At 43.4% G+C, this 110,722-nt stretch overlaps 1 protein-coding gene and 1 pseudogene across 3 annotated transcripts; one reads left to right on the forward strand and one right to left on the reverse strand.

Moving 5' to 3' along the window:
• The first annotated feature begins 47,083 nt into the window (after positions 1-47,083).
• On the forward strand, positions 47,084-110,278 carry Rtkn2 (rhotekin 2). 3 transcript variants are annotated; one of them, XR_009055618.1, is made up of 13 exons: positions 47,084-47,285; positions 53,655-53,851; positions 62,982-63,040; positions 66,833-66,886; positions 68,183-68,300; positions 71,367-71,561; positions 84,973-85,067; positions 90,252-90,358; positions 91,237-91,368; positions 101,031-101,193; positions 104,163-104,270; positions 105,524-107,751; positions 108,118-110,278. XR_009055618.1 is itself a non-coding variant. In XM_057751583.1 (12 exons), exons 1-12 carry the CDS (start codon positions 47,247-47,249, stop codon positions 106,054-106,056), a joined length of 1,800 nt encoding a protein of 599 aa, XP_057607566.1. In that variant the 5' UTR covers positions 47,084-47,246; the 3' UTR covers positions 106,057-110,278. The 3 variants fall into 3 exon arrangements, 2 of the variants coding, with proteins under 2 accessions (XP_057607566.1, XP_057607567.1); XM_057751583.1 differs by having other exon boundaries at positions 105,524-110,278; XM_057751584.1 differs by lacking the exons at positions 47,084-47,285; positions 62,982-63,040 and having other exon boundaries at positions 53,791-53,851; positions 105,524-110,278.
• On the reverse strand, positions 107,421-108,107 carry LOC130890407 (pre-mRNA-splicing factor CWC22 homolog; annotated as a pseudogene).
• Positions 110,279-110,722: the final 444 nt, after the last annotated feature.

Genomic DNA, 110,722 nt, shown 5'->3' on the forward strand with positions numbered 1-110,722 from the left:
GTCTCTATTTTCTAATACTATTCTACCCTAAAATTAATTTTTCCATTACTTTAAGCTTTATTGAAAACGAATGTCTTGTGTCCTAATTGTAAGTACCAATGAGCTTTCACAACTAGACAGAGCCATGTAAGCAGCAAACAGATTATAAAATACAGCCGTTGTCTGGAGGTGCACACCATAGTGCCAGCACTCAGGAGATTTAAATTCATCATGAATTTGAGGACTGTCTGGGCTACATAGCAACTTACACGTCAGCCTTGCCTACAAAGCAAAACCAAGTCTGAGACACCACACAGATTTTGTGGTGCTGGGAATCAAACACAGGGCATGATAGACAAGCAATCAACCAACTGCGCTACACCCCCAGCCCTTCAGAGCCATGTTTAAGACATCTTTTACATAGGTGTGTGTGTGTGTGTGTGTGTGTGTATGTGTGCACAATCTCATATCAACACATGTGAGGTCATGACACACCATTCGTGTGAAGGACAGAGGATAATTTTGGGGAGTTGATGGTCTCTTGATCACTAAGTCATCTAGCTGTCTCCTAAGACTAAGACTACCAAGACATCTTAGTCTGGGATCATCAGGTTAGTTTATGTGTCCTTTAGAAACTTGCTTCAATTTTTGCCATTTAGATCTGCAATCCATCTGTTATTAAATAATGAGCAATAATGTTTGGAAATGGTTAATTTTTTTGTTTGAATTAACTTATCCAGCATTTTTTTTGACAATGTACTTCTTTCCTCCAATACATCATAAGCTTTCTCACAAGCCAGTGACTGTTTCTGTGTAGGCTTTCTGATTCATTGCTTTAGTTCACCTAACTTTGTGCTGATCCCGATGCTCTCTTTAGAATGGGTTATGTTCCCATCATGAATCTGCCAGCTTTGATTTTTCCCCTCTAATTGCTTTGGATATTCTTGGCCCTTTGTGTTTCTATATGAATTTTAGAATCAGATGTTACTTATTGCCCTCCCCATTCCTTATGGAATTTTATTGGATTAATATTAAACTTATAGGTTAATTACTTAGTTAATTTATAATGAATGAAAAATAATAGGTAATTTATAGTTAATTAAAAGTATTAACATCTTCATCCACCAGAACTGGATGGTGAGACTCTTCTGCTAAACATTCCAGCCACCACACACTTTGGATGCAGGATACTGACAAACCAGACCGGAAGCTTCCTCCCTGCTTATACCCCATTGACTCACGCTCCTTTTAGCCTTGGCCAGAAAAGCTTTCCTTTTGTAGTGGGAGGCGGTACATGCAGAGATTTGAAACTTCAAAGTCCTGAGAATACGTGACTATTGAATGCTCGGCTCTAACTGGAACATCTCTAGCTTCCCCTCCAGGCCTCCAGCAACATCACAGAAGTAGGGATGGAGAGATCGTAAGAGCAGATGATGGGTAGAGAGGGATGCTATAAAAAGCTGCCTTCTAGATAGAAACACACTGCAGATGTGGCCACCTTGTAAGACCCCATAAGCTCAAAACACTTGAGAGTCGAGGAGATACAAGTCGGGAAGAAGGGATCAGCCGGAGTGGAAGGGGCCAACAGAGGGGAATCTGGGGGACTGCAATCACAATGTGTCATACACATGCATGAAATTGTACAAAAATTAAACAAAACCATCTAAATCTTTATAATGTTTTAACTTTCCAAGAATTAAAATTGTATCTTCCATGCATGACATGGTTGTGCACATTGTTAATTTGGGAGTCAGAGGGAGGCAGATCTCTGAGCCTGGGGCCAGCTTGGTCTACGTAGTGAGTTTTAGGCTAGCCAAGGCTACATAGTGAGACCCTGTCCCAAACAAACAAACAGACATTTGCATTTGTTATTGCCAACATTGCAGTGAAGCCGGGTTTTATAAAATAAACAAAATATAATTTTTACTTTGATATCATAAATCGTATCGTTTAAAAATCTAACTCTCAGAACTGGGACTGTACCTCAGTGGTAGAGTGCATGTAGTATGTGTGAGGAACTAATTTGGGTAGAAATCCCCAGTATGGGTAGAAAAATAAGTGAATAAAATAAAATTTTCTGTTTGCATCTGGATGGTATAGAAAAAGATAAATTAAGAGCTGGAGACCTAACTTCCTAGTTAGTCTCAGCTGTCAACTTGTCCCAGCTTAGAGTCATCTGAGGGAATGGCAGTTGAGGACATGTCCAAATCAGATTGGCCTGTGGACCTGTGAGCATGATTGACAGCCCAGTCCAGTGTGGCAGGTCCTGAACTGTGTAAGAAAGATAGCTGAACATGAACCCTTAAGCGAGCCAGTAACAGTGTTCCGCATGGTTCCCACCTTCAGATTCCCTTGAATTCCTGTCTTGGGTTCCCTCTGTGAAGGATAGTAGTAACCTCTAAGATACAATAATACTACTCCTCCGATTTCTGTTTGGTCCAAATGATTTATTACAACCACAACCGAAAAAAAAACTAGAATAGATGGCTCAGAAGTTAAAAGCATGTATGTGCTGTCCTCGCAGAGAATCTACGTTCAGTTCCCAGCGCCCACGGCAAGTGGTTTGCAACTGCTTCTAACTCCACCTCCGTGAAATCTGATGCCCTCTTCTGAACTCTGCGGGCACCAGGACTCGCATACAATACCCACACAGAGATAAGCACATAGACACATTATTTTTAGCAATAAAATACATCTTATTAAAAAATAATGACCTTGTATTCAGTCCCATTGTAGATTTAATTATTAACTCGAATAGTTTGTATATTATTCTCTATTTTCTTACCATAAGGATGATGTCTGTGAATAATGGCAGCATGGTTTCTTCCTTCCAGATGTACTATCCTTTAAAAATATATTGTGATGGCTAGAACATCTTGTTAAATGCTGGATGTAAGCATGATAGCCAGTATCCACGTCATTTTCAGTCCATTATAGAAAGATCTTCAAAATTTCATTATTGGATGTGATATACCACCAGCTTTTTGTAATATTATTTTTAAATGTTGGGGAATGGAGATGTAGCTCGGTAGAGTGTTTACTTAGCAAGCACACATCCTTGGGTTCCATCCCCAGCACCCACTGAACTCAGTGAACCCACATACTCCGAGTTCCAACACAAAGAGGGGACAGAAATAGGACGAAGTTCACGGTCATCCTTGGCTCCACAGCCAGTTTGGGGCCATCCCAGGATACATGAGAGAAAAATACTTTTCTCTTTTATTTCTAGTTTCCAAAGAATTAAGGAAGAGGGGAGTGCAGGGCAGGGCAAATTTTGTCTGACTATTTCCACCTACACTAAGATTTTCATACACAACCTGTCTCTCGGTCATGGTAGTGAGGTTGTCTTTGTTTTTAAATGTTAACCCAATCTTACGTTCCTAGAACGCCCTCAACTTATCTATCATTATATCATTAGGTTCACTTGTCTAAGTGATGTCTAAGATGTCATTAAAGATTCTTACGTCTGTGTTTAGGAGAGATGATAAAGCTGTTTACTGAAGTTGCATTTGTCTCATAAAAGGCATAAGAGAAAAACAAATTTCTCTGTATTTTTTTTCTAACAAACGATCTTGTGGAAGTCTTGGGTTACTCCTTACATATTTTTTTTAAAGAACTTACAAGTAAACCCGTCTGATCTTGGACTTTCTATACTGGCTGTTTTTGTGTGTCAACTTGACACAAGCTGGAGTCTTCATAGAGGAAGGAGCCTCAGCTGAGGAAATGCCTCCATGAGATCCAGCTGGAAGACATTTTCTCAACTAGTGATCAATGGGGGAGAGAGCCCAGTCCATGGTGGGCAGTACCATCCCTGGGCTGGTGGTCCTGGGTTCTATAAGAAAGCAAACTGAGCAAGTCAGGGGAACAAGTCAATAAACAGTTCCCCTCCATGGTCTCTGCATCAGATCCTGCCTACAGGATCCTGCCCTGTTTGAGTTCCTGTCCTGACCTCCTTCAGAGAGTTCCCAGTGAAAGGCAAGTGCTTTTAATGCATACAAAAGTATTCTCTTTCTATTTCTCATCCTCTGTTAACATGCAATTTTTTTTCAGTCAGGCGGTGGTGGTGCACACCTTTAATCCCAGCCCCCAGGAGGCAGAGGCAGGTAGATCTCTGTGAGTTCAAGGCTAGCCTGGTCTACAAGAGCTAGTTCCATGACAGGTTTCAAAGCTACAGAGAAACCCTGTCTCAAAAAAAAAAAAAAAAAAAAAAAAAACATGAAAAACAAAACAACAAACCTTGTGTTTTTCCATTTCTCCCTACCAGGCAAATTAATTCATGCCAAATGTTTCATATCTTTCTATCATTCTTAGGTTTCTTCGATTTATTATTTGTATGTGTGCATGTGTGTTTATGTATGATGTGTGTGGGAGTGCACATCACAGCAATGGCATAGTGACCACGATACTGAGCATTTGGGAAACCTGAATAGAAGTTGAGGAGGAGGTGATTGGTGAATGTAAGCGCTGTTGGGGACCATTAGTGGGGCCTAGGTGGTGGCAGCCGATGATACGGGGTAAAAAATTACAGTGGAGAAAATGTTATTGGGAGTGAGGAAAGAAAAAGAAGACATCTATTGCAGAGTGGTGGGAAGCCTAATGTATTGTTGTTCTGGGTAGCATAGAAAATGTAAAACACAGCCATTAAATGGAGTACGATTTCTAAGAGAAGTTTAAGCCAGGGAGTGAAATGTGTTGCTAGTTGCTGCTCATGGTGAAACAGACAAGCACAGAGAGAAACTAGAAGAGCTGAAACGGATTCAATCCAGGGTATGCTAGTTTTGAAATCAAAAGCAGTTCTGAGTCCAAGAGTTTACAGATGGCAAACAATGTTGAGGTTAAGAAATAACTTTCAGGCACATATCAATCTAGGGCACAATCAGGGAAAACGTGATCTGACGATGAAGCAGATGGTGGAACTGTAAGACTCTCTGTGAAGAATTGGGGAAAATGGAAGGCAATGCCTCAGGGAATTGTTCAGTGAGAAAAAAAAAAGTTGTGCAAGAATTTGAAAGTTATACCACTTCACCAAACTTGGAAGACAACCCGGACTGAGAGGATCTTCCAAGACAGACTCTGAGGAGTATAGCTTCAGTTCATAGACTCTAGGGAGGCTCAGGCAAAAGATGTTAACAGAATTACACTCGCCGAAATTGTACTTAGGCAAGAAGGGACCAAGATAATGGGAAATGATCGAAGGTCTTTGATTTCAGAGAATGATCCAAGACAACGTGGATCCAAGGATCTAGATAATGGACCAAAGACAGAACAATAGCAATACGACACGGAGTAGACCAAAGAGCATGGAACCAGGAGTCCAGAGAACGGTTCAAAGATGGTACAGAAACTTAAATCCAGAGAGTGGACCAAAGACAGAACAATACCAATACGACACGGAGTAGACCAAAGAGCATGGAACCAGGAATCCAGAGAATGGTTCAAAGATGGCACAAAAACTTAAATCCAGAGAGTGGACCAAAGGCAGCGTGGAATCAAGAGTCCAGAGAGTGGAGAAGAACCAGAGAGAGCCATTTGCCTGGAGTGCTGGAGCTGAATCTTCATACATGACCTGGCAACGTGTTGTACTGTGGATTTCAGAATTCCCATGCACCAGTGGTCTCTGCCTTCTTCTCCTGTTCCTCTTTTTGCCTGGGAGGGTTTACAGCAGTTTGGATGTGCCTGCCTTGCTATTGCCGGCTGGGTGTGTAGGAAGTCTAACACCACCCCCGTTGTCCCACAGGCATTCTGATCAACAGAAATGGTTCTAAAAGCTGTATGAGAGGAATCAGGACCTCACAGCCAGAAACTCCACCTGCCCCTGCATCCTGTGATGTTTAAAAAGTCTGAGATGGGTTGGATTTAAAATTAAATTTCCAGTTACAGACATATAATATAATAGTATTACAGGCATCTCCTTAGTCATAGAAGACAAAAACAGGGAGTTGCTATTCTGGACATGGCAAAAATGTGAGAAATCATTTGCCTTAGGGTTTCCATTGTTGTTATAAAACACCATAAGCAAGACCAATGTGGGAAGGAAGTTCTTCAGCTTACAACTCACAGGCCTCCATCACTGAGGGAAATGAGGGCAGGAACTCAGTGCAGGAACTGAAGCAGAGGCCATGGAGGAGTGCTTCTTACTAGTTTGTCCTCCATGGCTTGCTCAGTTTTTCCTCATAGCACCCTGGACCACCTGCCCAAGAGGTACCACCCACAATGGCCTAAGCCATTACCATTACCTACCAATCCTCACTAAGAAAATGCACTACAGTCTTGCCTACACAACAAGGTCATGAAGGTCTTTCCTCAGTTAACACCTCTGTCTCCCAGATGCTGCTTGCTTGTATCAGGTTGACCCAAAACTAGCCAGCACATTGGTGTTTCCAGATGTTTACGGCGGGGTCGTACTATGAGAAGGAGAGGTGGAAAGGCTGATGATGTAATCCTTAACCGGTCTCCAGCTTCCAGTGTGAAGACTCTTTCCAGAAAAGAGAACCCTGAGTTACCTTAACACTGGGTTAAGGAGACAGGATGCTGGGATTGGAGCAGGCTGAGGCCACTGTGACGCAAAGAACAAAGGTCCAGAAAGGAGCTGACAGAACACAAAGAGTTAACAATCATGCTGAGTGGCATGTGAGACTAGGTGAACGGGGTGGCGAAACTGTACAAAAAAATGGAAAAATCTGGTTGTTAAAAATGTCAGAATCCTCAGAACTCATATAAGACTGGATGGTATTTTTCGCTTAAGACTTCCAGAATGGAGTTTTAAAATAATCCATTTAAATACTCAGGGAATTTATTACTAACATCAAAATGATCAAGTCTCAGGAGTGAGTCTAAGGCAACCTCAGAGTACAGATTACTGCAAGCCACTCTACTAAAGTGTTAGAGCTCAAACTAGCCACGCCGACGAGCAAACAATTTAAACATGTGGTTGAACAAATTGAAACAAGTTTTAAACACAAGAAAGTGTATTAATTATTATTTGTTCATATGATAAAATGGTATAACCAAGGCAATTTAGGGAAGAGTTGATTTTGGTTTACAGTTCCAGAGGGAGAGTCCGGAACAGCAAAGGAGGAATGCCCATAGGCCGCTGATGCCAGGGGCTGAGAGAGTACAGCTTCAGCCACAGGGAGGAAGCGGTGGGAACAAACTGGAGGCACGGTTTTAAAGCCTGCCCCCAGAAATGTACTTCCTCCTTCAAGGCCACATCTCTTAAAGGTTTCATAACCTCCCTAAACATCACCACCAAGTAGGGCCAAGTGTTCAAATACCTAAGCCAATGGGGGACGTTTTATTCAAATCGCTACAAAAAAAAAAAAACCCAGATGCTTAAGAAATTAACCCCCATGGTACTCAGCATTCATTGAAAAACTTACTAACCATAAGAAGAGTGAGAAAAATGTGATGACCAAGAGAAATAGCAGAAACAGATTTAGAAACCCAAGAGAAGGTAGGGTTGGCATTTGAAAGACTACGAAGCCTTAAGACTAAACACTCAAAGACTTAATGCAGATATAATGGGGGAAAATACAGACATTATAAAATAAGCCAAATATAACCCTTATTACTGAAATGTTCAATACATGAAATATAAACTCGCCAAATAAAGCTATTCTACAGTTAAACACAATAATAAAGAGATCAGTGAACATAAAGGCCTAGTTATATAAAATACACAGATATAAAGCAGGGGCAAGAATTAAGAACTCTCCGTGATTTCAGAGACCTCTGAGATGGATAGCACAAGTTACTGCATTGTTGGAGTCCCAGAAGGGAGTAGAAACAAAGAAAGAAGAAATACAAAGTAATGACTAAACTTTTCAAATTCAGCAAAATCTTCAAACGCACATGTCTAGGTTACTTTTAATTTCTAGAGTGAAGTCTGAATCAGATCGCATGAAGACAAACTCATGTAGGATAAGCACAGCCCTGTACCATAAATGTGTTATTTCACAACCAAATCATCCTTCAGTGTGTGCTCATAAGGCTTGGTAGAGTCCTTTACAAGCCTTTTTCCCATGCAATAAACACAGTATGAAGCTTCATCCATCATGTGTGCTGGATAAAAATCCAGATGAAGCGGGTGGCTTGTCTCCTGGGTCCAGTGTCTGCTATTTGGGCTGCAGCCTCTGTGTGTCAGGGGAGCACATGCAAAAGCATCCTGAGCTCTACGTGGCCTGCAAGTAGCTGCGCACTGTCCCTTAGAGACCTTGCGGTCCAGCTCCTGCGCAGGCTGGAATGCTGCCTCTCTGACAGAGCTCCCTTAGCAAATCTGTCTTTTATTGAGTGTGTCCACCCCCAGCCTTCCATGTCATTTCGAGTTCGCCTTATGAGATGAGTCACTGTCTCCTTGCTGCTTTTAAAATTCTCTTTGTCTTTTGACTGATTAACATTGACGGATTGGGCGTGGGATCTTTAAATGGATCCTGTTTGGGATTTGTTGAGCGTCATACTTTGTTGCTTAATGTTTTCGTCAACTCTGAGACATTTCTGTTCCTAGTTTCTTGACGACATACGTTCTCTCCCACTCCTCAGCCCTGGGAATCCCACCACGTGCCCTTGATGGTAACTCACAGGTTTCTGAGACTATTCGCTTCTCTGTGTTATTTTTATCTTTGGGTCTGCCCAAACAGATATACTTCGTTGGTTTCACAGCTCACCAAGTCTTTATCTTTTTTTTTTTTTTTTTAAAAAAAAAAAAAGATTAATTTGCTTTTTAATTGTGTCTGTGTGGGGTGCCCCCAGAGGCCAGAAGAGGGCATCAGATCCTGTGGAACGGAAGTTAGGTAATTATGGGCTGCCCTATTTAGATGCTGAGAACTAAACATGAATCCTCTGGAAGAGCAACATATACTCTTAGCTACTGCGCCATCCCTGCAGCCCCTAACCAATGCCCTGCAAACTGCTGTAATTTCAGCGTATCCGATCTCTGCTCTCTGATGCACTGAAAACATTGGCTTGACAAAATCTCACCTGTGAAACAGTCTTAATAGTTTTTTCTACTGTTCTCAACATGTAAGTGATTTCACTGCTTCCACTGTGCGCTCAGTTTCCCCATCTTTGTCTCCTTTGACGATATTAAACTTCATCTGTTTGTGCTGCCCAGTGCTACCCAGAATAAGGACTGCATTTTCAGCGTCCTCCCAGCTGAGTGTGGCTATTCGGTTCCCATCCGAATGGAAATGGAAGGTGTATGAACAACATCTTTGTTTCCTCTCTGAACGGAAGGGAGCTGCGATCCTCTCCTTTCCCCTCTTCTTGCTGTTCAGGGAATACACACAGGCGTGAGCCATCCTCAGCCAGGTGCTGCCTGGATGGAGGCAGGTAACTCCTTCAAAGAGGAGGAATACAGACTGAGAAACCAAAACAGGAACCAACTGCTACATTTAAACATAGTTAGGTACATGAATAGCCTTTACCTGCTGGTTTGTAACTTGTTGCTATGGGAACAAATCAAGCCCTTTTGCTTCCATGTTGTCTGTCTCTGCTGTAGCAGAGCTAAGCCCTCGCAAGTGAGTTCTCATGGCTCCCTATGAAGTCTTTTGTGGCTATCACAGATTGGGTTACTAAAGTCACAGAAATGAATTTTTTCCTTACAGTTCTGGAAGCCAAACTTAAGGTAGCCACAGGGCTCCAGGGCATCCTATGCCCTCTTTTGGCCCCCACAGATACCCACAAATATGTCCACACACACGTGCACTTCATTTAAATCTTGAAAACATCTTTCTACACGGAGCAAGGTAACGATTCACCCTCATTAACTAGGCCAGATGAAAGGGCCACGGAGCGCTGTTCTTTACTATCATAGCTCGGTGTGCTGACGACTCTCACACAGCGTTAGTCAACCATCATTTATTTCTTGTTTGTCTTCCTCCAAGAAACACTAATCAGTATTCAAATTACTCCTTCATGGTGAATAAGAGCAACCCAGAGCTTCTCGACATACTTCCGGGGTGGTGGAGGTCCAGGTTATCTGTGGAGCAGATTGGACAGAAAGGAAGTGACTAACACGGGTAAGTGGCATGCTCATATGAGCAAGGCTAGCAGAAGTCACTGAGTGGGAAACTTGCAAGACAGCAAAAGTACTCTCCCTCCGTTTCAGCGGTTCTCAACTTGTGGGTTGCGAACTCTCTGGGGAGTCAAATGACCCTTTCACAGGGAGGCCTATCAGATATCCTGCATATCAGATATTTAGGTTATGGTTCATAACAGTAGCATACCATAGACTGGGATCTTGGACTAAATAAAAACAGAGAAAAAGCAAGCAAGCAAGATGAGTGCCCAAGTTCATCTCTCTCGGTTTCCCAACTGTGTGTGCTTTAGTGACCGGCCACCTCCTGCGGCCATGACTTCCTGTCATGATGGGTTGCATTCCCTCTGCTTGTGTCCTTCCTTCCAGAAGTTCCTTCTGTCCAGCATTTTGTCACAGCGATGAGAAAGATAAACTAATACAAACAAACAACAACAACAACAAAACCCCTCTGCCTTGTCTTCCAAGTCTGCAAGTGAACTTGAGGTGAAACCTGTTACAACGGGAAGTCCGAAGAGCTCGAATCTGGGTCGTATTTGAAGTTCAAACCCAAGCTTATCAGTGTGCATACTTTGTTTCCCAAGCACTTTCATATTACAGAAATGATTTATCCATGTGACTTTTTTTTAACCTCTTGGACCACATTTTGGGAATGCTGTTTTAAATAACAGCTGAAGGAATTTTTAATGAACTGGGGTAAATGTCACAGTAAAATATCGACTACTTCAACCATGAATACCGTGTGATAACTTTCCCAAATCAATTCCATTTCCTTAATTACAAAATTAATCATTTGATATTATTAAGCAAATATGAGGCAAGATTAAAATGATGACGCTCATTTCCATATACATTCAGTTAAAAATATTTATTGAAAACAGCATAGTGCTGTTCTTGGGGAATGCAAAGTTGGAACTGAGCGCTGATTCAATTAGATAGCAACTAGGCTGCAAACCTTTCAAACACCTTCCTTGTCTTTGTTGTTGTTGTTGTTGTTGTGAGCTTATCCTTTAACAGCGTAGCCATCTCTCCAGCCCTAAAACATTAAAAAAAATCATCTTTACCTCTTAGAAGACAGTATTGACATTTATGTGAATTATATTTATGTGATCAAAGCCGTCCGTTAGTTCCTACTAATCTGGCGATGCGTCATGATTTTTCCAGTGATCCTAGGACAAGTGACTCTTTAAATTTTTGCTTTTCTAGGAGAAAGACGTTTGTTCTGTTTCACTGTCTACGTTAACACCATTGCAAATGAAATTGTTTGTTATGGCCACTCCCCAGGAAGCCTCTCAGGATTACCTCTAGAATCCATTTCGACTGGGTCAGCTGGTGGATGTAAAGAAACTTATCCAACCATTTAACAATCTGGCTCAAATGTGAGATGATGTTTTTTTTCTCAACTTCCTGTTCGCAGAATTTGATTGCGAATAGTGGTCTCTAAAGACCATTTTCCTCCCAGGTCCTCTCCTGGCGGATGTAAGATGGATTGGTTGGTGGTAGAGAGGTAGTCCTTTTAAAATGCAGAGTCACTGGTCCCCAATCCAGAGGGATTGCGTCAGGGAAGAGGGGCAGAAAGTCAATGCAGAGATTCTGCTAAAGCTGCAGGAAGATCAGAATGGTTGAGCCACCACTGAGGGGAGCCCTCTCCCTCACCACACACAGGTGGGACCTGGAGTCCGGCTGTCTAAGGAGGTAGTGGCCATTTCCATTTCTCGAGGACCTTCAAGACGTAAATTTGAACACGGTGTTGTTTACAAGGTTTGTGTGAGGCTTGTAAAAGGGGTGTCTCAGAGGGCTACCTCAGACAGGTGGAAGGGTACAGTGGAGGAGGGAGAAACTATCCTCTCTCCAGGATACCACTCCTTTCCGTCTGTACTGAAGTCCTTCTGGTTTGTTTGGAAGTGGGTTTGCTCAAGTATGCTGACACTGAGAGATTGGCCATCTAAAAGCGGGACCATAGTGTAAGCAATGTCCATATTTGAAATGTTTTTCACAGGACTTTCGGAGCCAGACATCACTTCTGTTAGTGAGATGTAAAAATACTTGAGAGATGAGTGTTTATTCTTCTTCTTCCAGTCCACAGGTGTTTGTTCTCCAGTCACGGATTTTTCAGGTGTTTCATACACTTGAAAGAAAAACTGAGCTCAAGAACCTGCACCCCTGAGATACAGATGGACAGATAAGAGTCTCCACTCTCCCATGTCCTATTGGTGCTGAGCTTGTTACAGCTTAAGCCACTAGGGCATGGCAGAGGGGATGCTCAACATAGCATCCTAGACTTGGCCACTGAAGGTCACACATCCTCTTCCTTGTTTCCTGGACCATTTTCTTCTTGGAGCCTTGATTCATCATGTGTGAGACCCTGACCGCCTTTGAGTTTGCCTTGCTGTAAAAGCCTAGGAAGGCCCTTGGGTTACCAGTCACTGTGGATGCATGGTTCTCAGTCAGCCATCCCTGCCAACCACACAGAGTAAAGCCGACTTCAGTCTTCCAGACTAGCTCAGGTAAATACCATCAGGCAAACAGAGAGAAACAAGTAAAATAAATCCATGCTGAACAGTTAACCCTCAAGCTCATGAAAGGCTCGAACACAGAGAAAGTTAGAGATCCATTACTCCACACGGTGTTAAGATACAAGAGAGCGGTATCAGACAGTTAAGAGATGGAAGCAAAAGTCACAATGGTTTGCTCTTTCGTGACAACATCTTTTCCTTTTGGTTGTGAAAATTTTCAACTAGGACCTGAAAAGAAAGAAAGGAGGGAGAGAAGTGAGAGGGACAGAGAGATAGAAAGAAGGGAGGGAGGGAGGGAGGGAGGGAGGGAGGAAAAGAGTCCTGGGCTGGTAGGATAACTTGTCAGAAAAAGACATTTTTCACAGACTAGCATGACCTGAGCTCAATCTCCCTGAGTTCAAGGCCAGGCCAGCCAGGGCTACACGGTGATACCCTGACACAACCAGAGAAAGGGAAGCAGCATACTAGAGTAACCCAGAAGCCGAGTCACCTCTCCCCCTCAGACAGCAGGGTCACGCACAGAGGAGCACAGAACAACATAGGCTGTGACAAGTTGCCAAGACACGTTTAACGAAGTACATGAACTTTGTCTTTCTTCAGCTTTGTCTAGGGGGAGCTCCAGAGATGCCCCAAAGCATCATACGTTCTGGGTAGCATCAAATATAACATTCCATCAGGAGCTCAAACTGGACCCCAGTGGGAACGAGAGAGAAATTTCCAAACAGAAATAGACCCTTTGAGGAGATTTGTGAAGAATGGGCAACAACAAGCCAAGTCACCTCAAGACAGCAAGCCAAGTCACCTCAAGACAGGCCCCCAAATCCAACCTCCCAGGCATGTCAGCTACAGAGCCTGCACAAAGCCAAATTGCTGCCAATCACCCACCGACACAGTGGAGTCTTCATTTTTGAAGGTGCAAAAGGTATATTTTAAACTTTCTATTTTCATGTTCACTTAAATAGAGGAAGCATCTGCTGCAAGTTTTGAGAATCCAAGCTGCAAGAACAATCTTTTCAGCTCCCTCTCTCCTCTTAAACGGCTCCAATTTTGGTAAATTCATCTGCAATTCATCCACGAGCATCACATTTCATGGCTCCTAATTTAAACTAAAAACGTGTTTTGTCTCCGTTCAGAGGAGACAGCTCATTTCTCTGGCATTGTTAACATGGAGTCCGATAGAGAGCTGGAATTCTCTTGATGATTCATTTTTATTCTCTATGAATGGCTAGCTGTCCTATCCATGAGACGTAAACAAGAATATCTCGCAAAACATCTCCTGATGAGTTTAATCGTGGTGGCTCCAGTGACACGGGTGGTGCTGTCACTGCACTTGTTCCCATTATCTCCAAAATGGAAATAAATGATGACGAGTAGTGGATTATGCCTCTGCTATGCACTGGGGAAAAAAAAAACATAAAAGGCCCTTAAAAGCAATCTACTTTGTGAGGTTTTTTTCCTTCTAGTTTCTTTCCCCATAGAGCCTCTTTTAAAATGTTTGTATGGGGCCCATGAAATGGCTCAGTCAATAAAGGCATTTGCTGCCAAACCTTATGACCTAATTTTAATCTCTGGGACTCACAAGATGGAAAATCTGAGCTCTAGTCATGTGCCATGGTGTACATTCACACACACACATACACACACTCACACGTACTCTGGACTATGTGTGTGTGCATGCAAATATTTTTTTTAAATTAATATGAAACTTAACATATACTTATGGATCTCCCCAAAAGAAAGATGACTTGCTTGTGGCTCTGGCTAGACGCATTATATCATTGTGAGTGCTTGTGTGCATGTGTGTGTGTATCTAAGAGTGCTAGTCTAGGGCTAGAGAGATGGCTCAGTGGTTAAGAACACTGGCTGTTCTCCAGAGGTCCTGAGTTCAGCTCCCAGCAACCACATGGTGACTCACAGTCTGTAATGAGATTGGTACCCAATTCTGGCATGAAGGTATACATGCCAGCAGAAGACTGTATTTATAATAAATAAATTAATTAATTAAAAGAAAAAACAAACAAAAAAGGAGTTGTTTTATTTAAAAAGAGTGCTAGTCTGCGTATGTCAGTCCATGTCAACCTATGGAGGTAGACATGTCTACCTATGGCCTCCACAGGTAGACATGGAGCCAGTCTTGGACCTGGCTCTGTTGACTAGGCTGGTCTCAACCTCACAGAGATCTGTCTGCCTTTGCCTCTCTATTGTTGGGATTAAAAGTATATGCCACATCTTACCAAAAGCAATCTACAGATTCAATGCAATGCCCATCAAAATCCCAGCAAAATTCTTCACAGACCTCATAAGAATGGTACTCAACTTCATATAGAAAAGCAAAAAACCCAGGATAGCCAAAACAATCCTGTACAATAAAAGAACTTCTGGAGGCATCACAATCCCTGACTGCAAACTCTACTACAGAGCTGCAATACTGAAAACAGCCTGGTATTGGCATAAAATCAGACAGGAGGGCCAATGGAACCAAACTGAAGACCCGGATATTAATCCACACATCTTTGAACACCTGATTTTTGACAAAGAAGCAAAAAATATCAAATGGAAAAAAGAAAGCATATTTAACAAATGGTACTGGCATAACTGGATATCAACATGTAGAAGAATGAAATAAATCCATATCTATTGCCATGTACAAGACTCAAGTCCAAATGGATCAAAGTCCTCAACATAAAGCCAACCACACTGAACCTCATAGAAGAGAAAGTGGGACATACATTTGAACATATTGGCACAGGAGACCATTTCCTAAATATAAACCCAGTGGCACAGACACTGAGAGAAACAATTAATAAATGGGACTTCCTGAAACTGAAAAGCTTCTGTAAAGCAAAGGACACAGTCAACAAGACAAAACAACAGCCTACAGAATGGGAAAAGATCTTCATCAACCCATCAGGCAGAGGTCTGATCTCTAAAATATACAAAGAACTCAAGAAATTGGTCATCAAAAGAACAAATAATCTAATAAAAAAAAAAAGTGGAGTACAGACCTAAACAGAGAACTCTCAACAGACGAATCTAGAGTGACTGAAAGACACTTAAGGAAATGCTCAACATCCTTCATCATCAGAGAAATGCAAATCAAAACAACTCTGAGATTCCATCTTACACCTGTAAGAATGGCCAAGATCAAAAGCACTGATGACAACTTATGCTGGAGAGGTTGTGGGGAAAAGAGAACACTTTTGCATTGCTGGTGGGAGTGCAAACTGGTACAGTCCCTCTGGTTATCAGTATGGTGATTTCTCAGAAAATTAGGAAACAACCTCCTTCAAGACCCAGTAATACCACTTTTGGGTATATATCCAAAGGATGCTCAATTGTACCACAAGGACATGTGCTCAACTATGTTTATAGCAGCATTGTTTGTCATAGCCAGAACCTGGAAACAATCTAAATGCCCCTCGACCAAAGAATGGATAAGGAAAATGTGGTACATTTACATAATGGAGTACTACACAGCAGAAAAAAAATGACATCTTGAATTTTTCAGGCAAATGGATGGCTCTAGAAAAAATCATATTGAGTGAGGTAACCCAGATACAGAAAAACATATATCATATGTACTCACTCATAAGTGGCTTTTAAACATAAAAAAAAGAAAACCATCCTACATTTCACAATCCCAGAGAACCTAGTCAACAATGAGGACCCTAAGAGAGACAAATGTGTATCTAATCTACATGGGAAGTAGTAAATGACAAGATCTCCTGAGTAAATTGAGAGCATGGGGCCCATGGGAGAGAGTTGAAGGGGAGGGGAGAGGAAGGGAGAGGAGCAGAGAAAAATGTAGAGCCTAATTAAAAAAAAAAAAGTGTGTGCCACCACCACCCATCTCTCTGTTTCAATTCTGAGATGTGGTCACTCACTGAGCTAGAACACCTCCTGTCATTTAGACTGGTTGGCCAGACAGCTTTTTGGGGCCCCCCATCTCTTCCCCACACCTCTGAGATGCTGAGGGCACCACCACACCTGCCTTTTAGGTAGATACTGGGAATCAAAACTCAGGACCCCAGAGTATAAATAGCAAGCTCTGTACCAACTGAGCTGTGGCCCTAGCCTGCTTGCATCTTGAAATAGTATTTGTACAACCTCCTGCACCAGAGACCAGGGATGGAAAACTGCTGATTCGGGTAAGCTTGGTTTTGTTTTGTTTTTCTGAACGGGAATGGTCAGTTAGAAACTGAGGCAGAGGAAGTTTGTCAGTTTTACAGCCTCAGTATTATGGGGGGAACTAGGACTCAACTCACTTACTACCATGAAACCCTTTCCCCTCTCACAGGGGGAGAAAAGATAAGACTTTCGGTTTTTGTGCCTACTATATTGTGGGCAAAATAAATGGATAGTGTAAGAGTGAAAGTCCATCCATCCATCCCTCCATCCCTCCATTCATCCATTTTCCATCCATCCATCCATCCATCCATCCATCCATCCATCCATCCATCCCCTGGCACTGGCTATTTCATCACAATACCTATTATGGTTGGTATTTCCATACATTGCTTGTCTATTGTCTGTCTCTCCAACCTGGCTGCAAAGTCCACAGCGCAGGGAGGAGATAAGTTGAATACAAATATATTCAATTCCCACTCTGAGTTCAACCTAGCACCTTCTGAAGAGTGGAAATTCAATGCATATTTGCCAAGTATGGCAAACACTACAGAAATTCTTTGCCGATTCTGTCTCCTACCCTTAAGCTCTAGTAGTACCCAAAAGCCTGTTTACCCTCAGGGCTGGCATTGGGCAAACGACAGAGCCACTTCTGGAGCCAGGGAGCTGGGATCTGTCTCTAAAGACCTGATCCCTCTCAGGACCACCTAACTGACATTTGTTCTCAAATATTAGCTGTTTGTCTCATTCAGAAGCTGCTCCCAATAGACTCTGACGTCTTCTACAGTTGACTTTTCTCAGAGGAAAAATAACATTTAGAATTCTTTGTTTGCTAGATACTTTGTTCTAAACATGTTCTAATCCTTGTGTGTGTGTGTGTTGGGGGGGGTCCCCTCTAAGTAACCCTGGCTGACCTAAAACTTGTTGTGTAGACTAGGCTGGTTGGTTTAAACTCACAGAGATCTACCTGTCTGCCTCTGCCTCTAAAGTGCTGAAATTAAAGGCGTAAGGTACCACAACCAGTCCATGTATTTCTTTTAATTTAAAAAAAACTAGCATGTACTTGACACAGAATTCAAACAAATATAACTCTTCCACAAGTCTGGTTCTCTTTATTTCCTTCCTTCTTTCATTCTTTTCTTTCTTTCTGTTTTTGTTTTGTTTTTTCAAGATAAGGTTCATCTGTATAGCCCTGGATGCCATGGAAGTCACTCTGTAGACCAGGCTGGCCTCCAACTCAGAGATCTGCCTCCCCCTTCCTCCCAAGTGCTGGGATTAAAGGTGGCTCATACCTTTAATACCTAGTTTATACCTATTTTCAAGGAAAACTTCTTTTCAGTTCTTCTGTGGCCTTTCACTAAGGGTTTTATTAACTTGCTCCTCCCTCCCTTGTGTGTGTGTGTGTGTGTGTGTGTGTATGTTCTCAAATACTTTGAGAGCAGATGTATTTTTAAGTGTTAGTTTTCAGAATACAGAGCATGATTAAATCTTCGTGGTTCACAGATGTCACCTCAACAATTTTCTCAATTGCTTGAGCAATAGAACCCCAGCTCCTCTCACAAACAAAAAAAAAAAACAAAAAACTTTCAAGGTCTTAAGATTAAAAAGCCCTGGATTATTACTCAATGCTTTGTTGTTTTGATTATCTCATGATTTCTTCTCCCTTCATTTGGTTCTTTCCATCTCTTTTAAAAAATTAGTTATTAGAGAATTTCATACAATGTATTTTGATCTTATTCACCTCCCTCCCCCAGCTATACCCCCTTTCCCCACCCACAAAACTTTGTGTCCTCATTTCAAATACAGTCAGTTTGTGCTGCTCATGTGCTGTTGGTTATGTGACCTTCCATGGGAGCATGGCCGACCTAGTGGGAACCACACACACCCTTAAAGAAAACTGATTCTCCCGCTCCCAGCAGCTCTCAATTGCCAATCAAAACAAAACAAAAAAACAAACAAAAATCCTTCATGCCTACCTTCCCTTGAAATGATGTGGTTTTGTTTAAATTGTATACGTTTAAGTCTTGTGCGTGCTGCTAGCGTAGCTATGAGTTCTGAAGTGCAGCTACGTTGTGGGAGGCAGCTAGGGTAACAATAGCACCACTAATGTTCTGTTGTGTTCTGGTAACTCTATTTCCTCATGTTCATCTGGCTTTTTCCAGTTGTTTTGCCTCCTCTTCCTCAATGATCCCTGAGCCTTGGGAGGATGGGTGTCAGGAGAGTAACCAACCACTTTCTGGTTAGAGTTAAGGCCACAAGATGAGACCCATTGCTTGTGCCGAGAGCCTGTGACTAGAGAGGTCAGAGGCCCTGAGGGACAACCTAGCATTCCTCCTCTGCTCAACCAACACAGTCTTAAACCGACTCCTAATGACTTACCATTAAGCCATAGATTAGGTGCCTCTCAGCCCTTTTTATGAAGCAGATGATGACTGACACAGAGTTCTATAAATGACCAAAAGTATGGAGAAAGAGAGACTGCTTGGCCCTAAGTGGTACATCATATCACCCCCTCCCATCAATCTCCCAAACAAAACATTCTGCAAACCACTAAACCAGCATAAACATCCTGTAAGGTGTTAGAAAGAACAGTGAATGTCTAGATCCAGGAACTGATCTCAAACTGGGATTGGTTTTTTGAGATAGGGTTTCTCTGTGTATCCCTGACTATCTTGGAACTCACTCTGTAGACCAGGCTGGCCTCGAACTCAGAGATCCACCTGCCTCTGCCTCCTGAGTGCTGGCATTAAAGGTGTGTGCCACCATGCCTGGTTGAGAAAGTATAGATACTAAAAGCAACTGTGAGTGGTAGAAGACAAACTGCAAGCACATTTTTGGCTTGGAAGATGGCTCAGTTGGTAAAGTGCTTGCCTTGAAAGCATAGGTACCTGAGTTCAATCCCTAGAACCCATATTTAAAAAAAGCCAGGTAGAGTAGCATACACTTTTAACCTCAGCAACCCGGGAAGCAGAGACATGTGGATCCCTGGGCCTCACTGGTCAGCCAGCTTTTCTAATCAATCAATGAACCTTAAGATAGTGAGAGAGTCTGTCTTAAAAAACAAGGTAGATAGCACCCTAAAAACAACACCCAAGGTTGACTTCTGGCCTCCACAAACACGCACACAAGTATAGATACACCCAAATATATATCTGTGCTCATACACATATATACACAAAGGTAATAAATCAAATAAAAAGAACACATCTTTGAGTCTGATCTATTTCCAATAGTGAGTACTGATCAAGGTCAGAACACTTTTTCTAGGCAGAAGATGACAGTGAGAGCTCACCTTCTAGGGGTTCTACTATAATAATTTTGAAATTATTCCACTCTTACATTTTTCTTGTTAGTGTCTTATTCTGACACAGTTGATCTCAAGGCCCAGTGTGGTCATGAAGGGTTATTAGTGGGATGCCTCTTAGGAGCCTATTTTTTTTTAAAATAACTAATTAATTAATTAATTTGGTTTTTTTTAGAGCTATCTTTTCTCATTTTACATACTAATCCCAATTCCCACTCCATCTCCTCCTCACACTCTCTCCACTTCCCATCCACTCCTCGGAGGAAGGTAAGGCTTCCCATAGGGAGTCAACAAAGTCTAGCACATTCTTTGAGGCAGGACCAAGGCCTTCCCCACTATATCTAGGCTGAGCAAAGTATCCTTCCAAAGAGAATGGATTCCAAAAAGCCAGTACGAGCTGTAGGGATAAACTCTGGTCTCACTGCCGGTGGCCCCACAGTCTGTCCCAGCCATACAACTGTCACCCACATATAGAGGGTCTACTTTGGTCCTATGCTGGTTCCCTCACTATCAGGCCAGAGTTTGTGGGCTCCCATTAGCTCAGGTAAGCTGTTTCAGTGGGTGTCCCCATCATGGTCTTGACCTCTTTGCTCGTATTCTCACTCCTCCCACTCTTTGACCAGACTTTGGGAGCCCAGCCCAGTGCTCCACTGTGGCTCTCTGGCTCTGCTTCCATCAGTTGCTGGATAAAGGTTCTATGGTGACATTTAAGATAGTCATCAATCTGACTATAGGGTTAAGATCAGTTCAGGCTCCCTCTCCACTATTGCTTAGGGTCTTAGTTTGGGTCAGTCTTGTGGATTCTGGAAATTTCTCTAGTGCCAGATTTCTTGCTAGCCCCATAATGACCCCCTCAATCAAGATATCTCTTTTTTTGCTCTCAGTCTCTGTCATTCCTCCATCATGACCATCCTGTTCCCTCAAGTTCTCCACACCTCTCCTCTTATTCCCTTTTTCTCCCATTCTACCCTCCCTTCTGCCCCACCCCCATGCTCCCAATGTTCTCAGGAGATCTTGTCTATTTCCCCTTCCCAGGAGGATCTATATATGTTTCTCTTGAGGTTCTTTAGGAGTCTATTTTTAACACATATAGAATAGTCTTTTATTTCTTTGGGTCCCTTTTCCATAGCAGGGAGATTAAGGTAGATACGGAACTGCCCACAGCGTTGCCCTGGAAGGGAAAGGCTCTTGGGGAGTCAGTCAGAGAAAGTACACAAGGAGGCCTGTGGTAAGACATGCAGTCAGTCTATGGGCAACCAGAGGAGAGGAGAAAAGGAAGAAGAGGAGGGGAGAAAGAGGAAGAGGAGGAGGAGGAAGAAGCAACCTACTTTTCCAGTTCACTCCTCCAGTCTTATTGAAGCCTTGGGTTGGCCAACCCAAAAAGGAAGCAGAAGACAGCATGTTCATTGTGTGTGTGTGCGTGTGTGTACGTGCATGCACACATGTGCCATGTGTGTGTAAGTCTGAGGAGGCCAGAGTGGTGGTAGACCCCTGAATTTCCAGGCAGTTGTGAGCTACCCAGTGTGGATGCTCGGAACTGAACTAGGGTCTTCTGCAGGAGCAGCAAGCTTTCTTCACTACTCAGCCCTCCCTCCAGTCCAATATTTTAAAACCAAATGAGTATAAAACTTCCAACTCTGTTGTAAAATTCAGTGTTGGATGGTAGGAAAAAGGTATTTTGTCTCATACAAAATTCCTAACAACCTACTTCCCAAGACAAAAAAATTCTTTTCAGAACATACTATTCTTTTTGAACCTTAACAACTCAATTACAGCTCAGAATTTGTTTTGCCGTGCTCTGGTGGGTCTTATTTTCCATTTAATAAAACTAAATAGATGTTCCACATGAGCAGGGGGTGGGGCTCTGTCCTCCCATTGCTGTCTCTCACCCACAGCCCCAATTGTTTTTCCTAGATTATAGAGAAGCAGTCAGGATGTACTGGGCTATGTGTGAGTACGTTTGTGGGTGTATTTGTGTACTAAGGCACAGAAGCACACACATGTGCATATGTATACATCCATAGGTACACATACACATGTGTATTCACAGAATTTTAGATAAGTAATGACCTACATCCCAAACACTAGTTCATAACAGTCAAGGAGCAGGAGTAGGTAGAGGCTGAAAGAGAAAGTGTGTGTGTGTGTGTGTGTGTGTGTGTGTGTATTGCATTGAATATATAGATATATGTGTCTGTATGTAGATATCTATCTGTATATATAGGTATGTTCCATAATTTAAACATTCAACAATAATCAAACATTTTGATTAGTTCTGATTTTCTTGCCATTATATAAGTAACCATGATGAAGATTGTCATTTAGATTTATATTTGTTTAAAAACATCCTGTTAACAATATGGCCTCCATAGACTTATATATATGAATGTTTGACCATAAGAGAGTGGCACTACTTGATAAGGATTAGAAGGTGTGGCCTTTTGGGAGTAGGTGTGGCCTTGTTGGAAGAAGCGTGACACTGAGGGTAAACTTTGAGGTTCCAAAAGCCCAAGCCAGGCCCAGAGACTCTCTCCTCCTCCTGCCTGTGGATACAGATGCAGAACTCTCAGCTCCTTCTCCAGCACCACATCTGCTGCATACTGCCATGCTTCCCACAATGCTGACGATGGACCTCTGAAACTGTAAGTAACCCCAATTAAATGCTTTCCTTTATAAGAGTTGCCATGGTCATGATGGCTCTTCACAGCAACAAAACCCCACCTAAGACATTCCCCCACTGAGGTTTTGAACATGTTTGCATGGCGAAGTTTCTGAAAGCTTTGCTGAGAGCAGGTTTGAAGATTTTTCACTCCTATGGACACTCAAGCTGTCCCTGTGCCATTGAGTGACTTAGCCATCTTTCCTCCATTGCTTTCCCAGGCCATCTCCCACATAAGCTCAGTCTCCACGTGTGCAGACCTAGTCCCATGCTTTGATCTGTTCTGGGGGCCTCATTTATCCAATTCTTAGAATCAGACCATATCATTCCAGAGCTACAGTCTTGGATATGCACAATTCCTGAGCACCAATGCTTGCTCATACTGCCCCTCTGTGGGAGCATCTTCAGGCGAGCATCATAATACCTCTACTGCTAGTGCCTCTTTATTTGTGGCAAAGTCATCATAAATGGAAGCGCATAACATGCAGCCTTTTGAAATGTATTTCTTTCGCTTGGCACCATGCTTCTGACAGTCATCCAAGTGGTTGTGTGAATCAAGTCCTTGCTCTTTTTATTGCATGCACTACACTGTTGGATGGTGGTACTAGGTCTGTTTACACGTTCCCCACTTGGGTTGTTTCCAGAGTTTTATTGCTTTGCTATTACAGAGAACGGTTATGAACACTAGCGTGCATTTTGCGGGGGAGGGGTGAACATATCTTTTCATTTTATTGGGATACATGGGCTGGGTATTAAGTAAATGTTTAATTTTGGAAGACTCTTGTACAGTTGTCTAGAGCAATTGTGTTGCGTAGGATACCACACTGAACTTTGTTAGCAAAGTTGGAGGTGCTTTTGATTTTGGCAAAGCCCTTGATTTTGGCATTATGAACCTGACTGATGGTTTTTAAGTGGTTTCAAATGGTAGTTTGGGTTGGCATTTCCATTGATATTGAAGCTCTTAGCATGAGCACATTTTACAAAATATGTTCTCTTTGGTGAAGTGAACATTCAAGTCTGTAACCTGTTCTTTAGTTGGGGAACTTATTGTCTCATTATTGAGAATTTAAAATTTTAGTGTGTGCAAGCATGCCTCTCTCTCTGTGTGGGGGGGGGAATCAGTTTTCTCTCTTTCTGCTATATGGGGTTTAGGGATTAAAGCCTAGATTGTTAGTCTTGATTGTGAGTGTCTTTACCCACTGAATTATTGCACCAACCACCAACCATTGCTATTGAGTTTTAAGAATGCTTTCTGTACATAGAATATTAATATTTTCATAGGACAGGTGATTTGAAAATGTGCTGCCTGATTCCATAACTCCTCATTTTGTTAAGGTTTTTTTCATAGAATAATTTTTTAAATCTAATTAAGTATAAATTATAGGATTTTTCTTTATGGATTAAGCCTTTGGCATGAAGTTGATACATCTTACTTAAACAGAGACTATTAAGACTTTCACTTATATTTTAGTCTGAAAGCTTTATAGTGTTGCTTTTATATTTAAGAGAAAGTTAAGGAATACATTTTAACTTAGTTTTAAGTTAGATATTTCCATTCAGCATCTTTGTTTGTGTATTTCCCATTGTTTTGGTTGGTCTTGCCCTTGTCTGTGGATGACCATTGCCAGTGTTGAAAAGACAACCATTTACCAATGACTGACCTTTGCACCTTTGTCACAAGTTTGATCAGTCTTAATACTCATAAATAAGAGCTAAGCTAATTATGACAGTACTGAGGAGTCAGTGAAAGAGTATGGGTAATAAGAGGGGAGGGCAGATAGGAGGAGGTGAGACAGGAAACATATAATACTAAATATTAAAATAGTTATGAAATATAAGTGGGAAGGATACATTTGTTTTGGCTTTTCGAGACAGGGTGTCTCTCTGTAACCCTGGGCTGTCCTGGAACTTGCACTGTCGACCCAGCTGGCCAGAAACTCCCAGAGATCTGCCTACCTCTGCCTTGTGGATGCTGGGGTGTTCTGGGAGAATTGTTTGTACAATCAATCCACAGTGCCAATAAAGCCACCTTAAATCAAAGGACAGAGTCAGTGATTAGATGTCCAGGATTAGCCAGAGAGTTTCTGGAAGATTTTGGAGGTTTGCTAGAGGGACAGGAAGAGGGGAGAGATGATTTCTGTGACTCGGGGATCCTGAAAAATGTAAGGAGAGCGTAGGTTCATCAACTCTCTGCTTTCCTTGTATTCAACAGATCTTTATCTCAATTTCTGACTCCCGAGTCTTTATTATACTGGAACAATTTAGGTAATTGCTACCCTGGGATTAAAGGTATGTGCCACCACTGTCCAGCAGGGAACAGTACTTTTTTAGCAGTATAACTTTTGGTGCCTTCAGGTCCACATCCATGCATTGTCTACTGAGGGATGTGAATATTTTTGATATGGTCAGAGCCAAGTTTCTCTGACAATTAGGGAAGCTTGTTTATGGTGCTTCTCCCTTCTTTAGCTTCCTTTCCATCAACAGCAAGTGTATGACAATCAAATTAGATCCTCTCTCTCTCTCTCTCTCTCTCTCTCTCTCTGTGTGTGTGTGTGTGTGTGTGTGTGTGTGTGTCCCCATACGTTCACAGGCACACAGGCACTCTGTGAACAGGCATATGGAGGCCAGAAGTCGAGCTCAAGTGTTGCTCCATAGTCAACAAATGGTGCTGGCATAACTGGATATCAACATGTAGAAGAATGAAAATAGACCCATATCTATCACCATGCACAAAACTCAAGTCCAAACGGATCAAAGTCCTCAACATAAAACCAGTCACACTGAACCTTACAGAAGAGAAAATAGGAAGTACACTTGAACACATTGGCACAGGAGACCACTTCCTAAATATAACCCAGTAGCACAGACACTGAGAGAAAAAAATTGATAAATGGGACCTCCTGAAACTGAAAAGCTTCTGTAAAGGACATGGTCAACAAGACAAAACGACAGCCTGCAGAATGGGAAAAGATCTTCATTAACCCCTCATCAGAGAGAGGTCTGATCTCCAAAATATACAAAGAACTCAAGAAATGGTCATCAAAAGAACACATAATCTAAAAAAAAAAAAAAAAAGTGGAGTACAGACCTAAACAGAGAACACTCAACAGAGGAATCTAAAGTGGCTGAAAGACACTTAAGGAAATGCTCAACATCCTTAACCATCAGAGAAATGCAAATCAAAACAACTCTGAGATTCCATCTTATACCTGTAAGAATGGTTAAGATAAAAAAACACTGATGACAACTCATGCTGGAGATGTTGTGGGGTAAAGGGAACACTTCTGCATTGCTGGTGGGAGTGCAAGTGTTTCTGAGGATCGAACTCAGGGCCCCATGCTTACAAGGCAAGCACTTCATCTACTAAACCGTCCCATCAGTGCAGTGGTGAACTCGGAACCCCCCACTGCTGTGGAAGCCAGAGCAGGGAAAGGCTCCTTTTATGCCTGGTGGTAAACCACAGAGCTCTATTCATTGCACTGCATAGGAAGCTACTGTGTTTTCTCTACTGACCATGTTGCTGACTGGCCAGTTAATTCAATGGAATGAAGAATATTCTTGTATTCCAAAATAATGGCTTGGCTTCATCTATAAAGGGTTGAAATTTCCTAATAAAAGAAAATGCAACAAATACATTTTAAATAAGCTGTGTGTGCCCTTCATAGATTTCTATGTTAGAACCCAGAGACAGCCCATTATTACTCCAAATGAGTCTCCCGGTCATGTAAACAGGAATTCCATTGCTCTCACTGTCTGTCATAATGAGTGCTTTCAAATCAGCGTACCACAACATTAGTTTTTAAGGCATTGATGTTTTCTTATACCTCCGCCGTCACACTTTGAAACAAGCAGACCCTTAGCGAAAGACTACATCTATACTATTTTCAATATTTTTTTTATGATTCATTTTATTTTCTCCCAATTTAATTCCTGAAAGAGTAACTAAAGCATGCTAAGTGACTTCTCTCCTCGGTGGAATTTCTTGAATCTAACGAGAAATACCTGGCACCAAAAATGCTAAGCCACAGGCCTGACATCTCCCAGGGTTTACCCAACAAATATTAACTTTTCTCTCAAGTTCAAGTTTTGAGTTTCGTAGACACAAGAATTCCCATAGCAGCTGTGAATGCTGTTTTTAAAGTAGTGGGAAAATGAAGATAGGGAGATCAGGATCCTCTTCAAGTCCATCCTAGTTTCTATTGTTGTGGTGGAACTCTGTGGCCAAAAGCAACTACTGGGAAAGGGGTTATTTCCGCTCACAGTGTCTAGTCCATCGTGAAGGAGAGTCAGGGCATGGACCTGGAGGCAGGAACTGAAGCAGCGCCCACAGAAGAATGCTGCTTACTGCTTGCTCCCTATAACTAGCTCAGTCTGCTTTCTTACACAAACCAGGACTACCTTTCCCAGGGGAAGCATGACCCAGTGTTCTGGGCCCTCCCGCACCAATCAAGAAAATGACCTACAGAAGTACCTACAGGCTGTTCTAATTGAGGCATTTTCTTGGTTGAAGGTTCCTCTTCCTAGATGACCTTAGCTTGTGTCAAGTTGGCAAAAACAAAACAAATAAAACTACCCAGTGTAGGTCTATAGTGAAAGATGTTTTCTAAGATGAAATTCAAGATGTCATCTGTCAGGGCTGGGGAGATGGCTCATGGTTAAATACAACTGCCAAGGTGCTGTTGATCAAGATGGGTGTGTTCCAGGTTTGCATGAACACCAGGACAGAATTTTAGAATAATTTAAGTCTTAAAAATATGAAGAGGTTATCTGGCAACGCACTTTGATGACATGGTCAAAAAAATTAAGATGAAGAATAAATCAAAATTTATTAAACGAAAGGCATTCAAAGAAAAAGTGATGCTTTTGCATAAGTCCAGAGGAACTGCATCTGACCTGTATTCTGAACCTCTCACCATGGGAACCACCCTGGGAGAAACCTTTGACCATATTTAATCTACCTTGGTAGCTTCTATCCCCTTAACTCTCTCTTTATGACCACACTGTATATACTTTATACATACAGTATATGGGCACAGTGAAGGCACAATAAGCCAGATTCCACATACTACACCCACCTACAAACATCCTAGCATCTGGGGCATTGAAAGTCAATGAATATCAGAAGCCTTATCTAAGAAAAGAAAGTCAAAAGAATTTAAGTTTTAGTTTTAATGATTTGACTGTTACCAAAGTATAATTCAGAGAAGCAAGGTAACCCAGAAATAACTATGAATTCACTTTTGAACTTTAACAGCAGGGATTCCTGGGGATTCACTGACAGGAAATAGTAGGATGTCACCATCAAAGATGTTGTTCACTTCAGAATGTGCTCCCAACATGACCATATCCGTGACTCCTGGTGGCTGCACTCAGGAGATCTCTTCCAGTAATAATTAGAAAACCGGGCCAGTTGTCACTTAATTACATGACTCATAAAAATGAAACACTGTGTTTTTAGGTCTCCGTCATATGAATTAGACCAATTTGTGCCAAGAACTTGTAAGGCAGAAACTCGGGGGCAGGGGAGATGGCTCAGTGGTTAAGAGCACTTGCTGCTCTTGCAGAGGACCCAGGTTTGTTTCCCTGCACCTATGTGGAAGAACAGTCTGTAACTCTAGTTCCAAGCCATCTGACATCCTCTTCTGTACTCTGTGGTCACCTGCATGTGCATGCACACATGCACACACACATACATACGCATACATTAAATAAATAAATGAAAATAATTAGATTCTAAATATGAAAAGAACTTAGGAACTCATTAAAAGGCTATCCTCTCACTATTTCCCAAACTGCCTGTAGTGTATTTAGAGAGCTCAGGGATAGACGGGTAGAGCTGGCACTAGGATTAACCAAGTGCAGAGTCCACTTCTCCCTCTCATTTTGCCTGGTGTATACTAACTACTGTCACCACTTCCTACCTCTCGGTTGTCATCCTTCCTATTCTTAAGTTTTGTACCAACTTTCTGTTACCCTCGATTGACTTTGATCATCTATCACCATCTCCATGGTGAAAGTCAAGCTGTTTAAACAAGAGGGAAAGTATTAGTGGATGGAGGAAGACCATTAACAGTGTTAACGGTTGGATCATTGGATTCTTAATTAATCATTATTTAATTTTCTTGGAGTTAAGTTTCTGGCCCTTGCATCCAATCATATGTAGTACAATACTTTATTTTTAAATTTATATTTTCATTACAAATTTAAAACTACTTCAAAAGCAATCTTTTACAAATTAGACACTGTCATATAAATACATAGTTGTACAAGTTCATTTTCACAATAAGGGGCGATTTTTTTTTACATTAATATATGTGGACCAAAGCATTAACATAGGCTGAGTAGAGCCATTAACACATGTAGTGAGAAAATATTTGAGCTGTTTAACTCACAGCCAGAGCTTTGGTGTAATTTCAAAGTAGAATTACTTCATATTTCATAGGGTTCTTCACCTTATCCTGTTTCCAATCTTGGAGTTTAAAATATGTTGAGTTTAAGAGCAACATGTTCTTTTACCCACTACACATTCTCTAAGTGTATGCCATTCTATTGGCCACTTTTTCTCTTTTAAAGGATAATTTTAAGGGCCAGAGAGATAGCTGAGTGGGTAAAGTGTTTACCACCAAGCCTGACAACCTGAGTTTGATCCCCAGGGACAACACAGTAAAAGAAGAGAACGGTCTTCTGGCTTCCACATGCACACCATGTCATGTGTATACACACACACACACACACACACGGATGCACACACACATGCAAATACACACACATACACTTGAATATATAACCACACATACATATACACACAGCACACATGCATATACACACATGCACATACACACCACACACATGCAAACCATACACACATACATGCATACACAGACACACACACAGATACACCACACACACATACATGCACACACACATGAAAAAACTAGATGGTTTTACAAAGAAAGCATTGAACTGAAAGCTGTTCTCTGAAGACTGGAATTCTAGGACTTAAGCATTTATTTTAAAAAAGTAATCTCTGCTGATCCTAGGGAAAAAAATGATTTCTTTAGTGTAATTTAAGTGACTTGCTTTTAATGACTTGAATCATTTTGAAATTAGATAACCTTTTCATTTTTCCTAAATAATGCTGTTTTATTTTTCAAAAGACAGGACAGATGGCTGCTATTTTCCATTTTAATTATAGCTGTGTATGTGAGAGGCACATTTACTGCCTTTCACACCAATCTTATAAAAAAATTGCAGATAATTTTGTAAGTACCACATTTTCTCAATTTTCATAATGGTTTTACCAGGAGACATTTATTGGGCTAGCTGAACTAATCTGGAATAAGCAGTACATAAAATGAGACTTACATTACCCCAATATATATACCCCAATCTTAATTTCATTGAGAATATCAACTTCTGACTATTTTAGTTTAGTCAAAACATAATTTGGTGGAAGAGGTAAGGTTAGTTCTAATTGCACTTTGGGGCATAGTTTTTCCACCGGTGATGTATTTCAACTCCTATGCTGAAATATAATTAAAAATTAGGGGCGGAAGGGATGACTCGGCAGTTAATAACACACAGAGACCTCATAAAAGATCCGAATTCAGTTCCCAGCATAGTTAATAACTCACAACCACCTGTGACTCCAGTTTCAAGGCACCAAACCTTCTTCTGAACTCCAGGAGGTCCTGCAAGGCTTGCACATAACTCTCCCCAACACCACATGCACACAGACACAGACAGATATACACACACATAAAACCAAAAGTGAAGTGTTTTGTGAAATTATTAAAATTGATGTTAGTCAATTAGTACCTAAAATCTGAAAAATAGCAAAATATGTCAACAAACTGAAAAGGTAGGGAGAGGCTGGAGTGAGTCAAAGCTCAGGTTGACCATGCCTCAAGAGTTCTTTGACCTCAGGTCCACTGACACTTCAGTAAGTATGATTCCTAGTGGGACTTCGTCTAATGGTTCTTTGTGCAAGGTGTAAGGCTAATTCTTTGCGCTGGGAAATTCCTTAGGCCCTACAGCATTTCCTTAAGACCTAACTCTTAGGGAGTTGTCTTGAGCACTGTGGGACCTTCAACAACTAATTTAGTTTCCTCTCTACACGTCAATAACATCTCTCCCTTCTGTGACCACTAAAAATGCCTCGAGACACTGTCCTGAGGAACAAAAATGATTCCAATTGAAGACTATTACTTGCAATTTTCATACCAATATTTAAGAAATTCAGAGTAAGCTGGGCGGTGGTGGTGCACGCCTTTAAACCCAGCACTTGGGAGGCAGAGGCAGGCAGATCTCTGTGAGTTCGAGAACCAAAACCACAGAGAAACCCTGTCTCGAAAAACCAAAAAAAAAAAAAAAAAGGAAAGAAATTCAGAGTATAGGTGGTTTGGAGACTTTCTAAGTTAGGGTTTCTATTGTTGCAATGAAAGACCATAACCAAGAAGCCAGTAGGGGAGTGTTGCAGAATATCTCTATGCAAAGATGTGTTGCATTTGTTTAACTATGTAAAGATGCTTTGTGTTTGCTTATGCTGCAGAATATTTGTTTAACTATGGAAAGAGGTGTTGCTGCTTTACTTTGCCTGCCTAAGACACCTGATGAGTCTAACAAAAAGCTGAACAACCTATAGCAAGGGAGGAAGTATAGGCAGGACTTCCAGGTAGGGAGAGTAAGTAGAAGGAAGAATTTAGGCTTGGAAGGAAAAAAGAAAAAGAGACACCAGGGAGACACCAGGGACATTCCAGAGGCCAGTCAGACAGACATGGAGGAAGCAGGAAGTAGGACATACAGAATAAAGGAAAGTTAAAAAGTTCCCTAGGCAAAATGTAGATGAATGGAAAAAGGTTAATATAGTTAAGAGTTAGTGGGGAAAGCCTAAGCTAAAGCCAAGCATTCATAATTATTAAGAAGACTCCATGTCATTATTCGGGAGATGTTGGTGGTCCAAAGAAAATGCCATCTACAGGAGAGAAGCGGGCTTGTTTGGCTTAGACTTCCAGACCATAGTCTATTATTGGAGGAAGCCAGAACAGGAACTCAAGCAGGGCTGGAACCTAGAGGCAAGAGCTGATGCACAGGCCACGGAGAGGAGCTGTTTACTAGCTTGCTCATCCTGCTTTCTTCTAGAACCCAGGACCACCAGCTCAGGGATGGCACCACCCACAATGGCCTGGGGCCTCCCTCATTGATCACTAGTTGAGAAAATGCCTTACAGCTGGATCTCATGGAAGCATTTCCACAACTGAAGCTCCTTCCTCTATGATGACTCTACATTGTGTTGTGTCAAGCTGACACACAAACCAGCCAGTACAACAGACCCCTTGTCAACTTGACACAAACACATCACTATTAAGTCACAACCCTTCCTTTCTTTTTCATCCCCAAGACCTCACATTACAGATCATAATTTTAAGTCCCATGGGCTTTAAAAATTTAAACACATTAAAATATCAGTCCTCAAAAGAGCCAATCTCTTTTAAAAGAAGTTCAAGTCTTTCATCTGTGGGCTCCTTTAACAATAAAGATGATTTTTTTTTTTCAAGAGAGAAGAACCAGGGCACTGCCACAATCTGAACAAAGCAAAACCAAATTGCAACAGTATAAATAATTCAATGTTCAGTTATCTGGGCTCTCCCATGATTTTCTGGGCTCCTCCAAGGATCTTGGGCCACTTCTCCAGTTCCACCCTTTGTAGAACACACAGCTTTTCTTCTCTGCTCTGACTTTCTCCACTCCACTGTTGCTGCTGATCTTGGTGATTGTCCCATGGTGCTGGCATCTCCAAAAGTATGGAGTCTTCTGCTGCAACTAGGCTGCACTTTCACCAATGGCCTCTCATAGGCTCTCCTCATGGTACCAAGCCTCAATTTCTTTCTGTGACCCCTTCAGTCCTGGGCCTTCAACTGCCACCGAGGCTGCACCTTCACTGATGGCCTCTTCTGGCCTCTCACAGTGCCAAGTCTCAGCTGCTCTCCACAACCCCTTCATACCTTTAAAACCAGTACCACCCATGTAACCTCTTACATTACCAAGTCCGGCTACCAGCACGAGGCACGACCTTGACCACCTCTGGAACACAGCTTCTCTGTGCACTCAGGAAACACTTCCCAGAAGATTTCACCTCAGCGATGCTGGTCTCTCCTTAATCATCATTAATTTTTTAGCTCCAGTTGACCATCAACAACTGTCTCAATAACTCAAAGATTTCATATCAGTAGTTCTGGTATCTTGTTCATCACAGCTGGTTTTTCAGCCCCAGCCCACCAGAACCACAGAATCTTAAATCAAACCAGCAAAAGGCCCTGACAGAGTCTTTAAACTTCCCTCTTAAACTTCACAAGCCATCTATCCTCTGTTCTGCTCTCAATATTCCTATCTTCCAAGTTCCCACAAAACATCCCACAGAGAGCTCTTAGCACTCAATGGCTCCTCTAGCCCAAAGTTCCAAAGTCAACATGGTCAGTTCTGTCACAAACAATACCCTACTACACAGGCACCAATTTTTCTTAATTAGGGTTTCTGTTGCTGTGACAAAGCACTATGACCAAAAAAGCAAGTTGGGGAGGAAAGAGTTTATTTGGTTTACACTTCTACATTGCTGTTCATCCCTGAAGAAGTCAGGACAGGAACTCAAACAAGGTAGGATCCTGGAGGCGGAGGAGCTGATGCAGAGGCCATGGAGGGGAGCTGCTTTCTGGCTTACTTCTCCTGATTGCCCAGTTTGCTTTCTTACAGAACCCAGGACCACTAGCCCAGGAATGTCACCACCCACAATGAGCTAGGCCGGCCCTCTTGATCACTAATTGAGAAAACACCTTACAACTGAATCTCATGGAGGCATTTCCTCAACTGAGGCCCTTTCTTCTATGAAGACTCTGGTTTGTTTCAAGTTGACACACAAAACCAGCCAGTACAGAGACACAATCAAAAAAAGTCTCGAACCAGAGCTGTACTACAGATCCAATTACCTGTTTGGTTTTATTTTCCTGGAAAGACGTTATCCCACCAAAATGTGTGAGTTCTACTTTCACCGTGAAACCCACGAAGGACAAAATGATGTTGCGTGAGAAGTGTGCACTCCCTCACCAGGTAGCTGATGGTAGGGTATTATTGGGATTATGGGACTGAGGTGATGTCCTTTATAAAAACATTTGTCTATCTGAGAGCCCACTGGAGCACTTCAGAGAGAGGGATATGCTGTTCGGGATACACTGCGAGGGCTGGGGGAGGGAGTGAAAGAAGATTGGATGTGGGTGGATAGTGTTGAAATCACATGACAGGTGTGAGAATCCATTAAATTATTCTCTTTAAATCATTGTAGCTGTCACAATAGCACATGACAAAATACTTCTCCATGCCTTTCTAACACGTTTAGGCTTTATCCCCTTTTTAACAGCTTAGCTCTTAAAGAAAGAGCGATTTAAGTTACTAATTACTATTTTAAGTATACAGAGACAACCACAGTGCATCTTCATATTTATTGAATGGATCTATTGATCAACTTACAACACTATTGCCAAGCCTCTATCTTCTTCTATTAAGGTGGCAGAGTGAGAGCTATTCCATCAACTCTAAATATTTCACTTAATTTTCACCTTTTAGATATTTTCCAAGTGATTTTGAAATTATCATTTAAAAACCCAGTTTGGAGCCAAACATGGTTGCCTATCACTGTAATCCCACATCTCAGAAGATAAAAACAGAAGGATTATAAATTCAAACAAACCAACCCAGGTTGGAGAACTATCTGCCTATTACTATATATATAGGTTAACTTAAAAGTCCCAAGGTTAAGGAGTCAAGTTACCCCTGCAATCATTATTGAATGAAATAAAGAAAAGAACATTCTGGCATTGCAAGGTGTTTAGTTGAAAAAAAAAACAATAAAACAAAACAGTAGTTTCCTTTTCTAATTTGAATAAGTCTGAATTTTATTAACAATTTCTAATGTTGATTCAGAAATGTGCATATCTCAACTATTATACAATTGCCTTTACAACCGTAATATATAAGTATTAATTTAGTGTCCATTATTTTTAATCAACATAATCTCTGTAGTCAGAATGTTGATGGCCACCTTCCCAGCTCATGTCTAATAGTCAATGAGTTGAGTCGATTGTTTTAAAGTGAGACCTTTGGGGAAGTGAGTGATGGCTCCATCTCTGTGGACAGAGTTAACATCCTGTCTGTTGTCAGCATCTGAGAACAGAGAGAAAGCACAGCTCGTAGGAAAGATCCTCGATAGATACCAAGTCTGCTTACAACTTGGCCATGGACCTCCAGGCTTCCAGCTCCAAAAGACAACTCTGTATAACTTTTAAATTCCTAAAGTTGTTCTTGATAGCAGACATACAGACTCATGTTGAAATTGGTGTCAAGAATGGGATCTTTCTATATGACCTTAAAAAAATGTGACAACCACTTTGCCACTGGGCAGAGGCAGGATGCATTTGCCTGTGTATGCTGACATGAATCTGTGTCACAGGAGAAGGGAGTGACAGAGGACATGTCCCCTCTCTCAGAGATTACCCACGCGAGTGTCTGTGGTCAGAATGGCACTGGAAGTACAGATGATGGCTGCCATTATGGTGGGTTCTCAGACACGAAAGAAAGGCCGTGTTTGTTGCAGAGCGGCAGGGACCTTGGCTGAACGCAGTGTGCTAGTATTCTGGGGAAGCCAGAGCTTGGGTGGTGAGACAGGCTGGTTGACAAATGGAGATCTGCTCCAGGCCACCCCATTCGATTCTATCTGAAAATGCAACACAGCTGGCAATAGAATCTGATAGATCTGCTTGCAGCTCCAGGCAGGACATGTGAGTTGTAACTGGGTTATTTGGGCAAGTTTCCTTCTGTGGATACCTGCTTTGTATTACGAGGATTACATTAAATAAAACATACAAAGCACTAGCTGTTGTCCTCTCTTCCAAGTATCTACTTCTTCCTTCATATCATACTACTATGGAAAAGATTATTATATTTTGAAAACAATACTATTATAAAAGCAAAAATATTTCTTTTCTTAAATTTTTCAGTATGTGCATACGTGTGTATTTGAGTATATGTCTGTGTTCCACATGTGTGTGGTATCCAATGGAAGCCAGAAGAGGATGTTAGATCCCTTGGAACTGGAGTTACAAATGGTTGTGAGCTGCTATGTCAGTGTTGGGAACTGAACTCAGGTCCTCTGAAAGAACAATCAGTGTTCTTAAGCATTGAGTAATCTCTCTAGATCTCCCTGTCCAGAGATTTCAATTTTATTATTTTTGTTTTGTTTTGTTTGCAGTGAGGTCTCATGTAGTCCAGGCTAGCTTCAACCTCACCATGTAGCAAAGAACAACCTTAGTTACAGGACCCCCCCCACCGGTCTCCACCCCTGAGGGCTGGGACTACAAACACGCAGGACCATCCAATTTTCAATGCAGAGACTCCTGAAAGAGTAAAGAAGACACTCAAAGAGATGAGCCGCTTCCAGCTTGTTAGTACTATTGTCAGAAAAATTACTGAACTATGATAGGTGTGTAAACTATCACGCCGAAACCATTGGGGATAAATAAGACTGACTTTTCGGTAGCAGAAGTGAAGGAAGAATAGACCCTAATCAAGTTCAATAATAATCTGTACATTAAGAAAGTAACTGGATGGTGGAACTTTTCAAAACAAATTGTGTCTCTAGGATAACGATACTGCTTATCTTTGTTCTGCAGTTATTTTTGCCTTTTTCTCCTGCATTTTAACATCCACTTATAATTTAGCAATTGCTAAATGAAGTGGTAAATTACACAGACACATGAACGTGGCTTTCACAGGAGAGGTCTAATTCTTTGTCACAGGCCCAGCATCCCTTCAATATGCTGAAGGTTCAAAGGTCTTACTCTTGTTCCAATGTATCCCCCGCTGTAATGCACTAGAGCACAAGACTCACTTGGATCCTGTGCTAAGGAAAAACACCAAAGAATTAGATTCTTAATCTCCCAGATTCTAGCTTAAATTAATGGGAGCTTTGTGTGCCAAATGTTGAGTCAAAAACAAACAAGCAAACAAAGGGCCAAGATGATTAAGCAATCAAAGATTAATGTCCTCCATGTTATGCTTTTAATTAAACATTTTGAAAATTAGTTTCCCATAATCAGTAGTGTAACGAGGGGATGTTTATACTATAAAGTCAAATACGATTAATTTTAGAATAAATCCATTTAAAAATATGTTAGAACTAATAAAATTACCCCAGAACTATTGGGTTAGTGTGCAGTAATTAAAGAGAAAATGAGTATGCAAAATCTATGGGATAAAAACATGATTTATAACATCCAGGAGGGTTAACAACTTGCAAGAGAATAACTAATTTCTTTAAAGAGTTTCAGTTTATTAGAAAATGGAAGTGTGAAATGACTTGGATTCATTTCATATTGATCTATTTTAGGAAAAAAAAAGCAGACTGGTTATTAGGAAGTCAAATGAGAGTGAGCCAAGAGAAAGAATCTATCTAATTGATCATTAATTAATGTCTACTGTTTTTCTTGCTAGATATTTGTAATAAATTATTAATATTGAAATGGTTTCAATAATTTTGCCAAGTGTTTGACATAGGTTATCTTAATGATCCATGAAAGACGTCTTGCTACCATTCTGGAATGAATAACTTTATTTTTTAAGCATAAATATCTTGGCCATAACAACAGACTCAGACATGTTACCTCATTTCTTAAACAAATTACTCTGATATCAGACATTGTTCCTAGAGCAACGCAATCTTTTGATATTCATCTTGTTAGCTTGAAGTCTACAGTGTAGCCACAGGAAGAAACGGTGGCTCTCAAAATCATTTAGTTCAACATGTAGAATTTCACACAGTTTATAGGAGAATGGAGTTGGGGGTAGGGGGCTGAAAGGCCTTTTATTATACTTTACATCTGAAAAATTAAAGCCTTGCAATCGAGCAGATGAAAGCCTGTCTGGTTGTTCTTCAAACAATGCCCTTTTTCTACTCAAAGCTGAGGATGAATTCCGCGGTGCTGAGCCTGGCTAACTTTGGAGAAACAGATGCGACTATTGTTCAAGATCTGTCTTAAAAGTGAATGCTTTGCTTGGGTCCCGAAAAGTGTTGCCACTATCAGGAAGGAAGAAAAAACGTTCTGTGTTAGAGGACAAGAGAATATATTTGTTCGATGGGAGATGCTTTGCCGTAGTAGTCACAGACAAAATGTCACCAGTGACTCTCCTGACCCCTGGGTTCTAGCAGATCAAAAAAAATGTCAAATATACTGACAGGTATGTAAGACCGAAACACAAGTGACACAGAAGTCACTACACATGGGGCATCTTTCTTTTTCATTCCTTCTTATTCAACTGCCTGACCTCCGAGAAGGAAAAGAAGCCACAGTAAAAGCCTTCCAGCCTTCCAGCAGAGAGGAGAACGCAAGACAAGGGTCCCAGGGAGGTAATGCTCCTGGGGGGAGCAAATACCAATCCAGGCCCGCCAGGCGATGCTGCCACCCAAGGGGCCATTACAGCACATGTCCTGAAATGTTCTCTTATGAGATACAGTGATGGCGCTAGAAGATGCCATAGGCTTCATCATTACCCCTGATAAACAACAGTGCTACCAATTTATAGTATTTGTGAAGATCATTAGGAGACAGTAATGTGCCCAAGTAGCGTACTAAGAGTGCCTAATAACACTTTCAAACAGAAACCGGGGGGATGGTTACTACATACACAGAATATTTTAAATTATGTGGGACAGGCTTCTTATGTGTAGTTCTGCATATTTTGAAATATTTTGTGTAGAGAAGCATGCATCCTGTACTTTGGGAAAGAAGTCTTTTAGCAGGGAAATCTCTTGACCTTTTTCATATACTATTTCTTTGCCATTTATCTGAGGGTATGGTAACGTTGTGAAAGTTTTGGCTTAACACTTTCAAATGTCCACCAAGGGTATGGTTACCATGGAATTTCCACATCAGGAAGGACACTTTAAGCTTGCTGGGGGTGAGGGAGCTCTGCCAGTCTGCACGACAGCAAATGGAACTCTAATGCTGAGAAACTGTCGGGACATGAAGCAATAAAGGGCACTATCTGATAACTATGTTCTTCAGCTTGCAGAGACATCGTTTCCAAAGACCAGAACCAGGACCACAATGGATGAAAAATTACATGTTGCTATTATATACCATTTTAGTCTTGGGTTACTTAGTTCAACTGGAAATTTGAATGTGTCGGTTAGTAACGAATGGTCACCTTTCTCTATATAACCAAGAAAGGCTTTGAAAAATGAAATTGTCACGTTCACAGCAGAGTAAATTGGCAGAAAGGAATCGGAGCAGAGATCAGCTAAAAGGCAGGTTTCCGTTTGCATTAAAACATCACTTAAACAGCTAACGGGGCCTAACTGCAGAGGGAAGTTCTAAGAGTTCAGACTTTAACTCGGAGGGGAGATAAAGCTAAGTGTTTTCTACTTTCAGTTGTGTGTTATCCCCCAGTTCCTATCTCACCCCCAAATCCCCTTCCCCCAACTCTCTTCCACACCACACACCCCTGCCTGTGGTGGATGAGTGGATTTGACTCTCTGGATTTTGAAGTAGCAAGAACCATTCTGTAATTCAAAAGAATATGATTCCTTTGAGGCACTGATTTTGAAAGCTGGGCTTGCCTTTTAATTCCATTGGTCATTAGGACAATAGGAATTAGGCATGGCAAGCCACTGAGTACGTCTGCCTCAGTGACTCCACTAAAAAGAAAGAGAGATTTGTAACCTGAAAATTTCTCTTTTTTTATCTTTCCGTTAAAAACTGTATTAATTATTCTACAATGTTATATAATATGTAAGTTGTACTGTTCTGTAAAAAAAATAAAGCACGGCTTTCAGGATTTAAAAATAAATATAGATCATAAGTTTAAGAGAAAATTACTTAACAGCTTATTTGAACACAACTGGCCAGTGAAGTTGATAGACAGCTCAAAACCATAATTTGAATCTTTTGGACTTCCGAATGCAAAACTAGAAAGGTCAGAGATGGGTAATCCAATCCCAGGAGTTTAATAAGAGGAGGCGCATGTCTTCTGGTATGTAATTATCCATTCTTATCCTTACTGTGGTGCCCATCAACACAGCACTTCAGAGCGCTACCATGGAGCCCTGTCTGACCTGTTTGGACATTCATATCACAGCAAAAGGAGAGCCAAAAGCAACAATGTCACAAGGCCCAGTGTTTCCTCTTGCTGACAGTGGAAGTGATGGGATTATAGTCCTTGCCACCAAGGTAGAGCCTGCTAACCAGCCTCCCAAATTATTATAAGAAGTCATGGCATGTTTGCCTGTTCTTACATTGGTCACAAAATATCCGAAAAGGCATGTTCCAAGACTCTGTTTTGCTTTTTCTAATTAGGTGGTCTCACTGAGAGACAAGGAGCAACCTTCCAGGGGCTTGGAAAAGAAAGGCACTTGGAGCTTGAAGTGGTTTAGCAAGCTTGCCTGGAGAAATTAAGGTAGGTAAGCCAGATCCATATTCACTTTGCCATCATGAAGCATAAGAAGCTAATATTTTCTACACTGAAATAAACTCTTATTTTCTAAAATAGTCTCTGGTTTTATTTTTATTGGTCAAATTGTTAACTTATGTTAGGATTTTGAAAGCTTCGAGGCGTCTTTGAAGCAGTTGGGCTGTAAGAGAGGGCATGTGTGGTCTTTGAGATGTTTCAGATGGCGGCAGCTCCTCTCGGTGCTGAAGATTTCAAGCCCGTCATTCCACAGTTATCTCACAGATCATGAGGTTTGTAGCTTCTCTGCTGTTTTCTTTGTGAGGCTAAACATATGAAGTTCACAATTCCAAGTGGCAGGGGGTACTCTAGGCAAGTATTTGCCCATGCTTATGCTTCTCAAACACCTTCACCCAGACGGCACACCCAAAACAAGCCAGGCGAGCAGACAGGAGGACTTTTAGTTCTACACTGTAGGTTAATAAACTGGGCTTTAGAGATGCCAGATGGCTGTTAGGTAGCTGAGCTAACACTACACTGAAATTCTTCCTCTCCCCCTTTGGGGATATCTGACTGTTACTTTCAGTTGCTAACTTTACACAATGTAGAGTCGCATAGGAAGGGAGTCCGGGAATTGTCTAGATCAGGATAGCCTGTGGGTGTGTCTGTGGGGGATTTTCTAGATTACCTTTATTGATTTGGGAGGGGCTCTGCCTAAAAGTGGACAGCGCCATTCCTAAAATATGTGCTTTACTCCACTCCCCCAAAATGTATGCTAATGTAAAATACATTAAGAACAAGAGAATTTTATTGCTCACCTTGCTGTATTTTCCTGCAACATATCTGTGTAAATTGAAACCTTACACACTTTCCCACTTTTATGGAATTGACAAATCCCTTCTCTTTTGATTATTTATGTCTCAATGAGTCAATATTACTTATGCTAGAATGCAGCAGGGTTCCTCTTCAATTCCACATCTGAATTTCATTTTTATAAACATAAGCATTAAGCTCCTGGTTCATTGCTATAGCAACATCAGTACCAATGACCTTTATCATTCTTTCAGCTCCAGACGTCTTTTTATAGCCTGGAGCGATGCAATGAGATCTTCCTTTGGTTGGATGGGAAAAGGTGATTATGAAAATCCAAGATTAACAGAAGGTCCAGGGAAGACATATTTACTTAAGCTGAGGATCCTGATAATGAGTTCCTTAAAACCGTTAGGACCTTATATACAGGAGGGAAGAGCACTGATTCAAAGGATACCGCTGTCTGGGTTGAGAGCCCCACGAAGAGCACCCTAGTTGTAATGTCCCTTGATGTCTCAGGAGGGTGTGTAAGGTGAGTCACATCAACAGTAATAACTTCAGGATGTTGTAGTTGCTTTTGTTTGTTTGTTTGTTTGTTTTACTCTTTGCTCTTTGGGGGCCTGCCACAGAGCTCCCAAATAAATACATGGAAACTTAGTTTTACTTATGAATGCCCGGCCTTAGCTTGGCTTGTTTCTAGCCAGCTTTTCTTATATTTTTGATGGCAAGCCGTAGGACAGAAGAGTAGGAAAATTATGGGGATGAAAGAAAAAAGAACTTCCATCCTAGGGTCTGTGAAGCCTGCCACAAGCAAAGGCAGGAACTCTGCACAATCAACATATTTCATGATGACTGCTAACATAGAAATAATATTCACTCCTTTTGAGTTCAAGGCCAGCCTGGTCTACAAGAACTAGTTCCAGGACAGGCTCCAAAGCTACAAAGAAATCCTGTCCCAAAAAAACAGATAAAGAAACAAACAAACACCACTACCAACAACAACAAAGGACTCATTCATTAGATCGAACCCATGTCTGACACTACCCAGGTGGTCAAGCATCTGAGACCGATCCAGACAATGGACCTAGGAGAAACCAAATACTACTGTTCCAGTAAAGGAACCTAGCAATAAAATGACACTCTGCTGTACTTAAAGATCAGCGTCTCACTCAGCCTTCATCAGAGAAACGTCATCTTTCAGGAGACGTGAATACATACAGAGACCCACAGTTGGACAATGTGCACACAGTGAGAGACCTTGGAGCACCCATCCCAAAATGGGATTTCTCCCTTAAATCTCTCCCCTCAGGGCTCAGGGAACTTTGCAAAAGAGAAGACAAAAATAATATAAGAGCCAGAGAGGATGGAGGACACCAAGGAAACAAGGCCTTTTAGACAGAACGGAGCCGATGCACATATGAACTCGCAGAGACTGTGACATGAATAACTAGCTACCTGAGTTCCTGCCTTGACTTATCCAAAAATGATGGACTATAATCGGAGCTATAATCTGAATAAACTCTTTTCTCCCCAACATTGCTCTTTTTGTTAAGGTATGCAGCATCATTTGTGTCACCTCGTTCCATTTCTAGTTCACTCTCTCTGCTTCCTATTTGCAGCTGAAGCCGTCAACTCTCAGCTTCCCTCTCCAGCCATCTGCTGCCATGCATACCCCGCTATCCTAGGCTTACCCTCTAGAACCATAGCCAACACACATTCTTCTGGAAGTCCTTTGGGTCAAGGTGTGCTAGCACAGCAGCAGTGCACACAGGTTACGCTCCAAATACCTATGTCCTCCAACAAGACCCCATCTCCTAATGGTTTCACTGCCTTACGGTGAGACCTAAAATTAATCAATGGACTGGTACATTGATGAGGAGAGAGCGCCCCCAGTCTAATCCGAACACTGCAGCCAACCCCAGCCTTTAGCATTCGAGCCTTAGAGAGACTCTTCATACACGTACCCTCCAAAGCATCCTCTTCTGCGTGAAATGTAGACTTTTATCACGTGGGTTTCAACGAACAATACAGCTTCAGTTCTCTTGTGGCTGCAATGCAAAAATATTATATCCAGTGCAGTCTTCTGCAATTAGAGTCCTTCATTCTGAGAAATACCAGTTTACCCAGATAGCACACGGCTATGGTACATTTCTTTCTAAAGATGTATGTCATCTGGGTAGAGTGCTGTAATTTATTCACACTCCTGAAATAAACACTTGCGTTATTTTGGTATCTTTCTATTACAAGCACAATGTTGCCAGTACGGATTTGCAAGTATATTTAAAAGAAAAGGATATATACCTATGGGTGAAGAATTTATATATAGACACACATACATTTTTGACTTTATATTTTTACTTTCTCCCTCAAGTGATTAGGCACATTTACATTGTCTCTGCCAATGTATCGTATTGACAGATTCCTACCTTCCAAACCTTAGCATTATTGAATTAATATTGATCAACTTACTAACCGTAAAATCTTATCCCCCTCAATCTTTCATCTGCAGTTGATAGACTAATAATAGACCTAAGTAATACTTATATTTCATTTTATGTATGGATTCAATGCTCTGTGTCTGACACATATTTTGGGTATTTTCCAGCTGGATTTTTGTGACTGTACTGATTGTCAGTACTGGGGATAGAACTAAGGGTCTTATGTTTCTTGGATACTTTGCCACTGAGCTAATATCCCCAGCCCCTTTCTTTTTATTTTGACCAGTTGGCTAAATTGTCCAGGTGGCCTCAGACTTTTAATCCTTCCTCAGCTTTCAGAAAAGCTGATATGATAGGCAGGCCTATCCCCCACCCCCACCTCCTTCACACATATTCTCAATATTGTCAGTGGTAGGTGATATATGTTGAATATTTCTAAATATATATATTTTTTCCTAATCCACTCTTAGAGTTCTTTGGGTCTAAAATGGTTGGCTTGAAGTACTGGTATGTCCTTCCTTTATGAGTCATGGCCTGTGTTTGTAGAATGAGACAGTTATAGGGTACTTTCGAAACTTTATTTCAACTGGCTGTTACCGTCTCAACTTTAAAGACAAGCTATTAGCAGTTCTGTTTTACAGGTAAGGAAACTGAGCAGTCTTTCTAGAACTGTAGGGCTAAGTCCTCAGACTCAGCATCCTATATCCTTTGTAAGATTAGATGATGCTTCTGTTGTTTGTAGTTTATGGCTTTTTCATAAAAAAATGCTCTCTGCTTAGCATTGTTATCTCTCTCTCCCATCCTTTCTTCTCCTCTCCCTTCTCCCTCCTTCCTCCTTTCCTTCTCTTTTGTACATAATACACACAGCTCTCCTCTTTACAGTTAATTTTAATTCCATTAGTTACAAAATGAACAGATAAAGAAAGCCCCAAGACATTTTTTTCTAAATCTAAAAAAAGGTATTTATTTATTAGTTAGTTAGCTTGTTTATTGTGAGGATAAGGTGGATGTCTGTAAGCAGCAACCTGTGTGTGGTCGAGGACAACTTATGGGAGCCAGATCTGTCCTCGTGTGGTGTAGGTCTTAGGGAATGGACTCAGGTTTTCAGGCTCGGCAACCAGCTCCTTTACTGTCAGGCTATCTCACTGACTCTCCAAGATAATTTTCAAATTGGAATTTTTTGGGAGGTCTTGAATGAAATAAAGATTACCAAGAGTTGCCTGTTCTGTAATAAACTATATATTTTTTAAAAAAAGCAATGAGTCTGGGTGCAGGGGGACGTGTTTGAATCCCAGCACTCTAGAGGCATAGACAGAGGTGTATCAGCGAGTTTCAGGGCAAGAAAATATACTTTTAACACCACTTATTGTCTTATTTGGTCACTTTGTTTCTATCACTTTCCATTTAATTATGAATTAACCTCCATTTGTTGTAGTTAATATAAATAATGTCCATATTGTAATTAGTACTGAAATGATTCCATTATTCAACCTCCAGTTGAAGCAAACCTGGGAAGGTGGGTGGGTACCTAACATCTCTGAGGGAGCCAGAAGAAAGAGAGTTGAAAGATGCCTCAATTTAGCTCTCGAATAGAAAAAAAAAGTACTTTTATTGTCTTCTAGTTGTAAAATTAATGCATTGCTAGATAAATAAATCCTCAAGTTAATACAACTACTTCTTGTGTACTCTTTTAGTATTGGCAGCATCTCTTGTAACCCACACTAGCTTCAACTCACTTTGTAGCCAACGATAACTTGAGACTTTTGATTGTCTTGCCCCTACCTCTGGAGTACAAGGATTATCCGCATGTATCACCATGCCCAGTTTACGGTGTGCTGGGGGAATGAACTCAGGACCTTGTCCAGGCTAGGCAAGCATCTTGCCAACTAGGGCACATCGTCAGCCACCACTCTTTAACCTTCTGGTGTTTCGAAGGCTCGTTCTATTTTTGTACGCATTGCAGACATCAAAGAGAACTATGTTTGATGAAGCTAGCAGTAACCAGAAAGGACCTGGGGATAAATAAGGAAACAGAAATCCTATTCTAAGCTACTCTAATCACCAGCTAGAGGGTAAGCCCTTAAGCACTTCCGGGACACATCCCTTGATGACTAAGAAGGGGATAGGCCCACATCATCTCTTCTACAAAGAGAAAGGTCTTCAACAGCCACTATCCATAGTCTACAGCAAGTACTAAACATGGCCTTTTCTAGCCTTCTTCCTAGGATAATCACACCCACAGTATTGATCCACCAACATGTCCACACCAGTGTTCAGTTTGAAACTGGTCATCTTTTTGTTTCTCCCAAGGTGCTGCCCTTGGCACGTATTTTGATCCGTGTCTGAGAGTTGTATGTGTTACCCAGCAAACGCCGGCGTGTGCCTGAAGATGTTCTCTGTGTTTGCTTCTTTTGTGAGTCAGGTGTTATACCTGGCTCCTGCAGCTCACTGTCGTTGGGGATAATTACACCCCAAAGTGGTGCCACAAGGGAGCTGAGCACTAGGGCAAGGGGCACCTCATGACAGTGGAATTCAGGCCTGTGTTCGGAGGGAACTGGGTGAGTGGGGTGTTGGTAATTTTGAGTTTCACATACTTGACAACTGTGGGTCATTGCAGGCTGCTAATATGAGAGCCACGCCTTCCTAACTGGGCAGCTTCTGGAATCACCTAGTCCTGAGGACCTCAACCACTTGAGAGGAAGGTGTGTGTGTGTGTGTGTGTGTGTGTGTGTGTGTGTGTGTGTACCTTCCACTATATGAATCCTGGGGTTTCGAACTTAGGTCAGGAGATTTGGCATGAGGCACCTTTACTTGCTGAGCATCTCACTGGTCCACGCTTTATTTTTAAGCCGTACATCTTTCAATTATTTGCTTTAACAAAGAGGCTTGTGAGTAAGATGACCATATAATCAAGTCCACAAAGGGTTAACATAGGTGGAACACTAGGAGAACAAACCCAATAGGGGAAGTTCTAGGTAAATAAATATACAGGGTCAGGCTGTACACAGAGGGAAGAGTGCTCAAGGCCATTTATGAGGTGAGGTAGGAGGGTTGATTTGGCAGAGTCTTCTCTCAGGAGGAAAATGCCCAAAGCCGTAAACATTTCCTGCACAAGATAAGCTAAGGGATGATTTAAAACCCTTTACAAGGGTGTGTACACCCTTCAATTGAAATTAGTGTTTGAGCTGGACAGTTCAGTGGTAGACCTGCCATGCTTGAAGCCCCTAGTTCAATCCTTCAGCATCTCCCCGTCCTCTGTTTTTAGGAAAGACTGTGCCAACAACCAGGCTTCTGGATAACGCTGTTTGCTGCCACTTTGGAAGCGAAAAAACTCAGGGACAGAGCTCACAAAAATGTCTGCTGTACTGTCTGTCTCCCCAGCCGTACTAAGAGCATATCTCTGCATGAAGACATGTTTGAGAGCCAGACAATGGGACATCTATGGGGTTCAATCATTCATTTAAAGATGCTGGAGAAAACTTACCTCAAACCTACAGGAAAAGCCTCCACAGGAACCCTCCACCCCGCCAACCAGCTGAATCCCGCCCACCAGCTGAACCCCGCCCCGCCCCCTGTGCGCCTGTCCAGCCCACCCAGGCAGGGTCTCTTCCTTCAAGCCCCGCCCATCCAGGCCGGCACGCTGTTCAGACCCCGCCCACCACACTCCTAGGCCCCGCCCGCGCTTAAAGTCGGCTGTTGCCGAGGGTCTGTTCAGAGCCCTCGGGTCTCCGTCGTCTTCTGGCGGCCCTGGCCTCAGCGCCGCTAGTGCGCTTGCGCGGCGTCGTGGGCTGGGTTTCCCCCTCAGTCCGGACTTGGTACGGCCGGGCGGTTGGTGCGGTCGGCAGCTGCAGCCCGGGGCGCGCTTTTCAAATTGTCCCCGACTTGCACGGAGATGGAGGGGCGGCTGCTGAGGAGCCTCCCTGCACAGCAGGTGAGTGAGGTCGGGGGACTGGCAAGCTGCAGCCTGGTGAGAGCTCGGGAGCCGAGCATGCACCGTGGGTTTGCACGGCTATAGGCTGTACCCAAGGAGGAAACAGGCCGGGGCTGGAGAAGGACACCGGGGCCTTTCTCACCTGCCGGTCCTCCCCAGGCTTGCAAAGCCGAGGTGATACACTGGGAACGGGTGCCCGGGTTGCTATTAGCGCCCCCGCGTCCCGCACAGCTGTGCATCTAATGCTCGCAAGGCTCTGCTCTCACAGGTGTGGGCGTGCATCATATTGTGGGGGGGGGGCGGCGGGATGGACCCTCAAACGGCACGTTCTTAGCTTTACAGGAAGATAGAAGTTTAAACGTGAATTCTTGCACAAATACTAGGGAAAGGGGAAGACAATGAGTTGCAAACAAATTCAGAGGCTTTTTTTTTTTTTTGCCATGTAAAATGTGTTCAAATCTTTTTTACTTAGCGTAGCCGAGAATATTTTTTATTGTTTTTATTGAACTGTGTTTTTCTCTGTTCCCCTCCCTTCCTACCCCCTTACTTTGTACCGTCTCCCATGCTCCCAATTTACTCAGGAGATCTTGTCTTTTTCTACTTCCCATGTAGATTAGATCCATGTATGTTTCTCTTAGGGTCCTCTTTGTTTAGGTTCACGGGGATTGTAAATTGTAGGCTGGTTTTTCTCTGCTTTATGTCTAAAAGCCACTTATGAGTGAATACATTTTATATCTGTCTTTCTAGGTCTGGGTTACCTCACTCAATATGATGTTTTCTAGATCCATCCATTTGCCCGCAAATTCCAAGATGTCATTCTTTTCTGCTGTGTAGTACTTTATTGGTACCACATTTTCTTTATCCATTCTTCAGTCAAGGGACATTTAGGTTGTTTCCAGGGTCTGGCTATGACAAACCATGCTGCTATGAACATAGTTGAGCACATATCCTTGTGGCACAATTGAGCATCCTTTGGGTATATACCCAAAAGTGGTATTGTTGGGTCTTGAGGTAAGTGGTTTCCTAATTTTCTGAGAATTTGCCATACTGACATCCAAAGGGGCTGTACCAGCTTGCACTCCCACCAGCAATGCAGGAGTGTTCCCTTTACCCCACATCCTCTCCAGCATAATTTTCTTTACCGTCCCCTTGGTCTCTTTGCCAGCAGGACATAGTTACAGGGTAGTAGGTAGGCAGTGATTTCAGTCAGAATTACTTAGGGATTGTTTCCCTCCTTTTACCAAGCGCCTCATCCCTGCTTTCAACAATAGGGCCGTTGTCTGTCTCTGTGCTGTTCTGGCTCTTAAAGCCTTGCAGATGTCTCTCTTCTGTGATCCTGATCACCTGCTTTATAATTTTTCTGTGGTGTTAGAGATCAAGTTCAGGGCCCTGTGCCTTCTAGAGAGGCGCACACGGCTGCTCTAGCTCTGATTTCTGTGTGCGCACGTGTGTAAGTTAACGCTTGTCTGGGCACATACACGTGGAGGCCAGAGTCAGCGTTGGTGCATTCCTTTATGGCTCTCCACTGTTTTATTTTTGTTGTTGTTTGTTTTTATTTTTTATTGTTTGTTTTTGAGACAAGTTTTCACCATGTGGGCCCTGATTGGCCTGAAACTCTATGTAGAGGAGGCTCGCCTGAAATCACAGATCTACTTGCCTCTGCCACACCTGGGTGGAGATGAGAGGTGTGTGCCACTATGCCTGGTGCGCTTGCTCTCCCCCTCTTTCCCCCTCTGTCTCCCCCGCTGTTTCTCTCTCTCCCTCTCTGTTTCTCTCTCACTTTCTCTCTTTGTCTCTGTCTCTCTTTGTCTCTCTCTCTCTCTCTCTCTCTCTCTCTCTCTCTCTCTCTCTCTCTCTGTGTTTGTGTATGTGTGTGTGTGTGTGTGTGAGAGAGAGAGAGAGAGAGAATCTTTTATTGAACCTAGAACTTTCCATTTTCTGCTAGACTGACTGCCAGTAAGCCTGGGATCTATGTCTTCCCCTCCCCATCCCTGGGGTTGCAGGGGCACAGCTTTCTGTAAGTGAACTCAGGCCCCCATGCTTGCACAGTGAGCCATCTCCCTATTTCCCCATTTCTACTTTTATGCATCTTAAAGATTTATTTTTTATGTATGTGTGTGTGTGTATGCACATGTGTGGGAGGGTACCTGGGAGGCCAGGAGAAGGTTCTGGATCCCCTGGAGCTGGAGTTATAGGTGGTTGTGAGCTGCACGTTGTGGACTCTGGGAATTGGAGCTCATAGCCTCTGAACGGCAAGCAGGCAAGCATCCTAACCGCTGAGCCATCTTTCCAGCCCTCATCTTCTACTTTTTAAACGGTCAACTATTTCGTGTTTTTCCTTTGCTCTGTCCATTCCATCTTAGCGGCTAACTTTAACACTTATCAGGACATTGATGTGAGTGTCTGACCTGATTCCATGCAGGCCCTTATTCAGAAAACGGAACCCAGAGGAAGAGGAGGTCTATCTCATTCTTCTTGGACCCGCTTCCCCACACTCCAGCAGGATGCACACAGAGCATCCTCTCTCATTGGCCACAGTCATCCTTTACTCTGCCTGGGCCCAGACGGTGATAGGTGATGGTTTTAGTTCTTCGGTCCTCTTGGAGGACAGTCAGCAGCTCTGTTTGCTCAGTGGATAGCCTCCTTCCACAGTCTGTCTTCCCACTGGGTCGCCCCACACATCCGTGTCTCCCCAGCGGTACCACGTGCACCTATTCGGTAGAGGCTGCTCTTTGGTGCCGTAAACCATGACTTGCCTACAGCTGATCAGTGGTGTTGGCCAGAGGTTTCCTTGTAGACTGTTGTGTGCTAACAAGTTGTGCGGGAAACACAAACTTGCTGCCGTCGTGGACTCTGTTAACTGAGAGTGTTCAAAGCCGACGTGTGCATACACTGAGCAGTGAGTTCACCCTGTGTGTCATTCCTCTTTTGTCTGCTGGAAGAGCCCTGGCAAAGAAGGTAGGGTCCTCGTCTATAGGGTATTTCCACTGGAGTGGATCAAAGGCCACATGGTAAATATTGTTCATTTTGCCGACTACACTCTAAGTTTCTCATCTCGGCCACTGTGGTTGGGAAGTAGCCACAGCCAGGATGAGCTAGTATGATTCAGTACTTTATTTACAAAAACGGGCACCAACCGGGCCCTAGTTGGCTAACTCCTGCTGTAAAAGATGAAATTCCAGTCATAACTGCCCCAGATGCCTCATTTCCTTAGTGAACATTAGCTTAATCCCATCTATAAGCTGTTGTTTGGAATTTACAGTTCTTAACTCTTTTTTCCCAAGCCTCTGTAATTATTTGAGTCTTTTTCAACTGTTGAGGACAGGACAGTGAAAGGCTCTCCTAGATCAGGCAGAGGCCGGGGAGTCCAGGCTAGTAAGTAATGTGGCTGTGGCCCCCTGCTGGTTCCTTCGGGTTGTTGCAATTTTATGACGTCTGAATTTCAGGGTCCCACAATAGTTGTCCATCTGAGCCACTAAAGCACTAGATCAGCGGTTCTCAACCTTCCTGATGCTGCAACCTTTTAATACAGTCCCTCATGTGGTGACCCCCAACCATGAAATTAAAATTATTTCATTGCTACTTCATAACTGATTTTGCTACTGTTAATAATCCTAATGTAAATCTAATGCAGGATATCTGATATGTGACCCCTCCCCCCGAAGGGGGTCACGACTCAGAGGTTGAGAACCATGAGGTCGGGTGCTTTAATACGGTTCTTTCTCTGTGCCTCAGTTGATCCTCAGATGTAGCCAGCTTTCAGGACCTCTGTCAGCTCCGTCAGCTCTCTCGTTGCTGTGTTTAACAGGCAAACCTGAGTTTTGAGGCGCCAGCTGGCATTTATTTACATTTGCACTGTGGCATAAAGCGGCTCATCCCAGCTTTAGGTGCCCCCAGCATGCACCTGCCAGCGCTAACCAGCCTGCCGCCGTTGGTTACTGTAGACATACGGGTCACGGAGATGCTTCTTACTATTAACTGCTGAAGGTGTGGAAAGAGAGTAGTCATTGGGCCGACAAGTCGTACACAGATGAAGTAAGAGTTGAGGAAACACAGTCACGTGCAAAGGAGACTGGCAAGGGACAGTGTTTGTACGGTGCCCCAGTTTGAGTCAGTGCACACTACATGACAAGGTTAGCATGTAGATTCTACAGTATGATGACTGAGGGTAATTAATCAGATATGTCCTCTTGTGTGAATGTCTCAGCTGATTAGTCTTGGAGAGAGTCAAATCAAACCATCCAGCAGTTTGCTTCTGGGGGCGCTCATCATAGACTGTCAGCTCTCCTCACTGGCTGCTTCTCTTCCTTATGAAATGATTGTCCTTTTAATGTTCGCCACTTTCATCCCTAGATTCCCTTCACACTTTTTAAACTGATATTTCAGTACAATGAGAAAGCAATAGTTTTTACTGCCAAAGCTGGAATCATCACTTTTAGAAATAGTCATGGAAATAGGTTCCGTATTTGTACATAAAGAGGACCTTCACATATTACAGTCTCTACAAAGTGAATTGAGAACTGCGTACCTTGTTTACGGACTTTTAATGATACGAATGAGCCCATCGCCTTGTCTTTAAAGAGAACAAAAGACCAAGAACCAGAACTAAACTACAAAGACGTTTCTTGGTGACTCCAAAATAAACCCATCCAGAGCTGAGTCTCTGTCCAGGCAGCCAAGGCCTCTAGCATTTTCCAGGCCCCGAGCTCCTAGCCTTGGCTTCTACATTTTATTTCCCTTGTTCACTGTGGAACCTCATTTCCTTTATTCAGCTGTCTGCTCTTTCAGATAGTTTTTTCCTGGGTGCATTCCTGGATCCCAGTGTCCGTATCACTCACAATCTGTGCGTGTGTGTAGTTTGTTGCTCAGTTATTTACTTAAAAATATTTCTGTGTTTTGCAGGGGGAGGGGGCACGTGCTCGTCCGTAGAACAAAGAGGGTGTTAGTTGCCCTGGTGCAGAAGGCAATTTTGACCTGCCGGATGTAGGTGCTGGGAACTGAGCTCTGGTCCACTGTAAGAGGAGAAGCAGCAACAGCAGCAGCAGCATGGTTCTTCATTGCCCAGTCATTTCCCCAGCTGCTTACGGTTTATTTCTTAAGGCTGCTATAACGGACATAACAGATGATCAGCACATCCTCCCTTAGATCTGGAGGTCGGAAGTCAACGTACGGACAGCACCATTGCCCTCTGCAGACCCTTCCTTTCCTCTTCCGGGTTCTGGCTGCTGCTGCTAACCTCCTGTGTTCCATCTGTCTTCATGTGGTCTCCTCACATGACCTCCGTCATAGGGCCTTCTCTCTGTGTGTCTTCAGAAGACCAGCCCTGTGTGTGTGTCCTCTTGTCATGTTTCTGTATGTCTGTCATGTGCCCTCTCATGGCATGTGTTACTCTTTTGGCTTTTTGAGGGACTCATCACCCAGCTCCCAAATAAATCACACACGGAAGCTTATTGCTTACGAATGCCCAGCCTTTGCTTGGCTTGTTTCTTGCCAGCTTTTTTTTTTTTTTTTAACTTAAATTATCCTGACTAGCTTTTACCTCTGGGCTTTTATCTTTTCTCTATTTCTGTATACCTTTCTTTCTATCTTACTCTGTAACTGACTGGGTGGCTGGCCCCCGACATCCTCCTTCTATGTATACTCTGCCAGCCCCGCCTATTCTTGCTCCTGCCTTGCTATTGGCCGTTCATCTCTTTATTAGGACCATCAGGTGTTTTAGACAGGCACAGTAACACAGCTTCACAGATATAAACGAATGCAGCGTAAACAAAAGCCACACACCTGAAAATAATATTCCCCATCAGCCTCTGTTTCTGTGTTTTTATGTGGCTTTGGGGTGTGTGTGTGTGTCTTTACGTGGCCTCTGTGTCTGTATGTGGCTTCTGTTTCTGTATGTGGATTCTGTATCTGTCTTTATGTGGCTTTTGTGTGTCTGTGTCTTCCTAGCCTTCTCCCTAAATCTGTATCTTTACATGACCTCATTAAGATTTGAGACCCATTCTAATCCAGTGTGACCCTATTTTAATTAATAACGTGCAAAATTTTGTGTCCAAATAACAGCACATTCTAGGGTTCTGGGTAGACAAGAATGTTGCGAACTCTATTATGCGAATGGTGTTAATAGCAGCTTTGTTTTTCTCAGCTTTGTTTAGCCAGTATGTTGGAAAGAATTCCTTATAATGAAAGAAATTTAAGAATTTGACAAATAACTTTTTAAAGTCGCTGTATTTTTATAGTGTGACAAGTCAAAACTCTTGTTTTATTCTCAGAATGGTACAAAAATAAATGAATGTCTAGTACATTCCCCATTGCCTGTCTTAAATGCAGTTCTGACGATCGCTACCTCATACAAATGATTCTCTATTTTAGGACTGCAGCATCCGAGAGAAAATAGACCTAGAAATCCGCATGCGAGAAGGAATATGGAAGCTGCTCTCCCTGAGTACAAAAAAAGACCAGGTTTTACGTGCAGTGAAGAACCTCATGGTGTGCCATGCTCGGATAGAGGCGTACACGGCGGAGCTCCAGAAGTTAGAAGAGCAGATTGCAAGTCAGACTGGAAGACGGTTAGTGCTGTCGTATACCTACACTTTACTGTAGTTTGGTATTTGAACAGCAGACATGGTGTCATTTAAGTGGACGTAAAAAAATGTCAGATCACCAAACCTTCTAAAGGCAAGCATGGAAGTGCCAGCCGGCATAAGGGTTGTGTGAAGGGGAGAGCCTCAAGCGCGTTCACTGAACAGCCACTTCCGTGGAGTGGTTCCTTGTTTAGTGTGGGAAAGTAAAGAGCGTTTTAAGAAGGGCAGAGATGGAGAGAGTGAAATCCATAGAAAATTGTCTTTAAGAAACTAATTGCTGTGCTAGAAAGGTGGCTTTAGTTTCTGCTCACAGCCATCGGTCACTCGCGTGCTAGAGGATGCTGTGCCCTCTTCTGGCTTCCTTCTGGCTCCTGGCATGCCTGTGGTGCACATACCTCTGTGCCTACAAAACACCCATGCCTGAAAATAAAAGTAACTCTTTTTTAAAAAATTAATTGCTTAGAAACACTCAAAGAATAGCAGCAACTTAGATAAATTGAATGGGCCCACAGATTACAGGTGCGCAAGTGGAAGGAACCGCAAACAGACGAGCACAGCCCTTCCTATGCTAAGCAAGTTCCAGGAAAGGGAGTAGCGTTCTCAGAAGTGTTGCCAACTAGTTCCCGGCAGGGCTTGCTGGTTAGTTTCTGGTCCTGAGGTCTCTGTCACTCCACATGGCCCTCGTGGAACAGTTGGTGCATTTGTCTCCTATCCACAGACAATTCCAGGTCTTTCCTGGACCTTGGGTGAACTCCCTGTTCGTAGAGGCTTGATTTCAGGGTCTCTCAGTAAGAATCTGTCGCAAACATGTTCCCTTTAGATACCATGTCTCTCCCTTAGTTTAGTCTCTGAGGGAGAGAAAATAGCTTTAAAAATGTATATACATATACCATTTTAATGAGGACACTGGTCTAACTCTTCTAAAATCTTACAATAAAATGTCAAAAATTATTACATTGTTATTGTAGAGCAGTGGTTCCCAACTTTCCCAAGGCTGTGACCCTTTAATACAGTTCCTCATGTTGTGCTGACCCACGACCATAGAATTATTTTCATTGCTGCTTCATAACTGTCATTTTGCTACTGTTACAAATTGTAAAGTTAAATATCTACGTTTTCTGCTGGTTTGGGGACCGTGACCCACAGGTTGAGAACCACTGCTCTAGGTTTTTTTCAAAGCAGAATTGAATCAGAGGGCCGTGGTGCGTCTGAGGAACATCTAATGTGAACTGGATATTGTGGACTGAAGGAAAAACAGTCCTACCACATGAGGAGGAATGAACAAAGCCGCTCCTCCATAAGAAATAGCATATGCAAGCTTAGAGCGAAGGACGAGCTGCAGAGGACACAGAAGGGATGCACTTGGTTGATCTGTGTAGGGTTTACCGGCAGACGACCCAGACGTTAGGTCAGGTTTGGGATTGGCCCCCAAGCCCTGGGCTGCCCGTCTTCACTTAGATCTGGAAACCAGGACTGCTAGCCTGTCCAGGGTGCATAGTGCTCCCAGAGCTAGGCCAGGGACCCGAGGACTTCAAAGGCTCCGTACGCCCTGTACCCCATCCCCCCACCTGCACCCCACTTCCACCTGAAACCAGCCTTGCTTCTTCCTACCTCTCAAAGCTGTCAAGTAATTGCAAGATTTAACGTGTATCTTTTAAAAAAAGTTCCTCTTACTGTTTTAAGCAAAAAGCATCTTCCATGTAATAGTGTTTGGGGAAATTGTATGGAAGTAGAGGATTGAGTTAAGTAACAGAAATAACCACATTTTAAGACAAATAGTTAAGACAGGGAGGCACGAAACAGCGGTGATCTAGTGTCCAATAATGAAATAGCTTTCGTGTGTGTTTTCTGAAGTCGGGACCTTAGTGTGTAATGACCTGCTGTGTAGACCAGACTAGCCTTGAGCATCCCATCTGCCTCTGCCTCCCTGGTGCAGAGATTACAGGTATGTGCCACCATGCCTGGCAGGAAATGATTTTTTTAAAATAAGGTTTACTTTAATTCTGTGTAGGTGTATATATACATGAGTACAGGTGCCCTTGATGACTAGAAAACAGTACCAGGTCATCCCCTGGAGCTCGAATTACAGACTGTTGTGAGGCACCCAGCGATGGGTGCTGGGAACCAGACTCAGACCCTCTGCACAAACTGCACCTGCTCTGAACTGAGCAGTGTCCCTAACCCCTGAAATGACTGGAGTGAATGAGTTCCTCTGGAGCTTACCACTGGGTCTTCACTTCCCATGTTCTCATGGTCTGTATCGTAAACCGCCACCGAGAGCTGGTGCAAACGATCAAGTTGTCGCACTTTGTTAAAGCCTTTGACACTTGCACTGTGAGCACCAACTTAACTTCCGTCTACCTGAGTGGTGTTTGGAAGAACTGAGAGCAGAAAGTCGTCGCTCTGCAGTTTGGGAGGAGGAAACCACTTGCCGGGTTCTCCTCCTGAGTTTACAGTGAAAATTAGGGTTCACAGGGACAGCAGTTAGCTGCGTGTGGCTTCCCCTTGTTTTTTTTTTTCGTGTTCCAAGGCTCTCACTGCCTCCTGCTGCACACAGGGTCCCGGTTTGCCTACTTCTGCCTTTTGAAAAACCACTTCTTCATCTTGAACTCTTTTGCAGATAAACACCCGTTAATTTCGTGGCACGCACATTTGCTCCTCCGCTGCCTTCTCTCCGTGAGCGTGTGAGCACAGTGTTCTGTTGAAGCATTTGGAAAGGAGTTTGCAAGTGGGGCATGCGCACCTCAACAGTCTGGCATGCATCTGTCTTTAAGAACCTTCTTCCTCATAGTCAGATTATGATTTTATGCACAGTGTTAATAGTTTTCTATATTCATGTTTATCCAGTGGCTCATGATTTCCTCATAGTCAGGGTTTTTATTTGTCTGGGTTTTCTTTTTCCCACTAAAATTTAATTTAGTTTCACGCAGTGCACTTGGTTACATCCCTTTGGTTTCTATTATTTCCCCTTTTCTAAAATTTCCCCTTCATTAATGTTTTGAAGAGTCTAGACACTAATACTTATAAATACCGTACGTTCTGCACTTGTCTGGTAGTTTCCTTAAGTGGTCCTGGAGCCTTCTCCATCTCTTCTTTACTATAGCTGGAAGTTGACTGTGGGGTCCTCTGGGATTGAACCTATGGCCTTGCACTTGGTAAGCAAACTCTCTATCACTGTGGGATTGAACCTATGGCCTTGCACTTGGTAGGCAAGATCTCTACTACTAAGCCCCCTACTCAGCTCTTATTCTTCTCTTTATTTTGCAGTAGGGTCTCACTGAGTTGCCCAGGTGGACCTTGAACAGGGGATCCTGCCTCAGCCTTTCCAGCAGCTAGATTATAGGCCTGTGTCTGAAGGCCTCACGCAACCTCTTTCAAATGGAGCTGACGTCAGCTTTTTGTCTCCTTTTTCTCTTTGGCTTTTGTAAGTGGCATCTGGGTGCTGAGACTGGGTGAGTATATTATCCCACAAGCTTCGACGTCGGTGGCTTAATCATCCATCTCTACTCCTCGCTTAAATCGCTTATCGCAGAGAGGTCAGCAAACAGGGATTGTTTCTTTCCCTTCAGTCCCCATTGGCTAAAATTCTTCCATCAGGACCTTCTGGGTTTGTCTCTTTTTACTAACCACCTGAGTTCCTTTTTTGCTGTCTTTGCCATCATGGGTGTGGTCATCTACGGTTGACCCACATTGCCACGCCCTGAAAAAAACTTACTCTTTTCCCCTCAGAAGCATCATTTGCCTGCAGGGCAGCTCCTGAGCTTGGGCAGGTCTCATGAGCCCGCCCACTCCGTGCTGGAATGTTGACTGACTTCATCTTATGCAAGCATTGTGTAGGCAACCATGGCTGCCAGCTACCGTGAGGTCACAAGTGCAGGGTCCTGTCTTGTCCAGAGGACACTGTTTGGCTTTGGTCCTGCCTGACCCTAGCGGTCTTTTTCCTCCCTCCGTTTCTGGGTGATCCCTGAGCCTCGAGAGAGAGGTTGCGATATATATGTCCTGTGGTTGAGCACAATGCAGACACTTAATCTCTGCACTTTAACTTGTGATTACTGCATTCACCACCACCATCCACTGCAAAAAGAAACTTCTCTCAGATACTATGTCCATTTAGCAAAGTATTAGTAATAAGTTCACAACCAGGGCCCGGAGTTCCTGAACAATGGATTCTTGACCAGATTTACGGTCCTGGGCATGACTCTTCTCGTGCAGAGCAGACGTTAAATCCGGTAGAAAGCAGTCGGTTACCCCCATAGCATCCCCATAACATCCATCCCTATAGCATCTATGCCCCTGTGGGTGTCGCTTCCTACGCTAGTCATAATTGTAGCTCACAAGTTCACAGCTGGTTAAGACCGTTAATAAGACCCCTCAGCAGCTTGTAGAGCTAGCCGGTGGTTAGGAAGCTTGTTGGTCAGGAACAAATTGACTCATCCATGCCTGATGTTTCTAGAAATAGGATCTTACTGTCAGGTTCTGGTGGTTGACCAAGAGCAGTGGCGATACCCTGTATCGTTGGGGGTTCTCAGGCTTTCTTTCTTCTGCTTTAAACAATTCTTTTTATTTATTATCTGTGTCAAGATACTACGTTGATCCTGTTTTCCCTTTGCTCTCTCTGCTATTTTTGTGTGTTTCCATGTGTGCTTGTGAGTGTGCAGCTGGAAGCCAGAGGTCAATCCCACCTGTTGTTTCTTGGGCATTCTCCACCTGGGGCTTTCCCAATAGGCCAGAATGGGCTAGGCAGTGAGTCCCAGGGACCTACTGTGTCCACCTCCCCAGTGCCGGGGTTACAAGCTCAGGTCCTCACGCGTGTTCGAGTGCTCTACCAACTTCTCTCAGCCCTCTTCACTGCATTGTGAATTGTGTTATTTCTACTTTGGTAGAGTGGATAATATTTATATATCAAGACGGCCATCTGCACCTGAGTTCTGGACTTCAGTCGTCTCGTCTGTTACCCAGTATACATGCATTGCCTTTCATTGTGCTGGCCAATGACCTCGAACATTGTGCTGTCCAGTGCTGTCACGAGCTAGCTAATGCCACACATGAGTGGCTTTTCTTTCTCTTCTTCACATTCTTGCATAAATCAAGTGTTTTCCCTTAGAGTTGCTACTTAAAAGGGCAGCTTCCCTGATTACAAAACTTTTGGGCTGTAATTTTTTTCCCTTGAGTCTTGAAAAATCTTCCATGTCTTGGTATTTTTTTTTTTGACTAATATTTAATTATTTTTCCTTTGTAAATAGCTTGGCCTTTTTTGCCTGGAGACTGAAAGTAGTGTTTATTTGGGTTTTTTTGTTGTTGTTGTTTTGTTTTTAACTTTGAAGATGAATTTGTGTAAGGTGGACTCTTGGGCTTAGGTAGGGACACACACACACAATTCTTTTATTTACTGAAAATTTTCATTCCAGGAAATAAACTGTTAATTTTATTTTATTTTTCTTTAGAACTCTTGCCACTTACACACATGTTGGACCCTGGCCCTGTCTTCTGTGCCCATCCTTGTGATCTAGTAGCACTCAATTAATTTTTTTTTCTTTTTTTGGTTCTTTCTCTTGTCAGCTGCACCTTGAATTTGCTTTCCAACGCTGATCCCAGAACCGACCTTACTCCTTCCGGTTCTGTCCATTATCCTTCTCACCGTGCATCTGCCTCTGCTTTATTCCATCTGAATGCTTGGCCTTTGGATTCTCGAAGCCTCACCCACCTCCTCTGTCACATGTGCGATGACCTATTTAACTGCATGTAATTCATCCTGGAGTATTGCATTCAAGTTTTGGTGGTTGTTTTGGTGGTGAAGATGTGGTTGCTAGAATATTATCAGCTGACTCTTGACTTTCCAGTGGCTGCATATGGATGCAAGGGTCTCTTTTTGGCGATTGTTACTGTTCTTAATAATTTAGCAGTGTTTTCCTGGGCCAAGACCCTGGTGGTCTAAGTGGGATGTTGCTGAAAGGGCTTCCGTGGTTTCTTACTCAGTGGTAATTTGTTTTTAGAATAGTGGACCATACCTTTAATAATGCTGCTTTGGGGACATTGGTTGGCTTTCTGGTTCTTGGACATGATGACTTTTCTTGGAGTTCTTAAGGTTAACTGCATTCTTTTTATTTCCATGCCAAACTTGCATAGGACCTGTCTCCCACTTCATGCCTCTCTCCTCCCATATACATATTAGTTTTCCGAGCCAGGGCTTCTCTGTGTAGCTTTGACTGTCCTGGAACTTGCTCTGTAGACCAGGCTGGCCTCGAACTCACAGAGATCCGCCTGCCTCTGCCTCCCCAGTGCTGGGATTAAAGGCGTGCGCCACCACCGCCCATCTATCTCCTCCACAATATTCTCAATGGTTGAAGCTGAGTACGTTTCAACCCCCCAGGGTCTAGTCCCGGTATTCTGCAAGCTTTCTCAAGCCTTCTATGCACATTCTCTTTCCTTCCAGGCTAGTGTAATATCAGCTAATGGTTACTTAGCTCTGTGGGACGAGGTCTCCAGGAGCTGGCTTTCATGTCTTCCAAAGACAGTGGCATTTGTGGCAGACCATTTTCAGGTTTGTGCTGCTGGTGGGCGTTATAGGAGACCCTGTTTTTCTTGTTGACATGAAGACTCTGGTGGGCTGTGTAAGAGAGTCTCAGATGACTGTCATAGTAACTGTCAGCTAGACTCTGATCCGTGAGCAAATGACTCAGTGTGTCTTCTCCCTGAGCCTCGGCTCAACCCTGGAGCCCAAACATCTGTATTCACAAAGCAGGCACCCGGGTTTGTGCGACACCTTAATGTAGAATTCCACAGACACATGAGAGTTATCAGTTGGTTCAGCAGCTGCAGAAGCTAACTAGATAAGGCCCTTCTCTCTCTGTGGGAGCTGTCAGCCCCTCAGCCACTCACTGAGGGAAGTGGTGCTGAAGCCCAAAGCTTGACTCCAGGTCTGCTCCCGGGATACCCATGCTTCCTGCCCTTCTCAGCAGAAGGTCCAGATGCCCAGGGCCTGGTGGGGCGCTGTGCTGGGTGGAGCGCTCATCCCACAGCCCCCTCCTCCACACTCACAGAGCTCACATTTTAGCACAGTCCTCCCTCAGCCTCCATCCCCCACCCCGGCCATCCCATCTCTCCTCAACTTAAAAATCTGAAATGCTTTATTTGGCTTTGTAAGAAAAAAAATAATAATGCTAATTAGAGTCATTTATAGGACTTAATTATGTGTGTCATTCAACATAATTGTGAGTTTTTAATAGTGCCGAAATAACCCTGTGAGTTGACTGTGATTGCCAGTCTTCACACTCCAGTCTCTGACTTTATTGCTTACGTACTGTAAGTTAAAAGAAGAAAAAGCCTAGATGGGAAGAAAAAAAAAATCTGTGCTTGTAGTAATTCTGTAATGAAACATGTATTTAAAGACTCTGCTGAATTTATTTCTTAAATTTTACACAGCTTGGGGGTCTATGGAAAGGGGCTGATTGTATCACACTCGGGGTATAATCTAGGGCATCATGAATCTATCACCATCATACATTGTAGTTTTAGGGTTTAAATTCTGCACTGTGTATTTCTGGGCGTTTTAGTTTTCATTTGCATAAAAGGTGGAGGTTTTTATAAAATACTTTCAAATACCACTTAGAATCCTGTAACTGTTTCATTAAGAAAACGTAAAATGTTGTTATCATTATGCTATTGTTACAAAGCACCAATTTTGGCAAAGAAATGGTGTTTAAAGCCCCCGTATGTAACAACGTAAAACAGGCCTAGCTGTGTTTACCCAGAGCATTTTCTTACTGATTTTTGAGCGACAGAGTGGCAGATTGGCGCCCTCTGTTGCTCAATTTCTGGACCTACACTATAAAAAAGTCGAGTTTGTCTTTTATGTGTTCATCTCTTAAATTAGCATGTAGGGGTTGGGAAGTGACTCAGTGGTAGAGCAGTGGTCCCTAAGTTTGGTCCTCGGCTCTGAAAAGCAGATTAACGTGTGCAGGTTTAACCAAGATAGCGCTGTGACCTGGTTTGCTGGAGGAGGTGCACTGTTTGTACCTGTGCCCTTTGCTCAGGTTGACTCTTAACTGCGGCTTTCAGAGTCGATGTGACGGTGGCAGCGTTTCAGGCATCTTTAAATCGAGCAGCCTTACTTAGCAGTCTCATGGTTAATCTGGATGAGTTGGGAAAACATCCCACTTTTACACCCAAAATAACATTCTTGAGAGTATTTAAACTGAAAATGACTGAGGCTTCAGAAAATCGAGGTTTGAGTTTTCTCCTTTTTAAAAGACAGACTTAATTCTGCAAAATTTTATGGTTAATTGGGTTTATATTATAGTTTGAGAATATTTTTATATCATAACGTGGCAGGCATCTGTTCTTTCTTTGCATCACGTGGGTTCCAGGGATCAGCCTCAGGCCCCAGGTTTGCCTGCCGACGCCTTTATCCACTGAGTCATCTTGCCCTCCCTTGCTTTGTGTGAGACAGGGTCTTCATAGGGAGCACAGGCTGGCCTTGAATGCGCCATCTTCAGCTTGAATGGTGTCTCATTTTGTTTTGAGTGATAGGAAGCCCTGACTTTGGGAGGGAGGTTGTCTTACATCTCAGAATGTCCTTTTGAAAGAGGTTTTCTGTTTCCCTCTCTGCTTTCTGTTCTCTCATACTAATCTGCTGTGTGCTTTTTCCTTGGAACTTATGAGAAATGAGATATTATGTGAGATATTATGCCACCTGCACATAAATTATAACCAGAGGTGAGATGGGGCTTTCTTATTTTCAGGGATAGCAGCCCACAGCTTGACTTGGGCAACACCTGACTCCTTCGGGCCAGTGCAGCCAACAGACTCGAAATGTAGGTTTTGTGATTGCAGTCCCAGAGACAGGAACAGTACTCTCCATTATGTTGAGTTGGTCAGCAAAGCCACCACCAGAGGGTCACCAGTACACATTATTAGGAAGTTGAACGGTTTATATAAATTCCCTGAAAGGTAGCTAGCGGTCGACTACACATCTTTTGAGGCAAATACTCCACATTAGTTATTAGTATTCATAGGTATATATTTGTTTTAAAGTTCAGCTGTTTGCCAAAGACTTGAAATCGTCGCTTCTTTAAGAAAGACCTTTGTTGGTGCTGATGTGTGTTTCTCTTGACAGCAATGTGAACTGTGAGAGCAAAGAACGAAGACCCTGCAGAGGGAGGCTCGCCCTCTCAGGTAGGCTGTGGCGCTCGCGGTGCTGCATGTGTCCGTAGAGTGGCTGGCGTTGCCGGCCTCATGTATTCGGTATTTCCAGTCTCTTCGTTCCATTGTTCATACCTCCATCAGAATATTTATTCTAAATAGTTAATCATTATGCTCTGCAGTCGCGTGGAACATCGCAGAGTGGGGAAACTACAGTGTGCATTACAGACATGGTGCAGGTTTGTCCTTTGTTGGTTGTGGAATGTGCAGAAGACGCGTTGAGTGACCTGCTTGCTGTAGGTGCCCAAGCTGGGCTGCAAACCCACAAGCTCTGTCTCCCCATCTTTTCTGTTTAAGGATCTTCTAAGATACAGTTTTCATGGGAGTTGGGTCCGTGTTTATCACATTATGTCAAAGCCACTGTCACTGGGCTTGCCTCCTGTGATTGCTCAGTGAATGCTGGGGAGATGACTGACCACTTTCAGCTTGTAAAAACCAAACTGCCCTAGCCCCGCCAAGTTTTCCATTCTGGCCCAGTTCTTTCTCTGGCTCTGTCTTCCATTACACAAGTCACGTGCTTTAGGCAGATTTTTTTTTTCCTTCCTTTGTCAACACACGCCTTGGTTGAGACACCTAACTGGGTTGTGAAACTGTGGTTTTTTTCTCCAGAATCTGTTTGCTCATCTCTAAACCCTCCTCCCACTATCACTGAGGCTGGAACCATGGTTCCTGTCCACAGCCTTGGAAGGCACCTTGCCACTAGATGGCGCTTAGGCTGTGTAGTCTCAGTTTCTCCAAAATGGCAGGGCCATCCAAGACAATGGTGTAGAGATGCCACAGGATTAGCATGGCAGGCTGGCAGGTATCTTGTCAGCGCACCCTAGAAAAGCAGCATGTCCTGTGCTGGCCTTTAGGAATGACTGGCTTGTTCCGTTGGCCTAAGGTAGAGTGCCCAGCCGCTATACCACCTGGCTTGCCGCTTAAGGGACCGTTCTCCACCTCCGTCCATCACAATCATGGCTGGACACAAGTTACCGTGCTGGGAGAACAGATATTTTATTTAGGACCTTATTGGAGAAATTGCCCTCAGCTGAGCAAAAAGCACTCCAGAGAATTAGATGAGCCGCGCCAAAGCCTGTCGCCTGTTCTGTGCTTACTTGCGTTTATGCTTGGTCTCTAGTGTGTGGCTGAAACAAGGCCTGCGACATTGCCTGTGTCCTTTTGCTGCCAAACATGGGACATCTTCTGTTTAAATAGAGTTTAACATGCGTAGATTAACTATTGTAGATCTTTAGAGGAGATTTTTTTCCACCGTCATTTAAATATTGTTCTCCCTCCCTTGCTTCTAGTAAGGCTCTACTCTGTAGGCAAATGAGGTAAGTGGCCTGTTGTGTGAGCTCTGTGATTGCCGTCATCTGCTGTCTTTTTGAGAGCGCTTGTTTACTGCATTTAGAAGGGATCCTTAAAAAAAAAAAAAAAAAGGTGTACGTGTGGGGGAGGGGTCTTTTCATGATCATAGATAACTTTGTACAAAACCCAAGATCATCTTCCCCAAAACATGGTCTTTCTTCCCAAGACAGTTTTTAAATGAAATTAAGAAAATGAAACCCAGAGGATGGGATGCATGTGCCGTTACCATGGTCTTGGCTCGCTGGGCACTGGCAGCCAAGTGTCGGAATGTTTCTAAGACTGCACTATGAACAAGACAGACCTTGAGTTTCTTGTACCTGCTTCCACTGGCCAGAGCTTCATAACTATAAAAATATCGATTAAAAAAAAACCCGCATGCTTTGTACCTGTGAGTTTGACTGACAGACCCTGCCTTGAAATTCATTAAAAGTGGAAGAATGACTGAGGATGACTCCGCCTCAGGACCTTACATATACGTGCATGCATTTGCACACGTCTACATACATGCAAACACGCATCCACACATATGAAAATGAAAGAGTGAAACCACTGCACTTAGTCGCTGAGTGGAGAGCTGGTGAAAACACAGGGCAGTTGCCACAGTGCCTAGTTTTCTCTTTACCAAATTACAGGCTGGGACCTGATACTTCTGGTTCGCTAGCCTGTGTAGGCAGTCTCCGTTTGCTGTAAACTGTCAGTGAGGATACAGGAAAAGCAAAGGTGGAGTACAATAAGCTAAACCCAGGTGGTTGGTTGTTTCTGTCGGTCAAAGCTAGACCCTCTGCTATCTGAGGAATCCATGGCCAACTGGGAAACGGATGGGAAATTCTCGCTCTCCCTGGGTTTGTATGGAGCTGGGATGAGGCGTGGGACCCCAGCTGTGGGGAAGCACCTGAGGAAGCATGGTCAGGGTCCCTCCATGACAGTGGGAATAGTTAAGGCCGCCCCGCCACAGCCAGGGCAGCTGCAGTGAGAAACCGTTGGCCATCGTGGAAGGGAAGGAGGCAGCCATCGTGGTCAAGCAAGAAGCCAGCCCTGACAGGCCATCAGCCGAGTTAGAGTTCTAAGACAAAGACATTCCTATTAAAATCAAGAACAAAATAACAATGTCTATTATGTCGACATAATTCAACACTGGTCTGGAATAATGACTGAAAAATGAAGCTATTGAAAATGAACAGGCAGATTGGAGACTTTTCGAGGCTAATGGATGGCAGATGGATGTGACCTAAGGGGAGGCACTGAGACACTTGAATTAAAGCATTCAATAAAATGTGACTGGACTTAGGATAAATAAATAAAAAGTGGTAGTTTTTCTTAAAACCAGCAATAACGTGCTACAGAATATAATGAAAAAAAAAGTATAACTTACAACAAGGCAGCAACTACCCTCAAGCATTAAATATACAAGAATAACCGTAATTAAAATGTAAGGGTGGGAGCTGCAGGCACGGCTATGTCAGTGGGAGGTTCTGCTGAGCCTCTGGACCCGAGCTCCAGCCCTCAAACCAAAAGCCAAGGTTAGAGAAAATGTTAAAAGTAAGTATACTATGTGAAGATAAAATATCGAAGACGTTATTAGTTCCCTGGGCCACTGAGAGAGCTCAACAGATAAAGGCACTTGCCGCCAACCCTGATGATCTGAGTTCAATTCCTGGGGCCCACATGGTAGGAGAGAACCAAATTTTATAAGTTGTCTCTGACCTACACACACACACCACACACACCGGGGGGGGGGGTGTAAAAATGTTTTGAGCTCCTAATTGAGAGGGATTTTGATCAAATGGTAAAGAACCAGTCACAATTGGATGCCTCCGAAAGACAGCAATTCTAGCACGTTTGGCACTGGGATCTATAATTGCTGATTAATGATTTGGTTCCATCCGTGAAGTGTTTGGACCAGAGACAGACGTGGACTCAGAATGGCACAGCTGCTGAGGGAGGCATCATAAAGCCAGGGAGGGGGGAGGAAAAGGCATAGATGTGGGGCTAAAATCATAAATTAAAAGAATGAATTTTCATTTCAAATACCCCTAAATTTTACATGTATTTAATAACTTCTAAAATTATCACCTATTGAGCTAAAGAGGTGGCTAAGAGTGTGTATTACTCTTGCAGAGGACCTGAGTTGGGGCTCAGCACCCACATGATGGCTCACTACCACCTGCAACCTCAGATCTCGTGCCCTCTTCTGCCCTTTGTGGGCATCAGACATGACACACAAGTGATGCAGACAAAACACCTGTATACATACAAGAACAAAATATTTCATAAACCAGCTGCGAACAACTAGAAAATGTGTATATTTCATCTTTGATAGGCACTATTTATTATGGAATTCAGAGGTTCACATCACGGTGAAATAAAAATTATCAAAATAATTGTCTTTTTTTTTTTTTTCTGCCGCCTTTGCAGATATCCGAATCCCACTCATGTGGAAAGACTCTGATCACTTCAGTAATAAAGAATGTACGTATGGTTTCCATTCATAGTCGGAAGTGTTTCCTTTAGCGCGCAGGATCCCAGTTTGTGATTTCTGAGGACAGCTTCCTCGGTTCTGAGAGATGGCGCTGCCATTTGGCAGTAAGCACAGTGCTGGTGAAGGGTTGTTTTCTAATTGGGGGTCTGTGTGCCAGTTCCCTAATTCAGAGTAGATGGCACATACCATGTACACTTTCCCCTCATTGATGGGAACCTGAGTGATGGGCTCAAGGTGGAGAAATGGGGAGAAAGGTAGCTTCCCCTCCCCCCCCACACATACTAAACAGCTGTCTGGAGTGAGGTCTCGGCTTTGCTTTGTTGGGTTATTTAACAGGATGTAATGAGAGGTTGTTAACGAGATGCGATTTTTCCCCTTCTATTTTATTGGCTGTATGCAGTCCTCACAAGTCTGTGTATTGCTTGGGTGACGGTCATTAACCTCAGATGTTTCCTTTGCCTGGGTGAGGCAAAGCTGAGTGATCCAATGGCCCTTTATCTGCCTTGTCTATTGTGGCTTTATTCTTCATATTCCAAAAGATGAATGGTATCGGGCATAATTAATTTAATATGAAGAATTTAAATCAAGTTAGTGTTTGTTTTTCAATTAGGACATATAATTTTCTTCACCAAGGAAGGCATGTGGGAATTAAGTCAATCTTCCTGCTTACTGCAGAGAATAAACTTTTTCCTGAAGAGCTACATTTTCTCAGTAATGAAGAAATCATTGCTAGCCTTTAATAAACTAGCTCTTTAATCCCCTGGCATTTGTTAGAGCATCAACAAATCGCAAGGCCTAGCAGCTCTCTTTTTGTGTCCCCCTGTTTTAGTCCCGCTTCGCGTGTCCCCTGCCTCTTTTCATTGCTTTGCCTGCCTTTTGGTTGTCGGGGCTTTTCGGGTGGTTTCTTCCCCTGCTTTCAGCGCGGTGGAAGACATTTGGCTGCTGCTGGTGTTCCCGCCTTTAAAAGTCTCTTTCTCCTAAGACTTGGACCTCCTTACGTGTGGAATCATTATGTGCGGTGCTTAGTTTCCTGGTAGGGCACGAGTTGGTTACTGATTGATCAGATTGGTTTCTGGGGATCTCTTCAGGAAGCTGCAGGGCTGATGTTCATTTTTGGTCCTGGTTTGAGGTTGGGTTTGAATTGGGTGAGGGACCATTGCATACACAGGAAGCTGTGGCCGGAGCTATGGTAACTCAGTGCTCAGCGTGCGTGCGTGCTAGGCGAGCATCTCGGGCCTGATTTGTCCGGTTTGTGATGGCCTCCTCTACCATCGTCTCCCCCTTAGGCACACAGCGCTACGCCATCTTTTGTTTATTCAGGATGGGAGCCGAAGTGTTTGACACCGACATGGTGATCGTGGATCAGACAGTCACAGATATATGTTTTGACAACGTCACCATATTGTAAGTATCTTTCATCTGTAAAGAATGAACTCGGAAGTCTGCCTCTTTTTCTTATCGGTACAGGAGGGCCGACTGCCGTCTTTGGTTTCTGATGGCCTACGTCCTGATGGTCCTTGGATCCTTTTCAAAGCATTAACAGCTTTAAATGTTTAAAAGATACTTTTTTTGGATTCAGAATAAAATAGAAATCTTCTAATTAATATAAGCAGCAAATAGTTGGCTTGTTGGCTCTGATAAACTCTTTATAAATATTTATATTGCTATCATTAACCAAGCTATAAATATAATCGAATTTCACTTTATGTTTGCTGTACAGTGAATTTAGGCATAAAGCTGATTTAAAAAAAAAAAAACTTCACAGGAAGTTTAATGACAAGAGAACTAAAGTAGCAAAGCAGGTTTGCTTCCAAGCCATTCTCTAAGTGCCTAGCGTGGTGCTCGGCCATTCTTTTCCTTACAGTGGACTCCTCACGGACTCAAACAGTGAACAGCCTGGCCATCTTAAAGCACTGTTTTATGGCCCTGCTCTGCGCAGGCTAACTGTATTATGGCCATCCTACAGAGACGCAGAAACGGCTCCTCGGGTAGCCGTGGAGATCATTCCTAACCACCATGAGTTTTTCCTGGCCTCTCCTTCAAAGACTCTGTCGTCACCTCGTGGGATTTGTTTCTTGGGCGCTTTCAAGATGCCATTCCGCTATCGAGTGGGAATAGCTGCTGAGCGGCTCGTGTGGAGCCAGCAGCCCGGCCCCTGCCGTGTCCACTGAGGCCCAACTTTGCCAGTCAGGTAACACCGACAGGACCTCCGCAGACAGCATCTGTGGCTTTCGTGCTTGTGTCCCGGCGTGACTGTATAGGACAAAACAACATGTCACCCTGGGCCATTAGCAGCAACACAGGCCATTTTACAAGCTGCGTTTAGGCCAAAGGAATTCAGTGATGCCCTGCCTCAGGAAGCATCCCTGTAGCGTTCTTGTAGAATTTAGGCTAAAGTGTATTTCCTTCATTATCTCTCTATCTTCATTTCTGTTTTCAGACGATGCTAATGACATTTTGTTTCTTGCCAAAATTACCCCACTCACTAGCTAATTGGCTCTTTTCTTCACATCACTCGGCCATTGTTTGCTTTTTGCCACAAAGACAAAAGTTAGATGGACCCCTCTCCCCCCGCAGGAAGAACAATACAAATGACTTGGAAGACAGCATATGATTTATTGGTATTTTTTGTGTAAATATTTCAAATTAGTCTAAAAATAACTGCTGACAAATGTTCTCAATGTTAAAAAATGTGCTTTTTGTTATGATGCTTGTTTTTAATAAGTCTTCAATATTTATGAATCTCTGGTTTTCTTCTAAATATTGACATTTGTTACTCATTACCAGGAATACTGTATGTTTGGAAGTTGCCAAGTAAGAAACTATAAAAATATCTGGAAGTTGGTCCTTGGATTTATTCAAACCCTAGATTGGCCATTTGAATTTTAAGGCCCCATGACTGACTCCCTTCTGTCTTCCGGTCACTTCCGCAGATGGATGCAGTCCTAAGTGTGTCTTGCTCTTAGTAACAACACGATGGGTTTCTGTGCTTGATGGTAGTTGATTGTGCCTAGAAAGAGTGATGCCCGACATATTGTGCTTGCTAAACTGTTGATTTATCCGTTTGTTTTCTTTATGTGCATGTTTGTGTGGGAGAGCATGAGGGTAGTTGTGGAACAGCAGGTGTGGGGGTCAGAGGGCAGCCTCCAGGGTAGGCCTGAGCCTTTCACCTAGTGTGAGCCAGGATCTCTTTTTTTCTGGCAGATGCCAAACAAGCTGACCCCACGGACTCCTGGGGTGCCTCCTGTGTCTGCCTCCAGTCTTGCTGACGAACTGCTGGGATTACAGACACAGGCTACCACATCTGATTTATGGGTGGGGGAACCCAAACTAAGGCCCTTATGCTTGGTAAGCAAGCATCTACCAACCAAAGCATCTCCAAACTGGATAATTTCTGAATAGGGTGTTTTGGGTTTTTTTTGTTTGTTTTTTATTTTTCGAGACAGGTTTCCTCTGTAGCTTTGGAGCCTGTCCTGGAACTAGCTCTTGTAGACCAGGCTGGCCTCGAACTCACAGAGATCCGCCTGCCTCTGCCGCCCGACTGCTGGGATTAAAGGTGTGCGCCACCACCGCCCGGCCCTGAGTAGGTTTTAATAAAAGCCTATCCGGTCCCTTCTCCTTTCAGGCATGGTTTGTGAAGACACACAGCCTTCATCAAGGCTGTGCCTGCCCTCTGGGAGCCCCGGGCTGTGAAGTCTATCCCTTTCTCTTGGTTTTGTGGGCCTTTCTCTCTCTCTGACCAAACAGTGGAATGCTGATGGCTGTTGGCCACAGTGAGGTGATGGACTGACTGGGTATGAGGACAAATGGGAACTGGAGGTTCCATGGACTCTGTTCAGGAGAGACAGATGTTTCAGGAAATTCCAGATATAATATAAATAGATACTTTCACATTTTGATGGTGAAGGACTGTGAGGGAAAAACAGCCAAGCCAGCGTATTTAATTCTTCATGCTTTTGAAGTACTATGCCTGTGTGTGTTTGGCTCAAGTGAGGTAAAGTGCTCGCTTGCGTGTGTTGTGTATGTGTGCACACACACATGTTCTTATGTGTGCTGTGAATGTCTGTGGGGTGCTAATGCATAAGCATCCGGAGACCAGGGAACAGCAGTGGGCCCTCTCTGCTGTGTTTTTCAAGACGGTCTTCTGCTGGCCCACAGCTCACTGATTAGGTCATGCCTGACCAGGTATGCATGTGTGCTTGGCAAGTGTTTCACCAAAAAAAAAAAAAAAAAAAAAAAGAAGTCACTCCCCAAATCTCCAAGAATCTAGTTTAGAAACTAACAGCTCTAAAAGTTACAGCAAACCTCTAAAGCTCTTCAGAAACTAAATAACTGTGGAAATCGCATCTCCTTATATATGATTTAAGTGTTGATTTTTTTTTTTTTGCCTATTGTAAAAACATCCAAGGTGTGTTAGTTTTAGTGTCTATTGAATTCGACTCCCAGCATTCTAACTGCTCTTGTGCTTAGCCATGAAGCGGGCCCGGACTTCCGGATAAAGATCGACGTGTACAGCTGTGGTGCGGAGGACTCCTCCATAACCAACACCCCCAAAAAGCTGGCTAAAAAGTTGAAGACGTCTATCAGTAAAGCTGCAGGAAGGAAGATAAGTTCCATGCTCCAGGAAGAGAACCAAGAGGCGTGCCTGCTCGCCAGCTCGGTCGCGTAAGCTTTCTGATAGAGTGTGTGTGCTGTTGCAGAGTATGGTCTTTAGATGCATGTTTGCATTTCCAATGGCACAGCACCCGGAAACAGAAGGAAGCTTCGGCCACGTGGTATTTACGTAGCTGAGATGGCCTTAGCCCCTTCTTCTGAAGGATGGAAGTCAGGTGACCTGCTTTGTAGGTGTCTGGAATTCCACGTCTACCAGAAAGGCGAAGTGTTTTTCTCAGAAGGGGCTTATATATGTCCACTTCCTGATGTTCTGCTAATTGGATTTTCTTATGTGTGCTGTGCTTTCTTATTTAAAATGTTTTATCACTTTAAGAAACCAATATGGTATTTTATCACATCTAACAATTTAAAAATAAGTCCTTATGTAACCTGGTAGTCTATATTCAAATTGTACAATCCTGAAAAAAGTCCCTTTGAGGTATGATTGTACAAATCAGGATCAAACAAAGTCGGTAATGACACATTTGAGTGAGTCTAAATTTTAGGCTTATTTTAGTCTCATCCAGTTCCATCCGCTGGTTTTTTCTTGGCCTTACTTCTTGAGGAAACCAGGTTTTGTAGGGTGCCTGTATTTGTAATCTAGCTGATTGTATCTCTGTGCTCCTGTATTTCCTGTCCCCTCGTAATGGATCTGAGGGACTGGTTGGCTCATTCTCCTTAGGGCTCTGATCCTCTATCTCTTTAGAAGTATTTTCACTGCATTTTCCCTTTAGGAGACCCCGCTCCACTTCTGAGTTCAGGAGTTTCTAGCCTGATGTGTCTATTTTAAAGCCGATTGCCTGTCTTCTAGCTGAGGCTTTTAGCAGCCGTTACCCATGATTCATTGTTTTAGTCAAGACTATAATGCAATGGATCCCTAGATTTGTTCTGCATTTCTTCCTCTTAATTACTTCTTTGAGCATCTCATATAATGTTTTGATGAGATTGGTCCTCTGCCCTCTTCTCCAGCTCTCCCCCGACCCACCCCCCACTTCTCACCCATCCAATCTGTGTTCCCCTAACCCTCCAAATCATTCAAGACCAAGCTGGGCGGTGGTGGCGCACGCCTTTAATCCCAGCACTTGGGAGGCAGAGGCAGGCGGATCTCTGTGAGTTCGAGACCAGCCTGGTCTACAAGAGCTAGTTCCAGGACAGGCTCCAAAGCCACAGAGAAACCCTGTCTCGAAAAACCAAAAAAAAAAAAAAAAAAACATTCAAGACCAATTTGTGCTGCCCCAGTATTGCTGGATGTGTGGATCCTGGTTGATTGATCAGGGGATACAGTCTTAGAGAACAGCGTCTTTCTCTTCAGCAGCAGCTAACAATCTCCAGTCGCTCCACGGCTAGCAGTGGGCTGTGTGTGTCCCACTTCCTCTCCGTGCTGGGATTTGGTCTGACTTGGGCTTGCACAAGTCTGTGAGTGCTGTCACAGCCACCCTGAGTCCCTGTGAGCAGCAGCCCTGCTGCGTCCTTAACTGTTTTCCTTGTGTTCATCTACTGCCTCGGCTCTTGGTCGCTTCTCACCCGGGCTTCGACAACGACTTCTGAGCCTTGGGAGACGGGTACGGTATAGATGTCCTGTTCAGTTGCTCTGTGTTTCTCCCCAAGACAGCAGTCTTGCAGAGAAGGCAATGCTGCCACTGCAAGACAGTGAAGAGGAAAGAGAGAAAGAAACCCAGCTTTTATACGACTTTTACACTTTATCAGGTTTTAGACTTACTTGCGGGTTGGTGACAGGCATGGAAGTAGACCATGTTTTATTTGAACTCTCGAGTTTGTACATGTTTGTGTTTTCTCGTGATGGTTCTCGTTCTCCCTCCTCTATTGGATGAAGCCTTCAGAATGACGCACGCGTCCTTCCTGCATGCTGACCTTTGGAGGTATCCTTGCTGCTGCAGGTGGCTGTGGTTGGCTGTTCCTTGTTCATTGTGTTGTTTCCTGCTGGGCCGGGGCGTCAGCCTTCCTTTGTGCGCTTTCTTGAAACATTGTGTTTTTCTCTGCAGTCTTGTGTCTGTGTATCATTGGGAAAGCATTGACGTGGCAGCGTTCCTGGAATTTCTTTTCATGGCTAATCAAGCTGGCTCTTTGGCATGTCAAGATGGTTCTGTAATGACAGACATGAGATATTCTAGATGTTGGTCCCGGTAACCTCAGTCATCAAGATAGAGCTAAGGATGCTTCCCATGCCAGGTATCCTGGTGGCTTTCCACTGTGGTGTTTAGATGCTTTTTGTTGGTTGGTTGGTTTTTGTTTTTTCAAGATAGGTTTGTCTATGTATCCCTGACTGTCCTGGAACTTGCTCTGCAGACCAGGCTGGCCTGAAACTCAGATCTACCTGCCTCTGCCTCCTGAATGCTGGGATTACAGGTGTGCGCCACCACTGCTTAGCTTTTTTTTTTCTTGATGGTTTTGATAGAGACTGGAACAAGAACTGTACCGCATGCCATGATTGACTGCACGCATGCCTAAAAGGTAGTGCTCTTAACACTAGGTGTTTGCAATATAGTATTAGGTATATTTTTTATTATAGTTCATTTGGATTTACCAAAATGCCATCCATCTATGAGGCACTAAATTGCTTTTATGATCCATGAGTAAATCTCAGTTTGAGGTCTGAGAAACAGTTCCCCCACCCAAAAAAAAAAATTTCCTCCAAGACAGATGTTAAAACTGAGGCAGGGGGCCTTTGTTTTTCTTCCTTGAGAGATTTATTTACACCGGGATCCTGTCGGGCTGGACTGGGTCTCAACTCTGTCACAAGGTATTTGTATTGGTCACTTCTCAGTCGCTGTGATGACACACCATGACTAAGGCAGTTTGTAGAAGGAAGAGTTTGTTTGGGCTTGCAGTCCTGTGGAGTCTGAGCTCATAATGGCCGAGCAGAGGCATGTAGGCGGGGTCAGGAAGCTAAGAGCTCACATCTCAGAGTGCATCCGGAACTGCGCAAGGCTTTAAAACCCCAACGCCCACCCTTAGTGACATGACACACATCAACACAGCCACACCAACTGGGGACAAGTCATTCAAATGCTAGAGACTGGGGGACATCTCCCATCCCATGTGCTAACCGGGCCCGACCCTGCTTAGCTTCCGAGATGAAATGAGATCAGGCGCGTTCAGGTGGTATGGCCGTAGACCTGGGGGTCATCTCATTCAGATCACCACAGTAGTAGAAGCTTTTCTTCTTTACAGAGATCACCTAATTCCACATTCAGATTAGGACACCTTAGAATGGAAAGAGATCATGGGGGTAGCTGCCCAGCACAGTGGCAGCGTGTCTTAAGAGCAGCGTTGTCTAGGAATTGGAAGAATCACTCGGGTCTCTTCCAGCTGCACCTGCCTGCGACATTACCCCTGGGCCTTTGTCTCTTCTACTGGAGGGCAGAGGTGCTTAGACCCAGCCCTTGTTCTCAGGGACATTGGGGGCTTTCAGACATCCTGAAATCAAGTGATAATAAACAGAGTTCTAAGCACTTGAAAACTTTGTTGCTTGGCCATGAGAATTTAATTTTTTTAAATTTTCTATCACTTACTGCTTGTGTGACCCAAGGCAGGTTAATATACTCTTTTCCCTGCCCCACACAAAGAGAATAATAATGCAATAATATCTAATTTTGTAGAATCATCATGAAGTTCAATAGGTTAATTCTTGGACTTTGTATGTGATAGGTATTTAGTAATTGCACTTTTCCGTTATTGTTACTGTTTTGTTTTGTTTTTTTTCCAGGGTTTTTTCTGAATTCTTGCAGGAGCACTCCAGTTAAAACCTTGACATGACACCATACAACGTAGGTGTGCCTTCATGGCCAGTCCCCTTTGTAATTTCACAGAAGATGATGTAGATGAGGCTAGACCCTTTGTCAGGCCTGCATTTCTCTGAGAAGCCTGGTGGTTTTCTTGGCTCTCTTGTGTTGTTTGTTACGTTATCACTCAGAGGGACAAAGCATCTTCATCTTTATTCTTCCATTCACATCTGGCCTCCACGCATTGCCCCTGAATTGAAATGCTAAGCTTTTCTATAGACATGCCCCAGGAAACCTTGATTATTTTATACCGCTCAGATCATCAGAAGATGTGATAACACCCTCGATGGCATTTTGCACAGTCACCTTCTCTGAGTACCAGCGTTTGCTCGGCCTTCAGGCTTGAGTGAAGAGTAGCTGGCTCACACACAACCCACAGCTCCTCAAATGTTCACTCCGGCCCTTGGGAGGAGAGCATTGGTATTCAGAGAGCACAAGAAGATACAGCTTTGCATTTCTAATACAGATCAAGTTCAGTGTTGAGGCCCCCACTGCAGGTCTTATTCAGTCTCTAACCAAAATGAGTGCACATAAAATAGTGTGTCTAAGAGATGGTATGTGACCAAATATAGCTATTTTTTCTTGACAAGAATGCACCCCCCCACTGCCATCTAAGTAGTCATTATTTTTCATATTGCTTGACCTCCCCCCGCCCCAGTATTGTAGCAATTGGCCTACTTGATAGAAGACATGTAGCTGGTTAAACTTTTCGGAACTCGGTGTTAGGGTTGGCGCAAGGGAATGAGTGCAGTGTTTTAGAAACAAAATGTTATCCTGACCAGCATGCTTGAAGAGTGAAATCACTGTTGGTTTGGAAGATGCCCATGTAATTAGTCACGGGCTAAAAATGAAGCGACTTCAAATACCATCATAAAATGGTATTGTTGGGCTAAAGAGGACAGTGAACATTTTTGGTATTTTTTTTTTTTGTATGTCCCCGATGTGACTCATTTTTTCTTTTTATCTGTGGGATTTAGGCTTACTGAAATCTCTTTAGATCTTTCCAGTTCCTCTAACAGCAGTTTTTTGCTTCTCGGTGGCTGGGACAATGTTCTTTGTCATTTAAACATGCTTTAAAAAATTCCTGTCAAAGCTTGTAGTATCATTTGTGATAATTTAATTGACTAAAAAAGACAAACTAACTTTAAAAAAAAAACAACAAGTTACTCAAGTTGAGAGCTGGCTTCGTAGTTAGGAGCACTAGTAGCCTTTAGCCCCCCCCCCCCACACACACACTTGTCTTTGACCCCAGTTCCAGGGCACCTGACGCCCTCTTGTGACCTCTGGGAGTACTGCACACACATCATGCGTATGTACCTGCAGGCGAAACACGCACATATAAACTGAAAAGAAATACCCCAAGAAGCCACTGTGCTGCATTTTAAATTAAATCATAATGCAGGTATAAAACAACACTCCTAACACATCTCCGGCACAAATGGGGCATCTGTTGTTTGGAACAATACTGTTAAAAGATTTGAGGGGGTAAAAGCTAAGATAGGTTCTGAACTTCACTGAGGAACTGGCCTTGGAAAAAAAAAGACCATGCAGCAGGTCAGTCCTGAAGGTCCTTGGACTTCAGAGCTTACTTCATCACTCAGGATTCTTGTATCTCATAAAAAGTGGCTACTACGTTTTGTTTCCTTTGAGACGAGCCCTTCAATTGTAAGCTAATTGTAAGAGAGACATAAAGACAGCATGGCACAGTGGGGGCCCCATCTTAGCCACCAGCAAGTCAGCCACATTCTCTGAGCGTCATAGGCTTATCTGCACAGGTGCGCCAAGAGTATCCACCTTGCTCACCCCGACCCCAGAGATGCTGTCTTGCAGGTCTTTAAGGAAAGGTAGTGGTCACAGTTCTGCTGTTCTCAAGAAGACGCCATACCGAGACCTCTGCCAGCAATTGATAGCAGCCGTGGTTTTCAGCTACGCCGCTTAGCCACACCAACCACTCGTTAGGAAAGTGGCACTCGTTTAAGGACTAGGATCTAGAAAAGCCAAGCAAACAACAAAAATAATAATAAAGTTTAGTGTTCCGGCTGCTCTGGAGAGGATGCTGTGTGCTTCTGAGCTGTATCTTCCTCCCACGCTCTTAAGCTCCTCCCTGTGCTGTGTTCCTGTTTCTGCTTAGGCTGCGCTCGTGCACGCGCACGCACGCGCGCTGCTTTGCTCTGAAGTCACACGATGTTTAGCCAATGATTGTCCCTGGCCCTGTCGTCTGTTGGCTAGATTCTAGCACACCCATTTTAGAAGGGATTATTGATTAGTACTTTTCCTTTTCGTGTTGTTATTTTCAGATGTGCCCTTCTTAGAACCTGGAGGCTAGTGATCTATGCATTTACTTTTTAGTACTTGGAGAAAGGGGTTCTGGGCACGATCATGGTTTAAAGCCCGTGCTGGTTAGTTTTTTGTTTTGGTTTGGCTTTTTTGTTTTTCTTGTCAGCTTGACCCACGTCATCTAAGAAGAGTGAGCTGCAGTTGAGGAAATACCTTCATCAGATTGGCTTGTAAGCAAGTCTTTGGGGCGTTTACTTGACTAATGATTAATGTAGGGGGACCCAGCCCAGTGTGGGTGGTGCCGCCCCTGGGCACGCGGTCCTGGCTTCTATAAGAAAACAGGCTGAGCAAGCCATGTGAATTAAGTCAATAAATTGCCCCCTTTCCAAAGCCTCTCCTTCCGTTCCTGCCTCTGGGCTCCTACCCTGACTTCCTTTCCTGACTGACTATAAGCTATAAGATGGAATAAACCCTTTCCCAAGTTCCTTTCTCTTGTGATGTCTGTCACAGCATCAGAGAACAGCCTAATACAAAGCCCAAGAAAAAAAATTAAGCCTGTAATTCAGTCTTGATATAATTTTTGCCTATTCTACCATCTCCCCAGTGCTCCAAGTGAGCACGGACGCATGGGCGTGCTCGGTACAACTGGGCAGATCTTCAGTTGCTGTGGAATCTCCCTTTACCTCCTAAAGGATTTTGCATAATTGCTTCTTCCCTTCCCCGAGAGATGTCTCCATTTCTCAGAGCTGATCTTGTGTTTCGAATGCTGTTGATATTCTTGACTGTCGGTGAATTCACGCGTCCTCGCCCCATCAGACCCACCAGCCCGCTTCTCTTGCCTCTCTCTGTCCAGGGCTCATCTGCTTGAGCACTGGATCCTACTGGTCTGTCTTCTCAGTGACTGAGATGGATCCCTTCCCCCTTCTACTTCCCCGAACCATCAGCTTTTCTTTTATCTCCCAAATGTATCGACCTTCTGCAGGTCCTCCACAGCTCTTGGCTGAGGAAATAGTCATCATAGTCCTGTCTCGCCTTCCTCTCCTCCCGTTCTCCTGGATCATTTTAGCCGACATTCATCCTATCTCGTGCATCCCAGCCCACAGGAAGTCCTGCTGAGATCATCCAGGCAGCCACCCTCTGCCACAGCTGCTGTTGGCTCATCGGTGTAAGCCCAGCTGGTCACTGCCCGTGAAGTAAGCCGTTGACTGTCTTCTCGGGTCCTGCTGTCGTGGTTTGTCTTCTACCTTAGGGGAGCGCTCCTTGCCTGTCTCCTTTGATCGCTGCTTTTCAGCTCAATCCAAAGGGTTGTATTTGATCATTGGCCTTTACTTGGTTTTCTAACTTAAGTTAAATTTCACCTCGGTACCGAAAACTCCCAAATTTTGGTGTTCAGTGTCTTCTGCCTCTAGACACAACACCTGCCCGCCCGCCCGCCCGCTTGCCCAATAATGGGCAATTAAATTGAATTGCTCCACACTCAGTTCCATACCTAACCCCCTTCAGTCTGCCCCGTCTCAACTAGTGAGTCCCTTTCTCTGGTGGCTTGAACACAAAGCCTTGGCGCTGTTCCTGGTGTTCTTTCCTGAGCTGTGTTCACACTGGGTCAGCTTCGAGAGGGTGTCTGTCCCCAGCCTGCATCCACCCTAGTTGACGTTTGTGTTTTCACGTCAGTCCCCAAGGTCTGTCCTCCACACAACAGCCACTCAGACCGTAGCAGCTGCCTCTCCCTGTGTCTCCCCAGAACAATTTGGGGTCTTTATCCCGCACTCCAGCTAGCGCTGTGTGTAGCTTCTGCCCCTTGCTGGCCCGCTGGACATCCGGTGCCATCGCTCTGCTCCCTCACAGGAGCCCAGCCACAGTCCTGGGTGTGTGAGCCATGCCTGGCCTGCGCTCCCATGGCCTTGCCATCTCTGCCTATGGCTCATTGCTTCCACCCAAGTCTCTGCACAAGCCTGACTGTGCACGAGGGGCTTCCTTTCCCCTGCTCACCCAAGTTAACCCCTTCTCACCTTAATCCTCCTCCTGTGCCTCCCTTAGCCTCATCGACCTAATATAATTACATATTTTTCAGTTTTCCCTTGCTTGTGAGAGCGCGCGCCTCCACCCTTCCTTGTTGACTGTTGTAGCCACGGTGACAAACGCAGACAACTCTGCTTCATTGTCAGTGATCTTTCTCCCAGAGACAGCACGTTCTGCATTCAATCACCGATAGGCAGTCTATTTCTTTTTCTTTCTCGCAAGGAAAATGATACTGCTTTATCAATTTAAAGCACTTACAGTATTCAACAATGTACTTCCGTAAAACAAATGAGCATCTCGGGAGAGCACGTCGTATATTACACCTTGTTACCACACAGCTGGCGTCGTATTAGCAGGCAGTTTTGTGTGCTATTAGCGTGCTCCTTGTGCTTGTGGTCTTTGGTTCCTTGGATTCATTCTCCAGTTTTCTCCCGTGCTTCCTTAATTTTGCAGGGGTAGGGGGAACTCATGTAGATGCTAGGGGAAAATGAAAGCTAATTATGAAAGGCTCCATGGAAACGTGCTTAGTGCGAGGCAGTGCTAGCAGAGGCTAGCCCACATGGAGCAGGCAGTGCTAGCAGAGGCTAGCCTACACGGAGCAGGCAGTGCTAGCAGACTGACTCACACAGAGCATGAGGTTAGTGGCTTCAGTAGTGGTGATATGATTCTCAATGACCTTGTGCAAAAGTGTGTAAATCTGATGTCCTGTTCAGACCCGCTAGAATTGTACTCAGGCCTCACGCTGATGACGTTGTCAAGTTGAAATATGGAAATAAAAATAGCAAGTTTTCCTACATAAAGTTTAACCTGAAACACTGTGTGCTAAAAGTTAGTCTGGTCGGTCCGTAAGGATTATACAAAATGAAAAGCCAAGGGAGGGGCTGGAGCAAAGGCTCAGCGGTTCAGAGCACTGGCTGCTCTTCCAGAGGACCCTGGTTCAATGCCTAACACCCACGAGGCAGCTCACAACCATCTACAACCCTAGCTCCAGGAGATCTGATGCCCCCTTCTGGCCTCTGTGGATACCAGGCATGCACTTGGTGCACAGACATACATGCAGGCAAAACACTCACACACACAAAACTTAAAACATAATTTTTTTTTTTTAAAAAAGAGATTTTGTTGGAAAACTTTCTCTGGAACATCCTTTTGTTTTAGAGGAGGTGCATGCGTTCCTGTATGCTTGCTATGTGCACATTTTTCATTGCAGAGATTCCAGTAAAGAATGCCATGTGCTTGCTAAACGTGTGCATGTTATTATAGAGATCCCATCAAAGATTTAGTGGGAGCTAAGTTTGTGGAACGTCAGCTGGCACAGTGAAAGATTCCCATCAGACCTGTCTTTCCCCCGGGTTAGCCGAGGTCTGTGTGCACACATGTACCCTTAACATACTCCTCAACGCTTGGAGAGAAAAATAATAAAACCACGAAAACTCATAAAATTGAGGTTACTGGCGTAGAAAATACAGTTGTTATTTATGTGGATTTTTTTTTTTTTTTTGGTCCTGTTCTGGGCACAAATACCTCGGCAAACAACTTACCACTGAGCCACACTACCCCAGCCTCAAATTCAGTTTCTACAACCATTTTCTAACTTCATCGCCATATTGTCTAAGAATTCCGGCAAGTGTGCTAGTTGTAAGACCGGACAGCCTCCGCTCCCCACGGTGCGGGTAGGAACGCCAGACCTTTCAAGTCCACAACCGGAAGGAAGGAGATTGCGTTTGTCAGACAAAGGTGGCAGGAAATAAAGTGGTCAAGGCAGGTGCTAACAGTTTACTCTTGCTCAGGGAGCAGAAGCCAGCAAGAATGGTTCTCCACTCTAATTTATATTGAGGGGTTTGAAAGGGGGCAGGAAGGGGCGGGGGATGACAAGCTAGGGCTCAGAGTTGTGGACGTGGAAATGCCACACAGCCCCAAGGGGAGTCCCGAGTGGGTCTGGGTGCAGCTTACCTGGTTTTACCAGCTGGGACATCAGCAAGTGAGGCTGTCCAAACAGACTGGGAGACAGGGACCCACCCGTCTTTAGACGTGGGCTAGGGCCAGTGTGCAGTTCTTCACGCAGCCTATATAGGCCCAGGTTGAGACCCAGTTCAACAGAAGGCTCGGAGAAGCCTGGCTAGGGTTTGGTCAAAGAGGGTCTTTGCCCTGGAAAGTCCAGTTAGTTCTAGGTTTCATTATCCACCTCTCAACTTGCGGTGATTTCCCCTTCCTCATAGACTTCAACCCACCCCCCTTCTAGGCCTCACGAAGCCCAGTGCCTTCTGACCTCTGCCTGCATGTCCAGCCTTGGCCTGCCCCCATGGGTACCAGCCACACTTCTGCTTTCCTTTTGGCGTTGAAGTTGCTTTCCCAGCTCTCCCTGCGCAGTCTCCTCAGTTTCTGGAATCATTTGCTCATCCAGGTCTGGAATATGTATTCATCCACTCCGTGCATTTCTCACAGCCAAAGATATCTCTGGATCACTCTTCACCTCATTTTGGGGTCCATCACCCAACCTAGAGCTCACCCATCCTGGTGGCTCCCCATTCAGGTAGCATGACTGGCCAGTGACCTCCAGTGATCCACCCTTCTCCCCCACCCAATACAGAGCGTGCAGAGGTATAAACGGGGGTTCCTCTGTCTCACCTGGTCCCACTGCTGCTTCGAAATAATCGCTCAGAGGCTTAATATTAATTAGAAAATATTTGGCCTATAGTTTAGGCATATTACTAACTAGCTCTTACATTTAAATTAACACATATCTACTAATCTGTGTATGGTCACGTGGCTGTGGTGTCACCAGTCTGCTGGCATCTTGTTTCTTGGGCACCTGGCTCATGTCCTTCCCCAAGCCCCACTCGGTCCTTTCTCCCTATATTCATTTTAGTTTTCTCACCTAGCTATATTCTGCCTTGGCATAGGCCCAAGCAGCTTTTGTTCTCAGCCAATGAGAGCAACATATATTCACAGCGTACAGAAGGGTGATCCCACTGTACAGACATGTGCTGCTTGATTTTCACATGGGTCCTGATGCTGGCACGCCAAGTCATTTACCTACCGAGCCATCTCTCCAGCCCTGAGACCTCTTTGTGACTTCGTTAAGTGCTGCTTCCTAGGAGACATGGAGACGCTTTCTCTACCTTACTGTCTTAGCATGGTACTTCTCACCTTTGTTCCTGTCATAGCAAAGGTTTTAACACTGCTAGAAGTTGCTGGTATGTTATATATTTGTGTTTGTTGCTGTCTGCTCCCTTTTTTCCGCTCCTGCCTGCGCCAGAACATAACACTGGATCTTACTGACAACGGAATGCCCATCACCTAGCACAAGACACAAGACTTAGCTAACACATCATAGGGACTGCGTAAATGTGCTTAGAGCAAATGAGACCCTTCATTGAGACATCTGTGTTATAAAAAGCTTACAGGTTTTTCTAATTGCCAAAATATAAAGTGCTAAGGATGTAAATTGGTTAATAACGTGTACTGGCTATAAATCTGTCATCATGGTATATAAATGTGAGGATGGGGAGACCCTGAGATAGGGTCTTCTATGGAGTTCAGGATCACAGTCTTTTGGCTCTGCCTCCAACATGTTGAGAGCATGGATTGTGCCGTCACATGTGTCATGTATAGCTGAGCTTTTTTATTTTATTACGTCAGATTATATGTGATTAAATTGGCTGTCTTAGCAGTTTTTGAGAACACAGTTGAGGGGTATAAGGTAGATTTACTTTGCTGCTCTGGGTGACCATCCCCACCAACTGTCTCTACTATTTCTTCATCTTCCTGAGCTGAAATTCTGTACCCCTTCAGCACTAACACACCTGCCCCTGCTTTTTCCTACTCGGCCTCTCACAGCCATTGTTCTGCTACGCAAGGATCTGACTGCTTCTGATGCTTGGGATGAGTGAAACCGTATGGGATGTGTCCTGCTGTGACAGAAATAGTTCATTTAGCATCACGTTTTCACAGGTCATCCATGTTGTATGTATGTAGAGTGTGTCAGAATTTGCTTTCTTTTGAAGGTTGGATAATTCTTTACAATCTTTGGATAAATGGTTGGTAGATTGATAGGTAGGTAGATGCCATTTATCCATTCCTAGGTGGAAATTGGCCATAGAGAAGCCAACAATTTGGTTAGAGAAGATGCACAGGAAGGAAAGGGCAGGGACTAGAGTTTGAGCTCTCTTGGTTCTAGAATGAGGCAAGAGATGTGTCTCATGGTGTGTTGTGGCCAAAAAGTAAGGTCAGCTAGCTGCTACTCAGCCTCTGAGCTAGTGGATTTTCACCCCAGCTTTTGACTCCCAAGTCTTATTGATAACTAGAATAAGAGAGACTTCATAAACCTATATATATATTGTGACTGCGGCAGAGCTGAGGTGTGGGACCCCTACCAGGTCCACGGTCTGAGTAACCAGCAGGGTGCCGACTGAGGGACCATGGTGTGGCAGATGTTAATTTCAAAATATCAGTAGATTCATGTGCAGCCACTAAGCCAGCACTTCAGATGGACACTTGCGTTATTCAACCTTTCAAGTCTTATAAAGTAATGCCTCTGTGAACATAGTGCTCACATGTTTATTCCCGTCCTTCTTTTTCGTCCTTGTGGGTATGGGTCCAGAAGCGCAACTGCTGCATCTTCCTGGGATGGCCTCTTTCTCCTAGTGTTTGGAGGAACTGCTGCATCTCCCTGGGATGGTCTCTTTCTCCTAGTGTTTGGAGGAACTGCTGCATCTCCCTGGGATGGCCTCTTTCTCCTAGTGTTTGGAGGAACTGCTGCATCTCCCTAGGATGGCCTCTTTCTCCTAGTGTTTGGAGGAACTGCTGGGTCTCCCTGGGATGGTCTCTTTCTCCTAGTGTTTGGAGGAACTGCTGCATCTCCCTGGGATGGTCTCCTTTCCTAGTGTTTGGAGCAACTGCTGGGTCTCCCTGGGATGGTCTCTTTCTCCTAGTTTTTGGAGGAACCGCTGCACTATTCTCAGCCATTGCCGCCTCCTGCTCCGCTTGGCACTTGTGCAAGGTTCTATATCCTCCTTGACCCAGGCAGGGTTCCTTCTGTTCCGTACCCACAACCCCAGATTTGTTTTCATGGTGGTCAGTTCTCCTAGCAGTAGACGTTAGATGGTACCTTTTTGTGGTCGCTTTACCCTGGGAAAGTCCAACATGGCTTCACTATTGGTTGGGGCCTCTTGTGTGTGTTTAGAGAAATGTCGTCTGAGTTATTTGCCCTGTTCTCTAAGATCAGGTTGTTTGTTGTTTTCATTTTGCTGGACACTTGAATGGCTGACCTCATAGAGACAGCATGTAAAAATACTTAAGGATGCCTTCTATCTCGTTCTCAGGGGTGCGAAGTACCATCTGCTAGCTCATGCCACCCTGACCTTGGAAAGTGTGGGAGACTGCTTCAAGACCCATAATCTATCTGTTCACGGCAATGGTGAGTACTCTGTATGTGATTTAATCACGTGTGTTGGGTGTGTGCCTGTGGTGACGGTGACTCCTAATTTTAGCGTGCTCCCCTAGAGGGGATATTGGTTTTACAAATATACACATGGACGCGTCTGGGTTTTCTCTACCCTGTGTCTCTCTCCCCCAGAGGAGAAAGAGAAAGGGTTCTTGTTGCTGTTGTGGCTAACCCTGACTCCCAATAGAAAGAATTGAAGTGTTCCGTGCCCTTCTCTGTGACTCAGATGATGATTCTCTGTTCTGCTGGCTGACAGTTGGATGCGTCTGGGTTTAAAGTTAACAGTCAGGACAAGCCACGCCTTCTGCTGCTAGAAAGTGAGGGCACGGAGGAAGCAGGCTTCTGTTCATTTTAACTCCCGCCTGGATAGTAATGCTAATTTCATTGTTTTGGATTTTTTTTTCTGAAAGGAATCTATGGAAATGTGTCTAAGAAGCTCAGGCGGTAGGGAAGGTCTGTGAGTGCGTTGCCAGCTGTACCCGGGGTGGGAAATACAGAGCAGTGTTGGGCTAGGAGCTGAGTTCCACACTCATTCATTTCCTAGGGGAAAGGGTATGGAAGTGTGTGTATGGCTACTTCGTGCTTTCTGGCTGTAAAGGCCAGAGGCCCCGATGCTCTCGGGATGGGTGATTTCATGGTGACTGCAAAGTTATAATAAAATTTACCAAAAATAGAGGGAAGGTGATGGGCTGTGAAACATGTGATTTAACCTTTTTAAGGGGGGGAATCTCTACATAGCTCTTCTCACTGGTACCACGTCCCCTAGGAACTCTGGGTGTGGAAGTCCCTAGATGGGTTGTGTTTGCTTCCCTGCTGGTCTTTCATGGCTCTGCCATCTGTATGTCCCTCCCCAGATGCTAGGATTTGGACCGTGTGTGGATGGAGGTGTTAAGCCCTCTTGGTGGCGGGGCGTTTGCTCCCCCACATTGTGCGCTGCCACGCCCCTACAATGGAGTTGTCTTCAGATAGCTGCAGGCTCTGCTTTCCTGTGTCTTGGGTCATTTCCAGGAAGTATTTCCACAGGTCCATGCGGACTCGGCCTGGATACGAGTTTTATGAACATGGAAAGTCCTTCAATTCTTTATATCACACGGCCCCTGCAGTTCTGCCTGCCCCCGATCTGTTTCTCGTATTGACATCTTTTTCTCTATTTTAATGCTTATTCTCAAAATAGGCCCATGTGCCTTATTTACTAGTACGCTAATTATTTGTTATTAATGGTGAGTGTGCATAGTCTGTGTGGCAGGAGGTATGGACGAGTCAAGTTCTGCATTCTAGTCTTCTTGGCTATTCGATTTTGCTTTGTCCAATTTGAGCCTTTGAAATTGTACATAATTTTTAAACCGTGTTTTTATTTTTACTTCAAAATATGCATTTTTTTTCATGTTATAGGCCTGCCTCTTCAAACAAGGGGTAATTACTTTTATCATTCAGATTTTCCTCTGTTGGTAAATTTATACATTATGTTGTAAATATCTTAGAAATTACCCTTAAATTTGTAATCACCAAAGTAAACAGTAAGAGCTTGTTTTCTCTTTTTCCCAGACAGTGTAAAAGCTTTAGAATAGTCGGACTCCATTCCGGTAATAGGTGTGTTCTTGTTGTAGAACATAATTCTGTTTGTTTTTAAATTTCACAGGATACTTCGGGCTTCGTCTCTTGACCTGGCCTTACCCCATGTCCCACGTGTCCGTAGGGACTACTCGACTTTCATGTCTTGGGGGTTGGCAGTTTTGACTTCACTTTTGAAAGCCATTTTTATGAGCCGTAGTTGGCAGTTTCATTTCCTGTTCATCCTGTCCTCGTGTGCCCTTTGGCTAGAAAGGAATGATTAAGTATTTTGACAAAAGTTTTGGGCACTAGGATTGAGAGTAGCCTTGACACATGGGCAGAGTGGACTATGGGAGTGAGGCTGCCCTGGGATATAATCGGAGGCAGTTGGCATGTGCCAGGCTCATGGTCAATGCCATGCACGTATTTCACACATGATGACTCTGCCTGAGAGAGGTGGTGTTTTTAAGTGTAGAATTAGTGCTCAGATGTTGAGTGAGTGTCCTGGAGGTCTCTTCTTTGCGAGAGGCACAGAGAAACTGTGACTCTTCTGTTCCTCAGTAATCTGGAGTTATGGAAGCCTTGGTAAGAAATTGCAGGTGATGGTTGAGTATGTGGAACTGGGGACCAAACATCTGCATCCTCGGATGCTGCAGGAAGGAATTCTACATCCGCATCCCCTTTCCAGAATATGACAGGAAGGGATACTATATCCAGCATCTCCTCTCAAGGATGTTGCAGGAAGGAATTCTACATCTGTATCCCCTTTCCAGGATGTGACAGGGATTCTTCATCCAGCAACCCCTCTTGAGGATGCTATAGGAAGGGATTTTGCACCCAGCATCCCTTCTCAAGGATGCTACAGGAAGGGATTCTGTGTCTGGCATCCCCCTCAAGGATACTGCAGGAAGGAAGGATTTTCCCTCCCTTGTGTGAAATCTGAACTCATCTTATGCACATGATTAGTTGTGGTGTGTCACGTTCAAATACATTATTGATTGCACAAACTTTATGGACTTGTCTGAGAACCTAATCATTTATGATTCTGTGTCTTGAGGAATTACATTCTAACTTAAAAGTAAGCAACTTACAGATATTTACAACATCAGCCATTCATAAATTTGAAATTCCTATATACAAAATTTATGTGTTCCTGAGACACTTGGCTGTGTTGAATTTTTATTTTGTTTACTGCTTGTTTTAGGAAAGGTGACTCCCACTTGTCTCTTTGTCTGTGCACTGTGGAATCACTGTTTTGTGTAGATGTGTGTATCCTCTCAGGTCACCTTTACTAAGGTCTTAATAAAAAGATTGGGTTAGTCCCGGAAGGTGGTAGTCTAAAGTAGGCTGATGCATTAGGGAAGTTTTGAATCCATTTTAGTTTTCGTTTCTGTTCTTTATTTAGGCTGGTTTCCCCCCACTGACTGATTACTAAACTTTGGCCACCATGTATCTTAGTATATCCTCAGTGTCCTGGTTAGGTTCTACTATCATCTTTACAGACCTAGGAAGAGAGAGAGAACCTCACTGAAGAGTTGCCTCCCTCAGATTAGCCTGTGGGCATGTTGGTCGAGCATCTTCTTGATTGCTAAATTGATAAAGGAAGGCTTGGCCCACTGTGGGTAGTTCCATCCCTAGGCGGGTAGGTGGGTCTGGGCTGTATAAGAAACGGAGCTGAGCAGAAGCCAGAGAGCACGCTGGTAAGCGGCATTCCTCTGGGTTCCTGCTCTGAGTTCCCTCAGGGATGGACCAGCACTGGTGGTCCAGCAACAGAAAGCCAACTAGAATACTAAGTAACTGTATTTTTATCCAAACCAGTATTTTTTCAGGGTTCCTAAGGCTCTAAGTAAATAATGATTGCAGCCAACAGCTAGTTATCAGGGTGTAGTGAACATCCTAAAATCCTTGTCAATGTGAGACAGCCTGACGTGACAGCATGTACCGGATATTTGTTTACACCCCAATGCCCAGAGTAAATTACCCATGCTTTGCTTCCGTATGGGTAGAAGGGATATGCCTACACTGTACTATATCCTGCACCAAAGGAATGCCGTCTTGTAGGTTTCTGTCCCTTTCTGAAAGAACTTTTAAAAATAAACTCAAACTAACAAGAAACTTGCAGGTTCATTCGATCTTCCCCCTGCACACAAACACGTGATAGCAAGTTGCTTACCGCATGCTTTACAAACCCCAAGAATCGTAACGTGTATTAAGTACTATTGAGCCATTTGGCCACGTCATCGCCACCAGCCGCCTCAGCACGTGAGGCCCTTTCTAGTGTGCAGACTCCATGCCTCTTGCCCTGCTCTGGTGGTGTTCTGTCCAAAGGCTGCAGTGCCTCTGCTCTGTTCCTAAGTCTCCCTCTTGACTCTCACCAACTTGGCATTTTTAGAGAGAACCGCTGGTGAAGTAGGATTGCCCTCCTCTGTGTTTGCAGGGTGTTGGCTCGTTATGTGACTTGAGTGTGTCTTTCTGGCTCTGCTCTCTGCCTGTTGGGGGCTGGTTCCTTTCCTGTCAGTAAGAGCATCGCAATGTGCCGACGTCCTTGTTCATTTGGATGTTGCATTTGTTCAAGAGGCTTTGTGTTGTTTTAAGGCCTTTCTTGGAGCTCTTTTTTGCCCCCCCCCGAATACTCTGGAATATTTCAGCCCACCATGCGCTTTCCAGACCGCTCCAGGGGGACCTTGATTTCTCCTCCCTTTAGCTTAGTGTTCCCACGCTGGTCAGCCACTGCTTCACGGTGTCTTCTCGCTGCTCCCGGTGGTCACTCTTTATTTGGCTTGGTTGTGCCTCCTGACACCTGGCCACTCTTCGTGGCTTCACTTCAGGGATGTGCACCCCTCTCTTTCTGCTTTTTCTAGGCTAGACAGACCTGTATCTAAGCTCTGCCTTGGTGTGAACTCCCCTTAGCCGGCTTGCTGAAACTCTGATGTCTGATGCTGGCATCCTCCTCTCCTCTTCCCCCTCCTCTTCCCTCTCTTTCTCCCCCAGTCCTCCTTCTTTCCTCCTTCCCCCTCCCTCCCCTTCATCCTGTCCCTCTTCATCCTGTCGATGCCATCACTGGGCGCAGACCTCACAGTTCCTTCCCTACCCACACACGCAGGCTCGCGGTGGAGGCTGCTTCTCATGGCTCGTGATTACTTGTTCAATAGGGGAAGGCTAAGAAGTTGGGCTGAAGTGTTTAAATGTCTTTAACTTGGGTGAAATAATGTTCCACTTAGAAGCACACCTTGCTAATTATAGTGAAAATTAGAGCAAGAAGTGAAATTTGATGACCACAAGTCACTTTTATTAGACTATTTTCTATTAAACTCTGAAGAATTCCCTTGAACGATTATTTCTGAAGTCAGGAGACGAAAGGCCACTATTCTGCCACCGTTCCTCCAGTTGACCACACTGTTGGCCTGGGCCTGCCCTGGCTTCTCCACACGCTCCCGTATCCTTTAGTATTACATCAGAATTCAGGTAGATGAGCCATGATGTTAAAATTTTAAAATGTTATTGTATAAAGGGAAAGAAACATAGAAAGGAAAACTCTGGAATGTGTAACAACCTTAAATGTATATTTATCACTTGTTTTTTTCCCTCCCTCTCTTCCTTAACCAGAGGACTGTTCCTTTTGGCTCCCTTTGTATGGCAACGTGTGCTGCCGGTTAGTGGCCCAGCCAGCTTGTATGGCCGAAGATGCATTTGCGGGATTCCTTAATGAGCAGGTAGAGGACCTCACATCTATCCTTCAGCTGTGGAGTGCTAATCAGACACTTACTACACAGGCTCTTGCTCCAGCGGCCTTTCTAGAAGTGTTAGCCTTTGTACCATTTACCGGACATGAGCTGCGGAAGGTGTGGGGTGGGAAGAGCGGCTACCGAAGAGGGCCTCCTGGAGTCTGGCTGACTGCGGAGCTGCCTCTCCAGTTCCCTCGGATCGCCCGTCCCACAGGCACAGGACCCTGGCAACAGTTGTCGTGTGGAAAGCGACTCTGGCTGCCCAGCACCTTTCCCATAAAGGCCCCTCTGGCAGCCAGCGTTTGGCGCAGTTTGGGCCTCTGGGCTTCACTTTCTCCTGATTTATTTATAGCCAGAGTTATTTATATTCAGTAAATAATTAATCGTGGACTTCGATGAATCAATAGTTTTTTTCTAAAAGATTCCATTAGGAGGAAAGAAAATTTGCATTCTTAGCAGGTAGTCACCGTTTTCTAGTGTTCTGAAAGAAGTGAAGGGGAATTATTTTCAGTACAGAGAGAGTTATTTTTATAATTTCCCCGGGCCCTTTGATGAATTGCTGTGTGATTCTAAGCACTAGATTTTAATAGGCTAGCTTTCCCAAATCTGTGTTGATTTATGATTTTGTGTGTGTAAAATTGTGTGGTAATAATTACCTTCATTTTGCCTAATGCTTCTGAGAATTCTAGACTTCCCCGCTCTTGGATTTGGGGTGCTCAGCCTTACTGTCAAGCCAATGAATGGCTAATTCCATCACATTTTAAAAGTTCCGAAGCCTTAACTGATTATGTAAAAACCGAGCTGAGATTAGAGTTGAGGTGGTAGTGACTTAGACTGATGGTTTCTTGACTTTTTTTTATTTCCAGCAAACAGTAAAAGGTCTAGTTGGCTGGAGAAGGCTGTACTGTGCTCTGAGAGGGGGTAAACTCCACTGTTTTTACGGACCAGAAGAAATTGAAGCTAAGGTGGAGCCCACTCTGGTGGTTTCCATTGACAAGGTGAGCGTGAGCGGCCTGCTGCTCTGTGATAAGCACCGCACCGTTGAGCCATAGCCCAGACATTTTAGATGCTGCATTCCCAAGAGCACGGTGGTTCATGACGTTTGTGTTGACGTATGTTCTTGACATCCGTGGAGTCACAGGGAATGGAGGAAAGGACTGTGGAGACAGATGCCTTACTAACTGAACATTCTTTCTTTGCGTGCTTGGGGTTATTGATGGGATGGAACACCATCTATTCCCTAAGAACACATCATAATGGAAGTGCATGCTAGCAGACAGCTTTTCCAGCCCAGACCCCTCATTGGTATTTGTGGGAGCTCGAGACTTGGATGATTGGTTGGTACGGCTCTCTGCCCTTGTAGAGGGTCTGAGTTCAGTTCCCAGCAGCCACATCATGCAGCTCACCAGCCACCTGTCACTCCAACTCCAGAGGATCCAATACCCTCTTCTGACCTCTTAAAGGCACAAGCATACACATGACATACACCTAGAGACAAAGGAAAAAAAATAGACTTTAAAAGTTTTTCTTAAAAGGTATATTTTTGTGAATTTAAGGGACGATATGTAAATGTATATCATCAGCCTATATTATGGCAATATTCTTTCTAGTTAATATTCAAGCGAGTTCATAGAAAGACCTATGCATTTCTTGTTTCCCGTGGGAGGAATGGGCAGGTTTCCAAACCTCTGCCAGCACAGGAAAGACCGGCAGTGCCCTTTGAGCAGGTGAGGGTGTTTCCTGTACCTCCACCTTTCCACCCGAAGCTTTGCCACCGGGTTTTATCCAGGTCCATGGCAACAAAGCAGTGCTGCGGCCCAGTTACACATCCTTGGCGTAAATTCTGCAGGGACCCGAGTGAGCACAGGATAGACCGCTCTTCAAGCAGTCTGAACTTCATCTCTTGCCAAGGGTAGTGTTTACTGTGCCCCACCCTCTCCTGACAACACCCTTCCCTATAATTCGTCCAGTGATGTTTCTGCAGCCAAGTTCCAGTTGTTTTTATCTGTTTCCATACTTTCCCGTAGAGAGGGGTCGCTGGACTGTGTGGCCGGATGGGAGCCGCCACATCTGTCCAGCTGTCCATGCCCTGCTCTGGAGAGGAGCCTGAAGTCACCTGTGATTTCACACAACAGCCCAGTTCTTGAAGGCATGGCGTTTGTGTTTTTCTTCTGATCTGTGTGGACCTGAGTTCCGTTCTGTCATCTTTTCCAGCAGTATTGTTGTCTATCCCATCTTGAGAAATTTTTGGTTTTTACCCACGGGGGATTCTGTAGCAAGACATTTTATTGCGTAGTTAAGTCCACTTAATTTAATGTTTTTATTCGCAAGCTCTTCATAATAAAGTTTTAATTAAAAAAGTATAAAGTTTAGGGCTATTCTTTAAGAATATAAATAAGTAATGCCTCAATATTAAAACATAATGAATTTATCTTGGTTTAGAAAATTGGGCTTATGGAATATATAATTTTATTAATGAAGACTTCATATAGTTTTTCATTATTTGCCAACTTTGTATTTTTGTTTTACTCATATGGTGTTCTCTTTAGCCTCTTAGTACTTGGGAAAATTCCCACAAAGGTTGAGACAGCACGCTAGCCAGCTATGCCCTTGGCCAGGCGGAACTCCTTTCCACCTGTACTTTAGGTGTTCTGCTGTTAATGTGCTTTCTCCTGATTATTGTTTTATTTTCTACATCATTTGAAGATCAGTTGCAAACAACATCTTTCTCCTAACATCAAGGGTACTTTTGTGTATAACCATAACAACATCACTTGTAGGAAGTTTGTTTCTGACACTGTATTGCTGTACACACAGAGGGTTGCCCCAGTGTCCCTGACACATCTAATTTTCATTGATTTACTTCTTTGGTCCAAGCCCCTTAGGCACCGAGTCCTTTATCTAATCATATTCTATCCTGCCTTTGTTTTTCTTTTGTGACATTGACATGTTTTGTTTTGTTTTTTTTTTCTTAGTTCAGGCCATGTTTGGGAGGGAGGTGTATGTGACTAATTGGTTTGTTACATTCAGATTAAGTAATTTTGACTAGAGATACACTGCAGATGATTATGTGTTTAAGTTGGTTTGCATTCAATAGCTGTGTGGTAAAAAAAAAATGGAATTCTGCCAAGATTTCCTTTTGTTTTGTCCCATAGAATGTGGAGTCATAAACCAAGATAAAATGTAGTCTAAACAAATGGTAGGTTTTAGGTTTTATTTAGTGTGTATGTGTGTGGGAGTGCACGCGTGCGTGCTCACTTTTGAGCTTGTGTACCCATGTTTGTGCTTGTGTGCAGTCGTGATGTCTAGAAGGCATCCCGTCCTTTGGGGCTAGAGTTCCAGGCGCTTACGGGACACTCAACTGTGCACTGGGCGCTGGGTTCTTGTCCTCATGACTATCTGGTTAGCACCCTCCTAATGCTAACCCATCCCCTCACCCACAAATGATATTTTCAAACTCATTTGCTTGATTCCAGAAAGAGTTTTTTTATTGGTCAGCTTACCTTATCTTGACTCTCTGGTGGGGTTGACAGTCTCCTTTTGCAGGTGTATTCTTTCTGTTTGATGAGCAAAGATGTGGACTTCACCATTGGGTTGAACTTGCCAAACTGGTAAGGAATACTAGGTGACTTACCCTTTTCTGAGAAGGTAGGAAAAGATGAAACCAGTGAGCTGGATTTATTTAATCTCTTGATAGATAACCCTGCCCAATAGGCTTGGAAAGCAGAACTAGATGTTTCTTGTCCGGTACCTGTTTTCTGAGCGGGATTTCAAAGTTAGAATGAGCTCTAAGCAGAGGGGTTCGAACTGGAAGCAGCAGGTGGCCATATGCCTGAGGCCAGTCTTTAGGGAGGCTTTGTGCAGAAGCTTGGATTACCACAGTCAGTGCTCCTACACTTCCTGTCCGACAGTGAAGACGCCCTTACGGAAGAGGGGCAGCGGTGTTTGTATCCTGACCCAGCTTCCCTCTTCCCAGCTGATGGGTCAGACAGCCCAGGTGGCCGATGACACCCTAGTCCATTACCAGGTTAAGAGCGGTGCTGGGAATCTTCATGCCCGGCAGGGCCCATGGTTTTGCACAGTTCACCACGGTATGTTCTCAGGGAAATTATTTATCTAAGAATTTGTGTAGGTTTGGCCTTAGACCTGGAGGAAACACAGATGACATTTGACCCCTACACACTTGAAAGCACTTGATTAAACCAAACCTTTATTCGTTGCCCCTGAGGTGGGAAAGAAGTTTGAGATTTTGAGATCAGCAGCCTGTTTTTGATTTCAGTACATCAGCCCTTTCAGTACGTTCACCTCGGAGCTTAGTCTCAGAAGTGTTCTCCAGAGGCGCTTTTCCTTGCAGCTCCTCTCCCTTTGCTGAACCCTCCCATTCGCCTCAGAACTTCCCACGCCCAGTCAGGGCCATCTATCTAGGTTTTCAGGTCTGTCCATGGCATATCGTCACTCCCTGAAACACGACAGCTCCATGTTAGTTCCATGATTGTTTGTGTAGTCTTTCTCACTTCAGAAAGTGGTTCAAGTGTGCAGAGGAGTTGAAAGACATGTTTTCTAAACTCTACAAAGTGAAACACATCCATTTCCCAAATTTCATTTCTTTGAGCACCCTTTGGGTGACTTCCTGCAGGTAGTGGAGCTTGTTATTCAAAGAACAAGTAGGACGTGGCCTTAAAACTTCCTTGGCTTGTTGCCAAGTAATAAAAAAAAAAATCTTTCTTCAAGCCTTTGCTATTAACATGGTATTTCTTAGGAAATTCTGAGGCTGCCAGTACATTTCCTACCAATAACTGATCAGTTTCGTTTTTACCTTGTATTAGAGGACCTGGTAGACACACATAGGGGATCTGATATGTGGTATAAACAAGGGATGATTTCTATTTCTGATTATTTCTTGTAATTGAATAAATAGCAAAATTAATTCTGAATCATCTGGAATATGTTCAGTAGTTTCAATATGTAAAACAACTTTCTGCATATTGAAAGTAACTATATTAAGAGGTTCTGAAAAATATAATACCATGAGAATAGCATATAGTTCTAATATATGAACAGAATCATGAGGGCTTTGAGCCACTTTACTGACTTATAACCTGCCTTTCCTGATTTATTTGCATTAGTATAAAATGTAGGGACTCCAGAAATTGATATTCCTTGTACAATGTGAAGAAGAATCCAATTAGTTTTTTTTAATCAAATAAAATCTCTTTTAGGGTATTTGTTAATCTCTCCCAAGAAATTACTTCAAGTTCTTTCCCAATATTCATTTTCTGCTCATAATGATGGAATTTCAGCATTAGTGAAAGGTACCATGATTTCTGTTCCTGATAATTCACAAAGTCTCAATTTTTTCTTCAGAATTAATTCAGAACCCCTTTCTACATAGATCTTTAATGTTTTAATCTGTTTGTGTGGTAAAAAATATCCATTTTAAGATATTTTCTTGTCCCTGCATAAAAATTCCTGTACGAGAATACACAGAAGGTAGTATGACCAGGATGCAATCAAGCTCTGGATCCAAGCAATCCACATGTGTGTGCATCCTGTACTTTCTCTTCTACCAAGCCAACTGTCTGTCAGCCTCAGCTGATAATTTTCTTGGACTATTTAAGTTCTTATGACCTTGTAAGATTTGAAATAAATTACTTAGTTTTTGAGTTGTCAGTCTAACTGTGGTCTGTAGCCCGTTAATAACTCCCAGCAATTTTTGAAAATCACTAAGAGTTCGTACTTGATCTCTTCTGATTTGTACTTTCTATGGTTGGATTTTTTTGTAATCTCTTTTATATTCTAAGTAATTAATAGAATCTCCTTTTTGTATTTTTTCAGGAGCAATTTGTAGTCCCCAGCAAGGCAAACTTTTCTTTACCTCTTCAAACATGTTTTCTAAGGTATCTGAGTCTGAATCACCTAGTAAGATGTCATCCATATAATGGAAAATTATAGATTAAGGAAGCTGTTTACAAATTATTTCCAATGGTTGTTGTACAAAATATTAATACAGGGGAGGGCTGTTTAACTTCCCTTGTGGAAAATTTTCTACTGATAAAAACAGGCTGGGAAATATTATAAATAGGCACTGTGAAGGCAAGTTTTTCTCCTATTCTTGTAAAGGTTTAGTTTTTTAAGAAAAAAAAGTATTTTTAAATCAATCACTATAATAGGCCATCCTATAGGTAATAGAGAATGCAGGGTAATTCCAGGCTCTAAGGAGCCCATTGGCCAAATCACCTTATTTACAGCTCTTAAATCTGTTAACATTGTCCATTTTCTAGATTTCTTTTTAATAACAAATACAGGAGAATTCCAAGGGACTGATCGATTCTTTAATTGATCATTTAGCTGTTCCTGTACCAGCTGCTCTGCTGCCTGTAAATTTCCTGGTGTCAGAGGCCATTGTTCCACCCCCACGGGTTTGTCAGTTGACCCTTTTAAAGGTAGGGCTGTTGGTGCCTCTGAAAGAGCAGCTGTTGTGCCCTGCTTATGTACAACCTGAACGCTTGGTGACTGTTCTAATAATACCTTTTAGTAGCTTTCTCAGAAGCATGCGTTAGTTTCTCGTTTGTTTCTGAGATTGAGGGGATGTTAATCTGTGTCTTCCATTGTTACAACAAATCACACCTCCATAAACTCATTGCTCTGCCAGCCACATATGGTTTTAATTTTCCTGTCTGTCCTCCTGGCCCGATACACTCGAACCATCTTGCACTTTGTTTTACCTGAAAGTTCCAATCCCTAAAAACTGATCATTTACCTCTTGAAGAGTCTAGTCTAGATGCCAAGATTTTGGTGAAATTATTGTTAAACCATGCCTGTGTCTAGTAAACCTTCAATCACAATGCCATTTGTTTGTATTTTTAGCTTTGGTCTTTGATCGTTTATAGAAGTTGCCAAAATACTTGTTTTATGGTCTCTCCTTAAATATTTTTTTTTTTTAATCTTCTGAAGTTGTTCTGTCATCCAGAACAGTATAGTTTTTCACAACAGGCATTAAGACTTTTAATTACTCTATGGTTGGAGGAGTTTCCCCAGTGGTGGCAGGGAATGACTGAACCAAATTTGACAAGGAGCCTGCAAGAGGCCCCCTAAGGTGTTTTATAATGGCAAAGGGGTTACTTTGCCTGTCTCATGTTGATCTGCATTCATTACTCTCCAGTGCCAGCCTTTGCCACACCCAAATACACCAGAAAGCTGGGGCCTTCTTTTTGGATTAGCTCTAGAACAAACGTTCCTAGAAATGCCTTGCCTAGCTAGAGTCCCTTCTCAGATGACTTGATTTCCCACAGTTCAAACATCTAACCTTTTGATTTTTATTAAAATTTTTATTAAAATGTATAAATCGCTCCTCCTATCCAAGTATCATAAGTATGAGATCCAATATTGACTGTTTTGTATCCATTCATCTATTGGTGCTGATCTTGCCTTCAAAGGCCTAATCACTCTTTGACATTCTGCATTAGCATTTTCAAAAGCCAAAGACTCAATTAGTATTTTTCCAACTTCTGGATCTGATTATCATTTAAGTTACAGCTGAAATCAATCTTCCCCCCCCCCCACAAAAATCAGTGAAGGCTTCTTTTGGGCCTTGCATAATTTTAGTAAATGACTCAGTCCTCTTCTGATTCTTCAACCCTATCCCAAGCTTTCAGAGCTGCTAAACGGCATAGAGCCAAGGTATGATCACCCTGCTAGGAGTAATTGACTGCCTGTCCTTGTAGTGTTTAGGATATAAGTTCTGAAATCTATCCTGCTGTGTTCTTATGATTTCTTCTTTGGAGGAGGACAGGGCTCAGCCTGCTTTGATGTCACCAGAACAAGCAGCTTGAATGGACAGGCCTCACTTGTTCAAATCCTTCTTTCTTTGACACACAATCTCTAATTATAAATATTTCCAATTAGTCAGATAATCTGGGTGATAAAATGTAATTTAATCTCAACTCAGCATTTTATTTTCACTTGTTAAAAAGCAAACAAACAAAATCTTTGACATGCCCCAATATTCTTGAGGCAGAGGCAGGCAGATCTCTAAGTTCATAGCCACCCTGGACTATAGTGAGTTCAGGCCAAGTCTATGTAGTGAGATCCTGTCTCGAAACAAATAAAAGCCCTTCCTTGGGATATTTAAAAACAATAGGAATGTTTAATAGCTATTGGAGTTAATGAAGGGCGTAGTATTTGTCTGTATATTGTTGACTTGAATTTTCTTAGGATATAAATGGTCTGTTTCATCGTTCTGTGCTTAGTGGCTTCATTAGAAACTTTGTTGAAAGTAAAACACTTATATACCAAGAATCGCATTTTCTTTATTTAGAAGTTGAAATCTATTTAATCTCTGTACAAGAAATCAAAAACATGTTGAAGTGAAATTGATTGGGGGCAGTCAGAGTCTCAGCAACAAGAATATTTCTTTACCCCTCTCCCCAACTTGAATTCAAGCTTCAGTTAGGCTGATAGAAGCATCCTGAAGATTCTTCTAGAGCTTCAGTCACCCTCTGCTGCTGATAACAAATTTTATTTTTAAAGAGAGCAATTGGTTGTTGTTTGGTTGGTTTGGGGTAGTTGATTGCATGGTTGGTTGTTGTTGGTTAATTGGTTGTTGATGGTTGATTGGGTGGTGGTTGGGTGAGGGGGGTTGGGTGGATTGAATGATTGGCTATTGTTGGTTGGTGGCTTTGGCTTTAAAGGATTCCATTTAGTAAGCAGTATTTTAAAAATTTTTTATGTTGTATACATGATTACTTAACTGAGATTGTAATGGAACTTTCTTAAGAAAGCTTGGCCTTAGCCTAGGCTCGTCCCCAACTAGCTCTTAAAACTTGACCATCTGTATTCTTTTACATTCTGCCACATGGCTCGTTACCTCTCCTCATTACTGTATGCCCTGCTTCCTCTGTGTTTGCCTAGCGAATTCCTTACCTCAGATTCTTCCCACAGTTACCTATCTCTGCCCTGAAGTCCTGCCTGTTCTTTCCTGCCTAGTTATTGGCTGTGCAGCTCTTTATTAAACCAGTCAGGAGGTGCCTGAGGCAGGCGAGGAAGGACAGAGACACATCTTCGCACAATTTGTTATCTAGAGATGGGAATGTACAAAGACCTTGTCACTTTAAAATCATTGTGTTGACCCTCTGTCCCGTTGCAACCTGGTGACCATCTGCACTCCCTGATTTCCCAGTGACCACCAGTCAGACCCATCCCAAGATAGCTGCTGGGTCTTGTATTTTGTGATATTCTCAAGTTTGGAAGACACATGGCTGTTTTCTGCAGCAGACATGTTCCAGGGAATTCTAGAAGAATGAAGTCCTCTGGAAATGAATTCCCTGTCTAGTACAGATGGCATTCAGCTGCCAGGGTTCACCCATCCTTCAGGGAATAGAGTTTTCCTTCCGACCCCATTACTTCCCCGATGCTCACATTATGGTCATTGCAGGTGCGTCTCTGTGCGGGCTGTTATTTTCTCCCCTCTCCTAAGTGGTGTGTGTAGCCGCAGACCAGTACATCCTGCACACTTTGTAGAAAGCTTTGCTGCCTCCCTCTGGATGGGACTGTATTCACAGGAGCCTTCAGGAGCTGTGGGTGCTTGAGTGAGACAGCTAGCGTTGAGTTGTGGTCTTAAATATAAACCACAGACTGGACTTTGAAGAATGAAAATGAAAAAAATGACAATATATTTTTTATCAAATTTGTCACTAAAATTAACTTCACCCATTTTTACTGTTTAAATGCGTTTGTAAAAATTTCGGAATTGCCTCTGTGGCTCCCGTCATGTCTCTACTAGACAGTACTGTCCTCAGATGATGGAAGAAGAATCTTTTGTCCCAGATTTCATTCCCCCAATATTCTTCCATCTAAACTGCACAGGGTTGCTATTACTACTTGCCCGATTGGAACCTGGCCTCTGAACCATTTTCTAGCACCATGAATGTCATGGCAACGTCCTACCTGATACCACTCTGAAAAGATTTGAGTTTCCCAGCAGGAATGAGACCATTGCCCTTATGGTAGAATGTTGTATTCAACACTGAAGGAATAACTTGAACATTGGGATGTTCAAAAACCCTCCTGGGCCTTGAGCTGTCAGCATTAACAGGGAGCGCCATGTATAAAATACATGTTCGTGAAGAAAATCTGTTGTTGTCTTGTAAACTGTTACATTTTTGCTACTTTGACCAATAACACTATAATATGTGTGACTATCAGAATAAGGAAGAAACAGAATTGACTGGCTGAATTTTATGATTGCTGGAATTGTAATTGATATATAATCCACATTAACGCCATGGCACATTACACTTGCTTTACAGTTATTTCAAGATTTTATACATATATATATATATATATACACATACATATATATAAAAGTCAGGAAGCTGAGACCCTAGTGGAAGTTACGTTCTAAGAACATGTAATTCAGAACATACTATATAGATATATGCGTACAGCATATCCAAAGCTCTTTTAATTAAAAAAAAAAAGTCTTTTAAAAACATTCTAGTTTGAGCTTGAACCCTGAAAATTCTTAAAATATACATTTTAAATTTCAAACCAGCAGCTGTAATATTATACAATTTGCATAAATGTGGTGCCTAAGCAATAAAATTTTGGACCATCTCAGAACTATTCTCTGATAAACCACCAATTTTATCTTAATTTTAAGGAAACCACAGTTCAGGCCATAGAGAAGGAGCCAAGGAAAATGCATCATTTCTCTGTCGTCAACACTGTGGCTGGGCGAGCCGTGACTCACGTCTTTGCCGCGGACAGCCTAGAAGACCTTCAGGAGTGGATGGGCGCCTTCCGGCAGCATTTCTTTGATCTCAGTAAGCAGATATTCGAGTTTTCTAGTGGTGTGTTCACGAGACTTGGGGGGCTAGACACAGTGGTACAGATACTAAAATGAAATTTTGTGCCGGGGTGTTCCCCCCCGAAAACCTTGGTCATGTACCACAAACCTTTTCCAGATAACGATCATCCATCCTGAGATCATAATGTTCAAAAGAGTCTCATTTTTAGTCACCGGCTAACTGCAGATCTTTCGTGATGGCGTTTCATGCTTCATGTAGAGACGAGTTTTAGCCCCATGAAGGTCCTTTTCCGTCTCAGTAGCACAGTCCAGTGTGGTGCCTAAAGTACATGAGAGTCTCGAGGTTCACTCTCCATCCATGGGAGTCTTGCTCACAGGGAGATTCTTGGCCTTAGTGATAAACCAAGCAGCCTGCGTGTTATCTGTGATTTTATTTTGAAAATGGAGTCTGTTGACCGTGGCTGCTTCTGATCCACGTAAGCCTCCTGTTGGAGTCAGGCAGTCTTCCACGTCTACAGAATGCTACAGATCTGTGCCATCGAGTGATTTCTGGACGGCTGTAAAGAGGGGCACCTGCTGTCATCTAGCAGTTCCCAGGCCTGCTCTGCTGTGCAAGTGCAGGGGGCGGGGGAGGTTGGGAAGGAGACAAACAGGCCATGAGTGTGAATATAGCTCAGGGCTCCAGGGCCCTGCATGCATGCTTCTCGCGAGGTCCTCATGCGGTAAGTTGCTTGGCTTTACTCTTAAGATGAGAAAAGTGAGACCCAGAGAAGCCTGTGGTTGCCACATTGAACTAGGGGAGCCCTTCAAGGCCTCTTCCTTAAGCACCATCCTGAGGCACGTTGTAAAGGCCTAAGTTCTCCTCTGGGTTTGTGGCTGTCCTGAGTTTCTTCCGCTGAAGTCACTGCAGACTGTGTGCATGCGTGACTTCGGTGATGGTGTATATTCTGAGTAAAATTTCAGTTCTTTAGCCTAATTTAAGAGTGGAAGACTAAGACCGAGCTAATCAGGATTCATGAAGAAGCGGTGATGGATGTCGATGTGCTTAGCTGGAATAACCATGGTATGGAGGTGAGGGGCAAAGGGGATAGAATTGCTGCTTTAGTATTTGAGAGTTTAAAAAATAGGCATGACCCTTGTTCTACATAGTCAGTAGCTAGGAATGGTGGACCAAAGAGGGAATGTTTAAACAGACGGGTTTTTTTTCCCCCAAACATTTACTATAAATACTGAGTTACAGGAACAGCTCAGCACAATAGATCATTGTACTAGAGACCATGAACAATAAGTAGTGTGATGGAGACAGCCAGGCGGCCAGCAGGTAGCGACACTCACCATCCGACCTGACAACCGCAGTTCCACTCCTAGGATTCCCGTGGTAGGACAGAATCAACTCCCCAGGCTGTCTCCCTGACCCCCACAGAGGCCACGGCATGCACATGCTTACATACACGTGTGTGCCTACACATACGTGTGTCCATGCACATGCTTACATACACACTGAATATGTGTAATAGGTAACGTAGCATTGTGGGAAACCCCCTTCTCTCTAGAACAGGTTATGTGAACACAGTGCATCCTGCCTGATATTTACCCTGTGTTAACACAGCGGCTATCATGTATTTTTACGTACAGACTAGTCATGACAGAATGCTTCCGGTGTGAAACCACCTCTGACATCAGGAGCACGTGGGGTGGTTCAGGGTTGGGTGCCCATCTTCAGCGTGGCTAGTGCTGTTTCTATTACAGCTCCCTGTGCAAAAATCATGGTGCATCTAAGAAGGTAGAAAGAGAAATGCTGGCCCATTTCAAATGAATCATTATTTTTCATTAAATACGATGTTTCTCCCACTGCCACAAAGAAGAAAAAAAATGAGTCTTATATATTTATCTAGGAAGGAAGGAAGTGTGTAAGAGTTCAGCTCCAGCTTCTGGATTCCGACCCTGGGGAGGAACCTTTGCAGCCCTGTCCTGCGGGAGGGGGATCTGTTTCCTGTTGGTTTGCTGTGTGGTAATAGGCATCATAATAACCCCCCCCCCAAGGCTTTCGATGTGTCTTAACTAGTTATGGTAATGGATTCAAAATGTAGGCGTTGATCACAATGTGCCATGACAAGAGAATGAATATGTAATTAAGTGAACCTGAAATGTCATTAACATTTTCAGCCACGGAAAACTGTCATGTTGGACCGATTGAATATCCATGTTGAGACTATTCAAAAAAGGAAAAGAAATAAGTCACCTGTAGAAGGCATACAGTGTGTCTTCCCTACTTTTCTAGTGATGTGAGATACGGGGTTGTGAGCCCCGTGACTTCTGTGACGTCAATGGATGCTCACGTGGTATGCAGGAATGCAAGTCAGAAAATATCAATCTTTTTTTTTTCCCCACAGAGAAGAAAGTCTGAAAGCCTTAAGGTTTTAAATAGCGAAGCAATGAAAATAAACATTGATAATGCCCACACTTTGGTATTTTAACTTAATAGTTGAGCTATTAAATAATTTTTACTTCTTAACTAAAATTTCCAAATTAAAGCTCTATGAGGACTTGAATTCTGTATTTCTTTTTCTGTCTGACTCCTGGATTGCAATGGGGTTTGTCTTGAGTCCTGGATGTTTTCATCCAGCACACAGAGCAAAAGTTGTGTGCGCTTTGACAGTGAATACGATGTTTAATGTGATTGCTGATGCTTGTGTGTGGTGTTGCACTAACTGACGGCCTGGGGCTCTTCCTCTCTCCCCGGAACTGTGTTTTTCTTAAGGAATTACTCATGAAGAATCAACTTTGGAAACTGTGGGTTGTACCAGGTTTTTATGCAAGCTTCTTGAAAGCTAGACTTCACTGATACATTTCCAACATGCGCGCACGCCTACACACACATACACACACACACACACACACACTGTGCTGACGATATTGGCGGAAAATGAAATACATAGCTTCATGTTTAGATTTCAAACTAGCCTAGTTCTTTCTTTCTCTTAGGCCAATGGAAGCATTGTTGTGAAGAACTTATGAAAATTGAGATTATGTCGCCACGGAAACCACCTTTGTTCCTGACAAAGGAGGCGACCTCCGTGTACCACGATATGAGTAAGTAGGGCTTGCCTCTTCTGAGCCGCAGGGTGACAGAACCAGCATTGTCCACACACCAGCCGCTTATTCTGTTGACATTAAAATGCTAAAATTTTCAGGGCACAATCAAATTGAATAATAAAAAAAAGACTATGATTGTAGACGGAGGAGCTCATGTTTAATAGATGAATTAATACAAAATTAATGAACGCATATTTTTCATAGTTCAAATGCTCACGATCAAGCAGAAAACTTCAGGCTTAAAAGAATAAAGTACTTAGCTTTATGAGGTTCAGAAAATGTGAACAAACAGATCTAAGATGTGGTCACGTTCAGTCGTTTTCGGGGTTTGTTCTTTGTTCTCTGTTTGTATTACTGATGAGGACATATTAATGGGTGGAAGTGTTCATTCCCGATCAAAAACAACTATTTAGATCTAGTTCTTAAGAAATTTGTCTGTCTTAAATTTTTCTCTTTCACTTCCAACACTTTGAATTGGTGTTTGATCCTGTAGGGTGGCCTACGGGATGATTGCTGCATGCTTATCTGGACTGTAGTGTCCCTTTATCCCACTGCTAATGACCCTGCAAGGACGTGTGTGTGTGTGTGTGTGTGTGTGTGTGTGTGTATTTGCGATCTTAGGTTCCAAGTGGTGACTTTAAAATATCACATCATAGATTTAATCAGCAGACATTTATCTCAGTTTATTTTTCCCAAGGAAAATTTTACCCAGCATCCTTATCACCAAAATAATGTGAGGGTTTCCAATTTGCCCTGGGGCTTTGGTTTGGGGGGGACGGGGATTGTCACGTTTTGCTTTGTCTTTGTCTCTGACCATGAGCAGAGACTTCAGAGGTCTACAGATAAAACTGTTGACTCATCACCTCTACCCCTCTTTATATAACAAGCTTCCTAGTGGGCAAAATCAGGGTTATACAGAAAAGTTACTGTGTAATAAATATTTAAGGTAAAGAATTCAAGAAGTGCTTATATGTGTCCATCTGTGTTGTGTATGTGGGAACTCATGTATTTCTCATATACTGTGGGTGTTATATATATATTTAGTGTATAGTACAGAACATGACAGCCTTGTTTTGGGGCCCTCTTCACAAGGTTAGTTTTACATGTTTTCATTATTTATGCTCCCAAGCATTTGATAGTCATTGTAAGCAGCATGCTGATTTGGAAGATAATAATAACTTATTTGGATAAAATACATGCGACTGTTGGATTTTTTTTCCCTATGAAGTTTCTTCTTAAAATTCTTGTAGGCATCGATTCACCTGTGAAACTTGAAAGTTTAACTGACATAATACAGAAAAAAATTGGAGAGACGAACAGACAGTTCCTCATTGGTCAGGATGAAGAATCCGCACCACCCCCGTGGGCCGCAGTCTTTGATGGCAACCACGAAATGGTCATCCAGAAGAAAGTGGTGTCCCCCGCAGGCCACCCAGCCCCTGAGGGGAAAAGGAAAAAGAGGCGAGCACCACTTCCTCCTACTGACCAGCCTCCCTTCAGCATAAAGACACAGGGCAGCACAGATCAACCCAAGGACAGCAGGACCCAGGCCAGCATCTCTGGAGCCTCGCCTTCAGATCCCAGGCAGTTGCCACAAATGCATCCCTTCCAGAAACCAGTGGCTGCCCCTCGCAAACTTCCCCCTGCCAGGAAAAACAGTTCAGCTGATGGTGAGCACGCAGACACAAAAACCAGTTTAGAAGACAAGCCAGTGCCGGCTCCAAGGCAGAGATCCATCAGAGACATTCTGGACCCTCGATCGTGGCTGCAGACACAAGTATAGGCAGTCTGTACTGTCTAAATCGAGCTGTAAAGCTCGGGTCAGAGGCATTATGCGAGTAATGTTATAAAATTGTATAGGTAAAGACCATAGTAATTTCCATAAACCATTAATAAGCTATTAGATACAAAAAGGCACCTTTTAATAGAGAATTGAATTTCTTTTTTTACTTCTCATTTCCAGAATATAAATGATCCCCCCACCCCCAGCGAAGGCACAGTTTCTAGACAGTATCCTAATTGTTGGGAGGGCTAATGTATTCCTAAGTTAGTAGCAGGCGGTGAAGAAGCAGTAGGCAGGAGAAAGCACTGATGTTTCTTTTGGAGAAAGATTGTCTAGTAATGTAGAATGTGCTAAAGACAAGCCATATTCTCATTGTGAGGATTTTAATACTTAATGGAATGTTTCAAAGGTTTTATTCAAACCACAAATTACCGAATCCACCCAGGAAAATTTCCCCTTGAGCCCTCTGGGATCCTCATCTGACGGTCCGCTGCCTCCTCTCTGTTGTTTCACTTGGTGGTTTATAGGCTTGACCTTTTAAATTCCTGGGGTAAATCTTAGAATATTAAATTCTTTGTCTTTAAAGAGAATTTGTAATCTGCTCCTCAGCGTCGTTTCCGTGACGAGCCCTGAAATCCTGTTGACTCTGCCGCTCTCAGCGAGGCAGCGCACTTGTTAGTGAGGGAAGCGGATAGGAAATGGCCCACTCTGCTCCGCTAGCTGTACGGTGATAATCCCCACTGTGCTCTCCAGAATTCGGGGAGGCAAGTAGCTCACGTCTTAAATTTTCTTTACACTTATTTTAAAAAGCAGATGACAGATTCAAAATGTATCAGAAAAGTTGACCGTAGTCATTGTCAGAATTAATCCTTTTTCGATCTTTTAATTAGATTTCCCTCTTTGAGTAAGGGTTGATGTCTGTTATTGATATTATTCTTGAAAAGTGGCATCACTTCCATAGGAGGTAATTTCCATAGCAACTAATCATAGTGACCTAAACAGGATTATGAGTTGAATGGGAGATAAATAGCAAGAGGATGAAATCCTAAATGGACAAAAAGAAAAAAAATCCACTTTTAATAATCACTTTTTGGGTTTTTTTGTTTGTTTTTTAAAGTAGCAACTTTTTTATTTTTATTTGGGAAAAAAAAATTCTCATCTGGAAAAAGGAGTCCAAAACAAGTAGTAACCCAGAGTTCTACCCGCTGCTCACCCGAACTCTCATGTCCTGGTCTCTCCGGCAGCAAAGTGAGCATCTCCAGGCACAGAACCTCATGGGCCACATTTTGGTTAATAGGATGTGCCACAAATTTTGAAGCAGTCAGGCAAAGTTGCTTACCGTTCCTTCGCTACCCCTCCCAGACTTAAGAATTAGTCTCTTGAGGATTAGTTCTCCACAATCTGGGAGTTTTGAGTTGATTACAGCCACCAAAGCTGCATAAACAGGAGTGAAGACTGGAGAAGCGCTCCGCGCCTACAGGACGGACCTGGTCAGCAAGCCTCTGCCTGTTTTCTTGAAGGAGCTCTTGGATAATCACACTTACATTGGAGATGTTGATCTTGTTCATGAGACCATTGATTGATCCCTTCAGGGCCTCCCAGCTCATCCTCTGATAGGCTAGGCTGTTTTCACCTGTGATCTGCTCCAGCATCACCCTGAGTTTTACAGGAGGAACAGACGCTCCCCCTCTTCAGGTGAGCAGCGAATCCCTCTCATCCTTCTTTGTGAAGGTCTTCTTGAGTAGAACTCTGGGTTAATGCTTTCTCTGGGCTCCTTTTTCCAAGAGCCGAGGATTTCCGGGACTAATCCAATCTGCATCTCTTTCTCTGCATTTTTCTTGGTCCCTACTTTTGACTCCATGCTGTCATCATAAGAACACCCTCTTCTTGAACGTTCACAGACAAGCTGTAATCACAGTGATCTCTATTCGGGGGGACCTTGCTTGATCTGCGTATCTGTCTTCTGGGGAGGAGTTCCGAGGGTGTGAACTGTGGCTCTCCCTTCTGCCGTGTCCAGGGGAGTGTTTCATGGGTGCTGTATTACTTTTCATTTTTTTCTAGTGTCAGGTGACCAAGCAAACTGGATTCTTCAAGTTGGTTCCAGTAACAAGTCCTCAGTAGTCTGAGTTCCTTGAGAGTTTTCTTTCTCTGTCTCCACGGACCACCTCTGCTGAATCCTCAGACCAAAGGGGTGATCCCGTCCCGGTGGATCCTCAGACAGAATGCTGTCTCTTCGAAACCTCAGATTGGATGTCCAGTAACCCTCTTTGTAAACAAGAACAGCAAACAGTTTTAAAATGCCATCAGCATTTCCATGCAAAACTTGTCAGAAGGTGTCAAGCCTCGGTCCTGAGGCTCTAGGGACCTCCCAAGCCATAACTGTCCCCATGCACCATCAGGCTGTAGGAAGTAAACCTCAGCTAGAGCAGGACCAGAACTCCATCAGCGTGCAATGAACGCTGGACCAACAGAAGCATTCATGGAAACTTTCATCATTTTTAAGTAGCGGAGGGGGATATTTTCTTGGTCTTTTTTTTTTTTTTTTTTGCTGTTGTTGTTTTGTTTTGTGTTTTTCTCTACACTGTGCTGTGACTGCCAGGCAATAAATACACGATTACTTGACCAGGACACTCAGGAACAGCGACTCATTAAGTCTCTGTCTGGGGTCAGTGACACCAGAGCAGACAGCCCCCTTGGTGAAGGTAGCATGCTGGGTAAAGACTCCTACACCCATGGAAGCCAGTAAATTGATGTGGGTTTTGTTTTGTTCTTGTTTGTGTTTAACTGAAAGGTTCCGCAAAGTTTCGGTGGTGATTGGCCATTTCAGTAAATTAAATGCTTAAGTTATATTATTGTTCAGAATGCCTTTTTCAAGTCCAAACTGCTATCTCCAGCAATGTCTATGAACTACGGGTACCGCCTCTCTATTGGTTTGTTTGCTTTTTTGTTCAGAGAAGCTGCTGGCAAAATTACTTCTGGTCACTGGCACCCAAGTGCCCCCGCCCCCATCCCCCAGTGCCCTTCACCTGCAGTGTTCCTTTATTACAAGCCAGGACTTCAATATACACCTCACCCATCCAATTTCTTGTACAAGCTGCAACCGGAAGAGTTTGGGTTGCGCAGGAGAGAGGGACGTTCCTGGAGATCCTAGAGGAGTCATGTCCTGGGAGGGAGGGGGAGCTGTGAACCAGGTCTGAAATCAGCCACCTGAATTTTTTCAGAAGGACTTTCTCATTTACTGAACTAGACAGACCAGCGACGGAGGGATGTACCACGTGACGTGAAAGGTGCCACCGCTTTAGGAGAGCTGGTCCTTACATGTCCTTCCAGTTCACCTCCCATCTTGATAAAACTGTAATTGGAGACACTTCATAGAAAATAGATATTTTAAATTACGGTACTTCTGATGATGGGGAGCTAACGTCTTGGGCAATCGCATCTACATTTCAAGGTCTAGGGTATAAATTACAACAGCATCTGCGGTGGTATCGTTTTTTAATTGCTGCAAAAAAATAGTAATTTTCTCATTTTAACATCTTTCAGAGAGAAAGAACACTTTTTTATATATAATGTAAATACACTCTTCTCAAGCTAAAACCTCTCGAAAAATACCAAGCACGGCAGCACTTGCTGACTTTACGACATCTTAACTATACCCCTCCATATACTGCTCCTTTCAGACAGATACGGCTGCATGCGGAAAACTCCGCCCATTCCTCACCAATACTTGCCTCTGCCCTTTAGGATAAAATATCTCTCACTTGGTACTGTTTGTTAAAAGTGAATCGGAGCTGTCTTGGCTTGGAGACAACCTGTGGTAGGTAGGCAGGTAGGTGGCGATATCCAGTCTTTTAGGTATCTCAGCCACCTACTGTGAAGTTAATGAATTCAGTCCAAAATGAAATTATAGGGGCGTTTGGTGTAGTTTATGTTAAATACCATCCAAAGGCAGTCATCTGTGCAGCCACAGCAGGGACAGCCATGTTAGGCAGCAGATGCTAGGAGCAAGGGGGGAGGGGGAGAGAAACACTGAGAAGCATTCCCTGGTCAGAACTTCCCAGAACTCATTGGTATGTGATGGATAGCAGTTAGGCTGGAATTAACGACAATTTGCATCCTGGAGGTTGTCTGTTAAGTTTCAAAAGCATTTCTATTTTTAAATTTGTGTGTGTGTGTGTGCATGTGTGTATGTGTGCCAGTGCCATTGTGTCAATGGAGGCCAGAGGGGATTGTCAGACTACCCTAGAACTGGATCACAGATGAACCTCCCAGTGCCGGTGACAAAGAACCGAACCTGGATCCTCTGCAGGAGCAGCAAATGCTCTTAGCCACTGAGCCATTGATCCAGCCTGAAAGATGTGTTTACTGCTTCATTGCTAATAATAGTTCCATGACACCATTGTTCAGGATTCTGAGTTTTCCTAGCTAGCCCTGGGGAAAATACCACTTTTGAGTTTCTTGAAGGATTTGTTTGTTTTTAAAAATGATATTCATTTGTTTATTTTGTAAAGGTACATGTGCCTCCACCTACATATGGAATCACTTGACAATGTGGCAGTCACTGCTCTCCTTCCACTAAGTGGGTCCTTTCAATTGAGTTCAGATCCTCGAGTTTAGTGACAAGCACCTTTATCCACCAAGCCCTCTAGCCAGCCCCACCTTTGAG

The sequence above is a fragment of the Chionomys nivalis genome, chromosome 19 (assembly GCF_950005125.1).
Source record: "Chionomys nivalis chromosome 19, mChiNiv1.1, whole genome shotgun sequence".
Classification (NCBI taxonomy): Eukaryota; Metazoa; Chordata; class Mammalia; order Rodentia; family Cricetidae; genus Chionomys; species Chionomys nivalis.

Coding starts and splice junctions, on each gene's coding strand:
- Rtkn2 (XM_057751583.1), top strand. CDS start 47,247: ATGGAGGGGCGGCTGCTGAGGAGCCTCCCTGCACAGCAG. Junction 47,286..53,654: donor GGAGCCTCCCTGCACAGCAG/GTGAGTGAGGTC, acceptor TCTCTATTTTAG/GACTGCAGCATCCGAGAGAA. Junction 71,562..84,972: donor CTGCTCGCCAGCTCGGTCGC/GTAAGCTTTCTG, acceptor TCTCGTTCTCAG/GGGTGCGAAGTACCATCTGC.